The sequence below is a fragment of the Megascapheus bottae genome, chromosome 26 (genome assembly GCF_031878675.1).
Source record: "Megascapheus bottae isolate mThoBot1 chromosome 26, mThoBot2.hap1, whole genome shotgun sequence".
In the NCBI taxonomy this organism is placed as follows: Eukaryota; Metazoa; Chordata; class Mammalia; order Rodentia; family Geomyidae; genus Megascapheus; species Megascapheus bottae.
This window is the reverse complement of record NC_143534.1, coordinates 22,978,939-23,098,743: the sequence shown is the minus strand read 5'-3', so window position 1 is coordinate 23,098,743 and position 119,805 is coordinate 22,978,939. Positions and strand designations below refer to the sequence as shown.

At 41.7% G+C, this 119,805-nt stretch overlaps 1 protein-coding gene across 2 annotated transcripts; it reads left to right on the top strand.

The window, feature by feature from the left end:
• Window positions 1-11,536: 11,536 nt before the first annotated feature.
• Window positions 11,537-93,204, top strand: Cul2 (cullin 2). 2 transcript variants are annotated; one of them, XM_090319132.1, is made up of 21 exons: window positions 11,537-11,707; window positions 32,000-32,140; window positions 34,845-34,947; window positions 42,777-42,871; window positions 49,505-49,610; window positions 55,350-55,432; window positions 62,799-62,895; window positions 62,996-63,106; window positions 65,231-65,393; window positions 67,822-67,946; window positions 69,236-69,343; window positions 70,416-70,475; window positions 71,994-72,122; window positions 72,204-72,290; window positions 73,760-73,912; window positions 74,139-74,216; window positions 77,579-77,645; window positions 84,212-84,414; window positions 88,407-88,508; window positions 90,281-90,397; window positions 92,026-93,204. In XM_090319132.1, the coding sequence occupies exons 2-21, from the start codon at window positions 32,022-32,024 to the stop codon at window positions 92,155-92,157; spliced, it is 2,238 nt and encodes a 745-aa protein (XP_090175258.1). In that variant the 5' UTR covers window positions 11,537-11,707; window positions 32,000-32,021; the 3' UTR covers window positions 92,158-93,204. The 2 variants fall into 2 exon arrangements, with proteins under 2 accessions (XP_090175258.1, XP_090175259.1); XM_090319133.1 differs by lacking the exon at window positions 11,537-11,707 and adding an exon at window positions 11,873-11,977.
• Window positions 93,205-119,805: the final 26,601 nt, after the last annotated feature.

Below are 119,805 nucleotides of genomic sequence, written 5' to 3'. Positions count from 1 at the left end.
GTGCTAACCTTGAGAAAGCCCAAGGACAGTGCCCAGGCCCTGAGTTCAAGCCCCAGGACTGGCAAAAGTAGAAAGAAAAAGAGAAATTTTCCAATGAGCTCCCCCAACATGATGCATGTTAATAAAACTAACACATGTTAATACAACTAATGCATGTTAATAGAAATTCTTTTAAAAGGAGCACATAGTTTCAGATAGGAATAGATTTTGAGACTTTCTGTACAAGGAGATGCTTATAGTCACTAATCTTTTATATTTCACTGTAAATTTCAAATATCTTACCAGACAAAACAGAAACCCCAAAAAAGATAAAGGATGTGATGGGGCTAGGACTTTGGCCTAGTGGTAGAGTGCTTTCCTAGCAAACATGAAGACCTGGGTTCTATTCCTCAATACCTCACACCTAGAAAAAGCCAGAAGTGGTGCTGTGGCTCAAGTGGTACAGCTCTAGCCTTAAGAAATCACAAGAACAATGCTCAGGCCCTGAGTTCAAGCCAGGACTGGCAAAAAGAATATGATAGAAATGTTAACTACCTTGATTTAATCATGCCATATTGTGTATACCTATCAAAGCATCATGTTGTTCCCCATAAATTATATAATTATGATTTGTCAATAAAAAGTAATACTTTTTTTTCAGGAAGAAAAATAAAGTGCAGACTCTATTCACAGTAGCCAAGAGATGGAAACAACTCAGATGCCCTACTGCAGATGAATGGATACAAAAAAATGTGATATATATATATATGTGTGTGTGTGTGTGTGTGTGTGAATTCTACATAGCCAACAGACAAGATAAAATAATGGCATTTTCAGGGAAGTGGATGAATCTAGAGCGAATCATGCTGAGATAAGACCAAAGGAACAAAAGGCACATGGTATCCTTAATATGTGGCTATTAGATTCAAACAGTGTAAGAGCGAGGACTCAATATTTGTGTATCCAATGCTATGGACATGGTATTGGAAATATAAACACAACTACATAGACATAAAAATTTATGACTCTATAGACATAGTGTTTTATTATATAGATTAATATGTATCTATGACATACAAACCCTCAGCCTAATTATAACTATGTTCTAAACTCTAAGTGCCAATGATTGTATATAGATTCCCTTCTTGAATACTTGTTTATTAAACACGTCATTTGAAATATGATGTAAAAATCAATGTTAATAAATTCTTTAATAAAAAAGAAAGTGCAGACTATTTCACTTTTTGTATCAGTACCACATCATTTATGTGGCAGTGGTTAGAAATGCTGTATTCTGGAGATTAATGGAACACTTCGGTTGAAATACCCATACTTTAGCACCTACCATATTATGGCCATTAATAAAAGAGCAAAAAAACAACTCAGATGCCCCACTACAGATGAATGGATACAAAAAAATGTGGTACATATATACAATGGAATTCTACATAGCCAAGGGACAAGATAAAATAATGGCATTCGCTGGGAAGTGGATGAAAGGATGAAACTAGAATAAATCATGTTGAGAGATAAGTTAAGACCAAAGGAACAAAAGGTGCATGGTCTCCTTACTATGTGGATATTAGATCCAAATAGTACAAGAGCAATGACTCAATACTCCGTTACTCAAGGTCAGTGATATGAACTTGGAGTTATAAATATAACTTTTTTCTTTCCTTCTTTCTTCCTTTCTTTTATTTTGTCAGTCATGGGACTTGAACTCTGGGCCTGAGCACTGTCTCTGAGCTCTTCAGCTCAAGGATACCACCCTATTCCTTGAGCCACAGTGCCATTTCCCATTTTCTACTGGTTAATTGGAGATAAGAGTCTTACCGCCTTTCATGCTCAGGCTGGCTTTGAACCTTGATCCTCAGATCTCAGCCTCCTGAGTAGCTAGAATTATCAGTGTGAGGTACTAGTGCCCAGCTAACCCCTCCCCATTTCTTAAAACAATTTGCCAGTTCTGGGGCTTGAATTCAGGTCCTAGGCACTGTCCTTGTACTTCCTCAAAGCTAGCACTCTGCCACTTGAGCCACAGTACCACTTCTGGCTTTTTCTGTGTATGTGGTACCAGGGAATCGAACCCGGGTCTTCGTGCATGCTAGGCAAGCACTTTACCATTAGGCCAAACTTCGGGCCTCCTTTATGTTTTACAGAGACACGTGGGATAACTCTCCTTTTGTCCCTCCCCACCCCACTTTGAGACAGTCTCATTACAGAGTCCAGGCTGGCCTTGAATTTTCCTCCTGTCACAGCCTCCATGTGCTAGGACTGCAGGCATGTTCCACCATGCTTGGAGGTGTGTTTTCTCATTTCTGAATATAGTTGCTAAACTTCTCTACTACATGACACTAAACTAGATAAATGCCATTATTTTATCTTGTCTGTTGGCTATGTAGAATTCACATATATATATATATATATCACATTTTTTTGTATCCATTCATCTGCAGTAGGGCATCTGAGTTGTTTCCATCTCTTGGCTATTGTGAATAGAGTCTGCACTTTATTTTTCTTCCTGAAAAAAAAGTATTACTTTTTATTGACAAATCATAATTATATAATTTATGGGGAACAACATGATGCTTTGATAGGTATACACAATATGGCATGATTAAATCAAGGTAGTTAACATTCCTATCATATTCTTTATTTTATTTTTGCCAGTCCTGGCTTGAACTCAGGGCCTGAGCATTGTTCTTGTGCTTTCTTAAGGCTAGAGCTGTACCACTTGAGCCACAGCACCACTTCTGGCCTTTTCTATGTGTGTGGTATTGAGGAATAGAACCCAGGTCTTCATGTTTGCTAGGCAAGCACTCTACCACAAGGCCACACTCTCACACCTTGTTTTACCATTTTTAAATAAAGGTGATATACAGAGGGGTTTCAGTTACATAGTCAAGTAATGAGTACATTTCTTTTTGGACAATGTCACCCCTTCCCTTACTCTCTCCCAGTTTTTCTGTCCTATGCCCTTTTAAATTACTTCATACATTTTTTTGGCCAGTCTGGGGCTTTAAGTTAGGGCCTGAGCACGGTCCTTGGGCTTTCTCAAGGCTAGCACTCTACCACTTGAGCCACAGCACCACCTCCAGCTTTTTCTATGTGTGTGGTACCAAGGAATCGAACCTGGGTCTTCGTGCATGCTAGGCAAACACTCTACCACTAGGCCACAGTCCCCGCCCTTTATATATGTTTTTATTTCACTTAGATCCTTCATTTGTAGAACCTGTCATAACTTTGTTTTTTTTGTTTTTTTGCCAGTCCTGGGCTTGAGCTCAGGGCCTGAGCACTGTCCTTGGACTTTCTCAAGGCTAGAGCTCTACCACTTGAGCCTCAGCACCACTTCTGGCTTTTTTCTATGTATGTGGTACCAAGGAATCGAACCCAGGTCTTCATGCATGCTAGGCAAGCACTTTAACCACTAGGCCAAACTCCCGACCATAACTTTGTTTTTTATGTGTGAGATAGGGTCCTACTATTAGCCCACGTCGGTCTTGAACTTAAAGATTCTTGTGTTCCTGCCTTTGGAGTGCTGGTATTACAGGCATACACAATTAATTACTGAATTCATTACGTAAACTTGTATTTAAAGCTTATTTCCCTGTCAAAATGTAAAATTTATGATAGTGTGCATCTCATTTGATTCTATTTCCTTAGTAGGTCCTGAATCCATTATAGGAAGATCTGACATGTAGGGAATGCATTTGATGGCTGGAAACAAAGTCTTGTGTGTGCATCGGTCTCTTATTTTCCTGTTTGCCTTTACTTATCTAGTTTAGTGTCATGTAGTAGAGAAGTTTAGCAACTATATTCAGAAATGAGAAGACACACCTCCAAGCATGGTGGTACATGCCTGCAGTCCTAGCACATGGAGGCTGTGACAGGAGGAAAATTCAAGGCCAGCCTGGACTCTGTAATGAGACTGTCTCAAAGTGGGGTGGGGAGGGACAAAAGGAGAGCTATCCCACGTGTCTCTGTAAAACATAAAGGAGGCCCGGAGTTTGGCCTAGTGGTAGAGTGCTTGCCTAGCATGCACGAAGACCCGGGTTCAATTCCTCAGTACCACTAGATAGAAAAAAGCTGGAATTGGTGCTGAGGCTCAAGTGGTAGAGCTCTGGCCTTGAGAAAGTCCAAGGACAGTGCTCAGGCCCTGAGCTCAAGCCCAGGAGTGGCAAAAAATAAAATAAAATAAAGAAAACATAAAGGAAATCTCATGAGGGGAGTAGACATATGAAGAAGGGAAAGGTGAGGGGGAGAGAATGCAGTCATAATAATCAATACATATCGCATGAAACTGAGAAAACCAAGGAGGAATTCTGGGGAATGATGACAGGGGTGGGTGACATCGAACATTGATCAAGATCCATTGTGCTCATAAACTCATTTGTTGAATGCCAACTCCTTGTACAACTAAAAATGATAAAATACAACAAAAAAAAAATTGGGGGTGGATCAAGGGGCTTGAGCTCAGGGCCTGAGCACTGTCCTTGGATTTTCTCAAGGCTAGAGCTCTACCACTTGAGCCTCAGCACCACTTCTGGCTTTTTTCTATATATGTGGTACCGAGGAATCAAACCCGGGTCTGCATGCATGCTAGGCAAGCACTTTAACCACTAGGCCAAACTCCCGGCCCCTATCCCTAAGTTCTTACAGCTCAAGGCTAGTGCTCTACCACCTGAGCTACAACATCACGTCTGGTTTTCTGGTGATTAGAGGTAACAGTTTCATGGACTTGTGCCCACGCTGACTTTGAATATGATCCTTAAATCTCCTCCTTCCGAGTAGCTAGGATTTAAAACATGTCTCTCCAATAAGTGAAAATTAAAGACATTGAATTTAAATGCCTTTGTATATAAACTAGGCCCTTTCTTTTCTTTTTCTTTTTTTTTATGCCAGTCTAAGGCTTGAACTCAGATCCTGGGCACTGTCCCTAAGCTTTGTCTGCTCAGGGCTAGCATTCTACCACTTGAGCCACAATGCCACTTCTAACTTTTTCTGCTTATGTGATGTCAAATAATTGAACCCAGGGCTTCATGCAAGCACTCTACTACTAAGCTACACTCCAGCTCTTTTTTTTTTTTTCCTTCCTATCCATTAGCTTGATATTAGAGCTTGGACATTGTCTCTGAGCTTTTTGCTCAAGATTAGCATTCTGCCACTTGAACTATCGCTCCATTTCTGGCTTTTTGGGGATGATTATTTGGAGATCAGAGTCTCTCGGACTTTCTTGCCTGAGCTCCTGAGATCTCAGCTTACTAAGTAGCTGGATTACAAACGGTGTATCCATAAGAACTCTAGAATTCACAAAGACCTTAGTCTTCCTAGTTTGATTAAATCTCCTATTTTGTAGATTATAGTGCCATCCTGTGGGTATTTCATTTCCCTCAAAGAAAAGGAAACATTTTTATAGTAGACATGGGTAACTGATTGGAAACTTCATCCACTCTGCTCCCACGCATGACATGACCACTTAACATTTATTATTGATTTCTGTGTGAAGCTAACCACAGCTTTCCTCCTCCAGCTGCTAATAGGACTCATGTCGTCTGCCAGTGTGGAGACCTACTTGAGGATTTGTAAATCTGAGTTCTATAAGGCAAGAATTTGGAAAGACATGTAGAAAATAAAAAGGAATAAGTGGCTCACTCCTGTAATCCTAGCTCCTCAGGAGACTGAGTTCTAGGATCTTGGTTCAAAGTCAGCTCAGACAAGAAACTCTGTGAAACTCTTTTTGTCTGCCGTAGGGCTTGAATTCTGGGCCTGGGCTCTGTCCCTGAGCTCTTCAGCTCAAGGCTACCGTGCTACCCCTTGAGCCACAGTATCACTCCTAGAGTTTTCAGGTAGTTAACTGGAGCTAAGAGTCGCAGGGACTTTTGGCCCAGGCTGGCTTTGAACTGGGATCTTCTAAGCAGGCTGTGAAACTCTGATCCCTAATTAACCACCCCAAAAGCCAGAACTGGAGGTGGGAGAGTGCAAGCCTTGAGCCAAAAACCTAAAGGACAGTTTAGTTCCAGAGCTCAAGCAACAGAACCAGTACATTCAGCCCGACCCTCCCCCTCCACAAGCGAGAGCTGAAAGTTAGTTACTCATGCCTGAAATCCTAGCTACTAGCTGAGATGCAGGTGTCTCATGCCTCTAATCCTAGCTACTCAAGAGGCTGAGATCTGAGGACCAGCACAAGACCCTGCATGCAATGAAGATACATGCAGTCCGTACATATCATTGATTTTCTTTGTTTCTTCATTTTCTTGGCATGGGCCCTTTCCCTGAAATTTTTTGATCAAGGCTAGTGCTCTACCACTTGAGCCACAGACCTACTTTTGGACTTATGGTGCTTAATTGGAGATAGAAGTCACATGGACTTTCTAGCGTTTCCTTTCTCCTTTTTTTTTTTTTTTCTTTTTAGTCATGGGGCTTGAAGACAGGGCCTGGGCATTGTCCCTAGTTATTTATTTATTTATTTTTGCTCAAGGCTAGTGCTCTACCATTTTGAGCCATAGCTCCACTTCTTTTGTTGGTTTTTGTTGTTGTTGTTGTTGTTGTTGTTGCTAATTGGAGATAAGAGTCTCATGGGTTTTCCTGCCAGGGCTGCCTTTAAACTAAGGTTCTCAGAGCTCAGCTTCCTGAATAACTAGAACTACAGGCATGAGTCATCAGTGCCCACCTTTCTTTATTTTTCTCTTACTTCTTTTTTATTTTATTACTCCCCCCCCAATACTAGATATATAAGATACTGAAAGCTGGGCACCAGTGGCTCACACCTGTAATCCAAGCTATTCAGGAGGCTGAGATGTGAGGATTTTAGTTCAAAGCCAGCCTGGGCACTAAAGTCCATGAAACTCTGATGTCCAATAAACTACCAGAAAATTGGAAGTGGGCACTGTGACTCAAGTGGTAGAGTGGTAGTCTTGAGCAAAAAAGAAGCTCAGAGACAGGGCCTAGGCCCAGAGTTCAAGCAACTGGACTGGTGAGAGAAGAGACAGAGACTGGGGGTGGGGAAGGACTGAGGGGGGGACAAATAGGGTTAGAGGAACTTTGCAAAAAAATTATAGAGGACTTCAAAAAGTTTATGTATATGTGGATTATATCTATTAATAGTTGCAGTATTATAATTAATTTTTTGCCAGTCTTGAGGCTTGAACTCAAGGACTGGGCACTTGAGCCACAGTACCACTTCTGGCCTATTCTGTTTATGTTGTATTGAGGAATTGAACCCAGGGCTTCATGCATGTTAGGCAAGAACTCTACCAGTATTTAAATTTTTAATTCATACCTGTTATTTCAGCTATTATGGGGGTAGATTGAAGCTAAAGGCCAGCTCAAAGAGAAAGCAAGATTTGCTGGTGTGAACCTGTTACCCCATCTATCCTGGCAGCTCTGGCAGCTGTGCAAGACCCTACCTGAAAAATAAGGTAGAAAGGACTTCGGGTGGGGATGAAGTGAACAGTTTGACTCAACTGGCAGAGATCCTATCTAGCAAACTTGATTCAAACTCTACTATACCACCAAAGATGGACTTCATTGACTATAATAATAAATCCCACTCAATATACTTTATTAATCCCATCTTCATCATGAGTCTTGAACTCAGTGCCTGAATGCTGTCCCTGAGCTTTTCCGTTCAAGGTTAGTGCTCTATCATTTTGAGCCACAGTACTACTTCTAGATTTTTGGTGGATCATTGGAGATAAGAGTCTCACAGAGTGCCAGACTAGGCAGGTTTTGAACCTTGATCTGCAGATTTCAGCCTCCTGCATAGCTAGGATTACAGGCAGGAGTCATCAAGGCATGACTTGTACTTTGTGTGTGTGTGTGTGTGTGTGTGTGTGTGTGTGTGTGTGTGTGTGTGTGTGTGTGTGTGAATGTGAATGTTGTCCCTTAGCTTTTCCCTTCAAGTCTGGTGCTCTAGCACTTGAACCACAACTTGCTTCCAGTTTTTGTTGGTTAGTTGGGGATAAGAATCTCTGCCCAGGTTGGATTTGAACCTTGCTCCTCAAATCTCAGCCTTTTCAATAGCTAGGATAATAGGTGTGAGCCACAGGGTTCAGCTTGAATGAAATTTCATTGATGCAAGATTTCATAATCTTCTGCCTCGGCCATTTGGAAGATAAAGCTCCGCGTGTCATGTAGATTTTCTAAATATTAACTTATTTTCTTGGGCCGGGAGTTTGGCCTAGTGGATGAGTGCTTGCCTAGCATGCACGAAGACCTGGGTTCGATTCCTCAGTACCACATACATAGAAAAAAGCCAGAAGTGGTGCTGAGGCTCAAGAGGTAGAGCTCTAGCCTTGAGAAAGTCCAAGGACAGTGCTCAGGCCTTGAGCTTAAGCCCAGGACTGGCAAAAAAAAAATTAACTTATTTCCTTATAAAATAACCGATATATATATTTGTATTAGAATACCACAGACTCATTAGAAAAGCTTTCAGGTATTCATAGTCTGTCATGAACATGGTAGTGAATGCAAAATTTCCAAGTTATAATATTTCCCTTTAAAGCTAAATTTATCATTGGTAACAAATAATATCAACTGTTTGAAGCTTTAGGCTTATCTCACTTATTTTGAAGAAAATATTTTTATATTCCCAAGTTAGATTAACATCAGTTTGATAATTACTTCAAGTAAAATTGATGTTTGAAACAAAATCAACTAGTTTTAGTGTATACATCTTCTCTTTAAAACTTACCTTGCCACTAAGACATGTGAAAGGGTATCAATGTATGTGAATTAATGCACCTTCTATCCGGCAAATATCATGTAACCTTTTTATTAATTACAATAAAAAATATTTAAAAAAAAAACTTACCTTGCCAAGCTGGACACCTGTAATCCTAGCTACTCAGGAGGCTGAGATCTGAGGAAAGAGGTTCAAAGCCAGCCTGCGCACCAAAATGTCTGTGAGACTCTTCTCTCCAATTAACTACCAGAAAACTGGAAGTGGCACTGTGACTCAAGGGGTAGGGCGAAAGCCTTGAGCTGAAGGGCTCAGGGACAACACCCAGGCCCAGAGTTCAAGCCTCAGGATAGATAAAAACAAAACAAAAGAAAACAAAAAACTTACCTTGCGTAGAGCTGGATGGTGGGTCATGTCTGTAAAGTGGTTCAAAGCTAACCCAGGCAGGAAAAGCTGTTAGACTCTTTACTCCAATTAACCACAAGAAAACTAAAACCTAAGCTGTGACTCGAAGTATTAGAGTGCTAGCTTTAAACAAAAGAGCTCAGGGACATCACCCAGGCTTTGGGTTCAAGCCCTATGACCAATAAAAACAGAAAACAAAAACAACTTATAGGCTAGGAATCTGGCTTCATGGTAGAGTGCTTGCCTAGAATGCATGAAGCCCTGGGTTAGATTCCTTAGTGCCACATAAACAGAAAAAGTAGGAAGTAGCACAGTGGCTCAAGTGGTAGAGTGCTAGCTTTGAGCAAAAGAAGCTTAAGAATAATGCCCACGCCCTAAATTCAAGCCCCAGGACTGGCCAAACAATAACAACAACAATAACAACTTTTCCTTACTTTGGCCTGCAGCAGTATAGTATATTCAAAGGCCAACATTTAATAAAATTTGACTGTGTAGAAGTGAGGAATACAGTTGATCCAGTAGCCACAAGCCCCACTCTCTTCCAGCTAATATCAGTAAAAAGTAATGAAGCGGGCTGGGTGTTTGGCCTAGTGTTATAGTGCTTGCCTAGCATGCATGAAAACCTGGGTTTGATTCCTTAGTACCACATACATAGAATAAAGCTGGAAGTGGGGCCTGTGGCTCAAGTGGTAGAGCTCTAGCCTTGAGAAAGCCCAAGGATAATGCTTAGGTCCTGAGTTCAAGGCTTAGGACTGGTAATTTAAAAAAAAGTGATGAAGAATATGAAACATCTGAATAGGTCTCAGGTAGTTTCCAGATGGGGATCTGGGGATCACATTTTGAGGAGTATAAAGGAAAAACATATGAGGGGGGAAAAGACACTATAATTGAAACACAGGCAAATTTAATATATAATACTTTTCATCCAAATAGAGGATAGACTTGAAATGCCATGAGAAGCAGGTTAGAAAAGTAATGAGTTTTGGTAGGATTGATAAAATGGGGATAAGATGTTTCCCAGCCTGGCCAGGCACTTCTCAATCTACTCTGTTCTATCACACCTGGCCACATCCAAGGGTTTTATTTAATTTTTGTCGGTATGGGGCTTGAACAAATGGCTGGATTATGTCTGAGCTTTTTTGCTCAAGACTAGTGCTCTACCATTTTGAGCCACAGGGCCACTTCCAGTTTCTAGTGGTTATTCGGACTTTTCTGCCTGGGCTGGCTTTGGACCACTACCCTCAGATCTCAGCCTCCTGGGTTACTAGGATTACGGGTGTGAGTTACAGGTGCCCAGCTTTCCTTTTGTTTCCTTTCTTCCAGGTGTGAGTTATAGGTGCCCTGCTTTCCTTTTCCTTTCTTCTCTTTTTTTTTTTTTTGGTGGGTTGTGGGACTTGAACTCTGAGCCTGGGCATCCCTGAACTCTTCAGCTCAAGACTACTGCCCTACCCCTTGAGCCACAGCACCACTTCTGGTTCTCTGGAGGTAAGTCTCATGTTCTTTAGTGCTCAGGCTGGCTTTGAACTGTGACCCTCAGACCTCAGCCTCCTGAATTGCCAGGATTACAGGTGTGAGCCACTGCACCCAGCTCCTTTCTTTCTTTCTTCCTCCAGTCCTAGGGCTTGAACTCAGGAGTTCGGTGTTGTTCCCCCGGCATTTGTGCTCACTCTGCACCACTTGAACCACAGCTTTTCTTGCCTGGTCAGGCTTCAAACTGCGATCCTCAGATCTCAGCCTTCTGAGTAGGTAAGAGCTGTGGGCTTCCGGCAGGGTGGAATAAGATTTTCAAAAGGCCTTGAAGGATTGGCACAGTCTAGAAAAGAGGTTGGGAGGGAAACACTCTGTCCACAGACCAGTTGACGTGGAAAGGTGGGCAATATGCAGGGCGATTTTAAAAGCACAAAGCCAGGCATTTGTTCCACTGTGCAACTGTGTTTGTGTGGAGGGGATGAGTGAAAGGACTATTTTCTTCTGCTCCCCTTTAGTTTCTTAAGTGGGGGCTGATAACCCAAGTCTGGGAAGTTAAGGACTCTCGATGGGTTGAGTTAGCCATGGCGGCGGCGAATTTGCGTTACTGACAATACATTATGTCCCAGAATTGGTCTCCAGACAATCCACGGGGAAAGCAGTCGGTCAGAAGGCAAAGCACTTTGCCTCCACGTTTCTGGTCCATTGCAAAGCCCATGGCAGTGCATGCATGTGCCAGGAGCACATGTGCGGTGTCTGGGAGCAAGATTTCCCCCGGGTCTGACATGACTCGAGGTGATCTACTTCTCCCGGCAGACTCCATTCCGGGGCATGTGTATAGTAACTTTCCAAACTCGGTGACAGAACGAGCCCTTGCAACCGAGTCACTTCGAGTGTGGATTTGCAGGGCTTCAGCGATCGTAGGAAGCTAGGCCTTCGGCGCTTGCCGTAACGCGGACTCGACCATTGCACTCCGGGAGAGGGGGGGGGATGTGGAAGCGGCGGAAGGAGACCCGGAGGGTGTGGGGTGGGAAAAGACGGGAGCCCAGGAGGATCATTGATCTCCAGACCGCGTCATCGGCCGGCCCTTCTCCCCCCGCGCCCCCGCCCCGCCGCCCCTCTCCGCCCGGCAGCGGCGGCCCCGGCCTCGGCTCGGCGGCGTCTTCCCCGCGGAGGCAGGTGAGTGTCGGCGTGCGGGGGCCGCCCGGGGCTGCGCTCCGCACCCCCGCGTTTCCGGGGTCAGTGGCGGCGGCCGGCCGGGAGGCGGCCTCGGCTCGCAGTAATGGCAGCGCGGTGAGCTGGGGAACGCGAGCTGACAGCCGCCGCCGCCGCCGCCGCCGCCCACCTTCCGCCCCCGGGCTTCGTCCTGCGCTCCCGCGGGTGGCCTCCCCTCCCCTCGCCTCCCGTCCCCTCCCCCTCCCCCGGCCCCTCGTCCTGCGTCTGCAGAAGGTAACCCGGGCCGGGGCCTTGGAGGGGGGGGAAGAGCTGGGCTGCGGGCGCCGGGGAAACTTCCCGGGCCACGGGTGGCGGGGATGGGGGGGGGGCGCCGAGGGCGGAAGGCAGCCGGATTAACGGGGAGGAAGGCCGCGGAAGACGGTGTCCTGTCATTGACCTCGCCCCCCCTCCTCCCCCTCCACGGGGCCGGGACTGGATGTCGGGCCTCCGGGGCCCCCATCTCCCTCCCGAGCCGGGGAGGTGAGAGTGCGCGCTGCTCCGGCTGCTCCTCGTGTCGGTGGCCCGCGCGGACGCCCGCGGTCCGGGCGGGGGGGGGGGGGGGAGAGGCCGGCGGCGGCGGCGGCGATGCTCACGCAGCCTCCCCGCGCGTGTGTTCACTTTTGTTTCCGCAGACGAGTGAGGATTAGTAGGTTCGGGAGAGGAGTGTGTTATTCTAAGGGCGTGCTGCACCGCCCGCCTGCACTCCCTCCAACCCCCCTTGCTCCCGCACTCGGTTCTGGACTGTTCCCTCCCGGTCCCTTCCCTGGGAGGAAAACATCTGGATCTGCACACTGGTGAAGTTCTCTTCCCTCCCCAACCTCCCCCCTCCTTCCTTTCCTCCCCCCTCCCCCCTCCCCGCCTCCCCGGGGTTAAATTTGAATGGCAGGGTCCCTGGGAAGTGTAGAGAGGAATTGTAAACAGACTCTGGACATCTGGGTGTAAAACTCTTGGCACTGTACCTGCCTCCAAACCTACTTGGTGGACTAAAATTGCTCTACACCGATGGATAAGCTTATTAGATAGCATTTACCTTTTTTTTGGTTTGTTTTTGCCCGTAGGAGCAATACTTGGTAGATCCTTCCAAAGGAGTCACACGAACTTCAGTGATTTCAGCTGCCTTGTTGTTATTGTTTTATTTTATTTTCGTCTTTTGCAGATGCTATCTATGAGTTGTGGGAATATTCTCTACAGCGCATGCTTTTATATGTTTTCCACAGTGCACATGTTCTTGCTTCATAATACTGGAGCTTGAACTCAGGCCCTGAGGCTTGCTAGACAAGTGTTATATCACATGAGCCACGCCTCTAACCCTGTTGTTCTATGTATTTATACGTTCACCCTCTTCTATTTTGTATATTTATGTGGTCACTCTTATCTCATTCCTCACCCTCTGTGATTTTCTACCTTTTGTAAATAGGAAGGTTTGTAGACATTCGAATTACAATCATATGTCGTGCATTTTCTGCATTCTTAACTCTGGTTGGAGAAGAGACACAGTAATTATAGAAAGAACTGGGGAATATTATGAAGGAAATGAAAGATTGTTGTAGTGATGAGATTATTTCAGGAAAGGTCTGAATTTTGAGGCCTTGAGCTGAAAAAGGAGAAGGACCAACCTTGTGGAAGTTCAGAAGAGTGTTCCTATGTGAAGGAAAAGCAATTGCACAAGCCCTGCTGTAGTGTAGGCCCTAGGGAAGAGAGAGACAAAGGTCATAATCAGGTGTCAGATCAGGTGAAATCTGTGCCAAGGAGTTTAGCTTTTACATTAAAAACACTTGATACTTTGACCATTGAGAGCAAATGGTTGTATGTTAGAGAGGAGAAAAGCAGGGAGACCATTAGCAAATGGCCTTGGAGTGTAACAAGGTTTGGAGATAGGTTTTGTAGTTAAAGCTTTTTATTGACTTTGTCACAGTTTGGATAAAAGTGCATTTGTGCTGGATGCTGGTGGCTCACGCCCATAATCCTAGCTACTCGGGATGCTGAAGTCTGAAGATCACAGTTTGAAGCCAGCCTGGGTAGAAAAGTGCCGGTGAGACTCTTATCTTCAATTAAGCATTCAAAACTGGAAGTGGAGCTGTGGCTCAAAGTGTTAGAGCACTAGCCTTGAGCAAAAGAGCTCAGGGACAGGGCCTCGGCCTTGATTTCAAGCCACACCACCTACCAAAAGTGCGTTTCGATGGACTGAAGAGCCAATGCCCAAGGGTGGGACATTGCTAAGGGAAGCAGGTTATATGGTGTTGGATTTGGTTGGACACGTGAAGTTGGATCTTAGTCCCTCAAGGGGAGGTAAGAAGTAGGCAACTAGATGTATAAGTCGAATTTTGCGTAGTGGTTTAAGAATGAATTTGCCTGCTTGTTCGTTTACACAGGCAAGTGTGGAGATACTGAAAAACAGAAATCTCTGCCATTCTGGTGGGGAGAGAAAAAAAGGGTGACATGGGTTATCAGCATTTATGTGTTGGTACAATTTGCTGTATTTTTTAAAATAAAAATAGATCAAGCGTCAGAGACTCACATCTATAATCCTAGTTACTCAGGAGGCTGAGGTTTGAGGAAAGTCGACTCTTATCTCCAATTATCAGCCAAAAAGCTGGCAGTAGAGCCAAAGCTCCAGCAGTAAAATGTTAAGTCTTGAACAGAAAAACTTGGGGTAGTGCCCAGGCTCTGGATTCAAGCCTCTAGGACTAGCACGTGTGTACCCACACACATACACATATGTAAGCATTCAGAATTTAAAATGTTCCATTAGGGCTTAGCATTCAAGTGCCCCCTACTTTATCTGCGTCCTTACCACCAACTTTTCCTTGGTGTGAAAACAAGCCCAGCTATTCCTTACATCTTTCCAAAGGTACATATTGTGTACCTTGAAGCAGATGTGTGTATATTACTCTCTTCATTTTGCAAAAATGGTAACATTCATTGCCTGCTTTGAAACTTTGTATTTTTTAGAGTACTCATACTTAAAAGTTATGAAACATCCTGGGTGCCTCTGGTTTATGCCTATAATCCTAGCTACTGCAGGAGTCTGAGATCTGAGGGTCTGGGCTTAAAACAACCTAAGTGGAGCAGACAAATCCTAGAACTGCAGTTAACTAGCAGAACAAGCCAGGAGTAGGTTGTGGTTTGAGTGGTGGAGCACGATTATTATGAGTGAAAAAGCTTAGCAGGAATTTGAGGCCTTGTTCAAGTCTCCGTACGAGTCCACAAAAAGTGTAAAACAAGCCAGGCACTAGTGGCTCTCACCTGTAATCCTAGCTACTCAGACTGAGATCTGAGGATCTCAGTTCAGAGCCAGCCTGGGCAAGAAAGTCCGTGAGACTATCAGTCTCCAAATTAAACATCAAGAAACTGTAAGTGGCACTGTGGCTCAAGGGGTAGGACGGTAGGTAGCCTTGAGCTGAAGAGCTCAGGGACAGTGCCCAGTCCCAGAGTTCATTTCCCACAGCTGACCCCAAGTATAAAACAGGTGAGAACACTTAGGGAAAAGGATACCTGCTTTGAGTTTTTGGCCTACAGATGTGAAGCGTTTAAAGAATTTTTTTTTTTGTTGGACTTTTTTACATTTTGCACTGTTCAACCTCATCTCTGCTATTTCTTTGTGTTAAAAGGTGGTAATTTGCTAAGTGCTAGTAGTTTGTACCTATAATCCTAGCACTTTAGGAGACTGGAGGATTATGGTTCAAAGCCAGCCTGTACTGAGTCTCTACCTATCAAAAAGCTTAAAGTAGAGCGATGGCTCAAGTGCTAGAGTGCTAGCCTTAAGCACAAAAGCTCAGAAATGGTGCCCAGGCCCCAAGTTCAAGTCCTAGGACCAACAAACCCCGTTTCTCCCCCCCTCCAATTTTTTTTCAGTTATGTATGCAAGTTTAAATAAATTCATGATGGGATCAGTCCTTAATATTATGAGTCTTAATATTATGAATAGTTAGAACTGGCTACTTTGTACTTGTGTTTTTGTGGCTACTGTAAGTCTTGGAAAAATAAGCTGGAATTTGTAATGTTAGGAGATTTTTTAACAAGTTGTTGATACTTTGAGATCTATGACTGAATTCCCTTTTAATAATTGGTTAACTAGATATCTAGCTGTTCCACCTCCCAGTATGGCAACCAGACATCAGCAAGCAAATAAGGGATTCACTGTAATTTGCCGGGCTTTAGAGCTTAATAGAAATGTGTCCTTTACATTGTAATGGTATTTTTTTTTTAAGACTATGTAGACTCATCCAATTACACTTTTTGTATTTGTCTTGTGATTGGGAAAGATACTAGAACACTTGTAGTCTTTTTATTTTTTTGTCGGTCATGGGACTTGAACTCTGAGCTCTTCAGCTCAAGGCCCTACACCTTGAGCCACAGTGCCACTTCGGTTTTCTGACGGTTAATTGGAAGTAAGAGTCTCATGGACTTTTTACTGCCCAAGCTGGCTTAGAGCTGTGATCCTTAGATCTCAACTTCCTGAGTAGCTAGGATTACAGGCATGAGCCACTGGCATCCGGCTTTTTTCCAACTCTCAAACCAGGACTCATTGTATTTTGTAATAATTTAACAAAATTCTAATAATTTAATAAAATTGGTTGACACTTGCACTTTTAGTCAGTTGTTAGCCAGATACTTATATTAAACTGATTATATCAGTTGTTAACCTATTATTTGGATTGTTGATTTGATAAGTTTGTGTGTGTGTGAGTGTGTGTGCATGAGCATGTGTACCAGTACCATCGAACCCTCTCTTGCTCTGCTTTGTTGCTCATATGTGTTTGAGCCATGCCCAGTTCTGGCTTTTTAGATATGAGTCTCTGGTTAATCTGCCCCAGCTGGCTTTAAAAATCCTTAGATCTCAGCTTCCTGAGACGCTAAGATTTTAGTTCTGAGCCACTGACATACAGCTGATTTTGATTTTTTTTTTTTTTGTATTTTTTCTCCTTTAGTGTTATGGGGGAAGTTTAAGCAGACATTTTCTAGATTGGAGAAATACATTTGATCTATTTAGTAGTAACAAGCTGGATACCAGTAACTCAACGCTTGTAATCCTAACTACTCAGAAAGTGGAGATCTGAGGATCGAGGTTCGTAGCCTGCCTAGACCGAAAAGTCCTGGAGATTATTAATCTGGAGGCATGGCTCAAGTGGTAGAGTGCTGGTACTGAACAAAAATGTGGAGCAAGAGAAAGAGGTCCAAGGTTCAAGCTCCAGTACCGTCACATACATGCACATTTAGTGGTATTTTTGGAAGCATAGTAGGTACTCATGTGTTTAAGACAACATGTGAAATAAATGTAATGTGTTAAGCTTACCTAAACTCTGAAGTGTGCAGTTAATGTTATATTTGAAGATTTTTTATCAAAAGATTTTTCATATTTTGATATTATACATGATGCTGCTGTTAGTCATTCAATTAAATGTGTCAGAATGGTTTATCAGACAGGTTGACAGTTTATCATTTTTGTTCTCAGCTTTAAGCTTCTTGAAGGCAACATCTCCAGCACCTGCCAGAAGTTACTAGAATATACTAAAATATTAATAAACATTAACTCAGTAAATGGTCTTTTTAAAAATAGCACATTGTACAGAGGTGTTCCATTACGACATTCTTATATTTTGTTCAAATGGAGCCTTTGTTAATTGTCTTTTTCCCAATTAATGTAGATTCCTTGTCTTTTTATTTTTATTTTGGAGGAATGAGGTCAGTTATAGGGCTTGAACTCAGGGCCTGGGCACTCTACCTGGGCTCTTTCTGCTAACGCCTACCATTCTGCCCTTGAGCCATAGTTGTGCTTCTGGTTTTCTAGAGGTAAAGAGTCTCACACATTTCCTTCGTGGGCTGGCTTTGAGTTGTGATCCTCCTCACATCTTAGCTTCCTGAGTAGCTAGATTATAGGTATGAGTCACCAGTGTCTGGTTTGCTTTTCAAGGAATGTAGGATTTAACCTAATGTTTCCTGAATTAGTTTTTTTTTTTTTTTAACTTCAGGATACTTAATTCTGTGTGTGTGTATGTGTATATGTGCTTAAAATTCTTTGAATGCAGGGCCCCATGTTCTCTCCTGGCTTTTCACTCAAGGCTGAAATCTTACTACTTGAGCCACAGTTCTACTCCTGCCTTTTTGCCAGTGAGTTGGAGATAAGAGTCTCAGAGACTTTTTTGCCTGAGCTGGCTTTGAACTGTGATTCATGTATCTCAGCTTCCTGAGTAAGATATTAGTACCTGACTTAAAGTATTTCAGATTTTTAAAAAAAAATCACTTTTAGACTACAGAAGAATTATGTAAGAAAAACAAAACTGAGCTGGGTATGGTGGTTCACATCTGTAATCCTAGCTACTCAGGAGGTTGAAATCTGAGGATTAAGTTTCAAGGCCAGCCCAGGCACTAAAAGTGTGAAACTCTTTATCTCCAGTTAATCACCAGAAAGCCAGAAGTGGCACTGTGGCTCCAGGGGCACTAGCCTTGAGCAAAGAGCTCAGGGACAATGCCCAAGACCTGAGTTCAAGCCCCAAACTGACCAAAAAACCCTGAAACAATAAAACCCCCCAAATGGAAAGCTTGAGTATATTCTTTACCTAGCAGTGATTTATATCACCAGGGTAGAAATATGAGGGAAATATGTTGGTTTACCCTGGTAATTAAACTTCATATCTTCTCTGGATTTCACCAGTTTGTCTATTAATACTCGAATGTTTCAAGATTCAACTCAGAAATTGAATTTCTGATCTATGATTTTTTTTTTTTTTTTTTGCCAGTTCTGGGGCTTGAACTCAGGGCCTGGGCACTGTTCTTGGACACTTTTTGCTTGAGGCTAGCTCTCTGCCACTTTAGCCACAGCTTTACTTCCTGCTTTTTCTGTGTATATGGTAACAAGGAATGGGACCTCCTGGGGCTTTATGCATGCTAGGCAAGCATTCTATCACTGAGCCGTGCTCCCTGTGATTTTTTTTTTCATTGACATTTTTGTTTTGGTCAGTTGTGGGACTTGAACTCTGGGCCTGGGTATTGTCCCTGAGCTCTTCAGCCCAAGGTTACCCACTACCCCTTGAGCCACTTAGAGTTTCCTGATGGTTAATTGGAGATAAGAGTCTCATGGACTTTTTTAGTTCCTGGGCTCGCTTTGAACCGAGATCCTCAGATCTCAGCCTCCTGAATAGCTAGGATTACAGGAGTGAGCCATTACACTCAGCTACTGAAATCTTTTTTTGACATTCTACATCGTCAGTTATTTTGTAGTATGTTTTAATTTGAGTTTGACTGATTGTGAAAAATTCTTAACATCTGAAGGGAAAAACAAAATATTACTTTGGATCAGATCTTGAATCCTATTGTTTATCATATCACAAGGTACAGCATGTCAGTGTAGTCTACGAGAGATGATGCTAACTTTTGCTAAGGTAGTATCTACCATACCACACTCCTACACCATCCCTCCCCTGTTGATCTTGCTGTGTTGTCCACAGTGTCCTTGAGCTTATGAGTTTAAAGAACTCTGTATTAGCCTCTGAGTACAACTTATTTGTAAATAAATATTTGGAAATTCCATTCCATTTTCACACTTGTCTGATTTCTGCATTCTTGGGTTGATGTTTACTTGAAACAATTATTATAGTAATATATAGTAATATTAAATAGCAAATATTATAGTAATAAATAGTGCTATTGTTTCCTCATTGCTGTGTGTATTAAGATTCAGCTATAAAGCAGATATCTGAATGGCAGAGCTATCCTGCCGTGCATGGTGGTGTGTGTTTATAATCCCAGTTCCAGCTTCTCTGGAGGCTGAAGCAGGATTGCTTGAAGCCAGAATGGGCAACACAGTAAGACTGTGCTGTGTTTACATTTATCTAGCAATTTATTTTTATCAGTCTTGAGCTGTGAACATTTATGTTTTTTAAACTGATACTGTCACTTTTTTTTTCCTCTCAGATTATTTCGGATTTGCCTTTCAAGTTGTGTTGAACAGATTTGAATTTGTTAGGCAGGTACTCTCCCTGCCCCACCTTGGCTCTTGATCCTTTAAGTATGCTTTTTTTTTTCTTTGTCAATCATGGGACTTGAACTCGGAGCCTGAGCGCTATCCCTGAGCTCTTCAGCTCAAGGCTTCTGCCCTGTGCCTTGAGCCATAGCACCACTTCTGGTTTTCTGGTGGTTAATTGGAGATTAGAGTTTCATGGACATTGGTACCCTGGCTGGCTTTCAACCTTGATCCTCAGATCTCAGCCTCCTGAGTAAGATTACAGGCATGAGCCTGGCTAAGTATGCTCTTTTTGTCCTTAGAAAAGTCCTTAGAAAAGGCATTTTAGAAGCCATGAGTTGTTTTCTATTCTCCTTGGAATCAATAAGTTTTCCAAAAACCTCTTGTTTTACTTGTACTAGTCTTCCTTTTTATTTGTTACTGTTATTTTTAATGATATTGGGTTTGAATTTAGGACCAGAATTGGTGTTACACCACTTAAGCCATGCCTCCAACCCTGCTTTTTTCCCCCTAATCCTGGGACTTGAATTCAGGGCTGCTTTTGCTCAAGACTAGCACTCTACCACTTGAGCCACATCACCACTTCTAGCGTTTTCTGTTCATGTGATAGTGAGGAATCAAACCCGGGGCTTCATGTATACTAAATCAGCACTCTACCACTAAGCCACATTCCCAGCCCCTGGGGTTTTTTTTTTTTTTTTTCCTTTTGCCAGTCCTGGGCTTGAGCTCAGGGCCTGAGCACTGTCCTTGGACTTTCTCAAGGCTAGAGCTCTACCACTTGAGCCTCAGCACCACTTCTGGCTTTTCTTTGTGCATGTGGTACCAAGGAATCTAACCCTGGTCTTCATGCATGCTAGGCAAGCACTTTACCACTAGGCCAAACTCCCAGCCCGTTTTTTTTGTTTTGTTTTGTTTTGTTTTTTAATTTTTATTATTTTCTAGTCATTTTGGAGTTGATGCTTTACCAGACTTTTTTTGGGGGGGGGGCTAGGCTGGCCTCATAGCACAATCCTCTATATCCCAGTCTTTCCAGGATTGCTTATGTGAGCCACCTGTGTACCCCTTGTAACTGATATTTTCTGATGGGGAAGTGGTAGAAAGCTATCAGAATAAGTGATATGACAATAAGAAAAAAAATGCCCAAGTAGTCCTGAGCCTAAAAACAATTTTTTCTTCTTTTTTGGCCAGTCCTGGTGCTCAGGGCCTGAGCACTAGCCTTGAGCTTTCTTTTTTTTTTTAAATATATTTTTTATTGTAATTAATAGAAGGGTTACATTATATTCACCATAGCCTTGAGCTTTCTTAAGCCACATTCCCAGCCCAGAACTTTGTTCTTTTATAGTTAAGGAATATTCTTTGTATATAAATGTTTTTACCTTTTAGCAGTTGTGAGTAATGCTCTGAGATGAACTTTGGTGCACTCATATTTGCTCCTTGCTTTCAGTTTCTTTTGGCTTATATACCTGGAAGAGTGCTTACTGGGTCATACAGTGATTTTGTGATTTAGCAGTCTGAGGAGTACTTAGTTAGTACTCTTAAAACCCATCAGGGCTACCTAGCATCCCATTTTTTCTGTATGATGGACATGTGTTTTTTGTTTGTTGAACTTGTTTTACGTTTTATTGATGACTTGTAATGTTGGGCATCTCTTCGTATCCTTATTAACTATTTGAATATCTTACTTGTGTGTGTGTGTGTGTAGGGTCTCTCTTTCTCTACACACACGTACATATATATATGATATATATATATAAAGTGTATGATATTATATATATTGTGTGTGTGTGCGTGCGCACATGCTGGTGCTGAGGCTTGAACTCAGCCTGGGTGCTTGCTGTCCTGTCTTCATAATCTTAGTGCCTTGAGTAGCTAGGATTACAGGTATGAGCCACTGGTGCTGGGCTAGTTTTTAAAAATGAGAACAGTAACATGGATGAGAATGTGTATAATTGATCAGTTTCTGGAATGGATGGAGTTAATGTTGCTTTTAGTACTGATAACAGATCTGTAATCCGAAACTTGTATAGTATGCCTCCTGAGGGAAAATGAGTATCATTATACATCTTTTTCTTTTCTCTTTCTTACCCTTCCCTCCCTCCCCCCCCCCCCTCTCTCTCTCTGGTACTACTGAAGATAAGTATGGTTGGCAACTGTTCTACCATGGAACCACATTCTCAGTCCATCAGATGTGTTTTTATAAACTTACTTGCTTTTTTCCTTTTATTTATTTGAGACAAACCTCACTATGTAGTCTGGGTTGGCCTCGAATTTGCCATCCATCTGTCTCATATTCTTAATGCTGGCATGAGTCATCATGCTTGGCTTTAATATGAAGTGGGGTTCCCCCCTCCCAGTGTTGTTATACTCCAGGGCTAGACAGGTGTTCTACTCCTTGAACTACTCCCATAGTCCTTTGGATTGCTATTTATTTTTGTGCTGGTACCAGGGCTTGAACTTGGACCTCACGTTACACTCAGCTTATTTTCCACTCAGAGCTTGCACTGCACTGCACTACTTGAGCCACACTTGTTGGTTAAGTGAGATACTTCTCTAGGGCTTTTCTGTTTGGGATTGCTTTGAACTCTGATCCTCATATCTCAGCCTCCTGAATGGCTAGGATTATAGGCATGAGCCCCTGATACCTGGCATGGGTGGCTTTTATTTTTCACTTTCAGAGACATTTAAGTGAAAGAAGGGGATTTTTAAGTAGTTGTGGCTATACCAAAAGCTGTTATGTCCTTTTAATAGGACATACCAGCACAGCAAAGTTGAGCAAGAGATAATAACATGTACCTTGTTTAGCTATCTTGCTTTTAAAATCATTCTTACACCGGGTGCTGTGGTTCATGCCTGTAATCCTAGCTACTCAGGAGGCTGAGATCTGAAGATTGTGGTTCAAAGCCAGCCCCAGCACAAAGGTCAGAGAGACTCTTTAACTCCAATTAACCACTAGAAAATGGTGATACGTAGGGCTGTGTAAGTAGGGGTAGGATAGTAACCTTGAGCTAGAGAGCCCTGAGACAACGCCCAGGCCCAGGGATAGGGTGGTAGAGCTGAAGAACTCAGGGACAGTACCCAGGCCCAGAGTTCAAGCCCCATGACCCACCAAAAAAAAAAAAAAAAAAAAGGGAAAAAGAAAAAAAAATATTCTTACATGTCTTTTGTCTTCTGTAGCAGTTCCAGGATATAGGTAAGAACTGCTATTATGTACAAGCTGGCAAACACATGAGCTTTTGTACAGATAAAAAGTTGAGAAGTAGTGAAAATAGGGCAGATAAGGAAAAAGAATTAGAAGGTGAATCGGAGACTCAATTTTATTACACTCAGTTTTTAAAATATGCTTATAAAGACACACATTGAGAGTGTAGTTTCAGTGCTCCTATAAAAGTAGCATGAATGACAGAGTGCACTTATCTACCCATAGGGTTCTGACAGTGTTCGTTCAGTTCTTTCCTGAGAGCCAAGGTATGTATGCTATATATGTATGTGTGTTTGTGTGAGACAGACAGTGAGAGGGACAATGAGAGAATGAGAATGAACCAGTTCTTTTCTTTCATAGATTATTGCCCCTTTTGTTTTTGGTTTGACCTTGGAATTGAGCTTGCTAGGTAAGCACTTACTCTATTGTTGAGCCATATCTCCAGCCATACATTTCAGTGGTCCATTTTTTTTTTTTTTTTTGGTGGGTTATAGGGGCTTGGACTCTGGGCTTGGGCACTGTCCCTGAGCTGTTCAGCTCAAGACTACTGCCCTACCCTAGGGTCTGAGTGTTATCCCTGAGCTCTTAAGCTCAAGGCTTTTGCCTTACTCCTTAGAGCCTCAGAGCCCCTTCTAGTGGTTAATTGGAGATAAGAGTCTCTCAGATGTTAGTGCCCGGGGCTGGCTTTGAACTGAGGTCTTCAGATCTCAGCCTTCTGAGTAGCTAGGATTACAGGTGTGAGCCACTGTGCCCTGCTCAATGGTCTTTTTGAGATCGGGTTTTGTTTCCTGCTTTGCTGTCATCACCTATGGTTGCTGGGATGGCAAATGTGGGCCACTGAATAGTCTCTTGTGGTTGAGGTAGAGTCTAAGGGACTTGTTTTTTGTTTTGTAAATCTAGGCAGTCCTGGAGTTGTCCTTCAGACCTCAGTCTCTACACAGCTTAGGATAAGTGCCCACCCCCTTGTTTTATATGGGTTGAGAAGGGGGTCTGTCAGACTTCCTTGCCAAAGGTGGCCTTGAACTATGAGCCTGCACTTCTTATTCTAGGATTATGTGCATGAACTAACAATGCTTAGCTTCTTAGATGAAATAAAAATTGACAAAACAAGTGAAACTTGGCATTTGACTTTAGACTGGTAAGTGAGATCTGAAAACTTAAAGTGCAGCCTGTACAGACTTGAATATGAAATTCATTGAGAAAAAGGTATTTCATCCTTTTGAGGATTTATTTTATAATTTATTATACACTTAAGCTCCGTACTTGCCTTCCCCCTTTGGAGACTGAGAAGTTTTCGTAGCTGACACACAGCTCAAGAGTAGAGCACTTGCTTAGCACACAGAGGCCTTGCATTCCATCCCTAGCATAAGAAAGACTTTATTTGACAACAGGTTAACCATATACTACTGTACTTTTGTATCCTGTTTCCAGGCATCCCTTTCCCATGAACTAGGGTTACTATGCATGATAGGCAAGTACCCTACCACTTAACCTACACTTCAGCCCCTCACCCTTTATTCCTTCTAGAATCATACTACTAGATTTTGGGAGGACGGAGAAGAGAGGAAGATGCCAAGGTCTTGCCATGCATCTTCAGTTAGCTTTGAATTTGCCTTCCTCCTGCCTCAGTTTTCCCAGTGTTGGAATTACAGGAGTGTACTATCATGCCTGGCTAATTTGTAGAAAATTTTAAGGAAGTTACATGGTGGAAGTAATTGTTGGTTCTTGGAAAACATTGCTTCTCAAATATCAAAAATTTCTTAGCTACATCTCCTGGTTTATTTGATAAAGCAAAGTGAGTTTTTACATGTACCCTTGAACCTTATTATAATATGAAATGATAGCATATTTGGTTAGTGTGTCTCAGAGGCAGCATTGGTTCTAACCTATGGAACTGGAAAAATATACAAAGTTAATGCTCTAAAGTATGTTTTGTGTTTTTTGTCAGTTGTGGGACCTGAACTCTGGGCCTGGGCTTTGTCCCTGAGCTCTTCAGCTCAAGGCTATCACCCTATCCCTTGAGCCATGGCATCACTTCCAGTTTTCTGGTAGTTAATTGGAGATGAGTCATGGACTTTAGTTGAGCCTCAGATCTAAACTTCCTGAGTGGCTAGGATTATAGGTATGAGCCACCACTGAGCCTGGCTTCGTTTTGTGTTTTTATATTTAAAACATAACCTGCTCTAAGCCCACTGAATGGCATTTAACTTTTTTTTTGTGTGGCCTCAGGTTAGCACTCTACCACTTGAGCCACAGCACTATTTCCAGACTTTTCTACGTATGTGGTACTGAGGAATTGAACCTGGGTCTTCATGTATGCTAGGTAGAACTCTCCCCCTCCTTTCGTTTTCCCTGCTGTATAACCAGAGTTGGCTTGCTCCTTATCCTCTTGTTTCAGCACTTCTGAGTTCTGGGATTACAGAAGTGTATCACTGTGTTTTGCCCAAGTAGCAATTAAACTAATTGGTCTGAGAGTGTGGTAGAGTGATTGCCTAGCATGCCACAAAGTCCTGGGTTTGATTCCTTGGTTATCACATACACAGAAAAAACCAGAAGTGGTGCTATGGCTCAAATGGTAGGGCATTAGACTTGAGAAAACTCAAGGATGGTGCCCAGGCCCTGAGTTTAAACTCCAGGACTGGCAAAACAAAAAACCAATTGGGGATGTGTACTATCTGACATCAATTTACATGACTATATTTGTATCTTATTGGTGATTTTTGAATTACCAGATTTTACTCAAGAGGCTGAGATGTAAAGTTCACAAGTCGAAGCCAGACTGGGCTGGAAGGTCCTAAGAGTTACCTCCAATTACAAAAACAGCTGGAAGTGGAGCCCTAGCTCAAGTGATACAGTGCTAGCCTTAAACAACAAAGTGCAGGTACAGAGCCTAGGCCCTAAATCAAGCCCCACGACTGATGTGCCTGTGCACACGTACACATGACACACACATACATAAAAGTACTCAGAATGTTATACTTTCCCCTAAGTTAAAAAGAGGATCGTATTTGTAAGTATTTAAACACATTATTATTATTATGTTGAAAGATTTTATTAACACTGATTTTTTTCATAAATTTTTATTGTGATTAATAGAAGGGTTACATTATATTCACCACATAGAAGGTATATAACTTCACAAACATTGATACCCTTTCTCATGACATGGTCCCCATTTCCCTCCCACTCTCCCCCCGCTTATCTTGATTCCCCCCCTTCCCTATCCAATTTCAAATAACCAATTAAGCACATATAAAATATATCAGATAACAAAGTGAAAATTATAACAATATGAGATAACCAAGGGATGGCAAAAGAGATGAGAGACAACATAGTACATTAAGGACAACAGTCACTCAATATATGGCTTTTGTTTCCTTATCCTGGAGGTCCTTACATTTAGTTAACACTGATTTTTGCATCATATTTCAAATGTCATGTTTAACAAGTGTTCAAAAAAGGAATCTATATGCAATCACATTATTATTGATAGTTAACTTGAAGGGCAACTAAAATGTGGCATTACAATATCAGTAATTAGTCCATGACACACTGTTAATATATTCAATATGGCTATACATTTTACAAAGTTAAGTTATACTTCAGATTAAAGCATTTATTTTAATAATGTACTAACTTCTACATATTGGATTGGATGTTTCGAGGTAATGTAATTGGCCAAAATGCAACTATCTGGATCACTTTTGTTTCTTGGTATAGGGCTTGAACTCAGGGCTGTGTGCTTGTTAGCTTTTTTGACCCAGGTTGGCACCCTACCACTTGAGCCATAGGTCCACTTCCCTGAAGCACTTTGGCTGTAGGAAAAGAAGAGCAGGGTCACTTAAATTTTATCTTACAAGGTTGTATCTTTGAGTTGGGGCTTTCACTAGTGTGTTAACGTGTTTTTAAGACAACATCGTGCTTTGTTTTCATACTTTAGAAACCAAAAGTCACAAAAAAGTTAATCTTGGTAGATGTTGACAACAGACTGTTGTATCACGTCTGGCCTTTTCTGTGGTACTGAGGAATGGAACCCAGGGCTTCATGCATGCTAGGCAAGCACTCTTCCACTAAGCCACGTTCCCAGCCTTCTTCATACCTTCTTTTTCTTTTTCTTTTTTTTTTTTTTTTGTCGTGGGGCTTGAACTCTGAACCTGAGCTCTGTCCCTGAGCTCTTCAGTTCAAGGCTACCACTGTACCACTTGAGCCACAGCACTACTTCAGGTTTTCTGGTGGTTAATTGGAGATGAATCTTATAGAGTTTTATGCTAGGCCTGGCTTTGAACTGCAATCCTCATATCTCAGCCTCTTGAGTAGCTAGATGAGTCACTGGCACCCAGTTTTGTGCGTGTGATTACCTTAAAAATATTTGTAAGTAATCCTACAAAGAAGTACAGTGCATCTTGATCAATGGACTCTTCATTCTCATGTTTCATTTGGGACCACGTCATATAGTACATAAAGAAGGCAGGACATTTTGGCTGGTTTAAGTTGCTATCTTGGTTGTGGAATAACCAGCTGTCAGTAGGAGGTTGGTGAATAGGTTGGGGAGTGGTAAGGAAAAGAGGAGCATGGTGGAGAGCGAAGAAAATAAGGATATAGCTAGGATGCATGAGTTTGGTTGCTGTGTCCATTGGCCACTTAACAGAAGTGACTGGGATTGGATGTCAGAGATGTCCCAGGAGCAGACTTCCATGGAGGCTAGATCACACTGGTCTAATATGGTGTGCCATGTTGCTGGTGGGCCTAAGCTCAGTGCTCCATGGGAAACAACAAATGGCTTTTAAGGACAAAGGAGCTTGATCCAACTAAGATTCTCATTGTGTATGTATATATGTATGTGGTTTGTGTGTATGTTTGTGGTTTGTGTATGTGTGTGTGTGGTTTGTGGGTATGTTTGTGGTTTGTGTTTGTGGTATGTATGTATGTATGTTTGGTGTGTGTGGTTTGTATGTATACATGTTTGTGTGTGTGGTATGCATGTATGCATGTTTGTGATGTGTGAGTATAGATGTATGCTTATACATATGGCTTGCATTCACAGTGTGCTTTCTCAGCAATTTTTTGGTCCAAGACTGGGACTTGAATTAATTATCTGACATTTTAGGTCATCGGCTGGTGCTTTACCACCTCTATTTCAGACCCCAAGTTAGCTAGGATTACAGGTATTAGTCATCAGTGCCTGGTTCTGAGATTATACCTTTTTTTTTTTTTGGCCCATCCTGGGGCTTGAACTCAGAGCCTGGGCACTGTCCCTGAGCTGATTTTGCTCAAGGTTAGGCTCTACCCTTTGAACTACAACTACACTTCCACCTCTAGAGTACTTCCTTGCTGGGGCTGCCTTCGAACCATGATCCTTAATTCTCAGCCTCCTGAATAGCTAGGATTGTTAGCCACAATGGTGCTTGGCTAAGAGAGTCTGCTCTTCTTCTTTTTTGGTCAGGCCTGGGACTTGAACTCAGGGCCTGGGCACTGTCCCTGAGCTTCTTTTTGCTCAAGGCTACTTGGTCCACAGCGTCACTTCTGGCTTTTCCTGTGTATGTGGTACCAAGGAATTGAACCCAGGGTTCCATGCATACCAGGCAAGCACTCTGCCTCTAGGCCACATTCTGGCCCCTATATTTTTATTTATTTAATTATTTTTGGTCTGTCATGGAGCTTGACCTGTGGGCCTGGGCTGTTCCTGAGCTCTTCAGCTCAAGACTAGCGCTCTGCCCCTTGAGCCACAGCACCACTTCTAGTTTTCTGTTGGTTAATTGGAGATAAGAGTCTCATGGAAGCTGGGTGCCTTGGCTCATGATTGTAATTCTAGCTATTCAGAAGGCTGAGATCTGAGGATCAGGGTTCAAAAGCCAGCCCGGGCATTAAAGTTCATGAGACTCTTGTCTCCAATTAATGACCAGAAAACTGGAAGTGATGCTGTGGCTTAAGGGGTAGGGTGGTAACCTTGAGAGTCTCATGGACTTTAATGCCCAGGCTGACTTTGACCTGTCATCCTCAGATCTTAGCCTCCTGAATAAGCTAGGATTACAGGCACTGACACCTGGCTATTGTTCTTTTTTAATAAGAATTTTATATTCATATATGTTATATATCTATACACATACACAGTTCACTTAGGATACTTTATGACTCAGCGTAAGCACTGGATAGGTATTAACCACTGCTGTTTCTGCTGAGGAGTTGAGTCGAGAGCATTTATTGATGACCAAGAATTCATAGACTCAGGAGCACTATAATTGGGTAGGATATGGTGGGGAAATGAGAGAAGGAATTAAGGTCAATTCCTAGTTTACAGGGGAGGAAACCCGTAGGCTTTCTCACCTCAAAACAGTGAAATCACTTTGCATCCATTTCCCATCACATTGGATGTTTTGAAAACAGGAGGTGGAAAGGGTGTTTAGTATGTGAGGAAAGTGGGTGCTGTCCTTTGGATACTGACTTTCTCTGGCCTTTACCATGGAGCCTTTGGATTCCTTGAACATCTTTTCAGGACAGAAATGTGGTTGTGGCCATGGGTTGTACATATGGCCACCTGCCTTCTTGCCCTTATCTCCTTTTTTCTTTCTGTCATCTCCTCTTCCTCACTGTTCTCACTTGAGCCAGGAGTTCCAGCTAGCGTGGGTGTTTTGTTAGAGCCATAGGCACACCTTCCCTGAGGATCTTGGGAGACTTAAGCTGCAAACTTGACATTTGTACTAAGGCTTCATTTTTAATTCTACAGTTGGTGTGAATTTTGTATTTGATTCCATAGTCTCCCTGCATGTTTTAATATAAATGTAAATTTCCTCTGTAATCTGTTACTAAAACTCATGTATCAGGAAGATAAACCCTTTCATTTCTTCCTGCTTTCTCATATTCCTTTGAATACAAATCACCCCATTCAAATAAGCACCAGGAGGACAAACCACGTGATTGGTGATTCAGACCTTTTCACATGTGTGTACTGCATATTCCCCACGACTGACCTGCCAGAGATGGCCTTTTGGTTAGCCAGATCTCAACTTGCTTTCTGTTAGAAATAGCTCAGGATGTTGAGGTGTCATGTAGGAATAAGGACACCAACTCGAAAGGAACTCTGCAGGGCAAAGTTTACTTCTGCAGGAGCTAAATCTGGCCAACCAGGACACAACAGGCAAGCTGCTCCCTTTCTATCCCTAACTTGGCAGGCCCTGCCTCTCTGCTCACATTGACTGAGCTAGGGTCACTATCTGCAAAAGGATGTGGCTTAATTAACACGATGTCTGAAAGTGGTCTGGAGCAGTGTATAATTAAAATGTACTCAACAAGGTCTAAGCCACCTGGCCAATGCAGGAACTTTACAGGAAAACAATTCTCTCAAGATTAACAAAAAGGAAGAAAACTACTTTGGATAGAAAAGATGCATTTCTGGGGCTGGGAGTTTGGCCTAGTGGTTAAAGTGCTTGCCTAGCGTGCTTGAAGACCCGGGTTCGATTCCTCGGTACCACATACATAGAAAAAAGCCAGAAGTGGTGCTGAGGCTCAAGTGGTAGAGCTCTAGCCTTGAGAAAATCCAAGGACAGTGCTCAGGCCCTGAGCTCAAGCCCAGGACTGGCAAAAAAAAAAAAAAAAAGATGCGTTTCTCATATTTCTTCAACATACTGAATAAGGTTTGTCAGTCTTTTAGGTCATACGCTTTTCACTGAAGTATCTGCTAAGGTCATCCTAAAAGGTGGTGTCCGACATTTAGGTAGTATTGTTTGAACTTGGGCTTTTTTTTTTTGGTCAGTTGTGGGGCTTGAACTCCGGGCTCTTCAGCTTAAGGCTAGTGCTCTACCACTTTGAGCCACAGTGCCACTTCCTGTTTTCTGGTGGTTAAATGAAGATAAGAGTCTCACTGACATTCTTGCCCAGGCGTGAGCCACCAGCACTTGGCCCAGTCCTGCGTGTATGGGAGCTTGAAAGCAGGGACTGGGAACTGCCTCTGATCAAGGGTAGCTTATTTTAGAGGTATTCTTGTATCTGGTATGACAGTGCAATCTTCCAAACCTAGCTTTTTTTCATGGAGACTATTCTACTTCCCCCTGTCATGGGCTTGAAGAGTCTCATGGAAGCTCAGTGCCTTGGCTCATGCTTGTAATCCTAGCTACTCAGGAGGCTGAGATCTGAGGATCAGGGTTCAAAAGCTAGCCCAGGCATTAAAGTATTAAAGTTCATGAGATTCTTGTCTCCAATTAGCACCAGAAAACTGGAAGTGATGCTGTGGCTCAAGGAATAGGGGGGTAACCTTGAGCTGAAGAGCTCAGGGATAGAACCCAGGCCCAGAATTCAAGCCTAAAGGCTGTGTTCTCCCCTTCCCCCCCCCCCCACCGAAAAAGTCTTATGAACTTTAATACTCAGACTGGCTTTAGTACTCAGACTGGCTTTGAACCTACCTCCATCCTCAGGTTTCAGCCTCCTGAGTAGCTAGGATTGCAGGCATGAGCCACCAATGCCTGGTTCCTTAATATTTATTTATTTATTTATTTATTTATTTATTTATTAATTAATTATTGTTGCTAGTCCTGGGGCTTGGACTTAGGGCCTGGGCACTATTTTGTTTTGTTTCGTTTTTTTTTTTTGGGGGGGGGGGTGGTCATGGGGCTTGAGCTCTGGGCCTGGGCATTGTCCCTGAGCTCTTTAGCTCAAGGTTACTGGCCTGAGCCACAATGCCACTTCCAGTTTTCTGGTGATTAATTGCAGATGAGAGTCTCATGGATTTCAGTGCCCGGTCTGTCTTTGAACTGCAATCTTCAGATCTCAGCCTCCTGAGTAGCTAGGATTATAGATGTGAGCCACTGTGCCTGGCTTCTGGGCACTGTTCTCTTTAGCTTTCTCAAGGTTCTACCACTGGAACCACAGCACCACTTTCAGCTTTCTCCGTGTATGTGGTACCAAGGAATTGATCTGAGAGCTTCCTGCATGCTAAGCAAGCACTCTATCCCTAGGCCAAACTGCTAGCCCACATGGAGACTTTAAAGAAATCTTTGCTTGGGCTGGTCTTGAATTTGAATCCTCAGCCACTGGGTATCAAGCATGAGGTGCTATGTGGTGTTTTGGAATTTATACTAACATTATTGTTTTTAATGAACAGGTTTCAACACTAAACTTGAACAATGTCTTTGAAACCAAGAGTGGTAGATTTCGATGAAACATGGAACAAGCTCCTAACTACAGTCAAAGCCGTTGTCATGTTGGAGTATGTGGAAAGAGCAACATGGAACGACCGCTTCTCGTATCCTTTCAGTGGCAGACGTTAGCTTGACAAACATTCTTAAATGGAGAAACTTGTCAAGAAGTGAAAACAATTGTAAGCTTATTCAATTGGAGAAATTCCAGTGAAACTATTTTCAACTATATTATTTGCAGTTCTAATTTAATCACTTTTTACACTTTGTATTTTATTCAGCAGATACTTATTCAGTACTTGGAAGATTTGTCAAGACTTATTTTAGGTTTTGAGGAATGTAATTGTGCAAAAATCATATTCCTTCTTTATATTATAAAAGGGAATATAATCGTGGTGCTTTTGATAACGGGCAATGATAAGTTTTGTGGAAGAAAAGTGCAGATTAAGGAGAAGACTTTGAGTACATGTGTGCATATAGCCCCTTTTAGATAAGGTGGCTGCTAAGTAGAGTCTCCCACTGGCAAAAGTAAGTGGGCAAGTTATACACATATGAGGAAAGGGGGCTTGTGTCAGTCTGCTTTCCATTACTGTAATAAAACACTAAGATATTATTAGGAGAAAAGATTTATTTTATTTTGACTTATGTTTTTAGATCATGGCCTCTTGGACCTACTTAGTTTTGGCATACTGTCCTACATAGTTAAGGGGAAGCTGCGTTCAGCCGTAATAGTCAGGAAGCAAAGGGAGAAGGAGCAAGGGTCCCATATTTCTTTGTAGTCTCTGTGTACAGTCTCAGTGGTATAAATTCTCCCTCCAGATCACACTTCCCCATAGTGACATGGAGATCCAGTAGACTCAAGAGATTCTTACCTAAACCAGACCCATGTATTTCAGGTTGGATTCCTCAGATGAAAACATGTTTTTGGTTTGTTTATTGATTGATCGCCAGTTCTGGGGCTTACACACTCAGGGCCTAGACACTGTCCCTGATCTTCAAGGTTACTGCTCTGTCACTAGAGCCACTGTTCTACTTCAGGCTTATTGGAGATGAAAATTTTTTGAACTTTCTTGCTCTGGCGGGCATTGAGCTGAGATCCTCAGATCTTAGCCTTCTAAATAGGATTACGGATTTAGGTCACTAGTTCTTGGCTTTATGTGGTGATTTTCTAAGTTGACTAGCTAGCCAGAGTTCTATTGGTTGTTGGTGTGACTTGGTTGAAATAGACTTAATTTCCCCTTGACTGATGCTTTTCTGCCCTTTAGTAGCTGTTTGGATGAATCCTTAAGTCTAGCACTATAAGATAGATCTTTCCTACAAGGACAAGTTGGAATTTACATTGCAGTATATAAATCAAAAGTAGTAGTACTGTGGAAGCTTTAAGATTGTTTTTCTTTAATCTATTTTTTTCCAGATAGGAAAGTAAGATCTATGATTTGAGACCAGCTACACTGTTGTCCTTATTTTTAATTTATATTATCTGGCATGAGCAATCTAGTCAGGTAGTATCTGACTTTTGATTTACTTCTGTAATCCCTGTTACTTGGTTAGATCTGAGGATCATGGTTTTGAAGCCAGCTTGGTAGAAAAGTCTGTAAGACTCTTAACTACTTCGAAATCTGAAAGTAGAGCTGTGGCTGTAGTATAGAGAGCTATTGTTGAGCAGAAAAGCTCAGGAACAGCATGCAGGCCCTGAGTTCAAGCTATAGGACCAGCATACATACACAGAAAATGGAAACCATGGCATATACAAGTAGCACTCGATAGCGTATATGGCTAATAAATAGATACTTAATGTAGCTCTATCTATACTTTTGCGCCCTCCCCTTGCCCTGCTTTTTTTTGTTGTTGGTCCTGGGGCTTGAACTCTGGGCCTGGGCACTGTCCCTGAGCTCTTCAGCTCAAGGCTACTGCTCTACCACTTGAGCCACAGCACCACTTCCAGTTTTTGGTGGTTAGTTGGAGATAAGAGTCTCATGGAATTTAGTGCCCAAGCTGGCTTTGAATAGCTTTCCTCATATCTCAGCCTCCTGAATAGCTAGGATTACAGGCACGAACCACCAGTGTCTGGCTAACTTTTATCACAATTTTTTTTTGGGGGGGGCAGGCCTGATTTTGCTTGAATTCAGGGCCTGAGTACAGTCCTTGGGCTTTCCTCAAGGCTAGAGCTCTACCACTTGAGCCACAGCACCACTTCCAGCTTTTTCTATGTGTGTGATACTGAGGAATTGAACCTGGGTCTTTGTGCATGCTGGGCAAACACTCTATCACTATGCTAAAATCCCAGCCATTTTGCTACTTTTTAATCCTTGTTACCAAATTGATAATTTCCTAGATAGTATACTTTTTACCTACTCTGATATTGACTTTAGAAATGTTGGCAAATTTTTAATTTTTATTTTATGTGTTACTTCATGTAACCTCTTAGGAGTCAGTCCTTTTTTTGTTGTGTTACAGTTTTTTTTTAGTTAAATTCAGGGCCTTAAGCTTGCTAGGCAGGCATTTTACCCACTCCAGCTACACTACCAATTCTTTTGGTTATTTTGAGATAGGACCTCTCATTTTTGCTGGGTTGGGCCTAGACCATTATCTTCCTTATCCCTTCCATGTAGTGAGGACGATGTAGGCACATAACACCGTGCCTGGCTTATTGGTACAGCGTGGAGTCTTGCTAACTTTTTGTCCAGACTGGCCTTGAACTGTGATCTTCCCTAACTTCACTAAAGTAACTGGGATTACAAGGTGTGAGCTACTGTATCTGGCTTAAAATGATAACTTTAATGAATATGAAAACCTTAATAATTGAACTAGAGATATCTATGCTTTATGTGTGGCCTATCCTGAACCGCTTGGAGAAAGACTTTATACAGAAACAAAGATTTTTTTGGAAACTCATGTTCGGCATTTATACAAGGTAAGGTCTGGTACATACATGATGTGAATGTGTTGATAGCTGTGTAATTGACTAGCTCATTTCCCCGTGTAGAACTCTTACATCAAATTAAAGGTTTTCATTTCATTTCTTAAATAGTATTTTTCTTGTTACATACATATATACATACATACATACATATATACACTTTTTAAAAAAAAAAATCTATGAGTTATGGGCTGGGAATTTGGCCTAGTTGGTAGAGTGCTTGCCTAGCACACGTGGAAGACCCGAGTTTTGATTCCTGGTACCACATACATAGAGAAGCCGGAAGTGGTGCTGTGTCTCAAGTGGTAGAGCACAAGCCTTGAGGAAAGCCCAAGGACAGTGCTCAGACCCTGAGTTCAGTCCCCCAGAACTGGCAAAAAAAAAACCAACCCAAAACCCAAACAAACCAAAAAAAAAAAAAAAACCCCAAAACAAAAAAAAAACCTGAGTTAAACACTATGTTCTTCCATGGGAAATCTGTATAGTTGTTCAAGATGATAGAAATAGTAAGTGAAGGGGTAGTCAGCTCATTGGATGTTGCTTACCACTGAATGCCCCTTACTTCTAATTTGCACATCTTGGTAAATCCCTTCACCTGATTAGTATTAGGTTGGCTTGCTCATGTATGTGTGTGTGTATGTATGTCCATATATCGTGGGCCTTGAACTCAGGGCCTGGGTACTGTCTTTGATTTTTTTGTTGTTGTTGGTTTTTGTTTTTTTTATTTTTTTATTTTTTTTATTTTTATTTTTTGCCAGTCCTGGGCTTGAGCTCAGGGCCTGAGCACTGTCGTTGGACTTTCTCAAGGCTAGAGCTCTACCACTTGAGCCTCAGCACCACTTCCGGCTTTTTGCTATGTATGTGGTACCGAGGAATTGAACCCGGGTCTTCATGCATGCTAGGCAAGCACTTTAACCACTAGGCCAAACTCCCGGCCCCAGGTTGTTGTTGTTTTTTTTTTTTTTTTTGTAACTGTATTTTTTTTTTTTTTTTTTTTTTGGCACTGGGGATCGAACCCAGGACATTGCACTTCCTAGGCAAGTGCTTTGCTATTGAGCTACATCCCAGCCCTGTCTCTGATGTTTTTTTTGCTCAAGGTTAGCACTCTACCACTTGAGCCACAGAACCACTCCTTCACTTAGTACTCTTACGATTTTTTTTTAAATGACCCTCACATCTTTTATTTTTTTCTTCTTTAACATGAATTATAAAATGTGGCAGCCTGAATACAGGAGCTTATCTCTGAGCTGTTTTCAAAAGGGCCTAAGGGCACAAGGACAAAGATGAGGAGAAGGGTAATACAGCAGGCATTGGAAGACAGCAACTTTATGAGCCTAGAATTCATATGAAGTCACAGAGTTGATATCATACAGCAGTCATCTCCTCATTGGTCAGCAAGGTGGGACATAGGATTGCTTGGTTTTGTTGAACCCAGACTAGGTTGTGACATGAGAGGCTCCCAGGATCTGCAGATGCCATGTAGCTAAACTGTTACCATACAGGGGGCTTGAACAGTAGTCCTATTGCCTCCATGCTTTTGCCTAGGGGATGTTTCTCTTCTACTTTGCACACTCTTGGAGATATTCTCTCAGTCATACTTTATGGTGACTTGCAGCAATAGCTCAAGCACAGATGGGGTTGTGGCAGGCAGAGTGGTGTGGAAATAGGGAGATGGACAGAAAGTGTCTAGCCCCCTGAGAAGTTGGAACTCTGAACTCATTTTGGTTTGTTTTTGGTGGTACTGGGGTTTGAGCTTGGAGCTTCATATTTCCTAGGCAGAAATTCTACCACTTGAGCCACATTGGTAATACATTTTTGTGTCCATTTATTTTTTTTAATGGAATCTTAGAATTTTTATATGATGTTCTTCAGGACTATACTCTTCCTATCTCTGCCTACCAAATAGTCATGATTATGATAGAAACATGTACCCTGGTGGTAAGAGAAGGATGCACCTGAGCTAGGATGCTGTCTTGCTATGTGATGCTTGGCACTGCCTCAAAACTCTGCATGACTCGTTCTAAATGTGGTCTCCTGAGTTCAGACAAACAGACCATGAGCTGAATGGACTACTTTTCTTTATCACTTAAGCTGGTCTCTGCTGTTTTGTTAAAGTATTACAAAATAGACCAAGGTTATCCATATCAGTATCAGTTATTAAGTCCTAGGCTTCTCAAGTGCTTCTGATATTCCTAATACATAACATCCAGACACACTAATGCATCACACTGGAAGAAACAATTCCTTTCCAGCAGGGGTGTGGTTTTTTTCCTGTGAGTTCCAAGCACTGCATCATGGCCACCAGCCTGGAAGCTACTCCTTGTCCATGCCCATACCCTAATTCACTTGAAATGGCCACTGAAGGGCCTTGAGAGCTGGCCCAGAGCAAGACACATGGCAGATTAGAGCTCAGGAGCTGCTTGTTTTTCTGGGTGTACTGATATACAACTGTAATCCCCATCCCATATTCAATAGACTGTGGTTGGAAGATGAGGAATACAAATCATAGCCTGAGTTATGTAGTGAGGCCCTTTCTTAAAACAAAAATACAAGTGTGCTTGTTGAATCCAGATACTTGATTCCAAGTTCTTTCAGTGGGAGAAAAGCAAAATTATTTAAGAAAATAAAAATGAAACATGTATTTCCCTTAGGGTACTCTTATGATTTTTAACAACTGAAGTGACTGTCATGTGATTTTTCAATTACACTCCTTCCCTGCTTTCCTTTCTCCCTCCTTCCTTCCCTCCCTCCCTCCCTCCCTCCCTTCTTTTATTCCTCCCCTTCTTGTATTTCCTTTCTGTTGGTCAGTCTTGTTCTGGGGTTTGAACTTAGGGCCTCATGCTTGCTAGTTAGATTCTCTGCCACTCGAGCTACTCTGCAGTCTGTTTGGTTTTTTCTTGTTTCCATTTCATGAACCTAGTCTGATTTTTGGTTTTGCTTTTTAAATTAGGTCTACCTTTTTGCCCCAGCCAGCCCAGACCACAGTCTTCTTGTTTGTTTTCCATATTGCTGGGATGACAGGCATGTGCCACCATGCCCAGATGGTTGAGATAGGATTGGGTGATTTTTTTTACCTGCATTAGCTTTGAATCACAATCCTGTGATCTCAGTTTCTCAGTAGCTTGGATTCCAGGCATGAGCCACCCTGCATAAATGTTCTGCAGTGAATCTTATATTTATGTGTTATGTACATGATAGTGTTCTAATGGGTGCATTTTTCAGATCCATGTTTAAATTATTTTTTTTTTCTTTGTTGGTAGTGGGACTTGAACTCTGCTCCTGGGTGTTGTCCCTGAGCTCTTCAGCTCAAGGCTTCTGCCCTACCCCTTGAACCACAGTGCCACTTACAATTTTCTGGTGATTAATTGGATGAGTCTCATTGATTTTTTTAGTGCCTGGGCTGGGTTTGAACTGTGATCCTCTGTTCTCAGTCTCCTGAGTAGCGAGGATTACAATTGTGGGCCACTGTTGCTGGGCTTAGTGGTTGTTTTTTTTTTTTTTTTTTTTTTGCCAGCTCTGGGGCTTGAAGTCAGGGCCAGGGCCCTGTCCCTGAGCCTCTTTTGCTCAATGCTAGTACTCTACCACTTGGAGCTAAGTGCCACCGTGGCCTTTTCTGTGTATGTGGTACTGAGGAATCAAACAAACCCAGGGCTTCATGAATGTCAGGCAAGCACTCTTACCACTAAGCTACATTCCCATCCCTTTCATTGTTTAATATGTTAAGTTGTTTTAAACTTCTGCTATTATAAGCTAGTGACTTTTGCTGATACTGTAATTTATAACTATATCAGATATTTGTAACTTATTTTTAGATTATGTGTTACTTAAATACAGTGAGTCTTCCCCTCCCTTGTCCTGTTCTCCCCCCCCTTTTTTTTATTTTGCTCTTTTTTGGGAAGAGGGCCTTGCTATGTAGCTTACACTGTCTTCTAATTTGTAATCCTCCTATGTCAGATGATCAGGAGCTGAGATTATAGGCTTGTATGACCTTATTCAGCTTTCTCACTTTTTATTCAGTTTCTTAATACTGATACCTTGCATAAGAGTAGTGGTTATCGAATCTGAGAAGTTAATATTTATATTACTAATTTTTTTCTTTTCCGTTATTTTTCCTTCCCTCCTTTTCTCTCCCTCTTTCCCTTTCTTTTTTACCTTTTCTTCCCCCTCCCTTTCCCTTCTCTTCCCCTTCTCTTCCCCCTCCCTCCCCCTCCCTTCTACCTCCCTTCCCCCCTTCCTCCCCTTTCCTTCCCTCCCCCTCTCTCCTCTCCCCTCCCCTCCTGGTAACTGTGGGTTTGCTAGGCAAATGCTCTATCACTTAAGCTATTCTCCAGCCTTAACGCTAAGATTTAAAATGATACTGTAGTACAGATTCATGGAAGTCATATGTACCATATATTCTTTGAAATCCTAGGACAAAAAGTTTATATATACCATATACATGACAAGGTATACTTAATTTGATTTGGGGGGGGATGCGCACATGTGAAACAGTACTGGCTCTTACGGACAGGGACTTGTACTTTTCAGGCCCTTAGACTTTTTACTAAAAGGCTGGCACTCTACTACTTGAGCCATACCTTCAGTTCTGGCATTTTGCTGGTTAATTAGAAATAAGAATCTCATAGACTTTTTTGCTTGAGCTAGCTACTCACACTTTATTAAATTTAAACTTTTGTAACCTAGCCATGTTTTGTAAAAAAATGTTCATTCTATGGAGATGGTATGATTTGGGAAAGTTTTCTGTCCAGGCTGGCTTTTAACTGTGATCCTCAGATCACAGCTTCTTGAGTAGCTAAGATTACAGACATGAGCCACCAACCAACCAACTCCTGGCTTCTGTGTGTGCGTGTGTGTGCGTGTGTGTGTGTGTGTGTGTCCGCCCGCGTGCCCGCGTGCATGCTTGCTTGCTTGCTTGCCAGTCCTGGGGCTTGAACTCAGCGCCTGAACACTGTCCTTGGGCTTTCTCAAGACTCAAGCCCTACCACTTGAGCCACAGCACCACTTCTGGCTATTTCTATGTATGTGATATGGAGGAATCAATTCTGGGTCTTTGTGCACGCTAGGCAAGCACTCTACCACTAGGCTAAACTCCTGATCTCCTTCTATATGATTTTTCTGGAATAAGTTCTTAGACCTGAGCTGGGTGTGGTGGCCCATGCCTGTAATCCTAGCTACTCAGGAGGCTGAGATCTGAGGATTGTGGTTCAAAACCAGCCCAGGCAATAAAGTCTGTGAGAGTTTTATCTCCATTTAACCACCAGAAAACCAGAAAGTGGCACTGTGGCTCAAGGAGTAGAGTGCTAGCCTTGAGTTGAATTGCTCAGGGTCTGTGCCCAGGCCCAGAGTTCAAGTTCCACAGCTGACCAAAAAGAAAAAAAATAGTAGACCTGGAACTGTTGGGTTCTGACATATTAGCAAATTTTTCTGTAGACTTATGTTATATCTTACTTAGTAAAAGCATTAGTTCACAAGCATTCTTAGAAGTAGTTGCTAATTTTAACCTACAAATTTGATGGACAGTTATAATTACAGGCTGTTTTTACCTTCCTAAACCTTAATTATTAAATTTGCAAGTTGAAAAGCATGACATTTCATCGAAGAATTATGTAAACTTGAATTCATAGCTAGGTGCTGGTGGCTTATGTCTGTAATCCTAACTGGTCAGGAGGCTGAGGTCTGAAGGTTACAGTTTGAGCTAGCTATGGGTGGGAAAGTTCATGAAACTCTTCTCCAGTTAACCGCCAAAAGTGGGGCTGCGGCACAAGCAGCAAGAGTGCTGGCCTTAAAACACAGTACACTCCTAGCAGAGGATTACAATAGTGTAAAGCCTAGAGAGTGCAAAGGATAGTGCATATAGGATGAGGCTAAATGAAAGGATCTCCAGGATATGGAAACAAGAGGTTTATCTTGTGTGATTGTTGTTCTTAATGTACTATGTTATTCTCTTCTCTTTTTTTGCCCTTTGGTTAATATCATGTTGTTACTGTATCTGACTTGGTTACCTGGCATATGGTATATACATTTATTTGTTTATTTGAAATAGAAAAGGGAAGGGCGAAAACAAGATGATTAGGAGGGGGTGGGGGAGGGAAATGGGAACAAAAACATGAGAAGGGGTATCAATGTGTGAGAAGTAATGCACCTACTACCTGGCAAATGTAACTGTAACCCTTGTGTACATTACAATAAAAAACAAAACAGGACAACACCAGGCCCAGAGTTTAAGCCCCAGGAATGGCAGAGAGAGGGGAGAGAGGTGAGGGGAGGGGGGAGAGGGAAGGGGGGGGGGGGGAGAAAGGGAGAGAGGGAAAAGAAAATGGATGGAGGTCACGTGGCCAGGGCTGGCCTGAATATTAGTCCATTGCATTCTATTTAGTATCATGTAGTTTTATTGTTAGACTCCTTTTACAATTTTTTTAAAAGTAGACCTGAGATTTTAGGTTTTTTTGTTTTTTGTTTTTGTTTTTGTCAGTCCTGGGACTTGAACTTAGGGTCTGGGCACTGACCCTGAGCTTCTTTTCCTTAATGCTAGCACTCCATCACTTGAGCCACAATGCTACTTCTGGCTTTTTCTGTTTATGTGGTACTGAGGAATTGAACCCAGGATTTCATGTATGTTAGGTAAGCCTTCTATCACTAAGTAACTCTGGGCCTGGGCGCTGTCCCTGAGCACTTCAGCTCAAGGCTACCACCCTATCCCTTGAGCCACAGTGCCAATTCCGGTTTTCTGGTGGTTAATTGGATATAAGAGTCCCATGAGTCTCACAGATTTTTTTAGTGCCTGGGCTGGCTTTTGAACCTCGATCCTCAGAACTCAGCCTCCTGAGTAGCTAGGATTACAGGTGTGAGCCACCATGCCTGGCTATGTTCTACCACTTTGAGCCACCATTCTACTTCTGGTTTTCTGGCAGGTAATAGATAAGATTTTCCTACCTTGGCTAGCTTTTTTTTTTTTTTTTTGACAGTCCTGGGGCTTGGGCACTATCCTTGGGTTTTTTCACGGTGGTCACAACACCACTTTGAGCTTTTTTTCTGTGTATGTGGTACCAAGGAATTGAACCTGGGTCTTGTGCATGTTAGGCAAGCACTTTTACCACTAAGCCAAACTCCTGACCCCCTTGGCTAGCTTTGAACCAAGATCCTCAGATCTTAGCCTCCTGACTAGCTAGATTTACAGGAGTAAGCCACTAATGCTCAGCTCGTTTTCTGTTAATTTTTTTTCCCAAAAGTAATAGGTTTCTGTTAAGTAAATAGAAAATTTAATTTGTAAAATGAAGATGTCTTACAGTGATGTGATCAAGAGTAATTAATTTGGCCAGCGGTGGCTCATGCCTGTAATCCTAGCTATTCAGGAGGCTGAGATCTGAGGATTTCGATTTGAAAGTCAACCATGGCACTAATATCTGTGAAATTCTTATCTCCAATTAACCACCAGAAAACTGAAATGGTGCTGTGGCTCAAGGGGTAGGGTCGTAACCTTGAGCTGAAGAGCTCAGGGAAAATGCCCAGGCCCAAAGTTCAAGCCCTACAACCGACCAAAAAAAAAAACAAAACCAAAAAAAGGTAATTAATTTGGAATAGTAATTGAGCCACATAGATACAAAATAATGGAGAGCTATCTGCTATTTTAAACAGAAATCAAAACACTACCTTTTGTTTGTCACAGCTAAGGCCTGCCTTTTCCCCAGTTGCTTCATTTTCACTAATGGTAGAATATAATGTATAAATGTAATATATCAAAATTGAGTAGATTACAATGAAAATGAATAGATTACAATGAAAATGGTTAGTGCTTCATAAATTTTTTTTCCCTCTTTATATAGAGAGTTTTGGAATCTGAAGAACAAGTACTTGTTATGTATCATAGGTATTGGGAAGAATATAGCAAGGGTGCAGACTATATGGACTGCTTGTATAGGTAAGTACAATTTTTGATGATACTAGAGTTTGAATTCAGGTTCTTGTTTGCCAGGCAGGTGCCGAACCATTTGAGCCATACCTCAAGCCAACCACAGTAAGTATGTTTAAACAATTCTGTCTATATGCATCATAGTCAAATTTTGTTGTCAGCTGAATAACTAGTTGATAAGTAAGTAGATAAATAAAATACAGTACAGATGTACTATAGAATATTAGCTATTAAGAATAAAATTATGCCATTTGCAGGAGACTGGGTAGAATTGAAGATCATCATGCTGAACAAGATAAGCCAAACTCAAAAAGCCAAAGCCAAATGTTACATATTCTTGTTTGTTTATAGAATCTAGACCTAAAACCATTATGCTGATGCGGTTGATAATGGTAATGGGATGTGAATGTAAATGGAATTGTTGGGGACGATTAACAGTCATGGGATGAGGGAAATGAGAGGATACGGGGTGGAGAGGAGCAAAATATATGTATATACTTACAATATGTATATACACACATATATGTACATAACAACCTAATGAAATTGTTCAGAGCACTATGAATGTGGAGTATAATAACCCCTCTGGTGTTGTTAATGTGTACTAATTCAAAAAAACCTTAACAATCTAGACAGTATTGCCTACAGTTAGTAATGGAAGGAATAAGATTTTCTTCACTTGTATTAGCATATTATTACTATTTCGATGCCAGTATTGGAGCATGCATTCAGGGTTTGGGTGGGTGCTTTCCCTTAGCTTTTTCACTCTTCCTCTTTTTTTGCCATTCCTGGGGCTTGAACTCAGGCCATGAGCACTGTCCTTGGGCTTTCTCAAGGCTAGAGCTCTACCACTTGAGCCATAGCACCACTTCCAGCCTTTTCTATGTATGTGGTACCAAGGAATTGAAACCGAGTCTTTGTGCATGCTAGGCAAGCACTCTACCCCTAGGCCAGACTCCCAGCCCCATACTCAGCCTTTTATTACCATTTTATTTTTTTCAGTCATGGGCCTTGAACTCTGGGCCTGGGTATTGTCCCCGAGCTCTTTAGCCCAAGGCTACTGCTCTGCCACTTTGAGCTATAGCACCACTTCTAGCTTTTCTGGTGGTTAATTGGACATGAGTCTCTCAGATTTTTGTGCTTGAGCTGGCTTTGAATCATGAGCCTCAGATCTCAGCCTTCTGAGTAGCCAGGATTACAGGCATGAGCTACCAGGGCCTGGCTTATTACCATTTTTTAATAGTACAGAATAATGACTTTGATTATGGAGGAGTAATTTTCATTTGGTATTTGTCACTGAAATTCAAAGAATGAGATCATTTCTCTTAACAACAAGTGATAGTTTCAGTCATGGGTATATTTGGTGGCCAGGCAGTATGTAGGAAAAGTTCTTCTGAAAAAATGAAAACTAGGTGGCATGGCTCCATTTGTTCTGTCCGGAGCCTACAGTACATGCCAAATCTCAACAGAAATGAATGTGAAAAGTCAATTTGGATGAAACTTGTTTGTGTAAATTTAAATTTTTGCTCCTTTGGAGGTTTTTTTGTTTTTGGTTTTTTAATTGAGGAAGGCCTTTATTTCTACTTGAAGAGACTTGGGTCCTTGGAAGTTCTTATTTGACTCTAGCATTCAGTATTTCACATTTCATGGAAGATGAAGTGCTTGTTAGTTTTCCTTTCATTTCTCCTACCTTGTTCTCGGGAATATTGCCTTTCCCTATGCTACTGCATCTGCCTGAATTGCTTTTCTTCCTTTTTCTGGATGACTAATTCTGGCACTCCTGATACTCCCCTTTCTAAATTTGGTCTGCCTTCCTGTGCTGTCTCCTGCATAGGTCTTTGGTGTCACTACCACTGCTGTGTGTTGCCATGGCATTCATTCTCTGCTGATCGAGAACCCAGTCCAGTAGACAGTAGAAATGAGGACAGTCATCTGTTGCATGACAGAACCTATTCTAGTAAGAGTGCTTATTCAGTCATCAGTCCATATACACAAGCTAAGATGACAATGACATCATTAAGCAATACAGTTTTAGGGGACTAGTGTCATGTGATCCATTGTTCACCAAAACCCTGATGAATGTGTGTATGAATGAATGTAAGGCCTGCTTACTGACACATAGTGAATAAGTAAGAAATAGTCGTAGTAAGTATGGAGTTTTGTTTTTGGTTTTGGTTTCCACTCTTGTACGTAGGCATGGTATTCTCTTTGAACTGATTGTGGCCTGGCATGGATGCTCTGTAATTTTGCCCTGTACACTATTAGTTGGGTCACTGCTGGGTCCTTCCAGGTTTTCACTGGGGAGAGGTTGAGGAATTGCTCATTCTTGGTATTTGCTGTGCAGTCCCATCATGCATTGTGGCTCTGCCTTGTTTCCAGACCAGTGCTCAGTCTTTTTATTGCTGGTCCTGAGTTTTGAACTTGAGGTCTGATCTCTGTCTCTGGGCCTTTTCTGTTCAAGGGTAGTGCTCTACCACTTGAGCCACAGCACTGCTTCTGGCTTTGTGGTGGTAATTAGAGATAAGAGCCTCATGGACTTTCTTGCCTGAGCTGGCTTTGAACTACAGTCTTGACTAGCTAGGATTACGACAGTGTGTCACTGGGTCAGTGTTCAGTCTTTTTTTGTTTATCCTTCTTTGCTTCTCTGATCTTAAGACTTTTTTTTTTCCTTTGAATTATTGTACGGGTGATGTTAGAGTGGTTACAGTTACGTAGGTAAGGTAATGAGAGTACATTGCTTGTTGAACATTGTTACCCCTCCCTTGTCTTCTCCTACTTTCCTTCCACCAATGTAACACTGTTACTTATCTCTTATTTTTATAATAAATTGGCAGTTTGGGGCCAGGAATGTGGCCTAGTGGGAGAGTGCTTGCCTAGCATGCACAAAGCCCTCAGTTTGATTCCTTGTTACCACATGCATAGAAAAAAGCTGGAAGTAGTGCTGTGGCTCAAGTGGCAGAGTGCTTGCCTTGAACAAAGTGTTCAAGGACAGAGCTCGGGCCTGAGTTTAAGCCCCAGGACTGGCAAAACAAAACAAACCCCTGCAAGTTGAAGTTGTCTCATTAGACACTGGACTTACATTTTAATAGTCCAGGGCCTTCTGAAGTACAAAATGCAGGAATGAAACTGGGTACCATTGTAGTCAGGCACAGGATTACTGTGCCTAGATTGGAATGAGTGTGACCCTGGATTTGATCTCCAGCAAAACAGTGTGTATACACACACACACCCACACAGATGTATGTACACACACACTACTCTAGATGAAATTTAGGGGAATTTGAAGGGTAAGAGTCCATGAGTGTTCATTTATGCATTGTGAGTCAAGTGGATCTTAGGTATATTGATAACTCCAGAGTGTATCATATCATGGGATTTCTCTTTAATGGATAAGGTTTAATAAAGATTTAAGGAGGTTTTTTTCTACTCCTGTTTTCTAAGAATTTGCTTGGCTCTTCTTTTTGTTTACTACAATCATTTAATATACTATTTATGTACATATGCAAGTATTCCTCTGTGTGTGTGTGTACACATAAAACTATCTCCTTACTTCCTTTCTCCCTTCCTTCTCTCTTCTTTTCTCCCCTCTTTTCCCTCTATCCCTCTTTCCCCTTGCCCCTTCTTTTTTTGTGCCATTACTGGGTCTTGAACTCTACTGTGTTCTCCCTTGGCTTTTTTCGTTGTGGGTTTTTTTTTGTGTGTGTGTCGGGGGTCATAGGGTTTGAACTCCGCCTGGGTGCTTTCCCTGAACACTTCAGCTCAAGGCTACCACCCTACCCCTGGGCCTGGACACTGTCCCTGAGCTCTTCAGCTCAGGCTACTGCCTTACCCTTGAGCCAAGCCCCACTTCCCGTTTTGTAGGGGTTAATTGGAGATAAGTATGTCAGGTCCTTTTGTGCCTGGGCTGGCTTTGAACCTTGATCCTCAGATCTCAGCCTCCAGAGTAGTTAGGATTACAGGCATGAGCCACCAAGCCTGGCTAGGTCTCAGTCTTATGTGTAGCTAGTTTCTATAGGCAAGAGCCACTGGTGCCTAGCTGGTGTGTACATTTTTACAGTAGAGGAAGTGGAAGCTTGGAAAGATTAACAGGTTAGCTTGAGATCACTTAGCTTGTGATTAAAGGCAGAATTAGAACCCATGCTAAGAGATTTTCAAGGCTTATCCACTTCTTCCTAACACACTTTTAATCACTTATAGATTATAAGCTCATCCTTTTTCTTAAAGGAAAAAATTACCTTAGAATATTAGTTTACAAATTCTATTATTAATATTGTAGAAAACCAGAGCAAGCATGTTTATTAACTTACTCAGTTGCCGGAAAAACATAGCAATATGGGTGTTACTTGGGCATTGTGCTAAGATTTCTTTGTGGGTATCATGTTTTTACATGTGTATCTTTACAGACATCCCTATCAACACATAGATTAATAAATTGTTAGTAAAATAATCTGATTTTCAGTTAACATAGATGTATTATTGTTTTATAATTTTTTAAAAAAGAATACATTTTGTGAAATGTTTCAGATCCACAAAAGCTAAAGGATGATTGTTTCAATGATATTCACAAACCCAATAAATCTGTAAAATAAACTTTACATAAGCATACATAAGTATAATTTTCTTTTTTTTTTTTTGCCAGTCCTGGGCTTGAGCTCAGGGCCTGAGCACTGTCCTTGGACTTTCTCAAGGCTAGAACTCTACCACTTGAGCCTCAGCACCACTTCCAGCTTTTTCTATATATGTGGTACCAAGGAATCGAACCCGGGTCTTTGTGCATGCTAGGCAAGCACTTTAACCACTAGGCCAAATTCCCAGCCCAGTACTCTTTATATATTGGCAGAATCTTTTTTTTTTTTTTTTTGGTAGATTTTGGGGCTTGGACTCTGGGCCTGGGCACTATCCCTGAGCTCAAGGCTACCGCCTTACCCCTTAAGGGCCATAGCCCAACTCCTGTTTTCTAGTAGTTAATTGGAGATAAGAGGTGCACAGACTTTAGTGTCCAGGCTGGCTTTGAACTGAGATTCTCAGATCTCAGCCTCCTGAGTAGCTAGGATATAGGTATGAGCCACCGTCGGTTTGGCAGAATCTTGTAAAGCATTAAAACATTAAAGGAATTAAAGTGAAATCTAAGAGGATTGAAACTGTGTACTTGAACATTAAAAGTCCTAGTGGAACATTTTATTTCAGAAATGTATATTCATCTTCAAGTTCATCACAGTTATTAGTCTCAGAAGATGTTAAATGTTTTCCATAGTCTGTATTCCTCTGGTAATACTCAGTCTGTTCAGTTTTACCAATAATCTTGCTCTTGGAAACTATCTGTTTTCTATCTTTTCTTACCTACTGATTGCGATCTGATCCTGTGTGTGTGTGTGTGTATGTGTGTACGTACACGTACGTGTGCGCATACACTTGTACGAGTATGTGTGCATTCATGTTAGTTGGTACTGGGGCTTGAACTCAAAGTCTGGTTGCTCTCCCTTAGCTCTCTCTTGCCTCTGGCTTTTTAGTGGTTAATTGCAGGTAAGAGTCTCAAAAATTTTTCAACCTAGGCTGGCTTTGAACTGCAGTCCTCAAATCTCAACCTCCCGAGTAGTTGGGGGTCTTTATTTAAAAATTAAAAATAAAGAATTCTTTAGCTGAAGTGACTTAGCTGTGACCTTTTACTTTTTTTTTTTTCCTCTTTTTGGCCAGTCCTAGAGCTTGACTCAGGGCCTGGGCACTGTCCTTTGAGCTTCCTTTTTCTCAAGGCTAGACTAACCACTTGAGCCACACACCACTTTGGGCTTTTTCCGTGTATGTGGTACTGAGGAATGGAACCCAGGGCTTCATGCAGGCTACACAAGCACTCTACCACTAAGCTATATTCCCAGCCCCTTTTCCCATTTTTTTTCATATATTTTTTATTGTACTTAATACAGGGGTTACATTATATTCGCCAGATAGATGGTACATTGCTTCACATACATTGATACCCTTTCTCATGTCTTGATCCCCATTTCCCTCCTCCCACCCCTTTTCCCATTCTTTTTGTTAAATTTTCATAATGTTGACTTCATCTAAGATTCGGGAATTAGCAAATTAAACTGTAGAAAGTGACCCATCATTGTTCAACTGTGTGCATATTGGGGATTTTTGCAGTAGAACCCTTGAAAATTTTAAAGTGTGACTGGATAATAGTATTTTTTTCTGCTCTAAAGGTATTTGTTGTCTCAGGGCCTTGCAGAAAGAGTAGAGGTAATTTAATTTTTTCATTATATTTCTAAGCTTTACATGGTTTATTTTGGATTTGCCAGTGAACTTATTCTTTATTTTTACTACTTTGATGTATTTTTCATTACTTTTACATTTTATTACTGATTTTTAATTATTAATATAAAGGTTATGTACAGAGAGATTATAGTTACAATAAGCCAAGTAAAGAGTATATTTCTTTTTGGACAGTGTCTTCCCTTGCTCTCTCCCGGTTTTCCCCTCCTCTCCCCACCCATATATTATTGAATTTCAACATAGCATTTAATAAATACCAGTGATGCATTTATTTGTAGTCAATTTATTAGCTTGAAATTATGCTTTCAAAGCTGTACTTGTTTTCTCACTGACATTAACTTAGCAACCAGTGATGCTACGTTTCTTTTTCAGGTATCTCAACACTCAGTTTATTAAAAAGAATAAGTTGACTGAAGCTGATCTTCAGTATGGCTATGGTGGAGTAGATATGAATGAACCACTTATGGAAATAGGAGAGGTAATACATTTTTAAAAGTGATCGCAAACATAAATATGTTTTAAATATGTTGAATAATTTGATTTAATGTCAATTTTTTTTTTTTGCCAGTCCTGGGCTTGAGCTCAGGGCCTCAGCACTGTCCTTGAACTTTCTCAAGGCTAGAGCTCTACCACTTGAGCCTCAGCACCACTTCTGGCTTTTTTTCTATGTATGTGGTACCGAGGAATTGAACCCTGGTATTCATGCATGCTAGGCAAGCACTCTACCACTAGGCCAAACTCCCAGCCCATTTTTTTTTTGTGTGTGGATCATAGGGCTTGAATTCCTCCTGAGTGCTCAAGGCTACCACCCTACCCCTGGGCCTGGGCACTGTCCTGAGCTCTTCAGCTCAAGGCTACTGCCTTACGCTTGAGCCAAGCCCCACTTCCCATTTTCTAGAGATTAATTGGAGATAAGAGTGTCAGGTCCTTTTGTGCCTGGGCTGTCTTTGAACCTTGATCCTCCGATTTCAGCCTACTGAGTAGCTAGGATTACAGGTATGAGCCACTGTGTCTGGCTCAATGTCTTTTTTTAAACAAGGATATTAAATTGATTATCTCAATATAGTCAATATTAAAACATTCTGAATGTAAATAAAATGATATGATTTCTAAGAATCTTTTGATAGGTTGGAGATAAAAATATGTAAAAGTTACTATTTTCTTACTACATTTATGGTAGGTGAATGACAGGGTTTATGTTACTGCAGTGTGGAAAAATCTAAGATTATTCAGGAATGCTGACTCCTGTAGTTTAAAAGTATACAGGAACAGAGTACCAGTGGTTCACACCAGTAATCCTGGCTACTTAAGAGGTTGAGATCTGAGGATCATAGTTCAAAGCTAGCCCAGGCAGGAAAGTCCATGAGACTTTTACCTTCAATTAACCACCAGAAAGCTATAAGTGGCGCTGTGGCGGAAGGAGGAGTAGAGCACACTATCTTTGAGCTAAACAGCTCAGGAACAATGCCCAGGCCCCAGAGTTCAAGCCCCACAACCCACCAAAAAAAAACCCAAACCAAAACAAAAAAAGTAAAGGACAAAAGACTTAAAAATTAGCTAAATCAGGCCAGGAGTTTGGCCCAGTGGTAGAGTGCTTGCCTAGCATGCACAGAGATCTAGGTTTGATTCCTCGATACCACATATATAGAAAAAGCCAGAAGTGGTGCTGAGGCTCAAGTGGTAGACCTCTAGCCTTGAGAAAGCCCAACGACAGTGCCTAGGCCCTGAGTTCAAGCCCCAGGAATGTTAAAAAAAAAAAAAAACCAAAACAGATTATGGATCTAATGAACTCCTTAAAACATAAAAATACTCAGAATTGAACACAAAATATTAGTTCAAGGACTTTATTTAAGTTTTGGGTGTTTGGTGCTTTTTCTTTCTATTTTTTTTTTTTTTTTTTTTTTTTTTTTTGCCAGTCCTAGGGCTTAAACTCAGGGCCTGGGCACTATCGAGCTTTCTCAATAATTAGAAGTGAATATTTTATTTAATCAAAGCTCATTCAGTTTGACTGGTAGCTTTTCTGAACTTATATGCATTTGTATTCCTTATGTACATACATATATTTACATGTTTGTGATATATATAATCTACACATGTCAGCTTACTCCCCATCTCTAGACTAACTTGGTATCTGATGCTTTCACTCATTGGCTGTTATTGTACCACCTGAGCCATGACTCCAACCTTTACAATGCAGCTTTGATGTTACATTTAATTTAGTTTTGTGTGTGTGTGTGTGTGTGTGTGTGTGCATATGTGTGTGCATGCGCACGCGTAATGGGGTTTGAATTCAGAGCTTCCAGCTCTGTTCTTTGGCCCAGGATTGGTGCCCTGCTAGTTGAGCCACACCTCCACATCTAGTATTTTGCTGATTGAAAATAAGTGTCCCATGAAGTCTCAGGGATTTTTCTGTGCAAGGTTGCTTTGAACTGGCATCCTCAGATCTCATCCTTGTAAGTTGTTAGGATTATAAGCATGATCCACCAGTATCTTACACAGTAGTTTTTTGTGCCAGTCATGGGACTTGAACTCAGGATCTGGGCCCTGTTTTTGAGCTTTTTTTTTTTTGCTCAAGGCTTGCATTCTAATACGTGAGACAAAACTCGTTTTCTGACTTTTTGTTTCTTTAATTAAAGATAATAGTCTTATAGACTTTCCTGCCTGGGCTTGTTTGGAACTGTGATCCTCAGATCTCAGCCTCCTGAGTAGGATTACAGGTATGAGCGCTGGCACCCAGCCTGTTCATTATTATGTTGTTACTTTTTGAGATAGGGTCTCTTTTTACAGTTCAAGCTGGCCTCCAGCTTTGGATCATCCTGCCACAGCCTCCCAAGAACTGAGAATACAGTGCATGCAAACACGTCCAGGTTGATGTTTTCATATTTTAGACAGTGATAACATGCCATATAGAAAGTATTTCTTACCTGTTTGCTTTTTGGTGAGGTTACTATGTCTGGGAGTTCTTTTCATACTTTTTTTAAAAAATCTTACAACTTGTATTAAATCATCCCATATTTTGTCATTATAGATAGTGCTGACGTCAGTCTCATTGTTCATTTGTTCCCTAATTTTTGTTTTTTGTAATTCAGTTACAGACTTGCATTCTCGGCCTGGGCACTGTCCCTGAGCTCTTCAACTCAAGGCTCTCTCTACCACTTGAGCCACAGTGCTACTTACGGTTTTCTGGCAGTTAATTGGAGGTAGTCTCATGAAATTTTTGTGCCCAGGCTGGCTTTGAATGGTAATCCTCAGATCTCAGCCTCCTGAATAGCTAGGATTACTGTTGTGAGCCACAGCTCCATTATTAAATATTTTTGAACCCTTTTTGTGGCATGTACTGTTGTTTATGTTGAATACAGCATGGAACAGTTACATAGATATATAGAGATAGCTATAGACATATATCTTAGTTATCTATACATCTATGTATCTTTATGTGTATGTGAACAGAAATCTTGAGAGCATGGTACTCAGAAATGAAGACTGTGTCAGAGCACATCCTAGCTTTGATAGCTTTGACACCTTGTCTTTCAGGAAGGCTTGACCTATTGCCCCTTTACCACAGGTAAATTCCTTTGTTGTATGTATATCATCTTCCTCCCTTTACCTTGTCATTCATGCTATTTGAAAAAGAAAACAAAGATAAAATTTGACTGATACTTTTACTTATGGGTCAGAATAATTACTGCAAGGGAACAAAACATGGCTATTAATGGGATAAAAATAGCCTTTATGGGTATCAAGTTCTTTTTTTTTTTTTTTGGCCAGTTGAGGCTTGGAGTCAGGGCCTGAGCACTGTCCTTGGGCTTTCTCAAGGCTAGACCTCTACCACTTGAGCCTCAGCACCACTTCTGGCTTTTTTTTCTGTGTATGTGGTACCAAGGAATTGAACCTGGGTCTTTGTGCATGCTAGACAAGCACTCTACCACTAGGCCAAACTCCCAGCCCTGGTATCAAGTTCTTTTAAGTAACCTTAAAGTACTTATTTTTGGAATTGTTCTATATGGGAAATATATATTAAAGCTTTAATTTCTAAATGTAAACAGCAAAACCTGAAAACTTTGGGGAAGAGTAGGGATACATATGCTTATGAGCTTAGGAAGAGAATAATTTCTTAAATTATAAATAAGAAAGCAAGCCAGGCACGGTAGCTCATACCTATAATCCTAGCTACTCAGGAGGCTGAGATCTGAGGATCATGGTTCAAAGCCAGCCTGGGCGCTAAAGACTGTGAGACCCTAATCTTCAATTAACCACTAGAAAACTGGAAGCGGTGCTGTGGTTCAAGGGGTAGGGCAGTCGCCTTGAGCTGAAGAGCTCAGGGACAACACCCAGGCCCAGAGTTAAAGCCCCACGACTGACACCCCCCCCCAAAAAAGTAAAGGATTGACAAATTTATTAGGAACTTAAAAAAATTTTGTCAACAAAATAGAGACTGGAGTACTAAGACTGACTGCAATATGTGAAAATGTCAAGGGCTGTATTTTCAGTCTTTAAAGTACTAAGTTTCATCAAGATCAAAACAAAGGTTAATGAACCTACTTAATTGTGATGGGTATATTACCGGCGTGGGGGGGGGCAGGAACTCTAAGACAATAAGGATAAAAAATACTCATCTTCAGTTTGGCCTAGTGGTAGAGTGCTTGCCTAGCATGCATGAAGACCTGCGTTTGATTCCTTGGTACCACATACATAGAGAAAACCGAAAGTGGTAGGGTTCTAGCCTTGAGAATGTCCAAGGACAGTGCTCAGGCCCTGAGCTCAAGCCAAGGACTGGAAAAACAAACAACAAAAAACCCAAAACTCACCCTTAGTCAAGAAAATGCCACCAGGGGATAGTGACACATCTATAATCTGAGCATCTGGGATGCAGAGGCTGATGGAAGGAGAACTTGAGGCCAGCCTGGGCTATGTAGTGAATCCATTTGAAAACACTCACGTCAAAGCAATCTGTGCAACCCAAAACAACAAAAACTGAATAAACAGTAAAAAAGATGACCGCAAACTACAAATAAAAACCAAGTACAGGGGCCTAGTGGTAGAGTGCTCGCCAAGCATGCACGAAGTGCCCTGGGTTTGATTCCTCGGTACCACATGCACAGAAAAAAACAGAAGTGGCATGTGGCTCAAATGGCAGAGTGCTAGCCTCAAGCAAAAAGTGTCCAAAGACAGTGCCCAGGCCATGAGGTCAAGCCCCAGGACTGGCAGAAATTCCCCCCAAATTAAGATTAGTGTATTGGTATTTGACCAAAGCCTGGCAGTATTAGTTGTCAAGGATGCAGGCTGCTAGGCTGTATCCATTGCTTTGGGATGCTATGTGAGAGGGAGACCGTGCACCTTTGCTTACTAAAGCTATATGCGTGCCTAGTACATAACACCTCAGCCTTTACATGAATGCCAGGGAATTTAGATTATATGAGTCAAGAAATTCTGTATAATAGGAATTCTACATAATATTTTTCTCCCATGAAAACTGGAATCACAAGTACATATCAACAATAGGATTGAAAACTAAGCAATGACACATTCAGATAATAGAATGTTGTATAGAAATGCCAATGATAGGCTGGGAGTTTGGCCTAGTGTTAGAGTGCTTGCCTAGCATGCACGAAGACCAGGGCTCGATTCCTCGGTACCACATACATAGAAAAAGCTGAAAGTGGTGCTGTGGCTCAAGTGGTAGAGCTCTAGCTTTGAGAAAGTCCAGGGTCAGTGCTCAGACCCTGAGTTCAAGCCCAGGACTGGCAAAAAAAAAAAAAAGAAAAATCCTTAATTCTGTGCTGTATATAAGTCTGATATGGTAATCGCTTTGATTTAAAATTAGCAATCCATTTTTCTTTAGATCTTTTCATTTTCTTCAGTTTCTTTTATTTATTAACTTATTAACATTGATTTTTACATCATATTTCAAATGACATGTTTCTTTTTTTAATTTTAAATATTACTAACATTTCTCTTGATGAGTATTTTTACTTTTACAAATATTTGAACAATGGGGGGGGGAGGGAAAGGGGTACCAAGACATGTGAAAGGGTATCAATGTACGTGAATTAATGCACCTTCTATCTGGCAAATATCATGTTACCCTTTTACTAATTACAATAAAAAAATGCAAAAAAACCCAAAAAACAAATACCAAAAAAAAAAACCCAACAAATATTTGAACAAATGTTGAACTACTTAATTCAGCCTTGATGATTTTTCTTTTGCCTGGCAGCTAGCATTGGATATGTGGAGGAAATTGATGGTTGAACCACTTCAGGCCATCCTTATTCGAATGCTGCTCCGAGAAATTAAAAAGTGAGTCTGGTATTTATCTTTTCTAAGTTTGTTCTTCTTTGCTGTTTGATAAGGTTTAAAAATAATATATCAGCCAGGCGCAGTGGCTCACACCTGTAATCCTAGCTGCTTAGGGTGAGATCTGAGGATCGCGGTTCAAAGCCAGCATGGGTATTAGAGACTTTTTTTTTCCCCATTGTTGGGATAAAGTATAGAGGAGTTAAAGTTACATTCGTCAAGTAGTGGGTACATTACTTCACACACATTGATACCCCTTCTCATGTTTTTGTCCCCATTTCTCTCCCCCCACCCTAAAGTCCATGAGACACTTATCTCCAATTAGCCACCAGAAAATTGGAAGTGGTGTTGTAGCTCAAGGAATAGGACAATAGCTTTGAACTGAAGAGCTCAGGGACAGTACCTAGGCCCAGAGTTCAAGTCCCACTACCAACCAAAAAAAAAACCAAAAACAACCATCAGCCAGATGCTGGTGACTCTTGCTTATAATCCTACCTACCTGGGAGGCTGGGATGTGGTTCAAAACCAGGCACAAAAGTCCTTGAGACTCTTATCTCCAATTAACCACTAGAAAACTAGAAATGGTGCTGTGCCTTAAGTGATAGAGTACTAGCCTGAAGCTGAAGAGCTCAGAGTACTAGCCTGAAGCTGAAGAGCTCAGGGACAGCACCCAGGCCCAGAGTTCAAGCCCCATGGCCGGACCATGGTGCGGGGCCGTGGATCAGTTATGGCTGTTAAATGGACCTAATTAAGCCTTGTTTATTGTAATGAATAAAATCCAACTTCATGTCAATCTTTTAAAGTTATTTTAATCCTTTCCCCTAATTTTGGCATGTCTTTGGGTTTTCACCAATAGCTTAATATTAAGTAAATATCTGAAGGAAGTAACTTCAGTTCTGAAACCTCTAAGGTCCTCAAGCAGTGAGATTTCTATGTTTGTTTATATGCTCTCAGTTTAGGGCCCAATGAAGATTTAACGAGTTAGAAAAAGACACTCTTCAAGTTACTTGATGCTTCTTTAGACTCTTACCTCGTCTCCAGTCTTATAGGAATTATTTAGAGAGTTACTGCAGTTTGCTAAATGCTACTCCTTGGGGGTGTGTTTCTTCCAGCAGGCCTGATGTGGAGAGACTTGTAGGGCTTGATCTCTGGGCCCAGGAGCTGTCCCTGAGCTCTTCAGCTCAAGACTACCACCCTACCCCTTGAGCTATAGCGACATTTCCCGTGGAGACACTTTTAATATGAGAGATAATTTGTCAATTCTTAATATAGGACACCATGTAAGAAATCAGAAATTAGCCATCTACAAAGCACAAATAGAACTGATAAGAAACTTAAATTTAACATTATTACAAAGCAGAGCTAGACATTGTGTTAATAGTCCTGTATTCTCAGCACTTGGGAAGCTAAGTAACTAGGATCATGAGTTCTAGGCCAGCTGGATCTCCTTGTCTGTCTGTCTTTTATAGAAAGCAAATGGTAATTTTTTTGTAAGTCACCAGTTATTTTAATAATTCCATGTTCCCAAGAGTAAAAAGAGCAATAGTAAAGCAGTAGGGTAGAAAAATTGGTTTAGAGAATCCCTCAGTTAATTATTTATTCTTATTTATTTATTTATTTATTTTTTGCCAGTCTTGGGGCTTGAACTCTGGGTCTGAGCACTGTCTCTGGGCTTTAAGCCCAGGGCTCTACCACTTGAGCCACAGCAGCACTTGGCTTTTTCTGTGTATGTGGTACATAGTGAGCCCAGGTCTTCGTTCATGCTAGGCAAGCAGTCTACCACTCAGCCAAACTCTTGGCTCCTATTCATTCTTTATACTTTGTCCCAAGGCTTCATTTATTTATTTTTCTCCTTGGCATTGAGGTTTGAACATAGGTTGTTACTAGTGTCAAGCAAGCTACCCCTCACTTGAGCCACACCCTCCCCCCTGTTTTTTTCTTTGCCAGTCCTGGGCTTGAACTCAGGGCCTGGGCACTGTCCTTGGACACTTTTTGCTCAAAACTAGTGCTCTACCACTTGAGCTACAGCTCTAATTCCAGCTTTTTCTGTGTATGTGGTACTGAAGAATCAAACCTGGGTCTTTGTGCATGCTAGGCAAGCACTCTGCCACTAGGCCAAACTTCCGCCCTCCTCCCTTTTCTTTTAAATGTAGTTATACCTTCAACTGCATTTCTAGGTTCTATGGTTTAGACTTACCAGTTTTTCCAAAAACAAAAAACCCCTAACAGGGTGGAGAGCATGGTCTAATTATAGAGTGCTTGCTTAGCATGCATGAAGCCCTGGGTTTGATTCCTTGGTACCACAAGCACAGAAAATTGCAGAAGTGGTACTGTGGCTCAGATGGTAGATTGCTAGCCTTGAGAAAGCCCAAGGACAGTGCCCAGGCCCTGAGTTCAAGCTCCAGGACTGGCAAAGAAAATAAAACAACTAAAAACCACCCAGATATCCCTTTAAGGTCTTCTATTCAACAGGTTTCCCTTCTATCCCTTTGTAACTTAATTGTTGACAACTCCTGAATTTCCCATCACTTTGTTTTGCTGATTGCACACATGAGGCATAGCTCAGTTTCCTCTCTCTCTCTCTCTCTCTCTCTCTCTCTCTCTCTCTCTCTCTCTCTCTCTCTCTCTCTCTCTCTCTCTCCTCTCTCCTCTCTCCTCTCTCCTCTCTCCTCCCTCTCTCCCTCTCTCCTCTCTCCTCCCTCTCTCCCCTCTCTCCCCTCTCTCCCCTCTCTCCCCTCTCTCCCCTCTCTCCCCTCTCTCCCCTCTCTCCCCTCTCTCCCCTCTCTCCCCTCTCTCCCCTCTCTCCTCTCTCTCCCCTCTCTCCCCTCTCTCCTCTCTCCTCTCTCCTCTCTCCTCTTTCTCTTTTTCTCTTTTTCTCTTTTTCTCTTTGTCATGGGGCTTGAACTCTGGGCCTGGGTGTTATTCCTGAGCTCTTCTGTTCAAGGCTACCTCTCTACCCCTGGTGCCACCACCCCACTTCCTGTTTTGAATTGGGCTTTGAACTCAGAGCTTAAGCGCTGTTCTTGGCTTTTTTGCTCAATGCTAGACCTCTATCACTTGAACCACAGCTCTACTTCTAGCTGTTTTATGATGGAAGTCTCATGGACATGTTTGCCTGGGCTGGCTTCTAACCATGATCCTTAGATCTCAGCCTCCTGAGTAGCTAGGATTACAGGCGTGAGATCAGTGCCTAGCGTAAGTTCACTTTTGAGGTTTATAAAAGTGTCAAATTATAATCCTGTCTTCTTTTTTTTTATTTTCCCCATCCTGGGGCTTGGTGTTAGGGTCTGGACACTGATCCTGAGCTTCTTGTGCTCAAGGCTAGCACTCTACCACTTGATCCACAGCATCACTTCCAGCCTTTTCTGTTTATGTGGTACTGAGGAATTGAATCCAGGGAAGGCTTCATGCATGAAAGGCAAGAAGTGCTCTACCACTGAGCCTAATCTTGTCATTTTACTATGTAGTTATAAATAGATAGGAATACCCTCATCTACTATTACCATTGCCTCTCCCAGTGGTGAAGTCTATCTGTCTAGGAATGGAAAAGCACCTGCTTGTTTAATTTCTCTTCTTAGACTAGCACATATTTGGTAAGCTTCTTTTTTTTTTTTTTGCCAGTCCTGGGCTTGGGCTCAGGGCCTGAGCACTGTCCTTGAGTTTTCTCAAGGCTTAGCTCTACCACTTGAGCCACAGCACCACTTCTGGATTTTTTTCTATGTATGTGGTATGGAGGAATTGAACCCAGATCTTTGTGCATGCTAGGCAAACACTCTACCACTAAGCCACACTCCCAGCCTTGGTAAGCTCCTTTTAATTGTCTTTTTTTAAGTTGTTTCTTGGGCTCACTGGGGCCAGAGTGTTTCTGGTGTGACCCTGCTCATCTCTGGTAGTTGTCTTGCTATCTGGTAGGTCAGGGTATACCACACATATCTTGGACATATTCTTCCACAGACCTGCTATCACTGTCTCAGTTAAAAAATAAAAATCATACCTCTAAGTAACTTTGTTAAGAATAAAGATGCAGGGCCGGGAGTTTGGCCTAGTGGTTAAAGTGCTTGCCTAGCATGCGTGAAGACCCGGGTTCGATTCCTTGGTACCACATACATACAAAAAAAGCTGGAAGTGGTGCTGAGGCTCAAGTGGTAGAGCTCTAGCCTTGAGAAAATCTAAGGATAGTGCTCAGGCCCTGAGCTCAAGCCCAGGACTGGCAAAAAAAAAAAAAAAAAAAAAGAATAAAGATGCATCAAGACACAAGGAAATAGTCTCCATCTTCAAAAAAAATAAAAACTAGTCTAATGTACAAGTGATAGACTAATGCATTCTTTTTTTTGCTTTCTCCTTTTTTTATTAAAATATTTTGTTAACATTGATTTTTTTTACATCAAACTTCAAATACCATGTTTAACAAGCAAGTATTCAAGAAGGGAATCTCAGGACTGGGAGTTTGACCTAGTGGTATAGTGCTTGCCTAGCATGCACAAAGTCCTGGGTTTTGTTCCTTGGAACCACATACATAGAAAAAAGCCAGAAATGGTGCAGTGGGCTCAAGTGGTAGAGCTCTGGCTTTGAGAAAGTCCAAGGACTGTGCTCAGGTCCTGAGGTTAAGCCCAAGACTGGCAAAAAAAAAAAAAAAGAGAGAGAAAAGGGAATCTATATATATAAAATCACTGGCACATAAATTTTGGAACATAATTAAAATTAAGCTGAGACTTTGTCTCAATCTATATAACATTATGCCTATAGAATAGATATCCCATCATAGACTGATAGGTCTACGTAGTTATATTTATATCTTCATGTAGTTATATTTATATCTCCAAGACTGTGTTGATAACCTTGGGTACCTGGATAATGAATCATTGCTCTTGTACTGCTTGGATCTAACATGTACATATCAAGGAGACCATGCACCTTTTGTTCCTTGGTCTTGACATCTCTCTCAACATGATTTACTCTAGTAAATCCACTTCCCAGGGAATGCAATTATTTTATCTTGTCTATTGGCTATGTAGAATTCCCTTGTATATGTGTACCACAGTTTTTAAATCAATTCATCTGCAGTAGGGCATCTGAGTTGTTTCCATCACTTGGCTATTGTGAATAGTGCAGAGAACATAGCTGAGCAGATGTCCTGGGTTATGATGCTCAGAGTAGATGCTAGGAGTGGTGTAGGGAAGATCTCGTTTTAGTTTTTTGTTTTTGTTTTTGTTTTGTTTTTTGTTTTGTTTTTTTTTTTGCCAGTCCTGGGCTTGAGCTCAGGGCCTGAGCACTGTCCTTGGACTTTCTCAAGGCTAGAGCTCTACCACTTGAGCCTCAGCTCCACTTCCAGCTTTTTTTCTATGTATGTGGTACTGAGGAATCGAACCCGGGTCTTCATGCATGCTAGGCAAGCACTTTAACCACTAGGCCAAACTCCCGGCCCTCGTTTTAGTTTTTTTGAGAAACCTCCAAACTGCCTTCCAGAATGGCGGAACTAGTTTACATTACCACCAGCAGTGTAGTAGGGTTCCTCTTTCTTCACATTGCTGCCAGCATTTCCTTTTGTCTGAGTTCAGAACATTGTCCATTCTAATTGGGATAAGGCAGTATCTTAGGGTGGTTTTTATTTACATTTCCTTTATACCTTGAATCATGAGCATTTTCTCATGTGTTTCTTTACCATTTTAACCTCTTCTGTTGGTAAGTCTCTCTTTAGCTCCTTTGCCAATTTAGTTAGTGATTTTTGGGTTTGGGGGGGGATTAGTTTCTTGAGTTCCCTGTAGATACTGGATATTAAGTATTTGTCTGATATATTATTAGTGAATATTTTTTCCCAGTTGATTGGCTATCTTTCTACTTCAGAAGCTATGCCTTTGTCTGTGTAGAACCTTTTTATTTTTAGGTAATCCCATTTGTCGAGTCTCTCTCCAATCTGTTGTGACCCTGGACTCTGTTTAGGAAGTTTTTGCCTGTGCCTATGAGTTCCAGTATCTCTCCTACTCTGTCATGTAGCAGTTTCAGGTCTGATATTAAGGTCTATGATACATTTTAAGTTAATATTCGACAGGCTGGGATCAATTTTTAGTTTTTTGCATGTGGCTGCCTTGTTTTTCCAGCACCAATAATTGAAAAGGCTGTGTTTGTTCCACTGCATATCTCTGTCTTCCTTGTCAAATTAAAGCTTACTATAGATATGTGATTTTGACAAATGCATTCTTAAAATAACTGAATATTCCAGGATCTCTTTTCAGAGCATTTTCCCTTTCCACAGGTAATCTGTTAGCATTCCATACATTTTCTTGTGAATTTTTATATCTGTGTAGAAGAGAAAATTTGAAGTATTCTTTCTTCTGTCTTCAGATAGTGATCCTGTATTACAAAATTATTCAGTAACACAGCTAGGTAATTTTTCTGTTAGTATGTGGCAGTCTACTTAATTTCTTTTAAAAACAGCTACCTAACATTTCTAATATGTGGTATGGTTGCATCTTTGTGTGTGTGTGTGTGTGTGTGTGTGTGTGTGTGTGTCCATGTCCATGTCCGTCCTTGGGCTTGAACTCGGGGTCTGGACTCTGTGGCTTAGCTTTTTCTGCTCAAGGCTACTGCTACCACTTAAGCCACAGCTTCACTTCTGGCTATTGGGGTAATTATTTGGAAATTATAGTCTCACGGACTGTTTTTTTGTTTATTTTTTTGCCAGTCCTGGGGCTTGAGCTCAGGGCCTGAGCACTGTCCTCAAACTTTCTCAAGGCTAGAGCTCTGTCACTTGAGCCTCAGCACCACTTCTTGCTTTTTCTATGTATGTGGTGCCGAGAAATCAAACCCAGGTCTTTGTGCATGCTAGGCAAGCACTCTTACCACCAGGCCAAACTTCTGGCTTCTCATGGACTTTTCTGCCTGGGCTACCTCTGAGTGGCTAGAATTATAGTCATGAACCATTAATGCCAAGTGGTTGCCTCTTACTTTTATTAGTTTTTCTCTTCGTGATGCATGTTAGATTGTTTCTAGTTTCTCGTAGCACAGCTCTTGATTCTGCTGGCTACCACTCAGGAGTTCGAAGTCACAGTGCATATCTGTTTAGAACATTGTCAACTTGTCCTGGTACTATAGACTTCACTAATTCATAAGGAAAATGTTCCATTATTTCTGTGCTATGCTGATGCAGAAGTGGGGAATCCAGCAGTTATCTCAGACAGCTGCCTGCCCCCGTAACAGTTGCTAAGCATAGAGGCTGTCCCTGAGTCTCGGGGACTTCGATGCCATGGTGGCTTTGAACTGAGACCATCAGATCATTGCTTCCTGAGTAGTTAGGATTACAGGTGTGAGCCACCAGTGACCAGCTGATATTTGTGTTCTAAGGAATATGTTATGTTGTGTTTTGTTGTAGTGACCGTGGCGGAGAAGACCCAAATCAGAAAGTAATCCATGGGGTTATTAACTCCTTTGTTCATGTTGAACAGTATAAGAAAAAATTTCCCTTAAAGGTAAAAAGCCGCCTTCCTTTAAAAACAACAGAAAAACAGACTTTAACTTTTTAAACTGCTTGTTCCATTTTTTCCTAATAATTTTGATTGATTTATTCAGTTTTATCAGGAAATCTTTGAGTCTCCCTTTCTGATTGAAACAGGAGAGTATTACAAACAAGAAGCTTCAAATTTGTTACAAGAATCAAATTGCTCACAGTATATGGAAAAGGTAAGAAACTGAACATTGTCATATATTGATCTATTAAGTCCAGCATGATTTTATTTAACATAGTTGTCTTTTTTAATTTTGGGGAGCATTTTTAGTAGAAAGGGTCCTATTTATTTGCTCTTTAGCTCTGAGATAACATTAATGTATGTCTATTGATAAATCTATTGATATATTGTTGCTCTTAACAATAGCATTTTCCCGAGAAAAGTTCTGCTTTAATTTTCTTTTGCTCTGTTGTCAGGCTTGAAGGCTGGGCTTTGGTGCTATCCCTGATCTCTTCAGCTCAAAGCTAGTGCTCTATCTCTAGAGTAACAGTGCCACTTCCAGTTTTCTGATGGTTGATTGGAGATAAGAGTCTCATGGACTTTCTTGCCTGGGTAGGCTTTGAACCGAGATCCTTAGATGTCAGCCTCCCGAGTAGCTAGGATTACAGGTGTGAGCCCCCAGCGCCCGTCTTATCTTTGACTTTTTGTATTTAAAAGTACAAGGAGCCAGGCACTAGTGGCTCATACCTGCCATGTTAGGTACTCTGGAGGCTGAGAGTAGAGCATGGTTTGAAGCCAGTCCAGGCAGAAAAGTCCTCATGAGACTTTTCTTTCCAATTAACCACTCAAAAACGAACTAGAGCTGTGGCCAAAGTGGCAGAGTGCTAGTCTTGAGTAAAAGAGCTCAGGGATAGCACTCAGACCCTTAAGTTCAAACACTACAGCTGACCAAAAAACAAACCTAGAAGGAAGGCTGGGAATGTGGCCTAGTGGTAATGTGTTTTCCCTAGTGTGCCTGAAGCCCTGGATTTGATTCCTCACTACCTTATAAATTGAAAAAGCTGAACGTGGTGCCATTGGTCAAGTAGAGTACTGTCCTTGAGCAAAAGAAGCCCAGTGCTCAGGCCCTGAGTTCAAGCCCCAGGATTGGAGAAAAAAAAAAAGGAAAAATGAGAGTGTAATAAAATAATTCTAGATACTAGGCTATGTCTTTGGATCTTCTAGGTTAGAAGACTGAATAATACACTAAAATTTTAATTACTAAAGCAACATATTTTGATTACTATACTTTAAAGCTTGCAAGCATAAATGTATGATGTAATTTTTACTAAGACCAACATCAACACCTCCCTCCCTCCTCTTCCCCATCCCTCACTTTCTTTTCCTCCCTCCCACCTCCCCACTTCCTTTTGTGTGTGTGTGCTGGTCCTGAACTTAAAACTTGAAATATAGGCACAGTCCTTAAACTCTTTTGCTCAAGGTTAGTGTTCTAACTCTTGAGCCACACCTCCACTTCCAGCTTTTTGGTGGTTAATTGGAGATGAGAGTCTCTTTGACTTTTTGCTGGAGCTGGCTTTAACCTGTGATCCTCAGATCTTAGCCTTCTGAGTAGCTAGGATTACAGGCGTGTGTTTGTTAAAGTTCTGTAAAGTATCATTATAATTCTTCAGATGAAACTTGTCTAGACACTTAATTTCTCTGACTTCCTGCAACACTGGGCATTACTTGTAGGTGAAAAGACAGTAGTATAGTCTCTTCATTAGTCCCCTTTTCCTTAGGACATTTCCAAGATTGATGTCCCTCACAATATTACCTTATTTCCTAGCCCAACAAGCTGTAGTGTCCAAAGGTCACATGTACACTGTTTCCTGGGACCACTTGTACCAGAGGCCTTGATTGATATGTGGTATTGAGTATATTTCAAGTTTTAAAAACTTTCAAACTCAGGTTTTGAATGTGATCGTTTAGTGCATTTACTATTTCTGTTCCCATTTTACAAGAAGAGAAATTAAGGTAAAATAGATAGGTTAACTTTGTTATTGTAATCTACTTGAGATAATTTTTCTGGTTTTTAATAAACTTTACTGACTTCTCTGGTTACGTGGTAGGTTGTCTTACGTAATCGGAGAATTAGCATTGATAAAAGCAGCTCTTATTTATAAGACTTGTTGGTAGTTAGAAGCTTTAAGTTAAAAAGTAAATGATTTATAGTATGTCCGTTTAACAAAGTTCTATAATTATTACTTTTGCTGTATTTTAATAGAGGCATTGAAATTTGGCTACTTGGTATACTTACTGATTTTAGACTTTCCTCACAAAAATCTTAGTAGTTCATAAATGTAAGAATGTATTTCTTTAGGTTCTAGGTAGATTAAAAGATGAAGAAGTTCGATGTCGAAAATACTTAAATCCAAGTTCATATACTAAAGTGATCCATGAATGTCAGCAACGAATGGTAGCAGACCACTTACAGTTCTTACATGCAGAGTGTCATAATATCATTCGACAAGAGAAAAAAAATGGTAAGTGGTACCAACAGAAGTGACTAAAAATTATCAGCACAGTTTAAAGATTATATCATCTTAGATTTAAAACCTCTATATAATGCTAGCCCTGGGGCTTGAACTCAGGGCCCAGGTGCTGTCTCTGAGCAATTTTTGCTCAAGGCTAGTGCTCTAGCACTTGAGCCACAGCTTTGCTTCCAGCTTTTTGGTGGTTAATTGGAGATAAGAGTCTCATGGACTTTATTTGAACTGCAATCACTAGATCTCAGCCTCGTGAATAACTAGAATTACAGGCATGGGTTACTGGTGCCCAGCTTTTATAATTTTTTAAAAATATACTTCATATGCTCCCTTACATATTGCTTTTGTAGTTTAAGAATTATTCTGGATAAACATTTTCAAAGATGTATTCTAAAGTGAAAACAAACGAATAAAAAAACATGAGCCAGATGCAGTGGTTCATGCCTGTAATCCTAGCTATTCAGGAAACTGAGATCTGAGGATCTCCATTCAAAGCCAGCCTGGGCACTAAAGTCTGTGAGACTCATCTCCAGTTAAGCACCAGAAAACCAGAAGTGGCACTGTGGCTCCAGGAGTAGGGTGGTAGCCTTGAGCTGAAGAACTTTTGGACAGTGCCCAGACCCAGAGATCAACAAAAAACCAAGCAAACATGAGGGCTACTAATGTCTTCAAATTTTTTAGTAAATAATAACAAGGCAATGACTATCAAAAGAAAATAAAAAATGTGTGAAGACATGCTCAATTTACTTAAACATGAGGAAAATTCAAAATAAAGTTGTATATTTTGTGTTAAGATACCAATAACAGAGAGAAGATGGAGTCTTGTAGTATAGTGGCTCAACTCTGCACTCCTAGCTACTTAGGAGTATAGCAGTTTGAAGTCACCTTGGGCACAAAAATGACAAACTAGTATTAAGAATTATCAAATAATAGTTAATAAGCATAAAAAAGATTCTTGAAGGCAACATGGCTGGTGATTTATAGACTTGGATGTAGGGCAGTTTTAATTTGCCCCTGTCTCACTCAGTTTTTAATCTTGGTCTTTTCAGACCAAGTCCACCGAAGACGAAGAGTTGTGGGTACAAGGATAGGCAGATAGGCCAGTGGAATAGAACAGTCTAGAAACTTGCTAGTGTTGAGACCAGAGTGGCCCAGTAGAGCACTAAATGTAAGTCTTAGAACACAGTGATAAGTCTATTTGGAAAAAGAGAAGACATTGAGTCTTAGATACTGTGCTTGCCTGCCTGCCTGCCTGCCTGCCTGCCTGCCTGCCTGCCTGCCTGTCTGTCAGTCTGTGTGTCTGTGATACCGAGGTCTGAACTCATGACCTGGAGCTTGCTCTCTAGGCAGACATTTTCTCCCACTCAATAAATGTAATCTACCACCAATATCATGTGAGGCAAATGTAAAGGTAACGTATGAATATTGAGGAAAGTACTTTCCTAACCTCAAAGTAGGGAAAGTTATTTTGAGTATAGAAAATACCACGAAGGACACACTGGTCCAGTGTTCTATGGGGTATGTATTAGAGGGAGCTAAAGATGTAGTTAGTAACAGTGCTTTGCCTAGCATGCATGAGGCCTTAGTTTTGACCTCAAGTACCAATAGAAAGTGTGTGTGTGTGTGTGTGTGTGTGTGTGTGTGCACGTGCACGCGCGCGCGCGCGCGTGTGTGCATGTGCGTATGTATGTATAAATGACCAAGAATGTACATCCAGAATGTAAAATTGTCAAAGTTTGGACAGATGATGTAGAAGACTGTAGAATAGAAGATACCTAGATGCCAAGTATGCATACTATATAAATATACACAAAATTAAAATATGTAAGACATCTCTTTAGAATAAGGCTATAAATCTGGATGCCTATAATCCTAGCAACTCAGGGCACTGAAAACAGAGCATCAAGTATGGTTTGATACAACCACCTTGAACAACTAACACTACTAAAGCAGATGCATGGGTATTTTATGATGCAGAAAATAACCCCTTTTCACAAAGTCCCTATGTCCACCCTACATATGTCTGCTTGAGTATAAAGAAGATATATATGGGTCTTCAAAGCAGCAGCATTTGTAACAGCTTAACTTGAAACAACCCAAATGTCTCAAAGAATGGATGAAGTATAAGTGAGTGTTACAGAGGAGTGAAATTGAACCATAGCTAAATATGACATGCATAATCTTTGTAAAAATGTTGAGCAGAAGAAACCAGCTGTGTGACTGTTGTTGTAAGACCAACATGTGATTTAGCACCCACAACAGGGGTCACCTTTGTCAAGAGCAGGAAGAATGACTGGGAGATAGGGAGTTTCTGGGTGTAGCTTATGTGTGATTCCATGGATGCCTTGTATTCATGATATGTTTTATTACCTCACTGGTAAAGACATTTTAGGGGGTTTAATAATGGAATTTCTTTCTCCATTAGACATGGCAAATATGTATGTCCTACTCCGGGCTGTGTCAGCTGGCTTACCTCACATGATTCAGGAGCTGCAGAATCATATCCACGATGAGGGTCTCAGAGCAACCAGTACCCTTACTCAGGAAAATGTGAGTTGTATGTAAGGAACGAGAAAGGCTGTCTGCTACTTGGATGTACCTATCGTAGATTTCCTTTTGGTTTTACTATTTTATAAGATAGAAGAGTATGTCTCATCATGTCAACATATATCACTGTTAAATGACATTGTCTACTTCTAGCCATGTTGATGTATTTGGTTGCTTGGCATATTGCTTCACAGAAAAATGTTTGCAGTTTCTGTGTAAGTCTTTCTCTTGTACATGGAAGGTGAAAGCAAATACTATTCACAACATGGACCCTCAGATCACTAATACCCTTCTTTGTCAACCACATATTACTTGTGGTGGTTGCTATTCAGTTGGATAGAACATAAGTTATTTCTGTCTCTATAATGCAGTGACTTTTCCACTCCTGGTTGCAGTCCTGGGGCTTGAACTCAGAGCCTTGTACTGTCACTTGGCTTTGCAAAAAGCAGAAGCTCAAGGCTGGTGCTCTAGCACTTGATTCACACCTGTACTTCTGGCTTTTTGTTGCTTATTTGGAGATTACAGTCTTAATGGAGTTTATTGCCTGGGCTGGTATTGAACCCTGGTCCTCAGATCTCAGCACGCTGAGTAGCTAGGATTATAAACATGAGCCACCAATGACTTGCACAATGTAGCAATCTTAAATAGACAATCACATTGCGCAGGAGTGCTTATTAGATAGGGATCAACTTGGTGTAGTAGATTTCTCTTTAGCATTATTCACTGCTGCAGTGAATTACGTTTTCCATTTTTAGAGACCTATTAGATTTCTTAATATTGTTTAGGTCTACTCTGTGATATTTGTAATTAGTTTGTGTGTATTAGATCAGTATGGTAAATAACATTGGGCATAGAAGCATAGCATTTGGTGTCAAAGCTGGAAGATGGAAGTATAGGTGTGTATTTGCAGTAGAAGTTCACCTGATTTGGTTCTGCCCTAAGGCTGAACTTCTGCATTTGTCTTCCAGAGGAAGAACTCACACATTTATACTAGGCATTGATTATAGAGATGTGGGTGGGTTAATTCCCCAACTCCAGGGGTCTCATCACAGAAACAAGCTTATGACCATATTCATCTGGCAAAGGTGTTAGATGGTTCTGTATGGAATAACTAAAGAATGTCAACATCAAACTTTGAAATTTTTGAAACCATCTAAGATATTTCTAAGAGAAAGACAAATAAATTTGGAATATGCTTTGGGGGTAAAATTAATTCATGAGTCTTTTACAAATATGATTTTATTCTTAGATTTCTGAAATTGGTTTTTATAGCTTGTATTTCTTACTTTTAGATGCCAACACTATTTGTGGAGTCAGTTTTGGAAGTACATGGTAAATTTGTTCAGTTAATCAACACGGTTTTGAATGGTGACCAGCATTTTATGAGTGCGTTAGATAAGGTAATTTTTTAATACACAAATACTGTTTATGTCAAAGTTTTATTTATTTTATGCCTAGACTTTATGAAATTATTAATAAAATAAGTGAGTTATAGTAAGCTAGTATCTTTTTTTTTTTTTTTTTGCCAGTCCTGGGCTTGAGCTCAGGGCCTGAGCCCTGTCCTTGGACTTTCTCAAGGCTAGCACTCTACCACTTGAGCCTCAGCACCATTTCCGGCTTTTGTCTTTGTATGTGGTACCAAGGAATCGAACACGGGTCTTCGTGCATGCTAGGCAAGCACTTTAACCACTAGGCCAAACTCCCAGCCCCATAAGCTAGTATCTTTAAAATGCATGCATAATTTTAATATCCTTAGTACTTCTTTTTTGAAAAATTGTAACATTGAGGCTATATTCAGTAGTACTTGAAAGATAAATGTTTGACAAACTTGAAGAATCTTGATGTTCTACATAAAAAATGTACTTGTGGGAAGTGGGGCTGTGGCTCAAGAGGTAGAGCAGTATCCTTGAGCTGAAGAGCTCAGGGGCAGAGCCCAGGCCCAGAGTTCAAGTCCCACGACCCACAAAAATAAAAAAATTAAAAAAAAAAATTACTTGCAAGGTTCAGCATTGAGTTGTAAAGAATTATATGGGAATATGTTATATAATTATCATTAGGAAATACAGGTAGATGAATCTACTACCACTAAGATGTATTATATGAGGTGGTGTGTTAGATTTCCATGCACATAACACAACTGTGGTATCAGGTTTTCGTCTGTGATCTTTTGGGCCTGTAGCTGGAGAATGTGGTAGAGGGAGACTGTTCTTTTCTTGGTCTGGGGAAACAGAAGGGTGGGGAAAGGGAGAAAAAGACAGAATAACCGGGGTAACAATGCTTCCAGGCCACAGCCCCCGCCCCACAACGTGATCTAACTTCTCCCAATGTGTCACAGGTTGGCAGTCCAAACCTGCAATACCTGTCTTTGGGCGCACTTGAGATCCAAAGCATATGAGCTGGTAATTTGGGACACACAAATTACAGCACTTCCACTTTTCCTCATACCTAATTATTGCCTTGTTTTCTTTTTAGGCCCTTACATCAGTTGTAAATTATAGAGAGCCCAAGTCAGTTTGCAAAGCCCCAGAACTGGTAAGTGATGGATGCTTAAAAAACAATCTTTGGAGCTCAGTGTTGGTGGCCCAAGTCTTTTATCGTTGTTACTCAGGAGACTGAGATCTGAGGATCACAGTTCAAAGGCAAGCTAGACTGGAAAGTCTTACCCCTAACTCGCTACCAAAAAAAAAATTTGGAAGTGAAGCTGTGGTTCAAGTGGTAGAATGCTAGCCTTAAGCAGAGAAGCTCAAGGACAGCACTCAGGCCCAAGAACACACATACACACACACAAAATAATTTTTTAAAAGAGAATTACCTATATCTTATATAAGTTGGCATTTATGTAAGGAATGCAATAGACATGTACTTAAGAAATAAAGTATGTCGGGGCCAGGAGTTTGGCCTAATGGTAGAGTGCTTGCCTCGAATGCACAAAGACCAGGGTTAGATTCCTTGGTACCAGATGTATAGAAAAAAGCCGGAAGTGGTGCTGTGGTTCAAGTGATAGAGCTCTAGCGTTGAGAAAATCCAAGGACAGTTCTCAAGCCCTTAGCTCAAGCCCAGGACTGGCAAAAAAAAAAAAAAAAAAAAGGTATGTCTTCTTTGAAATAATTTATGTTTCCTTTCATAGTAATTTTGTTGCATTTGAAATCTAAAGGAAGACTTCCAATTTAGTAACTTTTGAAGGAAATTTGTTTATAAGGTTGATATATTTTCAAGTGTAATTGGCCACCATCAAACTTATAGAGCCTGTTCTGTCTGTTCTGTCTTATACATAACTGTAATCCCAGCACTTGTGAGGCTGGGTCAGTCTTGAGGCTTAAACTCAGGGCCTGTGCACTGTCCCTGAGCTACTTTTGCTCAAGGATAATACTCCACCACTTCACCCACAATGCCTCTTTTGGCCTTTTTTGTTTCTGTGATACGGAGGAATCAACCCCAGAGCTTCATGCTTGCTAGGCAAAGACTACCACTAAGCCACATTCCCAGCCCCTGATTACGAATTTGCCATCAGCCTGGACTACATAGTGAAATCCTGCCTCAAAATATATTGCTTAAAGCAACATTTTATTGGTCAGGATTTTTTTTAAACTGTTTCTAGTAGTTTTTGCTATTTAAAAAATTTACCTTGTCATGTATATTTCATGATGGTATGTGTATTTTATGATGCTACAATTTTTCCCCCCATTCGTGGGGCTTGAACTCTGGGCCTGGGTGCTGTCCCTGAGCTCTTCAGCTCAAGGCTACTTTGCTACCCCTTGAGCTACAGCCCCACTTCCCCTTTTCTAGTCATTAATTGGAGATAAAAGTGTCATGCACATTAATGCCCAGGCTGGCTTTGAACCGAGAGCCTCAGATCTCAGCTTCCTGAGTAGCTAGGATTACAGGCATGAACCACCGTGCCTGGCTTGATGCTACAATTTTTGAAACAGATTAGGATAGCAAACCTCATCTTACTGATTTTACTTTGTATTGTTCCCACTTTTGCCTTCTTGGAAGTATGATGTGTCTAATTGGGTTGTATATAAGATTTATTATCAATTTCTATTTCAGCTTGCTAAATACTGTGACAATTTGCTAAAGAAGTCAGCAAAAGGGATGACTGAGAATGAAGTAGAAGACAAACTCACAAGCTTCATTACTGTTTTCAAATATATTGATGATAAAGATGTTTTCCAAAAGGTGAGCTCTGAAAAGTTTTGAATTACTTTTATTTTTGAAATTATAAAAAGAAGTAATCCTTTAAAATGCTTTTTCATACAGTTCTATGCAAGAATGTTGGCAAAACGTTTAATTCATGGGTTATCAATGTCTATGGATTCTGAAGAAGCCATGATCAATAAATTAAAGGTAATATAAACCTTTGTCTTGAAATTATCCCACCAACACATAAATGTCTTCCCTGCTGTATGGTATAGAATAATGGGAATAAATTCATTAGGAGGGACAGGTCAAATGTGTTATAGTTTGTATAGGGAATTATGTCAGTACTATAGGAGATTGTTTCTGGGAGCATGGCTCAAGTGGTAGAGCACCTGCCTAGCAAGTGCAGGGCCCTACATTCAAATCCCAGTGCTGGGAAGGGGGGAAAAGAAAAGAAAGGCCAGGTGTCTCCATATATACTGATGGAGGAAGATCTCCAAGATAATTGAAAATAGCTAACAATACTTATGAATGACTACACTTATAGTGTAGGTGAATTTGAGTTCATTCTATCTTATATACGAAGAGAAGTAAGCTATAGATGTAAACAAAAGCAGTAAAACAATAAATTCTTACTTGAAAATCTGCAAGTAATTTTCATGACCTTTGATTATGACACTAAAAGCCCAAGTGACAAAAGTAGATACTTTGAGCTTCATCAAAACTTGAACTTCTGGGTTGGAAGAACAGTGACACAGAAAATATTTGCCAATCACATGTCATAAAAGTGACTTGCATGCATAATATGTATGTGTAAAGCTAGCTACTCAGGAGGCTAAGATCTGAGGATCTCAGTTCAAAGCCAGCCCGAGCACTAAAATCTGTGAGACTCTTTTCTCCATTTAACCACTAGAAAACCGGAAGTGGCCTTGAGCTGAAGTGCTCAGGGACAACACCTAGGCCCAGAGTTCAAGCCCCATGACTGACAAAAAAAAAAAAGTGTGTGTGCCCCACACCTGGCAAAAAAAAAAAAATAACAGAAAAAGTATGTGTAAAACAGTAAATGACAAGAAATGGGTACTTCTCAAAAGGAGACATGCAAATGTTCCATCTGTTAAATTGACCACAAGTACAGCATTTCTTGTAGTTGATATTCTGTATAGCTGAGAGAAATATAGATGGTAAGAAATATTTTTGCAGTGTTTTAACAAGATGCATGAATTAAAAAAATCTTTTTTAGGTTTAGAGAGAAATCATTTTCCAAAAGGTCTAGTTAACAGCAACACACCCCCTGTTGACCAATAGGGGTGATTTTTTTCATTTAAATATATATTTCTAAAACATTTTAAAAATTGTGTTTTTACTTAAGTAGTTGTACAAAAGAGTTACCATAAGGGCTGGGAGTTTGGCCTAGTGGTAGAGTGCTTGCCTAGTCTGTACAAAGACCGGGTTCGATTCCTTGGTACCACATACAGAGAAAAAAGCTGGAAGTGGTGCTGTGGCTCAACTGGTGGAGAGCTAGCCTTGAGGAAAAAGCCCAAAGACAGTGTTCAGGCCCTGGGACTGCCCCCCCCTCAAAAAAAAAAGTTACCATTCAACAAATCAATTCATAAGTACAATGCATGTTGATCAATGTCCTCTTTGATCATTCTCTCTAAAACTTACTTTTTTTTCAGCAAGCCTGTGGTTATGAGTTTACCAGCAAGCTACATCGGATGTATACAGATATGAGTGTCAGTGCGGATCTAAACAATAAGTTCAACAACTTTATCAAAAACCAAGACACAGTAATAGATTTGGGAATTAGTTTTCAAATATATGTTCTACAGGTATGACATTTCCTTATGGACATTCACTATCACTAGTAAGGCAAAGAAAGAACAGATGGCATTGGATTTAGGGAGTAGGGTGGGATGCCATGGTTACCTGTTGTCCTAATGGGAAACTAGCAAGTCAAGGTAGTCCTGCTGTTTGAGTTTTTATCCACATTTTATAAACACTTGCTTTCAAGTTAATTGTTGTTCTATTTAAATTTTAACGTTTTTTTTCTTTTAGGCTGGCGCTTGGCCTCTTACTCAGGCTCCTTCATCTACGTTTGCAATTCCCCAGGAACTAGAAAAAAGTGTACAGATGGTAAGTTTGTAGGGAAAATACTCAAGCTATAAAATCATGTGTTTGGTTTTTGGGGTGCTTTTTTGGTTTGGTTGTGTTTTTTGGTGCAGAGCTCATTCACTATCATTGAGCTGTGCTACGGACCCAAGTAACTGCGTATTTTGTCATTTTCAATATTTTCCTCTAGGGCTACTACGATAGAAAAGGTTGGCCGCGGTGACTCACGCCTATAATCTAGCTACTCAAGAGACTGAGATCTGAGGATCGAGGTTCAAAGCCAGCCCGGGCATTAAAGTCTGTGATACTCTTATCTCCAGTTAACCACCAGAAAACTGGAAGTGGAGCTGTGGCTCAAGGGGTAGGGCAGTAGCCTTGAACTGAAGAGCTCAGGGACAACACCTAGGCCCAGAGTTAAAGTCTACAACTGACAAGAAAAAAGAAAAGCACAGTACAAGTTACAATATCTCTGTTCTTTAGTTCTTTACACACACTGTCCACACAATGCTAAGCTAGATCTCCAGGCCTCTTCCTGAGCAGGAAGAATATACATTATTGTAGTGACTAATAATAAAATAAAATGCTGAGGATGTGTTAGAGTTCTTTGTGAAAGGGTATGTATTCTTAGTAAATCTTTTTCTAAGCAGTTTTCTTTTCTTCTTGTTTACTTTTTGTGTTGCTAGCTTTAAACTTGGTATTTTAGGCTTGATAGATGGGTACTCTATGATTTGAGCCATATCCCTACACCATTGGCTCTGGTATTCTTTTGATCTCCACCCCCTCCCCCCACCATGCTCATACTGGGGCTTGAATTCAAGGGTATATTCATTATCTCTTTTGCTCACATCTGTACTCTACCACTTGAGCCACAGCTCCATTTCCAGCTCTTTGGTGATTAATTGGAGAAGGTCTCATGGTCCTAACTCGGCTGGCTTCAAACCTCAATCCTAAAATCTCAACTAGGGTTAGCCACCAGTGCTGATTTTTTTACTCCCTTCCCACCCCTCATCCCCTTTTTGTTTTGCCTGTCCTGGGACTTAAACTCAGGGTCTGGGCACTGTTCCTGAGCTGCTGCCACTCGAACCACACTCCATTTCCTGTCTTTTGGTAAATTTATTGGAGATAAGAGTCACAAGGACTTTCCTGCTTAGACTAGCTTTGAACTGCGGTTCTCAGATCTCAGCCTCCAGATTAGCTAGGATTATAGATGTTTAGCCACTTGTGCCCAGCTCTGGTCACTTTTTTATGCCAGCGCTGAGGCCTGAACTCAGGGCCTCTGGATTTTGACTGGCTTTTTTGGGGGGGTGGGTGGGGAGAGGAGTCAGTCATGCCGCTTGAACTCAGGGCCTGGTGCTGTCACTGAGCTCTTTTGCTTAATGCTAGCACTTTACCACTTTGAGCCACAGTTCTACTTCCAGTTTTATGGTGATAAATTGGAGATGAGTCTCCCGACTTTCCTGCTAGCTGACTTCAAACTCAGCTTCCTGAGTAGGATTACTGACAAGAGTTACTAGCACCCATCTGAATCTTGGCTTTCTTATTTATGGTTGACATGCTACCACTTGAACCATACCTTCAGTCTAGCATTTTGCTTATTAGTTGGAGATGATTCTCCAATTGACTCTACTGCCTGGGCTTGCAATGAACTAAGATTCTTTTGTTGTTGTTGGCTGTAGGGCTTGAACTAAGGGCCTGAGAGCTGTCCCTGACCGTTTTTGCTCAAGGCTAACACTCTTACCACTTTTAGCCAAAGTGCCACTTCTGGTTTGTTGGTGGTTAATTGGAGGTAAGAGTTTCCTGAACTTTCTAGACTGTGCTGGCATTTGAACTGGGATCCTCAGATGTCAGCCTCCTGAGTTGCTAGGATTATAGGCATGAGCCACCAGCTCTTGGCTTGAACCAAGATTTTCTAAGTTTCTGCCTCCTAAGTAGTTAGGAGGCATTGGCAACCAGCTTCCAGCTTAGCATCTTTATTTATTTTTATATTTTATTTTATTTTGCTAGTGCTGGGGCTTGAACATCGAGGCCTGAGCACTATCCTTGGGCTTTCTCAAGGCTAGAGCTCTACCACTTGAGCCTCAACACCACTTCTGGCTTTTTCTATGTGTGTGGTATTGAGGAATTGAACCCGGGTCTTTTTACATGCTAGGCAAGCACTCACCACTAGGCCAGGCTCCCAGCCCAGTGTCTATTTTAAAATGAGAAATTTAGCCAACTTGTATTACTTTTTAATACATGTTGATAATGAGATTATGAATGATAAAGTCTTACAACTTGGAAATAGCAAGTAAGTCCTCAATAATCCCGTTTGGAGCCCTGTAGCAAGCCAGTAATGGAGACTGGACGAAGTGACCTGTTGCCTTCAGTAACAGATCCAAGCTCATATTAACCAAAGCTTTTATTGTTTCCTGTAGGGAAGTATGTGCAGAAAGAAAGTAAGGAACAAATATACACGAGGTAGATAACCTCATCTCGGGGAACTAGAGCTAAACAGTAAACAGCTTATAATTTGCATATCCCTTAGGCTAGCCCTGGCTTCCAGGCAGTTGAGGGTCTATTAGGTATGGCTGTAATGGTAGAGCACCCTCTTAGAAAGTGTGAGGAATGAGTTTACTCCCTGGTCCTACAACTGACACTCCTGTGACATATCATGCATTAAATCCAGAGAAGAGGTTTAAATGATGCACATTTAGGAAAATGTTCAATTATTCATGATAATAGCAACCAAAAACATTATTTTTTGATCATAGGTACCACTTTGTAGGCAGCCACACATAGTAATGAACTTGTCACTTTGGCAAAGAGTTATATGTTAGAGCCGCTAGCTTTGAGATGAAGAGCTCAGGACAAGCACCCAGACCCAGAGTTCAAGCCCCCTGACTGACAAAAAGAAAGAAATAGTTCAAGAAGAAAAATTACCTGCAGCGTGTCTGTTTACCTTTGGGTCGGCAGTTAGCATCCTGGGCTCATGGGAAGCTTTGGGCTAAGCTTGTGACTTTAGGGTCGCTGGGGTCTATGTGTACACACCAGCACATCTAGCCTAGTCTACATATAATATTTGCAATTGACTTCAATGTGTATGTATAAATAATACCTCTGTAATCAAGGGGTTCCCACCCCAGGCGAGAAACATTAATGTTACTTTGTGAGGATTGCTGGTTGTTTTTAAACTGTTGTGCCAGTACACTTCAAAAAAAAATTGGGATACTACTCCTTATGATCTTGGTCCGGACTTCTTACCTGTAAATTGATAGTATATAGTAAAGGGGGTATCATGTCTTTTTTTAAACGTGAGCAACTTACCTTTGCATTTCTAGCATGCTGGTAACTAGGTAAGTTATACACGCTGAACACAATTTTCTCTTCTTTCTTTCTTTTTTTTGCAGTTTGAATTGTTTTATAGCCAGCATTTCAGTGGAAGGAAACTTACGTGGTTACATTATCTCTGTACAGGTAAAATATTTAATTATAGCTGATTTGATAGAAGTTATACTTGTGTTTATTTAGAAAGGTATTTCCTATAGCCTAACTATAGTTACAGTCTTACCTATCCACCTTTGATGACCACAGAAGCAATAAGTAATGACATTCAGTTACAGTGTTTTTCTTCAGTATATTTTATAACTGTGGTTTGTTTGGTTTTGGTTGATTATGGGGCTTGAATTTGGGGCCTGGACACTATCCCTGAGACTCTTTATGCTTATTGCTAGCTCTGTACCACTCGAGGCACAGTGCCACTTCCCATTTTTGAGTGGTTAATTGGAGATGAGTCTTATGGACTTTCCTACCCAAACTGGCTTTGAACCATGATCCTCAGATCTCAGCTTCCTGTGTAGCTAGGATTACAAGCTCAAGTCACCAGTGTTGGCAGCTATGTTGCTTGTAAAGAAAATGTTTTGAATCTTATGATGGCTGAAGGTAGTAAACCACTTTTCATTGACATTAAATAATTTGGAAGAGCTATTATTGCATCATAGAGTGACACAGTCATTGGGATTTTATTTGTCATATTGTAATGAACTGCATTAGTAAATACATTTTTCCAAGGAAGTTCCAACTTCACAGTTGACCAGATTATGACTAGGTTTTCTCAAATTGGTAATTTATGTTACTTTTTTTTCCCCCAGTAGTCCTGGGGCTTGAACTCAGGTCCCGGGCACTGACTGTCCTTGGACACTTTTTGCTCAAGGCTAGTACTCTGCCACTTGAGCCACAGTGCCATTTTCTGTGTATGTGGTACAGAGGAATTGAACCCAGGCCTTTGTGCATGCTAGGAGAGCACTCTACCACTACGCTTTGCTCCTGGCCTTTAAAATGTTATATTTTTCTTTTTTAACTAGATTGTGAAGTGCCATGGAAATAGGCAATGTTGGCAAAACAATGTTACAATAAAATACATTAGACATTTAAATAAATGTCCCTTTGCCTAGTTTTTAAGGTTTTTTTACCCTTTTTTTTTTTTTTTTCTGGTGCTGATCTTAGGGGCTTAAACTCAGAGCCTCAGTGCTGTCCGTGACCTTTTGTGTTTAAGCTAATTCTCTACCACTTGAGCTACAGCTCTACTTCCAGTTGTTTTGTTGCTTAATTGGACATAAAAGGGTTATAAGACTTTCCTACATAGGCTGGCTTTGAACCCTGTTTTCAGCCTCTTGAGTAGCTAGGATTACAAGCAGGAACCTTGGGTACCTGACTGCTTTTTGCCAAACTTCCAAAGGATTACTCGTTATCTTCTGTCTTAGCCTCCCAAGTGTTGAGAATGCAAGTGTGGGGGTTGGAGGGCAAGCTAGAGATATTTAGAGATGTTTAGAGAGTTGATGTTCTGTTGAATTACTTTGCTTGTATGCTTCCTGAATACTCTGTCTGACAGAATTTAAACTCTGATTATTCTTATTACTTCAACAATAATTACTGTGTCTCTTAAAGTAATTAAAATGACAGGCTCAACTTTTGATGTTTAAGTAGTTGTATGTAGCAAGAAGGACTTTATGTACATAGTTTTAGCTTATTGCACTAAGCATGTAACCTTGAGCAAGTTACTTCTGAGTCTGATTGCCCCATATTTATCTTTATAATAATCATTTACCAACAGAAAATTTTCTGTCTCAAAAAATTCTTGTCTCACCAAACTCTTGTCTCTGAGGAAGACAGACGAGTAAGTAGTAATAACAGCACAATGTTTTATTGTTTTATATGATAAGAGAAAGGCCCAACCTGCTCTAGGGTCACACACAATGGTTATAGCAAACAGTTCCAGAGGGGCCAGATGCTGGTGGTTTACCCCTGTACTCAGGAGCCTGAGATCTGAAACTCACTGCCAAAGTATCCTGGGCAAGAAAGTCCAGGGAACTTTTTAATCTCCAGTTATCTACTGAGAAGGCTGGAAATGGAGATTTGGATCAAGTGATAAAGCATTAACCTCGAGCACAAAAGCTCAGGGACAGTGCGACAAACACAAAAATAACAACCAAAAATACTCGAAACAAAACAGTACCAAGAAGGAAGGGCTTCTGGACAGTTAACTTCCAAACCATTTGCCAGGCAAACAGGACTTACAACAGGGAAGGAGGATGTGGAGTATGGATTAACAATGAATGGAAAGCTTTTCAGAAGTGAGTAGTCTACAATATCTGAGGTGCAGCTAGGGAGAAAAGACCTGAATTATGTCTGTACACTTCGGTTAGAATTATTCAGAGAGAAAAACGTGGTGAGAAATCCAAATACCCATTGAAGAGATCCATCCAGGGGGTATAGCATAAGCTCCCCCCACTCCCACCCCTTCTACCCCCTCCTGCCACACAGTACTCAGGTACATTGCTTTGAAAAGCCTAGGTCAAGTTGTCTAGTAGACTACCCATTGCTTGGATTAATCCTTTATCACTTTTTTTTTTAACTTGTGATGCCTTTGTTTTCTTTTTCCTGTACTTTATGTGCAGTAGATATTAAGTCCCAGGATTTGATTATGTATTCAGATCATGTTACTGGCAGTAATACTTCCTGGTGCTTGCTGCTGAGTTGGTGGATCACACCTGTAACCTTAGTTACTCAGGAGGCTGGAAAAGCTTACTAGACCCCATCTCCAACATAGTGAGCAAAAACGCAGGATGAAGGCCTAAATTAAGTGGTAGAGCACCAGCCTCGTAAGTATGACGCCCCTAAGTTCAAACCCTATATCAAGTCCCTCTCCTCCCCCCAGAGAATACTTTTGAATACTTTGTAGTGCTTCTGTACAGGTCATTGCATTGCCTATACAGGTATGTAAACGCAGATTGTCTAATGATGACACATTGTGAAGGTGGCTGTGGGCTTAAGTGCTTACCACCAGAAACCTGCATTTTTTTAATATATTTTTATTGTAATTAATAGAAGGGTTACATTATATTCACCAGATAGAAGGTGCATTAATTCACATACATTGATATCCTTTTTCATGTCTTGGTCCACATTTCCCTCCCCCCCACGCCCACCCCTCATCTTGTTTCCCTCCTTCCCTATCCAATTTCAAATAACCAAATACAAATATATCCAATATATCAGACAACAAAGTGAGATACTGTAACAATATGAGATAACCAAGGGACAGCAAAAGAGATGAGAGATAACATAGTACCTTAAGGACAACAATCACTCATTATATGGCTTTTGTTTCTATATCCTAGAGGTCCTTTCATTTAGTGTCATACTGTATGGCCTTATGTATCTAGGTTTTACTCTATTTCAAATCTCTGCTAGAAGAGTAACCAAGGTTTCTACTAATTATGACAAATGAAAGAAACCATTGAGCCTATGTTCCTTTGAGTCTGGCTTACTTCACTTAATAGGATTTTTTCTAAGTCTTTCCATTTCCTAACAAATGGGGCGATGTCATTCTTTCTGACAGCAGTGTAGAATTCCATTGTGTAAAAATACCACATCTTGTTGATCCAATCATCAACTGAGGGACATCTGGGTTGGTTCCATATCTTTGTTATGGTAAATAGTGCTGCAATGAAGATCGCTGTGCTAGTGGATTTAGTATGTCCTTGTTTCTGGACAATTGGGTAAATGCCAAGTAGTGGAATTGCTGGGTCATAGGGGAGCTCTATGTTTAGTCTTTTGAGGCACTGCCATACTGCTTTCCATAGTGGTTGAACGAGTTTGCCCTCCCACCAACAGTGTAGCAGTGATCCCTCCTGGCCACATCCCCTCCAGCATCTGTTGTTATTAGTTTTCTTGATCCTGGCCATTTTAACTGGAGTGAGGTGGAATCTTAGAGTTGTTTTGATTTGCATTTCTTTTATGGCCAGAGATGTCCAGCATTTCTTCATGTGTCTATAGGCCATTTTTCAGAAACCTGCATTTTAAAAGTCCTCTTTCCTTGTTTCAGTTAGAGAATGAGTTAGAGAATCTGTTAGAGAATCTGTTCCAGCAACAGGCTTACCCACTACGTCCTTGCCCGCCTCAGGGATTTTGCTACTGGTTGCAAATGGCAATGTTTTATCATTACTTAAACATTTATTAGGTGACGCATAATCTGTAAGAGTAGGGAGCTGACATGGGGAGTGCCTTGAAACTTGGCAAAAAAAAATAGACTAGATATTTGCATCTTAAACTATGGTCTGCTTACTTTATTTCATTTAAGTGGGAGAAGCACTTGCCACCTGTTGCGTGCGTGTGTGTGTGTGTGTGTGTGTGTGTGTGTGTGTGTGTGTGCGTGCGCGTGTGCGCACATGTAATAGGACTTGTCTGGTGGACATTTTCTGCTCACAGCTGGCACACTACCACTGGAGCCACACCTCCACTTGCAGCTTTTTGCTGGGCAATTAGAGACTCTACTCTCATGGATTTGCTGCCCTGCCCATCCTCCCTTCTTTTTTTTTTTTCTTCCCCCCAGTCCTGGGTATTGAACTCCGGGCCTCGGCTCTGTCCCTGCTCCAGGCTAGCACTGTACCCCTTGAACCATAGTGCCACTTCTGGCTATTTTGGGACAGTTTATTAGAGAGAAAAGTCTCATGTACTTTCCAGCCTTGGCTGACTTCTCACTGTGATCCTCATGTCTCAGCCTCCTGAGTAGCTAAGATTATAGGCGTGAGCCACCAGTGCACAGCTGTCTGCCCTGTCTTTAGTTGTTCAAAGAGGTTTCAATTCAGCATGTGAGTTTGAGTATAACACATCTTGATCGTTTTGATCATTGTCACCCATTCCTTTATTCTCTATCTCTTATTTTCCTTTTATGTCTTTTATCATTTGTAAAACTCTGTAGCAGATTAAGTTAGCATTCTGGTCATTTTTCCCTGTTAGTAATTAAGTGACTCATTCAAGTTTTGAGGTTTCCTAGCTGAGTGCTGATGAGCTGGAGGAACTCCCATTTATGATTCATGGTAATTGATTAACAAACGATATGAAAAGACACAATAGGAAATGAACTACTTTTTTCTATTTCAGGGCTGTCAAATGAATTTAATGGTAGACAAATGCCACTTTGGTCTGTTACTTGCATTGTGTCCTAACACTGTTTAGGTTCTATGGGAAAGAAAACCCATTTTGTGCCTAATGGATAGCAGTATATTTCCCAGGCATATCCTGGGGCATGTGGAGGTACCTAGGTGCTTGATGCTTAGTTATCCTTCTTTCCTACATGTGATTGAGTAGGCATTATAGAAACGTTAAAGTGAAATCTGTGTGTCTTGCTTCATATCACACTTTCCAAACTTGCAGCGATCAGTTTTAGGTACACTGTTCATTGGAGTTGGATATTTTAGTTATTGTATGTTAAACCCTCTATTTAACATGTGAATTCTGGGGATGTCTCTAAGTGTTCTAGATCATTCTGAAAAATGCTTCTAAGCATCATTTCATGAAAATTAGATACAGATGATAATAATAAAGTGGATGTAGGCATCTGTACAGTAATATTGTTAATTCACTTATATTCTTTAAGACCTTTAATTACATGATGAATAAATTTGGAAGTATTGATCCGCATTACTAATTATTCCAGAGCTCTACGAAGCTTCTAGGAGTCATTTCATGTAAAATACACCTTCTTTGAGTTCAAATAAAGAGTTAAAATCAAATCTTATGCTGGTTTAATTTATACTCCATTAAGTAATTCAGTGACACTGGCTGTGTGTGTGTGTGTATTGGTCATCAATAAACCACTTTATCCGTTAGGAAGTTCTCTGATTCAGTCTTTGATTTTTTTAAAATGCTAGTGCTGAGACTTGAACTCAGGGCCTGGGCACTACTGCTGTTTTTGCTCAACACCAGCTCTCTTTATTACTTGAGCCCCAGCTCCACTTTAGATTTATGTTGATTATTAGAGATTAGAGACCTACTAGCTTTACTGCTTGGGCTGGCTTTGAAGTTTGATCCTCAGATCTCAGCCTCCTGAGTAGGAGGGATTATAAGTGTGAGCTATTGGCACCCAGCTCTTTGATCTTTTTTACATGTCTTAGAGCCTGTACATATTTGCGATCCTGTTTGCCACAAGTTTTCCATGTGATAATGTCATGCAGCTTTTAAACCTGCTGTCCTGCTCCCAGAGTAATTTAAAGTCCAGAACATTTTCATACTTATTGAAAAAGGGACTGACATACTACTATTAAATGTTGGTAGAATTACAGTTTAGACAGAGCCACAGAAGCATTTTCCATTGTGTACCTCCCATATGCTTAAGATCTGCTTGAGCAGACCAGGAAGCAAAAGGGCTGCAAGGCAAAGTACCATCTCCCTTGTCTGACTTCTACCTGCCTAACTAAGCCTTAACATTTTTATTAGTGTTTTATTAGGGAGCATTGTTTTGGCCCACTAGCAAAGATATGATTGGTTAATTGTTCACTATATACTCAAAAATAGTAACATTCCTATATCCTACAACCCAAAACATCACCAAGCAACCTCATTGGTAGCAGGATTGGCTACAATAATTTAAGGCCTTCGTTCTCTCATTCAGGAAAAAAAAGGTTGAAATAACAGTTATATAATTTTGAAATATTTCTTTGAATAGATGGTTTACTGTCACTTTTTGATTTAAATTGTAGGTGAAGTTAAAATGAACTATTTGGGCAAACCATATGTTGCCATGGTTACAACTTACCAAATGGCAGTTCTTCTTGCCTTTAACAACAGTGAGACTGTCAGCTATAAAGAGCTTCAGGACAGCACGCAGATGAATGAAAAGGAGCTGACCAAAACAATCAAATCATTACTAGATGTGAAAATGATTAACCATGACTCTGAAAAGGTATGTGGCATTTTCCCCAAGGAATTAAGCATCATCAATAGAAAAGTTATTTCATAGACTCTTTTCAGTTGTCCTTTGTGCTTTGGGAAGTGCGTGAAGCTGGAGCTTCTGGAATCAAAGCCTCCATGGGTACCTGTGTGCGCTTCCTGGTTTCATTTATTTGTCCTGCACTGGGACCGCTAACTGAAAATATGTAAAAGAATTGCCACCCGAAGATTCTGAGGATTTTAAACCAGCCTCTCTTTCTACCCCTGTTTTTCCTCCATATATGTAGTCACTTTAATTTCAGGATTCTAAGTTGTTAATGACAGCCTACATGTGTGTACATATCTCTCATGTGGGGCTCCACGTCAAATACTCTCAATCTTAATGTTTGGTCCTAGTTAATTACCATGTAGTTGTTGCTGTTGATCTTGGGACTTGAACTCTGGGCCTGGGTGCTGAGAATCTCGCAGACTTTTGTGCCTGGGCTGGCTTTGAACCTTGGTCTTTAGATCTCAGCCTCCTGAGTAGCTAGGATTACAGGTATGAGCCATCAATGCCTGGTGCCATGTATTTTTAATAGCCCTCACCAGTATAAACCAATTTTGTATTTCTTTTGTTCTTCTTTTTCTTTCTTTTTTTGTTTAATTAGCAAGTTGTTGTTGTATGTTCCACTTATTTAAGTGGTTGAAAAAACAAACATGCGATGGATAATTTCAAATTACTGTGCTTATAGAAAAGATCCATGAGTCCTGGAGTGTGGCCTAGTGGTAGAGTGCATGCACAAAGCCCTGAGTTTGATTCCCTAGTACCACATACACTGAAAAAGCCAGAAATGGTGCTGTGGCTCAAGTGGTAGAGCACTCGCCTTGAAAAATCTTAAGGACAGTGCCCGAGCTCCTGAGTTCAAGCCCCAGGACTGGCAAAGAAAAGAAAAGGTTCTTGTAAGTGATATTTCATTTCGATGTTTTTGGTAGTGAAAATTATTTGAAGGTTTATAAATAGACGGAAAGTGGGTAGTCTTTACAGAGAGAATGACCATTTCTTTTTTTTGGTGAGGGCTGGGGAGGGTTGCTAATCTTGGGGCTTGAACTCAGGGGCTTGGGTGCTGTTCTTGAGTTTCTTTGCTCAAAGCTAGTCCTCTACCACTTAAGCCAAAGCTCTACTTCTGGCTTTTTTGATGCATAATTGGAATTCTCACTGCAGTTCTCAGGTGTCAACCTTCTGATGGTTAGAATTACTGAGGTAAGCCATCAGTTTGAGGCTTGTTTCATTTTTATTGAGAAGAGGATTGATTTTTTCATTTGTTCATTTTCCCAGCATTTCTAAGATTCCTTCCTTTCCTTTATTTCTTTCTTCCTTTCTTTTCTTGTTTCTGTCTTTTGTTTCTTTCCTTCTCCTTCCCTCCCCTTCCTTCCTCCCCTTCCTTCCTTCCCTCCCCCTCCCTCCCACCCCCCCTCCCTGTTTGTGTGTTTATTTGTTTCTTCTTTCTGTCTGTCCTGAGGCTTGAATTCAGGGCCTCGGCACTATCCTTGAGCTTTCTGAAGGCTAGTGCTCTACCACTTGAGCACCACTTCTGGTTTTTTCTGTGTATGTGGTACCAAGGAATTGAACCCAGGACTTTGTGCATGCTAGGCAAGCACTCTGCCACTAGGCTACATTCCCAGTGAGATTTCTTTTATTTTCTCTCCCCCCCCCCCCATAATGGAAGGACTGTAGATGGTAAAACAGCCTTCCTAAATTTGAGAAATGATTTGTCTGTCTTCAGAATCTTAGCAAAATACTAAGTTCTTAATGTTAGGTTTTTTTTTTTTCTTTTTTGGTTGGTCGTGGGGCTTGAACTCTGGGCCTGGGCACTGTCTCTGAGCTCTTCAGCTCAAGGCTACTGCTCTACCACTTGAGCCACAGCACCATTTCTGGTTTGCTAGTGGTTAATTGGAGGTAAGAGTCTCACGGACTTTCATGCCTGGTCTGGCTTTGAACAGTTGATTGTCACAGGTAGTAGCCACTGGTATCTGGCTTTAATGTTAATGTTTTAAGTATTAAAAATTAGTTCATTTTATTGTTTAACAGCTAAGTGCTTTATCTTAAAACATAGTTTTCCCAGGTATTTACAGAAGGGAATATATAGTGCTTTTTTGTACTTTAAATTTTAATTATGAATCTGCTGATGCCTTAGTAGAATTTTGTTTATTAGTCAGAGCTTGAACTCTGGGCTTGGGCGCTGTCCCTGAGTTCTTCAGCTCCAGGCTAACACTCTACCACCTGAACGACAACACCACTTCCCTTACTAGAATTTCTTAGGTTATCTCTGAGAATTGTTCCATCAGCCATGTGCTTCGTAGTCCAACTGTTAGAGAAATTCTGCTGCAGTTAATCTGCCTCATTTGTAGATTTATTACATGCATTCTGAACAAGCACCATTAAAAATAATAAACTTAAGAAGATGATAAAAAGTTAAAAAAGCAGGGAATTTGCATTCCCACTCATGTCCCATGGCTGTGGATGCGGAAGCTCTATGAGTTAGTCAGGTGTTTAAATCATTGTATGATCTGTTGACTGTTCCCCAAATAGCAGTGGTGCCCACAAAGCAAGGTAGAAGTGAATGTGTTTTATTAAAATGCTGAACTGCAAATGTGAGCTTTGTTATTAGGGGCAGTATGGTGGTATGATGTGAAAAATGATCTGTGCGTACCAGGGGTTGCAAGCTATTGAGGTTTTCTGTACCTCACTTTCTCTTGAAACATATATTAGTACAAACCAAGGTCAGTAGTATATAATGATGGAGAGGCTTTTTTTTTCCTTTTTACCTCCTAGGGCTTGGGTTCTGTCCCTCAGCCTCTCTTGTGCTCAAAGCTAGTGCTTTACCACTTGAGTCACAACACTTCTGTCTCTTTCTAAATAGTTTACTGGAGATAAGTGTAATGGACTTTCTTGCCTGGGCCGGCTTTGAATCGCTATCTTCATATCTCAGCCTTCTGAGGAGCGAGGCTTATAGGTGTGAGCCAGCAGCATCCAGCTATAAGAGGATTTCTTAAATCTGTGACAGAAATTGTCCTTCTAAAGAACAAATGAAACGCAATTGATGGGTCAGCCTGTCTCATCACCCAGAGCCCTAGAGAATCAGTACTTCATGCCATTAGAAACAGATCTTTCTTCTTGCCAGGAGATCTTCCTACCTTCACCCTCTGCAGTCCTGGGGATCCAGAAATATTGTTATAATTATTTAAATTGACTTATGAGGAGGGTCCATTGTTACTACTTCACGTTTATACTGTATCCCAGTCACTTGCTCCCCTCTAGCTACTCATTGTCTCTCTCCTCCTAAAAAAAAAAAAATCCCTAAAAGGTTTCCTTATTCTGTTTCAAAAGATGGAACAAGATTGGTTGTTAGTTTTTCAAAACAGGGCAATAGATAAGTTATGTCTTGATATTTATTTATTTTGCCAGTCCTGGGGCTTGAACTCAGGTCCTGAGCTCTGTCCTTGGACTTTCTCAAGGCTAGAGCTCTCGACCACTTGAGCCACAGCACCACTTCTGGCTTTTTCTATGTATGTAGGACCAAGGATTTGAACCCAGGACTTCATGCATACTAGGCAAGCTCTCTACCACTAGGCCAAACTTCCAGCCCTGTCTAAATATTTTATAAAAATTAAAATGTCAAATCCTGTTTGTTTAATAAGTAAAGGTAGTAAACTTGCTTATATATGTATGTGTATGATATACATACTATATATTTGTTCAAGCAGTTGAATAAAGGAGCTACCATTGAACTAATTAGTTTTTGAATACAATATATCTTGATCAATGTCACCCCTTCATTCTCCCCTATCCCTCCCAACTGGAGTTGACTTTTGCTTGTTTATTGAGCAGAAGACAATTACTTCTTCTCTGCATTTGAATAATCTTCAATCTTGAGATTTAGAGCTGACGAGTTTAGTTTTATTCTTGATAATTAATTTCATACCATATGCAGTAAATTATTTTTGAAAATGTGTTTTTAAATGTAGGAAGACATCGACGTAGAATCTTCATTTTCATTAAATATGAACTTCAGCAGTAAGAGAACAAAATTTAAAATTACTACATCAATGCAGAAAGACACACCACAGGCAAGTACTTTATAGAATGCTTTTGGTATGGGAATATTTAAGCATTAAACTTTATAACTTTCAAAGTCCAGTCTATGCTGACATTATATAAAATTTGACACACTCAGGTTAATAATATGGTTCACCTTTGCTGGTTTAATCTTTGTATTTGGCAACCTTGATATAAGAAGAAATCTCTGCTAGTGATTTAGTGGGTTTTTTTTTGTTTTGTTTTGTTTTTTTGTCTTGAGGCTTGAACTCTGGGCCTGGGAGCTGTCCTTGAGCTCTTCAGCTCAAGTCTAGTGCTCTACACTTGAGCCACAGCACCACTTTCCTGGTTTTCTGATGGTTAATTGGAGTTAGGAGTCTCACGGACTTTCCTGCCTGAGCTGGCTGTGAACTGTGATCCTCGGATCTCAGCCTCCTGAGTAGCAGGATTACAGTCATGAGCCACCAGTCATCCACATAATTTATTTATTATTTTAAAAGGGATGATTTGGGCTGGGTCCCTATGATTCAGGAGGGGGAGATTTTAAGATTGTTGTTTGAAGCTATCCTGGGCAGGGAAGTCCGTGAGACTTTCAGTTCCAATTAACCACCCCCTAAAAAAACCTGCAAGTATAGCTATAGCTCAAGTGGTAGAGTTCTAAGCCAAGAAGTGAAGGGGGGAGGGGAAGAGGAGAGAGAGGAAGGATAAAAGGAACAAAGGGAGGAATAAAGGAATGAAGTAACAGAAGGCTGTGAATGAAGGGAAGAAGAAAAGAAAGAAAAGAAGGAAGGGAAGGAGAAAGAGAAGAGAAAGTGAGGATCTAGCACAGGATGAATACTTTAAAAAACAAAACAAAACAAAAACTGAGTGGATCGGCCCGTGTGAGTAGTTCTTGATTCTTTTAGTCTGGTGGAGATTATATTGCTTTGCTGTGCGATAGACTGTGCTGTTGCCTCCCTCATTTAGTCCTGAGTCTCAGGGTAGGATATGGAGATATGCTAGGTGTCATTCTCTCCAGGAACTTACTGCCCCACAAGAGAGACACTTGCTCATTCATTACCGTGACCCTTGAACTCTAAACTTATTCTGCAAGCTAATGAATAATCATAATTTGTGTACATACATTGGATTCGGCGGTGGGATCCCTGCCCTTGTGGCCTAGCTTGCCCCTGCCTTGCTCCTCCGTGTTTGTCTGAGCTTTTCTGTCCCATCCTTCCTGGTGCAGCTCTGAGCCAGATAGAACTTTGCTAGTATGCACTCGGGACCATTCACTGCACTCGCTGTAACTACATCTAACAGTTCGTAATCATTGGTAGATCTTGAAATGTATTGCTCCTCTTTATTTATATCCTGCTTACTGCCATTTATAGTGCTTGTATAGTTTAATTTGTAGTGTACATTTAAAAATAACCTTCCAGTACAAGTTAAATGTAACCCAGTGTAAGCATTGGATATATGAATAGACACAGCCTAGTATATAAAGATGACCCTCAGCATGGATTAGAACTTTTTTTTTTGGCAGTCATGAGGCCTGGACCCGGGCATTGTCCCTGAAGCTCTTCAGCTCAAGGCTAGAGCTCTACCACTTGAGCCACAGTACCACTTCCGGTTTTCTGGTGGTTCATTAAAGAGTCTTATGGACTAGCTTTGAACTGTGATCTTCAGATCTCAGCCTCTTGAGTAGCTAGGATTACAGATGTGAGCCACTGTGCCTGGCTTAGAAACTTTTTTAACTCATGAAATACAAAATTTAAAAACTTAAGTTCAATGAGTATCTTATTTGCTATTTTTGTCTATAAAACAGGAAATGGAGCAGACTAGAAGTGCTGTAGATGAGGACCGGAAAATGTATCTCCAGGCTGCTATAGTGCGTATAATGAAAGCACGGAAAGTGCTTCGGCACAATGCCCTTATTCAGGAGGTAAGAAGGGGAAGTCCTCAGCCCTTAGGGGAGGGGTACTGTTGATGCTAGAACAGTACTCATGTACAATTTCAATATTAAAGTCAAATTTGCCTTGGCTTTAATTTAGAGATCTTAACCTAGCCAATTTATTAAATTTCTTTGTTTTTGTTGGTCATGAGGCTTGAACTCAAGGCCAGTGCCGTCCCTGAGCTCCTCTGCTCAGGACTAATGCTTTACCACCTCGAGTCACTTCCAGTTTTCTGGTAGTTAATTGGAAATAAGAGTCTCAAGGCCTGGGCCCGGAGTTTGGCCTAGTGGTAGAGTGCTTGACTAGCATGCACGAAGACCCAGGTTCAATTCCTCGGTACCACATACATAGAAAGAAGCCGGAAGTGGTGCTGAGGCTCAAGTGGTAGAGCTCTAGCCTTGAGAAAATCCAAGGACAGTGCTCAGGCCCTGAGCTCAAGCCCAGGACTGGCAAAAAAAAAAAAAATCTTAAGGCCAACACTCCTATCTGGGCTGGCTTTAAACTGTGATCCTCAGATCTCAGCCCCCTAAGTAGCAAGAATTACAGGTGTAAGCCATAAGTGTCGGGCTTTGTTGCTATTTATTTATTTTTTTTAATTTAAGTTTTAATAAGGTTACATTTTAGAATATTAGGATAAAGTAGGGGAAATTTGGGGAAAAAAAGAAACATTTCCTACTCTCAGGAAATGTGAATTAAAACTCTCTGAAGCAGTTACCAGAGGAAGTAGTCATTTTGTTCCATGTGTACATCCCTGCACAGCGCACAGGCTCGAGATGGGGCAGCGCTTGTGGAAGCAACACTAATGGGGAATAAGTAGACACAGTTGATGTACTGTGCAACTGCACATTCATCATACGCGTGCATGCAGCACACTGGGGATGTGTGTAGAAATCTGGATGGACAGATACTGAGGAGCCCATGCTGACAGGGAGTTGAAGCTGTTAGAGCATTTCAAGATGAATAGATGCGAGTCTTTCTCCCTGTCCCTCGCCTTGCTTTGTTTAAACAATTTGAGTGTCCACAGTACTCACTCTCTCAGGTTTACCCATTTTATTTTTTCAGTAGTTAAGTCAGCATAATTTCATAGTTAATAATACTAGTGAGAGCTTGGCACTGGTGGCTGGCTCATGCCTGCAATGCTAGCTACTTCAGAAGCTGAGATCTGAGGATCACAGTTTAAAGCCAGCTTGGGTATAAAAACCTGTGAGATGCTTATTTCATGGAAATAGTAGAGCACTGGCCTTGAACACAAAACATCACGAGAGCATTCAGGCCCTGAGTTCAAGCCCAAGGTGGGGACACACACACACACACACACACACACACACACACACACACACACACACACACACACACACACACACACACACACACACACACACACACACACACACACACACACACACACACACACACACACACACACACACACACACACACACACACACACACACACACACACACACACACACACACACACACACGCACACGCAGTTTGAGCCCAAGGTGGGGACACACACACGCAGTTTGAGCTGCCTCACAGCTGTTTGATTGAAAATGGCTAGTTCTAATTGAATGGGTTACATTAGCTTGACTTCCTGTGTCTCTTACTGTACAGGTGATTAGCCAATCAAGAGCTAGGTTTAATCCCAGTATCAGCATGATTAAGAAATGTATTGAAGTTCTGATAGACAAACAGTACATTGAGCGCAGCCAGGCGTCGGCAGATGAATACAGCTACGTGGCGTGACGCCGCTGCCCCGCGTGGATGCGAGGAGGTGATTCCTGTCGCCGTGCGGTGTGTTCCTGTGGGAAAAAGCAGGCCTGTGCCTCCATAATTTGGTCATTTGGCAGCCCCTGTTTTTCTGCTGTTTACAACATCACCAGTGCCACGTCATGAGCGTCAAAGAAAATGCCTAGAGATATTTCCAGCTCATGTCATTACGACATTTCTTAAAACTTTATTATAAAGAGTGAGTGAAGTATTGCTGAAATTTGGTTGGGTACCATGCTTTTTCTCCCCTTCACGTTTGCAGTTGATGTGGTTTTTTTTTTTTTTTAATGTATCTTAAAGGACATAAAATAAGAACTTAAATATTGTAATATGACAGATAACCTAATAATTGTATCTACATTAAAATGACAAACATGATATTGCTGCTTGTCAAATAAAAAAATAAAGAAGTAGAATGCCTTTTTTTATGTGGTTGGAATATCAAGTTGGCCACAAATAATACATACAAATGTTCATGAGTCATCCAAGCAGTGATTGCAATCTTAGTCGCTGTTGTTGTTGTTGTTTTTGTTTTCTCAGTACTGTGGTTTGAACTCAAGGCCTTCTGTTTTGCTGGGCAGTTGCTCCGAAACTTGAGCTATACCCTGTATACCCTGAGGCTTTTTTGTTCTCAGTATTTTTGGACTGGCCTAGCTTCCAGTCTTCTTATTTATACTTCCCGTTTAGCTGGAATGGCGCCCACACCATGACACCCAGCTTTTATTGGTTCAAATGAGGTCTCACCAACTTTTTGCCCAGGCTAGCCTTCAACTGTGATTCTCCCCATCTCAGCCTCCTAAGTTTGTAAGATTATAAATTTCAGCCACTGAGCCCAGCTTTGAGTTTTCTGTTTTTATCAGAGTAGCTTAATTATTCACCCGGACTTGTGCTAATTCCATGAAAATGTCCTGATTGCATAAAAAAGATGCATTTAGCACAAAAAATACTTTTATAGACTAGGATCATAGTTCCCCTGAGTGTTTTACATATTGGAAGTATAGAATTTCTGGTGCTGTGCTCTGTCACAGGAAAGAAGCAGGAGGAAAATAGGTGGTGAGCTCAGACCTGGCATAGAAGGAGCTTTTCATTCCCATTCCATTCTCATTATCTTCTGTGCTCATGAAACATCAGTTCTGATTTAGACCTGAGTTGTAGAAACTTCTGTGATTTCACAGTTCTTTCCAGCTCGCCCTCTGTGTGTCCTTTGTCCCCCGTCTGCCCCCTGTTGACAAGCAGGTTCCCTCTGTCTGGCACACTAAGACAGTGCTTAAGGAGGACGTGAGATCCCATGATTCCATGCGGCCCAGATCAGCAGACATGTTAAACGCTTGGTTTGATCATGTTTCTGTCTGCCCACAGACCTCATAGCTTTACAGATTCTTTTTCTAACCTGGAATAAAGCATATCTCACAATGATTTCACTTATAATACTTTAGTTTGTATCTTTAACAGATAAGGCCTTATTTTAAAACAAAACAAAACAACTACAATGATTATTCCCAGCAAATAAAGAATAATTACTTGACGTCATCTCATGTGGTTCATGTTTAAATTTCTCACTGTTAAAAAATGAGTTTTTATACTTGGTTTATTCAACTGCACGTTTTCTAACTGTCTCTTTTAAGTGTTTTAAAAATTACTGAATTTATAATGACTTACTTGCTGTATTCTCCCTTTACCTCTCCGCCTTGGAGAAGAAACAATGGCCAACCATACGATACTGTACATCCACTGTGAAAAAGCAAAACCTTTGTTTTGATAACTTGCTGATAAGTTTTCCAAATTTGGTTCCTTTTCAAAAGTCTTTATATTAAATTAAGTCTTATCCTGGTATCTAATTGTCAAGAAAATATATTGAAAATGGACACAACCCTTGTGCTGAGGTCTACAGAAATGAGTTTTCTCCACAGTGCTGCCCTGTTAAAGACGAGCTTCTCCACCAGGAAGAAGAGGCCTAGATGCACACCCAGGCCCAGAGAACTGAGAATGTAGTGCTGTGCTCACACTTTCCCTCTAAAGAGGTGGCAAGAGCTGCCATCCCCACTTAGCTTGGGTGACTGAAATGTGCCGTGGCTGAGTGTGGATCTGGCAGGCTCAACTGTGCACCACTTTGGAAAAGAAGTGGAGGGATTTTCCCAGTCTCAGAAAAATAATGTGAGCAAAATTCTCCCTTTGGAATGATGAATAGTAATACTTCTTATTCCTGATCACGGCTAGCCATTGTCAATCTAGCCAGAGTTAAATCTTGATCTGAGGCTTTTGTTCGTTGATCCTCTACAATCTGAACCACATCTCGATCTCCTTATCCTTTTCTTTTTGAAATAATTTTTTTGTGTGTATGTGCCAATAATGGGCTTGAACTCAGTGTCTGGACACGCAGCTTTTTTGCTCAAGGCTGGCACTCTACCACTTAAGCTACACGTCCACTTCCTGCATTTTTAGTGATTAATTGAGGAGTCAGTCTTTCTTGTTCAGTCTGGTTTTGAATCATGATCCTCAGATCTCAGCCTTTTGAGTAGCTAAAATTACAGGCCTGAGCCACCAGCCAGTGTCAGGCTCTTTTGAGATTACATATTTTACTTATACTGTAAATGTTGATTTATTCCGTTTTTAGTCCAATATGCTTAGTGGTAGAGTGCTTGCCTAACATACACGATGCTGTGGGTTTGATTCCTGCTTACCACATATACAGAAAAAGCTGGAAGTGGTGCTATGGTTCAAGTGGCAGAGCGCTAGCCTTGAGAAAACTCATGGACTAGGCCCTGAGCTCAAGCCCCAGGATGGGCCAAAACAACAACAAAAAACACTGAGGATTGTCTTATTTTTGCAGACTTTACTGTAATGTTGTAGTAAATGAACATTTTAAACCTTTATTGTTTTAAACTTGTATTGAGTACAAAGTGACAAATGCTTCCAATTTATTATTTTGTTTATTCTCTAGACAGTTTTTTTGGGTGCTGGTCCTGAGACTTGAACTCAGAGCCAAGTGTGCCATCCCTGAGCTTTTGTGCTCAAGGCTAACATTCTACCACTTGAGCCGCAGCTCTACTTTTGGCTTTTTTGTTGTTATTGTTCTATTTTTGGACTGGCCTCGCTTATTACTTTCATGCACTTTCCTGCTTGACTGACTTAGAACCGGGATCCTCAGATCTCAGCCTCTTGGGTAGCTAGAATTATAGGTGTGAGCCACCTCTGCCTGGCTAGATGATTTTTTTTTTTTTACATAATCTACAGTCTTTTAGAAGATTCAATCATAAGATTCAGAACCTAAATTTAAATACTATTAAAAGCTGTGGACCTCACAAATACCCCCTATATATAGAATCCTGTAAGACATGGAAACCACTCTTAAGTTTTTCTTGGCTTCCAAGAATCAAAATTTGTTTTTAGTTAAATAATCGTGTAATCATTTTAGTTTCCTAAAATACTTAATTTTTTTTCTAAAATACTTAATTTTTTTTTTTTTGCCAGTCCTGGGGCTTGAACTCAGGGCCTAGATACTGTCCTGGGCCTTCTCAAGGTGAATGCTCTACCATTGAGCCACATCACCATTTCTGGCTTTTTCTGTATATGTGGTACTGAGGGCTTAGTATGTACTAGGCAAGCACTCTGCTACTAGGGCCACTCTCAGCCCTTAATAATAATTTAAATATCAGTGATTAAGTTACTTTTCCTGGCTTACAGCTGATTTGTGGCAAAGTATTAATAGTTTGCCTTTAAATGTACAAGTATAAAACACTACAATGTGCCTGAACTGAAAATTGGCACTTTTTTTTCCCCAATCCTGGGGCTTCAACTTAGGGCCTGGGCACTGTACTTAACACTTTTTGCTTAAGGCTAGCACTTTGCCACTTGAGCCACTGTGCCACTCTGGCTTTTTCTGTGTATGTGGCTCTGGGGAATTGAACCCAGGCTAGGTAAGCATGTTAATGGCCCCAAATTAGCACTTTTTGAGCTAATTAGTAGCAATGAGTAACTTTTTGGCTGTTTGTTCGTTTTAGTTTGGTTTTGGTGCTGGTCTAGGCCTTGAACTCTGGACCTGTTGCTCTTGTTTGGCCTTTTTTTTTTTTTTGTCTCGTCATGGGTCTTGAACTCTGGGCCTGGATGCTGACCCTGAGCTCTTCAGCTCAAGGCTAGCTCTCTATCGCTTGAGCCACAGCACCACTTCTGGCACCCACTGATTCAAGGTAGATATGTGTGCAGGATGTCAGTGTGAAGCAGCTCAAGTTAGGCCATTCTTATCTGAGATTCATGCTAACATTCGACAGAATCTTGGTAGCTGAGGATGTGTTGCGGAAATGGCGATGCTGTATGCAGTGCTACACTTCTGGCGTGCCCCTCTACACCCCACAGTGATTCAAGTAATATCATGCTTCCTCTCTTCATCTAGTGAACCTTCACTGGTGCCTGCCTTGAAAGCTAGTTTATGAGAATTGCAATGAGCAACACAGGTATCTCTCCATGTGGAGCTTTCTGTCATGTAGCTGTCACATTGTTCCAGATATCTGCTAGTGCAGACATGTCTCTGGGTGGTAAAGGTTGGAAGACAAGGGGCCGAGAGTTTGACCTAGTGGTAGAGTGCTTTCCTAGCATGCACGAAGACCCCGGGTTCGATTCCTCGGTACCACATATATAGAAAAAAGGCAGAAGTGGTGTTTGTGGCTCAGGTGGTAGAGTTTTAGCCTGGAGAAAGCCCAAGGACAGTGTTCAGGCTCTCAGTTCAAGGCCCAGGACTGGCAAAAAAAAAAAAAAAAGTTGGAAGGCAATAGGTGCAAAGGGTAGAGAATTGGTGTGGGAGGGGTGGGGGTTATTCTACATAGAATAAACAGCAAAGACCTTGAGATAGGAAGCTAATGTCAGAGCTCAACTGGAATGGCTAACTTACCTGGACTTAAAGCTAGAGAATAGTTAGGTCATATTTGCATTTGAAAAAGGACCAGGGAGGGGCAGGAGTTTGATCTAGTGGTAGAGTGCTTGCTTAGCATGCACGAAGACCTGGGTTCGATTCCTTCATACCAGTTACATAGAAAAGAGTGGTGCTGAGGCTCAAGTGGTAGAGCTCTAGCCTTGAGAAAACCCAAGGACAGTGCTCAGACCTTGAGCCCAAACTCAGGACTGGCAAAAAAAAAAAAAAAAGGACCAGGGGGGTGTGGTGCAAGTAATAGAATGCCAGCTGTGAGCGAGAAAACCAGATGCTGGTGGTTTATGCATGCAATCCTAGCTGCTCAGGAGGCTAACGTCTGAGGATTGAGGATTGTTGAGTTTAGAAGCCAGCCTGGGCAGGAAAATCCATATGCCTCCTCTCCAGTGAAGCACCAGAAAAGCTGAGAAATAAAGTAGAGCTTTGGCTCAAACAGTAGCAAAATAAGTTCAGGGACAATTGCCAAGCTTGAGTTCAAGCCCCAGAATCAGCACAAAAAAAAAGAAAAGAAAAGGGAAGGAGGCAAGCCAAGGACACACGGTGTGGAGTTCAAACCCTGAAACTGACACACAAGATAAGTTTTCTGGGTGGTATGAAAGATCACTTTCACACTCCCACTGTTTTGCTATCCACATATCCATGAAGTGGCTAGTTTACTAGTGCTACAATAAACTTGGTCACAAGTTTACAAGACTTGGTCACATAGTTACAAGACTATTTGCAGTGCTCTAAAGTCAGGGTCTTTTTGATGGCATTTCTGGAGTTTGAACTGAGGGTCTGGGCATTATTTCTGAACTTCTTTTCTCTCAAAGCTAACCCACACCTCCACTTCCAGCTTTTGATTTTTTGGTAATTTATTGGAGATAGAGTCTCACTGACTTTTCTGCCTGGGCTGGCTTTGAACTGCCATCCTCAGATCTCAGCCTCCTGAGTAGCTAGGCTTACAAGTGTGAGTCACAGGCATCTGACTGCAATTTGAAATTCTTTGGAAAGCAGAGAGAACGGAAGGAAAAGGCTAAATTGCTAGTGTGTGTGTGTGTGTGTGTGTGTGTGTGTGTGTGTGTGTGTGTGTGTGCCAGCCAGTCCTGGGGCTTAACTCAGCCTGGGTATTGCTCCTGAGCTTTCTTGCTCAAAGCTAACACTCCCACCACTTGAATCACAGTTCTACTTTTTTAATGGAGAACAATCTAATCACCCTATGAATTGAAGTGTTAAGTCTCCTTCAGAACATTCTCACAGACACACTGAGAAATAATGTTTAGCTAGTTATCTGGACACCCACTAGTTCAGTCAAGTTCACATATAAAACCAACCTTCTAGATAGCCAACTGTATTTAGTTACCTACTGATTGTAGTTCAAGCTTTGTTTCCCTCCCTCTTTTCTTCCCTCCCTCCCTTTCCTTCCTCTCTTCTTTCTCAGGGCTTCATGCATGCTAGGCAAGCACTCTACCACTAAGCTACATTCCCAACCCTTCTTTCTCTCTCTCTTTTTTTTCTTTCTTTTCTGTATGCTAGAACTCAGGGCTTCAGCACTGCCCTTGAGCGGTTGTGCTCAAGGTTTATACTCTTCTCACTGTGCCACAGCTTCACGTCTAGCTTTTTTTTTTTTTTTTTTTGTGATTAATTAGAGATGAGAATCTCATGGACTTTCCTGCCTGGCTGCCTTTGAACCAAGATCCTCAGCTTTCAGCCTCTTTTGAGTAGCTAGGATTACAGGTATGCACCATTGATATCCAGGTCACTCTTGGTTTCTGTGAGTTGGAAGTGTGCAATCAGAATCCCTGATTATGACTTTTTAGCAAACAGGGTCTTCGTAGAGATGATGACGTTAGGATGAAGTCAGGTTGAATTAAGGATCACCTTTCTGAAGGGACTGATGTGTCCTCATAAGAAAAGGGAAATCGGGACCCAGACACGTAGAGAATGTCATTTGCAGACAGAGATTAAAGTGATGTTACCACAAGCAAGTAACTCTAGGACTTTCCAGCAAGTCCAGGAAGTGAGCAGGAGGTAATAAAGGGACTTCCCCTGGAGCCTCAGAAAACCAACATGGCCCGCTTATCTCTTATTCATCTGTCTTCAGCCCACTGAGAACAGAGCTCTGTTGTACACCACCAGCCTTGAGGGCAAAAGCTAAGGGTCGGCATCCAGGCCCTGAGTTTAAACCCCAGTACCAGCATACATGTCTACTCATAAGTGATTGCTTTCTTTGTTTTTGAAGTTTGAAAGCAGGGCTTAGTACCCACAATTCCTGGGCACATGCTTTGTTACTTCAGTCAGCTTCATAGCCCTGTTACTTTTACTTGTTCTTCACATAGTCTTGTTCTTTTGTTCTCCCCAGATGGGCTGTCATACCACCTCCATGTCCCAGCTGAGAGGGATTATAGGTGTGTTTGCACTATTTGGTTAGGGTAGCCCAGCCTGACCTCAAACTCATAATCCTTCTGTCTCAGCCTCCCAAATGCTGAGATTACACATGTGCACTGCCACAGCCAGCTCCTGTACAAGATTTTACCTGAATTTCTTTACATGTTTTTGGATCTTTACATTTACAATTTTATTATTTATTTTGGTAGGACTTGAACTGAGGGCCTCAATTAGTAGGCAGGCATTGTCCCTGAGCTCTTCAGCTCAAGGTTACCACCATACCCCTTGAGCCACAGCACCACTTCCAGTTTTCTGGTGGCTAATTGGAGATAGGAGTCTCATGGAATGTCTGGGCTGGCTTTGAACCACGGTCCTCAGATCTCAGCCTCCTGAGTAACTAAGATTACAGGTGTGAGCTACCAGCACCCGGCTATAGGCAGGCATTCTTTTACTTGAAGCATGCCCCAGACCTATTTGTTCTAGTTATATTTCAGGTAGGGCCACCCACATTTTGCCCTGGGCTGGCCTTAAACTGTGCTCCTCTTACTTGTCTATACCCACCAGGAAGCTGGGATGGCAGTTATGTGTCGCTATGCTCAGTATCTTCTACTCTCGTAATATAGGGGTGTCTCTCAGATCAGTCCTTGTATTTTCTTCTGTTTTCCAGCTATGTAAATCCTTTGTGATCTTTACCAGTGCAACATTCTCAATACGTGCCAGGAACACCCAAAATAACATCCTGGGCAGATGTATCATTCCCCAGAGGCCAATGTCTAGTTGCCAAGTCAGCCTCTATACCTGGGTGGCTATTACCCATCTCAACTTAGATTGCTAGGAATGGGACTCTTGATGTATGGTATGATCTGGATGTTTCTGTCTCCTAAACTCACCCAGTTCTCAATCTAGTGACACCATGAAGTAGGGCCTTTAACAGGTGAAAAAAATCATATATATATATATATATATATATATATATATAGTGGGCCAGGTGCTGGGTACTGAGATCTCAGGATCATGATTCAAAGCCAGTTCAGGCAGAAAAGTCCATGAGATTGTTATTGCCAGTGAACCACTAAAATGTTGGAAGTAGAGGTATGGCACAAGTGGAGCTATGGCTTAAGTGGTAGAATGCTAGCCTTCAGGGGAAAAATAAAAGCTCAGGGAGAGCACCCCTGAGTTCAAGCCCCACTCAAAAAAGGAGTTGAAATTCCTGAATGCAATGCTTTTAAAATGAGCTGGGTGCCAGTGGCTGACACATGTAAATCTTAGCTACTCAGAATGCTGAGATCTGAGGATCCAGTCTATAGCTAACCCGGGCAAGAAAGTCTTATCTCTAGTTAACTACAGAGAAAGAGAGAGAGGAAAGAAGGAAGGGAGGGAGGGAGGGAGGGAAAAGAAAAAGGAAAGAAGCCATACAGAGAGCTGTAGCTCAAATGTGGAGTGTCAGCAAGTGCCCAGTTGGAATTCAAGGCCCGATATGGGGCATGCGTGGGAACACACACACACACACACACACACACACACACACACACACAACAACACATTAAAAAGATAATGCACCACAATGAAATTGTTTTTATTACAGGATTCAAGGATAATTGTTGCATCATAAATACACAAATCTGTTAATCTATCATACAGCATATAAGTGGAATAAAGGAAACGATTATATAATCATCTAATAAAATCTCTAAAGTCTATATATGTGAAACCTACAATAGTATGTTTGAATTCATAGCCACAGCAATGAGGTGAAAGAAAGAAAGAAAAGGGATACAAATAGGAAAAGAAGAACAAACCCCCCCCCCTTTTGCAGATGCTGTAAGAGGCAACATATAAGGATTTTGCTGGGACCTGTGAATTAAATGTCCTTTAACTTTGTATCTGTGCCCTTTGATCTGATCTGTTCTTTGCTGCAGTTCTTTGTAATCACCCAAGGTTCCAGGAAAGAGAAGATTCACCGATAAACATTTTGTGTGGGAGGCCAACTGTGCCTCAAACAGGCAAAGCCTTCTTATCAGGAAACCATCCAGCAGGCCTCGTGTTCTTGAACAGTTCCAGTGATAACAACTTCTCTGGAACACTGAGATACAGATCAATCAGGCACACTTGAGTTGAAGCTGTTTTAACTGTACATACCTTTCTCTTTCTTTCCTTCCTTCTTTCTTTCTTTCTTTCTTTTTCTTTTGTTGTTGGTTGTGAGGCCTGAGTGCTGCTATCCCTGTACTTTTTTGCTCAGTCCTTGTGCTTTTTTTGCTCAAGGCTCAGGCTGTACTCTACCACTTTGAGACACAGCTCCACTTCTGAGATATCTGTGTCTATATCTATCTATCTATATATTGTTATTTATATTTATTTTTAATTTTATTATCAAGGTGATATACAGAGGGGTTACAGTTACATAGCTAAGGTAATGAGTATATTTCTTGGTGAACATTATTACTATTACCCCTTCCCTCTTTTTCCTCCATTTTCCCTCTCAAATTTCTACAACTATTCTAGTCTATTCAGTGAGGCATCTGGTTGGCTTTGTGTCATGTCAGTTTTCTTCAAAATTGCTGTTCAAGTTGGTTCTTCAGAGAGATGTCCTATGTGTTCTGTATCTTTGCATGGCTCCAAAGCTCGGTCACCTGGACTCAAGCAACACACTCTCTTGCATGAGAATTCAAACCCTGGTCCTCCAGATTTCTTTAGTACATTCTGGAAGAATCTTGTCTAACAAGATTCCCTTAAGTCATCTAGATTCTCTTTCAGAGATGCACTCATGATGGAAAGAACCATTCTGTTCTCTTCACACAAATCTTGCCTTTTTTAATTAAAAGATTTTATTAATACTTCTGCTTTTTGAGTGGTTAGTTGGAGATAAGAATCTTGCGGGGACTTTTCTGCCTGGGCTGGTTTTGAACTGTGAACTCAGCCTCCTGAGTAGGTATTGTAGGCATGAGCCACTGGTGCTAGACTTTCTCATGTCTTGCCCCAATTTCTTACTTCAGAAAGTGGCTGGACCTAACTTGGGACTCCTGGCCTTTAAGCGTGAGCTCTAAACATGTAGTTACAATAATATGAGTCTATACTTATGTGCAAGGGAATTCCTTCACAAGACACAGGGAAGTTATGCTTTGAGAGGTTGAATTGGGTGTCTTGATTAGAAAGACGCAGACACACTTAACCCTACTAAAAACCAAACCAAGCACCTGAGACATGAGGGTAGTAAAGCAAAGAGAAAGCAGAAAAACAATCCCAACAAAGCAGATCAACTCCAGTGGAGAGTTGAAGTGGAATCCATGACTGAGAACAGTCAGCAGACATTTGGATGGTGCAGAAGGCACCTAAACAGGGGCCGGGAGTTTGGCCTAGTGGTTAAAGTGCTTGCCTAGCATGCATGAAGACCCGGGTTTGATTCCTCGGTACCACATACATAGAAAAAAGCCAGAAGTGGTGCTGAGGCTCAAGTGGTAGAGCTCTAGCCTTGAGAAAGTCCAAGGACAGTGCTCAGGCCCTGAGCTCAAGCCCGGGACTGGCAAAAAAAAAAAAAAAAAAAGAAGGCACCTAAACAGAAGCATGGTCAGGGCAGGGTCACAAGGAGCTTGATTCATGGCACAGGATTGGCAGATCCAGTAACCTGTTGCCCAAGTCGTTCCTCCTGCCTCTAGGAATTCAGGCAGGTTCACCACCTCGGGTGGAGCTTCACTGCATCTGCCATATTGCCAATGACACTCCTTACATCTGGTTTTCTTATTTCACTTTAAAAAAATGGTAAAGGCAGGCCAGGAGCTTGGCCTAGTGGTAGAGTGCTGGCCTAGCATGCACACAGCCCTGGGTGTGATTCCTCGGCACCTTATATACAGGAAAAAGGCAGAACTGGTGCTGTGGCTCAAGTGACAGAGCATTAGCCTTGAGCGAGCAAAAAGTATCCAAGGACAGTGGCCAGGCCTTAAGTTCAAGCCCCAGGACTGACAAAAAAAAAAGAAAAAGAAAAAAGAAAAAATTCCACCAGAGAATTCGAGCACTTGGCAAAGTAGCAGGACAAAAAATGAAAACAAACAGAAAATACAAGAATCAATAGCTTTTCTACACATCAAGAACAAATACGCTGCTTGGTGCCAGGGACTCGCATCTGTAACCCTAACTACTTAGGAGGATGACGTCTGAGCATCTCAGTTTGAAGCCATTCTGGGCAGGAAAGTCTATGAGGCTTTTATCACCAATTAAACACCAAAAGGAAGCTGAAAGCGGAGCTATGGCTCTGAGTTCAAGCCCTACCACCAACACCAACACCAAGGGGAAAAAAAACACCAAACTCAAACTAAGGAGAGAGAGGGGGGGGGGAGGGAGCGCAGGAGGGAGGGAGGGAGGGAGGGAGGGAGGGAGAGGGGAGAGGGAGAGGAGACACTTGCTTTTTTTTTTTTTTTTTTGGTCAGTCCTGGGCTTGAGCTCAGGGCCTGAGCACAGTCCTTGGACTTTCTCAAAGCTAGAGCTCTACTACTTGAACCTCGGCACCATTTCCTACCTTTTTCTATGTATGTGGTACCAAGGAATTGAACCTGGGTCTTTGTGCATGTGAGGTAAGCACTCTACCACTAGGCCAAACTCCTGGCCTCAAGAGAGGATTGCTTTTTTTTTTTTTTCCCCAGTCCTGGGCTGGAGCTCACGGCCTGAGCACTGTCCTTGGGCTTTCTCAAGGTTAGAGCTCTACCACTTGAGCCTCAGCACCATTTCCGGCTTTTTTTCTATGTATATGGTACCAAGGAGTTGAACCCGGGTCTTCGTGCATGCGAGGCAAGCACTCTACCACTACGCCAAACTCCTGGCCCTGAGAGAGAGAGAGGATTGCTTTTAAATCCAGTTTCTGCTTACATTTCTGGCTGGACTATATGTGCAGCAGAAATACCTAGACAACATCTCAGTGGCTTAGAGCATGAATGATTCATGGTTTCCCCTGAGTAAATGAAAGGAATTATCATTGATTCTAGGTGAGGGTTTGTGACGTTTCCCTCTAAAGTAGAGATTCTCTACTTAGTGTCCTTGACTTTGATTACAGAAAAAGAATTTGTAGTCAAGTCACAATAATGAGAAAGTTTGGCAGAACTTTATAAAGTAAGCAAGCAAGCAAGCAGAAATGCAGAGGCAGACTTTAATAAAGTTTGGGTGCTTAAAGGGAGACACACTGACCTCTTTTATCCAGGATATTATGCTAAAGGCAGAGCGTGACTTAAAGTTATTCTAGGCTAAGTGACTTTCTTCTCATACCTGGCACATTTACTCACTCATGGAGTTACACTTTTATCACTTGGTTGGGTTCAGGGTCTCTAAGATTAACCTGCCCATTGAAATTTTATCATTATGTTTGGACATCCCTTTGATGAAAGTATGCATTCTGTCATATATATTTGAGCATTTTCATTATATTTTTCTCTTCTTTCGGTTTTGGGACTTGAACTCAGGGCTTGGATGCTGTCCCTTTTTGCTCAAGATTAACGCTGTGAACTTGAGTCACAGCACCACTGTTTTTCTGGTGGTTAATTAGAGATAGGAGTCCCACTTTCCTGCCTAGGTTGGCTTTGAACCACGATCCTCAGATCTTAGCCTCCTGAGTTGCTGGGATTCCAGGAGTAAGTGCCAGGCTATTTTTTTTTATTATGGTTAAGTAATTGTACAAAGGGATTGCCATTTACCAAAGCAGTTTATAAGTACATCTTGATCAGTCACCCACCCCTCCCAAGTCCCCTCTTCCCATACTTAATTTTAAGACAGATGTTCATCCTTGAGATAACTTTTTCTTCCAAGTATTTGTTTTTCCAGACTACAGGTCTTTTTATGATGTCCTTGGCTCAGTTTTCAGAGCACAATAATTATTTTGAACCAACAGGCAAGGTCAGATAGAGAAAGCTGCTTTTGCTCCCTTCCCTCACCCCCTCTTCTTTCTATCCTTGTATGAAGGAGTGTTCAGGTTAAAGCAAAAAAGATTATGCTTCAATGTTTCTAAATACGGTTTCTGAATTCCATATCTCATTTTCCCTCTAAAAATTACTTTGGCCCCTTAATCTTAAAGGAAGCTGATGTCTTCAGTATTATGCATTTGCTTCAATCCCTATAAGAAGTTAAGGAGGATAATATGACACAGAAAGAATGTAAGAAACTGCAAATGAATATTCCCAAACACATAAGTACCATAAAGATAAATAATTCTGGTGGGGAGTTTGGCCTAGTGGGAGAATGCTTGCCTAGCATGCATGAAAACCTGGGTTTGATTCCTCAGTCCCACATACATAGAAAAAGCCGGAAGTGGTGCTGTGGCTCAAGTGGTAGAGCTCTAGCCTTGAGGAAAGCCCAAGGACAGTGATCAGGCCCTGAGTTCAAGCCCCAGGACTGGCAAAAAAACAAAAGATAAATAATTCTTTTCCACAAAATGGTTCCAGAAACCAATGAGCTAAGAGCACTCTAGGTTTTCACACACTGTAAGACCAAGGGAGGATACTCTTAGAAGAGGAACTCTGATCAGATAAAATAATATTTATTGAAATGAATTCCAGGAAATGGAAATGTTTTTTTTCCCTGTTGTTTTCTTTTTATCCTTTTGGTTATCTGTTTTAGGGCAGGCAAAGGGGGTCACAGAAATGGAGGAACAACAACAAGAAAAGAAAAGCAAGGCCCGGAGTGTATCTTGGTTGTAAAGTGCTTGCTTAGCATGCATGAAGCCCTGGGCTCCATTCTTCAGTACCACATAAACAGAAAAAGCCAGAAGTGGTGCTCAGGTGGTGGAGTGCTAGCCCTCAGCAAAAAGAAGCTCAGGACAGTGCCCCAGTCTGGAGTTCCAGCTTCTGGACTGGCAAAAAGAAAAAAAAGTCAATTTATGATACGCTGAAATCAACCAAAAACCAAAAACCAAAACCAAAACCAAACAAAAAGCAGAGTCAGATACAGCGTTAAGTTAGAGTGTTCAGAATTTTTTTTTTTGCCCATCTTGGGGCTTGAACTCAGGATGGCAAATGACATCCTCTAGGCCAACAGATGGAATGAAGGCTGAGGCCAGGTGAGCATACCAGTGGAAGAGAGATCCAGTCCACCTGTGTTATCATACCTGCAGATTCACAGGCTTGCTTGAAGTTGGGAGCTGTCTTCCTGCAACCAGGGGAAACATTGTAGGGGGTAGCCAGGGACAGAGGTTGGTCCCACAAAGCTCTCTAAGAGCTTTGGAGCTGCCAGCATATAGTTCATCTCAAGGGCTAGTTAGTTGCATACTAACTAGTCCTTCAGTGGTAGAACTAGTGAAGACTAGTTACCATCGTTCATTGTTTTTTTGTTTTTTGTTTTTTTTCCACAGCTACTTCCAGCATCTTGGTGGTTAACTGGAGGTAAGAGTCTCAAGGCTTTTCCTGCTATGGCTACCTTTGATCTCAGCCTCCTGAGTAGCTAGGCTAACTCTAGTACTACTGTTCTATTTACCCTAGGTATGTTTTGCTGTTCGCAGCAGAGAGAAGCCTTTTGGCTCAGTTGGCCAATAGCCTGGGTTGACCAGAAATAATCATCTCAAATCTGATAGTAATCTTCAAAGTGACAGTAATTGTTAATCTTTTTTTGTTGGTAGTGGGGCTTGAACTCTGGTCCTGGGAGCTGTCCCAGAGCTCTTCAGCTCAAGGATCCCTCCCTACCCTTTGAGCCACAGCACCGCTTCCCAGTAATTGTTAATCTTAACAGTGATTGCTGTCTTTGATAATAGATATCCATATTTTTGTCCCTGGGTCTAGATGAATCTGACACCTGAGATTGAGGTTGGAGAATAAAGGTTTTGTTCTAGAAATGTGTATCCAAGAGGAAGGCTGGACAATTTTACAGCTATGAGTAAAGGCCTTACCCTCACCTTATAAACCTAGGTGTACCAAGATGTTTCTGCCCCGGAGTAAAACACTCTGTTCCAGGTTTAACTATGAGTTCCCATCTCTCTCAGTTTCAAGAAAAAATGTATCCTGTTCCCAATGAGACACCTGCTTCCTCGTTGGAGCCAGGATAAGCCTAACCCTGGCCTTATCCCTTTGTACAACCTCCATTCCTGCAGAAAGGTTGCTACCCTTCACTCATTAAGCAGTGTCTCAATAAATAGTCCTTGCCTGTTGAGATCAAGTCCAACCTGTTTTTTTTTTTCTTCCATGTTCCTTATAATTTTAGGGCCAAAGCTCAGAACTCTTAGGGGTCTTCAGGTTCTATACCCGGCCTCTCCCCTTTGGGGCTCTACTCCACCAAGAGCACTGGTGGCCCACTGAGCTCACTATTTTGGGCTAAACAGCCACCAGCCCTGACCAGAAAACTCCCTGAGTTTTGTGGCCTCTGCCTACCTGAGTGGTGCATAATTCATCCAGAGGTGTTGGTGGCTGAGCCTCTGTCTCAAGCCTACAAGACTCTTTTTCCTTTCTTCTCCAGACTCTGGATCTGCAGGCCAGAGGCTCTTCGCCAGTTGATTGACCTCATCCCTGCTCACAAGCCTTCAGGACAAGGTAATCAATCACTCAAGGCCCATGGCAGAGACGCAGTGGGGACACAGAGCTCCAGGAGTCTCCTAGTTTTCTTCTATCTGCAGGGTCTCAGAGACGTTGGAAGTGGCTCACTCTGACTGTCTCCCAGACTCCCTTTAGTTAAGAGTGCAGGGAAACTTCCTCCTAATTACTGGGCTCTCTCTGCCACCTCTAAACCTCTAGAACACTCTTCATGGTGGGACAGGCCATTTTATTGCTCACTTAAAAACATGAGTTTGGGGCTGGGAGTTTGGCTAGTGGAAGAGTGCTTGCCTAGCTTGCACAAAGACCCAGGTTTGATTCCTCCCTACCACATACATAGAAAAGTCAGAAATGGTGCCGTGGTTCAAGTACTAGCCTTGAGGAAAAATCAAAGGACAGTGCTCAGACCCTGAGTTCAAGCCCTGGGACTGGCAAAAACAAAAAAACAAAACAAAACAAACAAAACAAAACCAAAAAACATGAGTTTGCAAAGATCTATATTCCTAAAGAAGCATCACTGGTTTGCTTACATACGGGCTAATCTCAGGCTCTCAGGCTGACTGAACTGAAGTCTCCCAAATTAATTCAGATCTGGCCTCTGTACACATTTGATAACCAACACTGTTGGTCAGGCCAAACTCAGGTTTTGTACTTTTGATGTTCTGTCCAATCTACACAACTTCATTCAATAAAATAGCAAATTCTCCAAGGTTCCCTGGGCCCAAGGCTGTGTCTCCCTCTGCTCCAAACCCTTTCAGACCTTTCCTCTTCATCTGTTCTGTGCACCAGGTCCTTTTCTGCCATAAGGAGTCCTCAAAATCAAAACCCCCACCAAAGAAATCCCAGCCCTCCACTAATCTCCTAAACTTTGTGTGGATGAACTGTTCCCATACAGGCCTCTTTCCCCTCCTCCTAACCACTCAGCTCCCAATGCCCCCTCCCCCAGCGCATCTTCATCCCCCTCCCCCGCACACTATTTAATTTCCATTTCCCAGTCACCTCCTACATCCCCCTCACTCTATCTTCCTCTGCCTCCTCCAATCCCATCTCTACCAGTCATGCACTCCAAGACAAATGGCCTGCCCCTTAAGCTCTGTTTCCCCTCCTGGAGGTGGTGAGACAGGACAGACCTCCCTGAGTCTACATCCTCTTTGCCTGAAATGAATTCAGAGCCTGGGTACTGTTCCTGAGCTTCTTTTGCTCAAGGCTAGCACTCTACCACTTGAGTCACAGTTCCAGCTTTTTCCGTTTATGTGGCACTGAAGAATCGAATCCAGGGATTCATGCCTGTTGGCAAGCACTGTATCACTAAACCACATTCTCATCCTCATGTACACCTCTTAAGCAAATATGCACCTGACATCAAGCAAAAATCACAAAGTTTAGAAAAGGGCCCGCCATGGCTCTCCCAGAGAGACATCCTGGATCTTTCATTTAAAGTCTTTTTTTTTTTTTGCCAGTCCTGGGACTTGAACTCAGGGCCTGAGCACTGTCCTTGAGCTTTCTCAAGGCTAGAACCCTACCACCTGACCCACAGCACCACTTCTGGCTTTTTCTATGTATGTGGTACCAAGGAATTGAACTCAGGTCTCCGTGCATGTTAGGCAAGCGCTCTACAACCAAGGCTAAATTCCTGGCCCTAAAGTCTCCCCCCTCCCTCGGTCATGGAGCTTGAACTCTGAGCCTGGGCATTGTCCCAGAGCTCTTCAGCCAGGTTTGTTTTCAGATTCTGGCTGCTGCCCTTCAAAAATCCCAGCCAGCCACCCCCTAATGCCACTGGAACTGGACCCTTACCTTCATTCACAAGGAAGTCATGTTACCCCTGACCCCCCCCATCTGTCCTTACTTCAGGTGCAGTCAAACAGGAGATTGGGCCAAGGAGTGCCCAACCCCAAGGCCTGTCTCAACTGTTTACAATGGGGACACTGAAAAATGGACTTTCCCAAAGTCCCCTTTCATTTCATACATGCCCCAAGTTGAACCTTAACATGGATCTCTGGAACTCTCAGGGTCAAAGGTGTGATGGCCAGAGAAAGTGTCTCTTCTGAGTCCTCCTTCTCATTCCTTACATCCTGGAAGGGATCCCCTACTCCTACCAACTCAACCATTCCAGGAGGATAAAGAGACTCCCTCAAGCCCCTTCACACATCTCCTGTTCCCTGCCACTTCGGAAATCTCACCCTCGCCCCCTCATCACTCATGTCCCTTGCTGGAGTGAGATCTACTTTCTAAACTCAAAGTATCTCTACATACACTTCCTTAAACCCTACAGGCTCAGGATAACCTCCAACTCAGCCCCAATCTCCCATTTCCCCAACCCTCTTCTAATTTGAGACACCTCCTGTTCTGATACAGCCTTTCATCATAAACCCGTTCTTATCTCTCTTAAGGAGATATAAGGAGTTATAAACCAAGTCCAATACCCGCTTTTGCCTGCTACCCCAACCCATTATCCGCTGCCTTCTTTCTGCTTCTCTCCTAACTCCCATTCACTTCCCTCACAACACTCCAATCCTAGGAGTCAAAAAGCCTAATGGTTCTTACCATCTGGGCTTGGCCTTGAGCCTCTCTGTGCTCAAGGCTAACTCTCTACCACTTGAGCCACAGCACCACCTCTGATTTTTCCTGTGTATATGATACCGAGGAATCAAACCCAGGGCTTTGTGCATGCAAGGACACTTTTATTCATTTATTTTTTTTTTTACCATCCCCATTTACCCTCCTTATGACCACTCTTTGCCCTTACCTAGGAGGACACAGACACCCTCTAGGCCCAACAGTTAACCAGGACATGGCTCCCTCAAGTAGTTAGAAACAGTCCCCTTTATTTTGGCCAGGTCTTTACAAGACCTGACCGCCTTAGATCTATCCCCTAGCTTCCTTCTTCAATATGTAAATAACCATCTTTACAGTCCCTCAACTGATCTAACCTTAAATACTCCATTCTCCTTCTTGACTCTCTCGCTGCCTGGGGGTATAGAGCCTCCAAAGACAAAGCTCAGATATGCCCCAAATCAGTCACCTATCTGGACTTACCATCTTATAACAAGGACAGATACCTTCACAGAGAGTCCAAGAACTCCTAAGGTATCATCTCCCCCAAGCCAAGCAAGACCTCTTATCACTCTTTGATCTCTCTAGCTTCTGCATCTGGATCCCCAATTTCTCACTTCCAGCACACTTTCTATATACAGCCATCAAGCGGTCCCTCGACAAATCCTTACTATCCTTCCAATCTCTTTCTACTCATACATCAACTCAAGCTCTCCCTATCCAAGGCTTCTACTCTAGCCCTCTCCCAACATTAACAAACCATTCTTCTTTCAAAGCCAGCTGGCCTTGAGCTGAAGAGGTCAAGGACAGTGCTCAAGCTCAGAGTTCAGTGACCAAACAAACAAACAAACAAAACCCCATAAAACAAAACACAAAAACAAAACAAGAAACAAAGAAGCTCAGGGTAGAGTAGGCCCTGAGTTCAAGCCCCAGGTCCAGAAACAAACAAACAAACAAAAAAACAATCTTGGGGTGAGAGTTTGGCCTAGTGGTAGAGTGCTTGCCTAGCATGCACGAAGACCCGGTTTGATTCCTCGATACCACATTATAGAAAAAGTGGTGTTGTGGCTCAAGTGGTAGAGCTCTAGCCTTGAGAAAGCCCAAGGACAGTGCTCAGGCCTTGAGTTCAAGCCCCAGGACTGGCACATATGCACATACACGCACATGCACACGCACACACACAGATATATTTATATTTATAGTAATTCAAAATATGCAAACAGCATCATTCACTCTAACATTTTAATTTGGAAAGAGAGGATTCCTAACCCAGAAAAGGACTCCCATAAATCAATGCAAACTTTATCCAGGAAATCCCGCACTCCCAAAAGCAAGTGGCCATTACCCACTGTTAAAGTCATCAAAAGGGAAAGAATTATGTCTTCCTAGCCTGCAAGCTTGCAACAGATCCTCAACAGAGGCTTCAACTGAATTACTTTTTTTTTTTTTTTTTTTTTTTTTTTGCCAGTCCTGGGCTTGAGCTCAGGGCCTGAGCACTGTCCTTGGACTTTCTCAAGGCTAGAGCTCTACCACTTGAGCCTCAGCACCATTTCGGGCTTTTTTCTATGTATGTGGTACCAAGGAATCGAACCCGGGTCTTCGTGCATGCTAGGCAAGCACTTTAACCACTAAGCCAAACTCCCGGCCCTGAATTACTTCTTAAAACTCAATATCCCCCTGAAGGAGGAGGCCTCACAGCATGTAGACCACCTTTTCACCCTCTGAGCAAGCCTTTCTTTCCTTCCTCCAAACCACTCATGCTTTGACTCCATACAACAGACAATACCTGAAATACTGCCTCCTATGACACATGCCAACAAACAAATCCTAACTCAACCCTCCATCCATCCTGTTCCCTAAATACCAGATGAGGGGTTCCTCGCCTGCCCAAGGACTTACCCCATCAGATGACAAAAGCCACCTCTGTGTATTTATAGACACCTTCTGGGGGGTGGTGATGTAGATATTCATTTCCTGTTACCCACAATAGGGCTTCTAACTGCAGCTCCATTAACCCTCACTCTTCCTTGCACTCTGACAATGAACCTGAACTTGTCTCTGCTATTACCCAACAAATACCCTCTACTTTACAAATCCCTTGAAAGTTTCCCATTCCTTAGCATCCCTAGTTCTCAGGAAAAGTGGAAAGGGCTCACAGAACCCTTTAGGAAATCCTAATCAAATTAACCCTGGAACTCAAGCAAGACCAGGTTAACCTCCTACCCTCTGATAATCCTCTGGTTCTGTGCCCTTCCCTGTACACGCTGTCAAATAAGCCCTTTTGAGCTTATGTATGGCAGGCCACTCTTTTCCAGGCCCTGGAGATGAATCTGAACCTTGTTAACTTCATGACATTCCTCATGGATCTTCTGCACAACATCTGGCTGGCGTCTCAGCCTGCCACAGCATCAGATGACCCAGGCCATAGCATTACTCTGGTTACAAGGGACTTTTACATTATTGCTCCCTCAGCAGAGCACCGGTTTTTTTTGACCGATGCTGAGCTTGAGCTCAGGGCCTGAGCACTGTGCTTGGGTTTTCTCAAGGCTAGAGCTCTACCACTCGAGCCTCAGCACCACTTCCAGCTTTTTCTATGTATGTGGTACTGAGGAATCGAACCCAGGTCTTCATGCATACTAGTCAGGTACTCTACCACTAGACCAAACTCCTGGCCTCTCATCAGAGCACCTTTTATGCTGTAGCCCTCACCAGCTTCTTAGTGAAAAGGGGCGCTTTGTCATCCTCTATCCTTACACCAGCAATCCTCCTTATTATCCTCATCACCCGTGGCCTCATCTCAGCAACTCCTACGGACTGGACCCTTGAGGAAGGAACTACCCTCCCCCGCTTCTTCTTGTGTATATCTTTCTGGCAGCCTTTCTGTTTTTTTGGTATCACCCCACTTCCCTCCCCCTCCCCCGCTCTCTCCACCGGGATCCCCTTCCTGCTTCTCCTGCTCTTGATTCCTATCTTTCAACACAGCTTCTCACCAACAAAAACTAATATGGTCAGCTACCCTGGCTTTGGGATCCACGACTCTTAATCAGGCTGCATGACCTCCGGGGGAGCCTGCTCTGCTCTTCTGACTTTGTTATTCCTCCTCTACCACTGTCCCCAAGTGAATTCCTTTCTCCCAGTCGTGCTGTGGCTCCTGGGCCACAGGTGAAATGTCCCATTGTGAAGGGCACTTCTCAAGACTCCAACATATTGGGGCCTGTGGGCACTTCCAGGGCATTTCTCAGACTCTGGTCCTGTGTAACCCTTGCTTCCTGAGGTGCTTGGTGCTTGGTCAGAGTCCTCCATCTTGGGACAGGGAGTCTTTCCTAGAGAGACAAATGGGGGGGAGGGGGAGAGCGCATACTTTGGAATTTAACCATTTCCTCCCCAGCTACATGGGAAGGAGAGATTTTGGAATCGGCTGGAGGTTCAGTTGTTTTTGTGCTATGGCTTCCTCCCACCTTCCCAGATTCTAGGACTGGTTATTGTCCCTACAAATGTCTCATCCCTGTAAACAAGGTCAACTATTTAAACCCTTAGACTATCAACCTTCTGATCCAGGTCCTAGCCAGCCATGACCTCTTTTTGCTTTGCGGTTGTGGGGTTTGAACTCTGGGCCTGCGTACTGACCCTGAGCTCTTCAGGTCAGCGCTAGTGCCCTACCATGTTGAGTCACAGCTCTACTTTCAATTTTCTGGTGGTTAATTGGAGATAAGAGTCTCACAGATTTTCAGCTGGGCGGGGTGGCTCAGGCCTGTAATCCTAGCTACTCAGGAGGCTGAGATCTGAGGATCAAGGTTCAAAACCAACCCCGGGCACAAAAGAATCTGAGACTCTTATCTCCAATTAACCACTAGAAAATGGGAAGTGAAGCTTGGCTCAAGGGTAGAGTGATAGCCTTGAGTTGAAGAGCTCAGGGACAGTGCCCAGGCCAAGTTCAAGCCCCATGACCCACACACACAAAAAAAGTCTCACAGATTTTCATGCCCAGGCTGGCTTTGAACCATGATCCTCAGATCTCAGTCTCCAGAGTAGCTAGGATTACAGGTGTCATTCATCAGTGCCCAGCTTCCAGCCACGACCTCTTAAAACAGGCTAAACTAGGCCCAGCCAGGACTGCTCGATATGCCTAATGTGAACCGCTGTCCTATGTCAGGTGAGATTCTCCCATGACATAACACTCCCTAGAAAACCCCAATGTATGGGCACCTTACGAACTATACCACTATACCAACAGGAGCCAGTAGAAAATGGTGAGATTTGTTTTTTTTTGCCAGTCCTGGGGCTTGAACCCAGGGCCTGCACACTGTCCTTGGGCTTTCTCAAGGCTAGTACTCTATCACTTGAGCCACAACAATACTTCTGGCTTTTTCAGTATATGTGCTACCAAGGAATCAAACCTAGGGCTTCATGGATGCTAGACAGGAACTCTACCACGAGGCCATGCTCCTGGCCCTAAAATAGTGGTTTTTGTTTTGTTTTGTTGTTCTGGTCAATCATGGGGCTTGAACTCTGGGCCTCTGTCCTTGAGAGCTTCAGCTCAAGGCTTCTGCCCTACCCCTTGAGCCACAGCACCACTTCCAGTTTTCTAGTGGTTAACTGGAGATAAGAGTCTCACGTTCTTTAGTGCCTGGGGCTGGCTTTGAACCGAGATCCTCACATCTCAACCTCCTGAGTAGCTAGGATGAGCTGCCGCACCCGGCTAAAATAGTGTTTTTGATCCCTGATTTGGATGTTCTCTCTGGTCATGAAGGAAACAATGACCTCACACATCACTTGAGAAAGAAAAGAAACCCAGTCCAGCCACCGGTACTCCTGGGTATGGCCCTTCTCAATGCCATAGCCCCGGGAAGCACAGCTAGCATCCTCCCACAGAGCCAACACAGCCAGTTCTCTACACAAATAAAAGCGGACTTCTTACTTCAACAAAACCTTAACGTCCTTCAAAACCGACTGGATGGCTAGGAGCGTAGCCTAGTGGTAGAGTGCTCACCTAGCATGCACAAAGCCTTGGGTTCCATTCCTTAGTACCGCATATAAAGAAAAGCCAGAAGTGGCACTGTGGCTTAAGTGGCAGGACACTACTAGCCTTGAGCAAAAAGTGCCCAAGGACAGTGTCCAGGCCCTGAGTTTAAGCCCCAGGACTGGCAACACACACACACACACACACACACACACACACACCAAACAACAACAAAAAACCCAACTGGACGCCCTGGCTGAGAGGTTCTCCAAAATTGGAGGATGGATATTGAGCCTCAAAACAGCTGAAAAGGGGGGAATCAGCCCCTCCCTGGGAGAGGGGTGCTGCTTTTATGTTAATCTATCAGGCATGGAAAGACAGAACAACAAAGAACTATTAGAGAACATACAAACTAAATACAGATCACACCGACCCTCCTCCTCCTTCTGTCCATGGAATGGCCCTTGGACCCCTGAATTGCCCCTTTCCTGGGTCCAGTTATCATAATTCCATTAGCTCTATCGATAAGGCTCCTGTGTCAATAACTATCTTTCTGAATTCATCCAGGAGTGCATAGGAGCTTTCACATCCCCAATGTCCACAGAATACCAGGCCCTGGACAAAAAAAAAAAAAGAGAGAGAGAGAGAGGCCTGGCCAACATAAAACCTTATGGAGACCAACACACAAACATCACTTCTCATCAGCAGGAAGCAGCTTAAGAGAGACGAATCCCCAGAGCAATTAACAAACAACAGCTATTCTAAGGTTCAGTATGAAAGCCTCACCCTCTCCCCATAACCCCAGGTAAACCCGGATGTATCTGCCTCCGGGTAAAACATTTTGTTCTCCGTGTAACCATCAGTCCTGACCTCCCCCAGTGATGAGAAACTGCATCCTGATAAGACACCTGCTTCCCTGCTTGGTCTGATAAAAGGCTAACCCTAGCCAAACCCCTTTGTACAATACACCTTCCATTCCAGCGGGAGGGTGCTGTGTCTCAATGCGTATTCCTTGCCTGCTGAGAACGAGTCTGGCCAGTTGTTTCTTCTTATAGCCGGGGCATTAAGAAGAACCCTACAGAGTCCCTTTCATCTAGGTAGAAGCTGATCTGAAGGAGTGTCTGTCTTCCAGGTTTTTAATTTTATGTTTTGCCAGTCCTGGGGCTTGAACTCACGGCCTGAGCACTGTCCTTGGACTTTCTCAAGGCTAGAGCACTAACACTTGAGCCTCAGCACCACTTCCGGCTTTTTTCTGTGTATGTGGTACTGAGGAATCGAACCCTGGTCTTTGAGTATGCTAAATAAGCACTCTACCACTAGGCCAAACTCCCAGCCCTATATCACTTATCTTATGGTGCCTTGTAGTTTGGAATCCAGCAAAGGGACAGAGGTCAGAAAAAGGCCATCCACACGACATTTGAAAAAGGCTTAGCTGTAGAGGCACTTTAGGTGTTGTCCTAAACAACAGTTTTAACCAAGTTTCAGAGGCTTCTTGGCTTAATTTGGCTGATGTACTTTTTTTTTATTAAAGAATTTATTAACTTTTGGCCAATGTACTTCTACATTGTAAGTTGGCCCTTTCTACTTTGAGGTTTGGGAGTGCTGAGAGTCTTACAGTTGAAGTCCAATTTTATACTAACTCCAGAGTAATTAATATGCCTTGCTCCATAAGTGGGGTTTGGACATTTAGGTATTACTAGAAATTGATAAGAAAAAAATTCATACCTGCATGTCAGAAGTTGAGTGAATTCTTTGATCTTTGGGGTGCTATTAGCACTGCTCACAACACGTTTTCGTTTTTGTTTTGTGCCAAACTTGAGGCTTAGACTTAGGACATGAATGCTGTCCTTGAGTTTCTTTTGCTCAAGGCTCGTGCACTAGTACTTGAGCCACAGCTTTACTTCTGGCTTTTTGGGGATAGTTTATTATAGATAGGAGTCTCACAGACTTTCCTGTTGGGCTGGCTTCAAACTGTGATCCTCAGACCTCAGCTTCCTGAGTAGCTAGTATTACAGGCGTGAGCCACTGGCATCTGGCCAAATGTTTGTTAGAGCAGAGCTCCAGAGAAGTCTAGCAGGCAGAATAAGAGACCCCAGGAGCCAAAAGAAAATTGATTGATTCATTTCCAATTTTAAGACAGACCTGTGGCCTCTCAGATGTTTCCAATAGTTGTCTAGTCCAGGCTCAATTAGAGAGAGGTTCTAGAAACCTTTAGTCTTTAAGAACTCCCATCTTGGGGCCAAGAGGGTGGCCTAGTGGTAGAGTGTTTGCATACCATGCATGAAGCCCTGGGTTCAATTCCTCAGTACCACATACACAGAAAAGCCGGAAGTGGTGTTGAGGTTCAAGTGGTAAAGCACTAGCCTTAAGAGAAAAAGAAAAAGAAAAAAGGAGAAGCTCAAGGACAGTGCCCAAGCCCTGAGTTCTAATTTCTCAGAGTAAAGGACATGCTGTCTTCCTCTTCTTCCTCCTCCTCCTCCTCCTCCTCCTTCTTCTTTAAAATTATTTTTCATTTTCTTTTTTTTGTGTGTGTGTGCCAGTCCTGTGGCTTGAACTCAGGGCCTGATCACTGCCTCTGAGCCTCACTTGCCCAAGGCTAGTGCTCTACCAAGCCACAGGGCCATTTGTGGCTTTTTCTGTATATGTAGTACTGAGGAATTGAACCCAGGGCTTCATGTTTACTAGGCAAGCACTTTACCACTAGGCCATGCTTCCAGCCCTATTTGAAACATTGTTTTAAGTCATGGTACATCAATCTTCTGGCTTATAAGGAAATAAGTGGTATAGATTGGGTTTATTTTTTTGATTTTTTTATTAAAGAATTTATTAACATTGATTTTTACATCACATTTCAAATGACAAGTTTAACAAACAAGTGTTCAGGAAGGGAATCTCTATATACAGTCACTGGCAGTTAGTTTTTAGAACTTATTCAAAATTAGGCTAAGGGTTTGTATGTCATAGAGATTGGGTTTATTTGTAAGCAAATCAAATCCAAGTTAGATCCAAACATAGATGCTGTTTCCTCATCTTAAATGAAACCATTACAGAGAATAACCTCTGTAACCAGAGCAAACTGGATATTGTCCATCTAGACTGTATCGATATGGAATATAGAAAAATCTGGACAACTTTTTCTAAACCAAAACAATCCTGAAACAGAAAATGAAGGTAAATTTGAGCATCTGTGTGGATTATTCTTGGCAAGAAGATGACAAATAGGAATAGGAAAGGAAGAAAAGAAAACCAAGAGGAGACAAAGAAAAAAGAACCCCCCAAAACTCAAGCCAACTATCCTTCAGTGTGGATATTCTCAAAGCTGGTGAAAGTTTCCACTTTCTGCTGGGATAGTGTAGAATCCCTGTAGAGTCACCAAAAAACTATCACTTGTGCCGGGTGAGGGTTTGTGAGGTTTCTCTACTCAGAGTCTTTAATCTCATGTCCTTGATTTTAAGTGCAGAATAAGAATTTCCAGACAAGTCACAATAGCAAGAAAGCTTGGCAGAGCTTTCTTGAGTAGGCAAGCAGGCAAGCAGGCAAGCAGAAAGGCTGCAGATAAGAGCTCAAAGGGAGATTTATAGAAATCTGACATCAGGTCTCTATAGGACAAAGGTAGAGTTTGACTTAAAGTTATTCTAGGATGAGTGATTTTCTTCTCACACCTGGCATATTTAATCACTAAGACTGACCTTGTTAGAGTTGGATCATTATGTTTGGGCATTCCTTTGAAGAAAGGATGCATTCTGTCATGTATTTTTTAAGATATATATTCATCCTTGAGATAAATACTTTGTGCCAGGAGGAGTTATTCTCCTAAGTATTTGCTTTTCCAGGATACATGTCTTTTTTATGATGTCCTTGCTCACTTTTCAGAGCACACTAATTATTTTGAGCCAGCAGGCAAGGTCAGATGGAGAAAGCTTTTCTTTTTCCCTTGTACTAATACTGCAGCTTATGAGGGAGTGTTCAGGTTAAAGCAAAGGTTATGCTTCCATGTTTCTAAACCCGGTGTTTATTTCTGAATTCCTGGCTGCTATTTACCATACTTCATTTACTTAATCTATCCTGCCTCAGAATCTCCAGAGTACCTAGAAGAATACATAAGTATGAGGCAATAAATGGTACCCTGCTTTCCCCTCCAAAACGAGAGTAAAACCTTTCCTGGTCCTCAAAATAACGGGCAGCCTCTGTGCTGCTGTGATTTGAAGGGTCTTTGTCATTTGAAAAATCTCTGATTAAAATGCCTTCCAAACTTCCCCTCTAACTCAATGTCTAAAACTTCTCAGTTCTAGGCTTTTTGGGGGGCTTGGTGCTTATGCCTCACACCTATA

Coding starts and splice junctions, on each gene's coding strand:
- Cul2 (XM_090319132.1), top strand. CDS start 32,022: ATGTCTTTGAAACCAAGAGTGGTAGATTTCGATGAAACATGGAACAAG. Junction 65,394..67,821: donor TCGACAAGAGAAAAAAAATG/GTAAGTGGTACC, acceptor TTTCTCCATTAG/ACATGGCAAATATGTATGTC. Junction 67,947..69,235: donor GTACCCTTACTCAGGAAAAT/GTGAGTTGTATG, acceptor TCTTACTTTTAG/ATGCCAACACTATTTGTGGA.